This window comes from Numenius arquata, chromosome Z (assembly GCF_964106895.1).
Source record: "Numenius arquata chromosome Z, bNumArq3.hap1.1, whole genome shotgun sequence".
Classification (NCBI taxonomy): Eukaryota; Metazoa; Chordata; class Aves; order Charadriiformes; family Scolopacidae; genus Numenius; species Numenius arquata.
Genome location: NC_133616.1, coordinates 85,450,729 through 85,590,741, shown reverse-complemented (window position 1 = coordinate 85,590,741; position 140,013 = coordinate 85,450,729). Strand labels below are relative to the sequence as shown.

The 140,013-nt window shown below is 49.3% G+C and overlaps 7 protein-coding genes across 8 annotated transcripts; 4 read left to right on the top strand and 3 right to left on the bottom strand.

Annotated features, from left to right (window-relative positions):
- The first annotated feature begins 15,985 nt into the window (after window positions 1-15,985).
- EMC4 (ER membrane protein complex subunit 4) lies at window positions 15,986-17,717 on the top strand. The gene is made up of 5 exons (XM_074166430.1): window positions 15,986-16,283; window positions 16,375-16,474; window positions 16,640-16,793; window positions 17,365-17,525; window positions 17,634-17,717. The coding sequence occupies exons 1-5, from the start codon at window positions 16,210-16,212 to the stop codon at window positions 17,667-17,669; spliced, it is 525 nt and encodes a 174-aa protein (XP_074022531.1). The 5' UTR covers window positions 15,986-16,209; the 3' UTR covers window positions 17,670-17,717.
- A 10,676-nt stretch (window positions 17,718-28,393) lies between these two features.
- Window positions 28,394-30,441, bottom strand: TOMM5 (translocase of outer mitochondrial membrane 5). The gene is made up of 2 exons (XM_074166700.1): window positions 30,270-30,441; window positions 28,394-29,603 (listed from the first exon to the last, which is right to left on the bottom strand). Exons 1-2 carry the CDS (start codon window positions 30,388-30,390, stop codon window positions 29,569-29,571), a joined length of 156 nt encoding a protein of 51 aa, XP_074022801.1. The 5' UTR covers window positions 30,391-30,441; the 3' UTR covers window positions 28,394-29,568.
- Window positions 30,442-64,766: 34,325 nt separating this feature from the next.
- On the top strand, window positions 64,767-91,672 carry FRMPD1 (FERM and PDZ domain containing 1). The gene is made up of 15 exons (XM_074166473.1): window positions 64,767-64,867; window positions 65,686-65,840; window positions 68,553-68,655; window positions 69,041-69,086; window positions 71,537-71,644; window positions 75,699-75,794; window positions 78,223-78,348; window positions 79,442-79,561; window positions 79,867-80,003; window positions 81,218-81,344; window positions 81,733-81,828; window positions 83,066-83,248; window positions 86,431-86,578; window positions 87,277-88,068; window positions 89,346-91,672. Exons 1-15 carry the CDS (start codon window positions 64,767-64,769, stop codon window positions 91,670-91,672), a joined length of 4,665 nt encoding a protein of 1,554 aa, XP_074022574.1.
- A 2,154-nt stretch (window positions 91,673-93,826) lies between these two features.
- TRMT10B (tRNA methyltransferase 10B) lies at window positions 93,827-98,952 on the bottom strand. Of its 2 annotated transcripts, none has more exons than XM_074166556.1 (8): window positions 98,806-98,952; window positions 98,612-98,720; window positions 98,401-98,525; window positions 97,696-97,848; window positions 96,869-96,947; window positions 95,975-96,042; window positions 95,542-95,665; window positions 93,827-94,552 (listed from the first exon to the last, which is right to left on the bottom strand). In XM_074166556.1, the coding sequence occupies exons 1-8, from the start codon at window positions 98,950-98,952 to the stop codon at window positions 94,446-94,448; spliced, it is 912 nt and encodes a 303-aa protein (XP_074022657.1). In that variant the 3' UTR covers window positions 93,827-94,445. The 2 variants fall into 2 exon arrangements, with proteins under 2 accessions (XP_074022657.1, XP_074022658.1); XM_074166557.1 differs by having other exon boundaries at window positions 98,818-98,952.
- A 72-nt stretch (window positions 98,953-99,024) lies between these two features.
- On the top strand, window positions 99,025-106,414 carry LOC141477564 (uncharacterized). Its single transcript, XM_074166772.1, has 5 exons — window positions 99,025-99,154; window positions 100,828-100,989; window positions 102,809-102,908; window positions 105,336-105,466; window positions 106,080-106,414. The coding sequence occupies exons 1-5, from the start codon at window positions 99,104-99,106 to the stop codon at window positions 106,395-106,397; spliced, it is 762 nt and encodes a 253-aa protein (XP_074022873.1). The 5' UTR covers window positions 99,025-99,103; the 3' UTR covers window positions 106,398-106,414.
- A 467-nt stretch (window positions 106,415-106,881) lies between these two features.
- On the top strand, window positions 106,882-125,199 carry DCAF10 (DDB1 and CUL4 associated factor 10). The gene is made up of 7 exons (XM_074166513.1): window positions 106,882-107,189; window positions 111,175-111,288; window positions 117,211-117,408; window positions 117,849-118,051; window positions 120,156-120,266; window positions 121,663-121,808; window positions 124,831-125,199. The coding sequence occupies exons 1-7, from the start codon at window positions 106,882-106,884 to the stop codon at window positions 125,197-125,199; spliced, it is 1,449 nt and encodes a 482-aa protein (XP_074022614.1).
- A 7,714-nt stretch (window positions 125,200-132,913) lies between these two features.
- SLC25A51 (solute carrier family 25 member 51) lies at window positions 132,914-138,067 on the bottom strand. Its single transcript, XM_074166581.1, has 2 exons — window positions 137,982-138,067; window positions 132,914-135,585 (listed from the first exon to the last, which is right to left on the bottom strand). The coding sequence occupies exon 2, from the start codon at window positions 135,544-135,546 to the stop codon at window positions 134,671-134,673; it is 876 nt and encodes a 291-aa protein (XP_074022682.1). The 5' UTR covers window positions 135,547-135,585; window positions 137,982-138,067; the 3' UTR covers window positions 132,914-134,670.
- Between the last annotated feature and the right edge of the window lie 1,946 nt (window positions 138,068-140,013).

Below are 140,013 nucleotides of genomic sequence, written 5' to 3'. Positions count from 1 at the left end.
GTTCCACCTCCCTCCTCCAGGCCTGGCAAGACGAGTTCAGCCCTGGCTGCTACAGAGGGATCCAGATCCTCATCTCGGGACAGCTGCTGGGATGTCTCATCCTTCTCAGCTCTTGCAAGGAAGAACAGAGCAGCCACATGGCTTTGGATGCTCTTTATTCCATCTACAGATTCAGCTATCAGTGAGAAAGTAAGAGGAGCTGTGGTGGGCTGCATCCCTCCATACACAAACATATCCTGATATGTCTGCTTGTTTTCCTGAGCATTGTGATGATTCAGAGAATGAATGGTTAAAGGTTGTTAGTGTGGATTTAGTACAGCCTGGCAAAGAACAGAGCTCGGAGCCCAGGAACCCAGCATTTCAAGATAAAGAAATGGCCTTGTGTATAAGATAGCGGGAACAGCCTGCATGCTAAGGAGGAACCTAACTGTCTGGGTAAAGTGTCCATCTGGTCGGGACCAGTTTCGCGGTTTGGGGTCCAGCCAACCCAGCATTCTAGGACAAAGGTAAAGGTACACGGTGAAGAAGACTGCGCGCCTTCCTCCAGAAGACCCCGGCCCACACCCACAACCACCAGGCGACAGTACGCATGCGGCAAGGGGAGGAGACTTATGATAATGAGTTCCTAGAAATAATTAGAATAGTAACGCCTTTTCTTAGAATCAATTATAATAACCCAGCCCACATTAATGAATATGTATGCTTTTCGTCATAAATAGACGCTTGTTTTACAAACTGGTGTGCAAGTTTGGAGGAGCGATCCCCCTTGCACCCGGCGCCGCAATAAACATACCTGCTTTATAACTCTCTGCGAGTTGTAAGGTTTGTTTCCGCGCGTCAATTTGGCACCCCAGATGGGACCCCCTCTGTCCGGCTGCGGGACCTGCTGAGGATGGGACTCCTCTGGGCGCCCCCGAGATTTCTCTTGAGGACTCCCCCACTCATCCAGATCACCGCGGGGACAGACAAGGACCATCTATTGCAGACCAGGTATATTTAGGGTTTCTTAAGGGGGGACCTGTAAGTTGTGAGGAGACGTCCTACACGTGGTAAAGAGTTGGCGTACTTGCCCCGGGGTATGCTCAAGCTTGGGCTAATGGTCGGGTTATGCTTGTGTGGGATCCCTCGGTTTTGGTTTTTGTGTTAGTGGGTGGAATTGTAATACTGTTTGTTACTTGTTGTATTTGTCATAAGGTACCACTACCGTGTTATTGTCTGATATAAGGTGGAAATTATTGTATGAGTGAAATGAGTGATTGAGACGCGGCACTGCTGCGGAGCGAGTGTGGAGTTCTGATCCGTGGTTCCGTGTTCTCCACGAGGAGAGTGGCCGGAGATGAACGAAGCATATGACAGACTGTAAAGAAACATTGTGTGAACCTAATATTGAGAATATTAAGTGTCAGTGTCTTGGACATTCGGATAACATTTGTGATCCTATTTTTATCTTAAAGTGCTTTGCTTGTAATACGGAGGTTTGGGTAGATCAGGAGGATGATTTTTGGTGTCCACAGTGTGGTAGCTGGACTGAGTGGAAAAATTGAGTGGGCGGGAGAGTTGAAACAAGTAATCTGTGGAGACATAGCCTACCCCTGGAGATAAAGGTAGCGACAGGGATATAGCTGTACTATTTCCCGGGAGGGAAACAGGAATAACACCCAGGTGACACACGGAGATTAGGGTCACCTCTTAACCAAGGGGGTAAGGAGGACATAAAATGGGCAATAATCAAGGGGGCGAGATACTGAAAAAGAGTCCCCTAGGGTGTATTTTAGCACACTGGAAGGAGATCGGGGGCTCCCCAGGTGGCAGCGTGACAAGAAAACCTTAATTAAATATTGTAATCAGTGGTGGCCCCTTTACAAGTTAGATGATCAAGAGAAATGGCCCTTTAATGGGACCCTTAATTACAATACTATATTACAATTAATGCTATTTCTTAGAAGGGAAGGAAAGTGGGATGAAGTCACATATGCGGACATGTTTTTCATCCTTCGGAACCACCCAGAGTACCAACGGGACTGCAGGCTATTACCTCCACAAGACCCGATGGTATTAGCCTTAGAGAAAGAAAAAAGGAAAGAAATGAAAGCAAATATAAAAAGATGTTGTTCAGCCTGTAGCATAGGGCAGAGATGCACAAAGCCTGAAAAGAAGAGGAAAAGCCTTTTAAAGAAGAGGATTTTCTTGAAACTTACTTACCACCAGTTAAGGTAATGGGAGACCATTGGGAGGTAAAGGTTTCCCAAGGAGACGGAGAAACTGATTCCGGAACCCCACCTGACAGCCTGGTATCGTCCCGAAAGAGAACAGGGCGAGCATTGATTCAGGCACCCTTAAGGGAAGCCGTGAGTCCGGAAGGACCTATATTGATAAGAGTTGCTTTTTCCTCATTTGATTTAGAAACCTGAAAAACGTGGCGAAGAATTATCGGAATGATCCTGTAGGGGTTACTAAACATTTTCAGTTTCTGGTAAAGCAGCACAATCCTGACTGGGGTGATATCCAGTTATTATTAGATTACCTGACAGAAACTGAGAAACAACTGGTTTTGAAAGCTGCTCAAGATATAGCCACGGACCACCTGAAAGATTCAGGAAGAGACATTAAAGACTATTTCCCCTTGCAGGACCCTCATTGGGACCCAAATAGGAGCATTCACTTGGAAGCACTACACAGTTACAGAGATTGGGTTATAAGAGGGATGGAGAGAGCTATCCCGAAAGCCATTAACTGGTCAATGCTATATGCTGTAAGACAAGGGCCGAAGGAGACTCCCTCAGAGTTCTTGGATAAATTACGAGATGCAATGAGACGCTACACCCCTTGGACCCTGGATCAGAGACAGGAATCCAGCAGTTAGTGTCTCTCTTTATAGGGCAGTCTGCTAGTGATATCCGGAGGAAGCTGCAAAAACTAACAACTGAAAGCAGAAATCTAGAGACTCTGTTAGATGAGGCATGGAGAGTATTTAGCAACCGAGAAGAAGAGGATAGGAGAAAGGACAAACGGGCACTGGTAGCAGCACTACAAGAGGTGGGGGGAATAAGAAATGGGAACTTTAGGATACCATTAGAAAGAGATCAATGCACATGGTGTAAGCAGAAAGGACACTGGAAGAATGAGTGTCCAAAGAGACAAAAAGAAAAAAATTCAGGCCCATTTTAAAGGAGATTGACGGGGACCTGGGGAATCCTAACTAAATTGGTACCTGAATTGGCATGGCTTACTGTCTTGGACCTAAAGGATGCCTTTTTCTGCTTGCCTCTGAGCCCAGAGAGCCAACTTTTATTTGCATTTGAATGGGAAAACCCAGAATCTGGAAGGAAGACACAGCTTACATGGACTGTGCTACCACAGGGCTTTAAAAATAGCCCAACACTTTTTGGAAATCAGCTAGCTAAAGATTTAGAACAGTGGAAACGCCCACTTGGGTCAGGAGTGGTATTGCAGTATGTGGACGATATATTACTCGCCACTGACACCAGAGAGACATGCATAGAATGGACTGTGAGCCTGATAAATTTTCTTGGACTTAATGGCTATAAAGTTTCTCCACAGAAGGCACAGATAGCCCAGCAGCAAGTGACCTATCTGGGATATGAAATAACCGCAGGCCAACGGACACTAGGGAAGGAGAGGAAAGAGGCCATTTGCCAGACACCTCGACCACAGATGCCTAAGGGACTTCGGACCTTTCTAGGAATGACAGGATGGTGTCGTCTCTGGATATATAACTACGGACTCTTGGTAAAGCCACTATACGAGTTATTAAAATCTAACTCAAAGAATATTGTGTGGAATAAGGAAGCAGACAGAGCCTTCCATCAGTTAAAAAAGAGGTTAATGGAAGCACCTGCCCTGGGATTATCCGATACTACTAAACCTTTCTGGTTGTTTTCCTATGAAAAACAAGGAATAAGCCTTAGGAGTCCTAGCTCAGAATCTGGGACCCTATCAAAGGGTGGTGGCATACTTCTCTAAACAGCTCGATGGAGTAAGTAAAGGGTGGCCTAGCTGTCTCCGAGCAGTGGCAGCAGTGGTAATAAACATCCAAGAGGCCCGTAAGTTCACCCTAGGCCAGAAAATCACAGTTATGGTATCACATACCGTCTCAGCAGTACTGGAAGTAAAAGCGGGGCATTGGCTTTCACCTCAGAGGTTTCTTAAGTACCAGGCTATCCTGATAGAGCAAGATGATGTAGAAATAACAGTAACTAATATTGTCAATCCAGCCTCTTTCCTCAGCGGAACCGAAGGAGAATCAGTGACCCATGACTGCTTGGAAACAATCGAGGCTGTGTACTCCAGTCGACCAGGCCTGAAAGAAGAACCATTGGAAGATGCAGAGGATTCCCGGTTCACCGACGGGAGCAGTTTCATTCAACAGGGGATACGCAAAGCTGGCTATGCGGTAACCACCACAGAGAAGGTAATAGAATCCAAAGCCCTGGCCCCAAATACATCAGCCCAAAAGGCTGAGATAATAGCACTAACCTGAGCGCTGGAACTAGCCAAAGGAAAACGGATAAATATCTGGACAGACTCTAAATATGTTTTTGGGGTGGTGCATGCTCACAGGGTGGTCTAGAGAGAAAGAGGACTCTTATCTACACAAGGGAAACACATAAAACATGCTGAAGAAGTTCTCAAGCTCCTAGATGCAGTATTACTGCCTACCAAGGTGGCTATCATGCACTGCAAAGCTCACCAAAAAGGGAACACCGCTATGGAACTGGGCAATGCACTGGCGGACCGAGAAGCCAAAAGAGCAGCAGAGATGGGTAATGCAGAGGTACAATCCTTGGTCCCAGATGGTAAGATACAAATTGACAATGAACCTAGATATTCTAGGGACGATCACAAATTGATCAAAGACTTAAATGGGAAAATTGAAGGGAAATGGGTCAGAACCCCACAGGGAAAAATAATAGTGCCTTTCTCATTACTATGGGCTGTAGTCATGGCAGAACATAAGAAATCCCATTGGGGAACAGAGGCACTTTACAGATACCTGAGTAGGCTAATATGTGCTCGGAATCTATATGCCACTGTCAAACAAGTCACTCAGCAGTGTGAGGTATGTTTACAGAACAACCCTAGGACAGGTCCCAGAGTCCAGTTTGGCCAGACAGGGAAGGGAAACTATCCGGGACAACAATGGCAAATTGATTTTTCAGAACTTCCAAGAAAAGGGGGGTTTTGATACCTATTGGTATTAACTGATACCTTTTCAGGATGGCCAGAGGCATTTCCCTGCCGAACCAATAAAACGAGAGGAGTCGTTAAAGCATTGTTGCAAGAAATTATACCAAGATTTGGGGTTCCCGCAGTAATTTCCTCGGACCGAGGATCTCATTTCACTGCAAAGGTTGTTTCAAAAGTATGCAGATTATTGGGTATAGATTGGCAACTTCACACCCCATACAACCCACGATCGAGTGGTCAGGTAGAAAAGATGAATCACTTGATCAAAACGCAGATTGTGAAACTAGGCCAGGAAGCTAGCTTGACCTGGCCTCAGTCATTACCATTAGCCCTTCTCAGGATAAGAACAAAACCCAGAACCAAAGAAGGTTTGAGGCCCTTTGAAATACTCTATGGGAGACCATATAGTGTACAAGACGGGACATCCACAGAGTTGGGGAATGAAATATTGACAGATTACATGATAAATGTACAAAAACAGCTCCGAGGGGTAGAAAAACTGGTTCTGGGAACAAGAGCTCGTGGGCTCGATGGACCAGTACACGAGATCGAACCTGGGGATTATGTATATGTCAAGTCTTTTACAGATTCACCACTGAAGCCAAAGTGGGAAGGTCCCTTCCAGGTACTGCTGACCACTCACACAGCCATAAAGATTAAAGAACAAGCTGCTTGGATCCATTGGACTCGAGTCAAGAGAGCTCCAGAACCCCAATGGACATCAACGCAGGCCGGACCCCTGAAACTTCGCCTCCAACGAAAAGATGGACATTAGTGACATTAATAGTCGTCAACATGCCAGGACTTTGTGTTTCAGGGGGAGGGACACGGGATATGAATACATATTCATGAAATCTGGAAACATTAGTAAGGGCTACTAATCTGTCAGATTGTTGGGTATGTACTACCCTACCCAAAGGAGAAATTAAATTGCCTCTATATGGGGTGGCAGCAAGCAACTGGAACAGTGCCAACGGGACCTGGCCCAAATTTTGGGCAAGAGGGGGAAATGAGTTGAACGGGTATTGTGAGTACGATGATAATATCTACCCCTTAGGACCCGGATTTGATTTACAAGTGTTGAAAGAAGAGCTTATTGTATTAATTAGCAGTAACAATTGTACCTGGGAACCTCGTGGTTACCTAACTTGGCTTGGCTTAAACAACTTTATCTTTCTAGTAGCAATACTTGTGTTAGGAATTTTAGTGTGTGCATTAACTAGATGTCTTATGTGTTGTACCAGGGGGGGCCAAAGACAAATACATTCAATGGAAGAAGCATCAGCTCCGTGAATGAGTGGAGTCAGGGAAGTATTTTAGAAATCAGATGAAGAAGGAAAGTGTGTTATAGGCAATTGTAAAAGAATTTACAAAGGTGAAAGAAAAGGGGGGACTTGATTCAGAGAATGAATGGTTAAAGGTTGTTAGTGTGGATTTAGTACAGCCTGGCAAAGAACAGAGCTCGGAGCCCAGGAACCCAGCATTCCAAGATAAAGAAATGGCCTTGTGTATAAGATAGCGGGAACAGCCTGCATGCTAAGGAGGAACCTAACTGTCTGGGTAAAGTGTCCATCTGGTCGGGACCAGTTTCGCGGTTTGGGGTCCAGCCAACCCAGCATTCTAGGACAAAGGTAAAGGTACACGGTGAAGAAGACTGCGCGCCTTCCTCCAGAAGACCCCGGCCCACACCCACAACCACCAGGCGACAGTACGCATGCGGCAAGGGGAGGAGACTTATGATAATGAGTTCCTAGAAATAATTAGAATAGTAACGCCTTTTCTTAGAATCAATTATAATAACCCAGCCCACATTAATGAATATGTATGCTTTTCGTCATAAATAGACGCTTGTTTTACAAACCGGTGTGCAAGTTTGGAGGAGCGATCCCCCTTGCACCCGGCGCCGCAATAAACATACCTGCTTTATAACTCTCTGCGAGTTGTAAGGTTTGTTTCCGCGCGTCAGTGAGGACCATTCTTGTGCTTGCTGGAGGCTGTCTGTGAAAGTCTGCCAGCATCCCAGATCTCCCCGGCCCTTCACAGCTGCTTCCCATAGGATCCTAGCTATAGTTTTCCTGCAGAAGTGAAGCATTTACCTGAAGTTCAGTATCCGCTCTCTGCTATTCTCCTTCCTCGTTCCTTTCAGGATCTCAAGCCCCACTGTTTCGCGGTCCTCACAGCCACAGCTACCATTGATTACCATGTCCTGAAACCAGATCAGGCTGGGCATCACACCAGCTGGTCCCTCCAATGCCTGTAGCAAGAACCTGTCCCTGACACCATCTAAAGATCTCCTTGGCCCCTTGCATCCTGCCATCTCGCACTCAGGGTGTGTGACACAAAGATCTCCCCACGTGCTTTCAGGAAGACTTCATCCACTTCCTCTCCCCCAAGTGGGAGTCTGTAACATGCTGCCACTGCCATGCTACCAGAACCGCCTGTCTGCTGCTCCTGACCCACATGCTCTCTCCCAGACTGTTGATTGTTCCCCATGCTCTCCTTCCAGTTTTCCAGGCCCTCAGTGTTTGCATACATACACCTGAGGCAGGTGCCTCTCATCGATCTCCATCATTCCTGAGGTCCCTCTTGTTCCCTTTGCTTTACACCCTGCCCACCACCTCCTCCCCTGGCTGTGGGTCATCACCCCCCTCCTGTCCAGCTGCACACCCTCAGCCAATGGCCCTAGGATTGGACATCGTGGTCACCGGTGGGGACAGCCAGGAGGGGGTATCCTCAGAGAGATGCTGCCTTAGCTTGTCAAGCCCCAAAGGTGCCAGTTTTGTGTGGCACGGATGAGCCACCCCTCACCTTGGAGGCCACTTCTTCACTGAGCTGTCACTGGACCTGCTCCTGACCCATCACTTGGCTCAGCATCTTCTGCATCATCTTATTCAGCCACTCCATGTCTGCATCCAACTTGGTGCGATTAACTTTACCAGCCAGGGTGTTTTTTTCTACTTTCTAACAAGAGGGAAAGGCAAGAGAGCGGTGAGGAAAGGATGGAGGTACAATGGGCAGGGCCAGCTCATTTTAGGAGGAGAGGGAGAAGCGGCTACGTGGTGCCACTCGCCCCATCAGCCCTGTGGGGTTGGTCCCATCAGCCAAAGGGATCCGGGGGGAGACAGAGGGTGAGACAGATCTGGTGAGGCACCCGCAGCCGGCCTGGAAATCCTCCCTCCCCCCAGCCAGTTCTGCCACTAAGCACCCAAGGGACATGGGGCGTTTGTCACTCTCCTCAGGATCCCCTTGGCTGGCACTGGGGCCCCTCGAGGCCATACCACATTGATTCCCAGCACCAGGTCCTCCTTGTCCTCTTTCTCCTTCTCCAGCCTCTTCAAGGACCAGAACAAAGCCTTCCAATGCAGAAAGCAGCCCATGATGCCATGGCAGGGCCAGAGCTGCCTCATGGACAGCTGAGCACCCCCCACCTCCCCACACCCCTCAAAAACCTCATCAAAGGCATTTTGAACCTCTGCAGGGCTGTGAGCAGGCTGGCAGTGTTACCAAAGCATATCCTTGAAATGCTTTGTGTTGAAAGGCCTTTTGTGTATTCTCACAAATAATGAGGATCCTATCGAATTTATCAAGCATGAGCTAATGTTAAAAAAAAATCCCTAATCAAGGGAGGCGAGTATTATATCATTCTTGAGGAAGCACATTGAGCACAAGGACTTTGAGGATGGCATTAATCCATACATTTTGAGAAGTTTAGCCAACTTGGCAACAAAATGAAAATTCTTAGTGTCTGTCCTGGGTCTGGCAGGGATAGGGTTAATTCTCCCCAGGACCTAGCAGGGACACAGGTATTCCATCCCATGTGAGCCATGCCCAGGGGGTAACAGGAGCTAGCCGGGGAAGGGGAGGGGCAGGAAGTCGGGGGGGGGGGGGGGGGAAGTCATTCCCCCGGGGGAGCAGAGCGGTTGGGGGGCGTCCGGTTGGCAAGCGGTGGTATCGTACTCGTGGCTGTATATTCCTCTGTGGGTGTTATTATTGTTGTTGTTTCTTGTTCTCCTTGCTGTTCTGTTAAATTGCCTTTGTCTCAACCCACGAGTTTTTTGCCTTTTTCCTCCGATTCTCCCCTCCCGGCCGTGCTGGCGGTGGGGGCCCGATCTGAGCGAGCAGCTGCCACGTGGTCCTTGCCGTCTGAGGCTAAACCACGACAGTGTCTTAAGCTGCACTACCTTCATTACAATATTAAAAATCATGCCCATAGGTCAAGAAGACCCTTGCCCAGCTGAAGACCCTTCCCTTGAGCATGTGTGGTAGCTGTAACTTGATGCTGTAATCGTATCTAAATTACTAGCCAATCGAATATAGATAGGAGGTACTAATTTATAATGATGTATAAATTGCGCAGAGAGCTTTGGTGAGTGTGCATGATAGGAGGAGAAATCCCCCATGCACCCGGCACTGTAAATAAACTAATATCAGCTTTCTAAACTACAGATCTAGTTTGGAGAGTGATCGTTTTGTTATGGATTTTGGTAACAGCAGGGGGACAAATCCCTTGTGGTCCCCACCTTGTCGTCTGCCTAGAGAATGCTCTGACACCACAGGGTTTTAGCCATCTACCTTGGTATCTTTCTGCTGCTGGTGACTGTCATCCAGGAGGTTTCCCATGACAGAGCTGATCTTTCCATAGTCCCCTTGCACCTGCATGACAGTGGACTGGATGCACTTCATCAGCTCCTCATCCTTCTTCAGGGAGGAAGATGACAAGGTGGTGCCACGCAATGGGGGCTGGCTGCCCCATAGGGACAACCATTTGGCTGGTGGCCACAGGCTACCAGTGCCAGCAGGACTTGCACCAAGGCTTTAATTTCCTACCATGCTGCTGACTTGTACAAGCCAATTTGGGGGGCAGTGAGGGGGTCCCCCACATTACAACAGAGCACAACCAGCTGGAGGGTTCTCAGCAGCCCCCTCCCAAGGCCTCTATACTGGCATCTACCTACCTGGCTCCTCCTTGGCAGCTGCCTCACCACCTTGCCCACAGCCCACCACCATGACATGAAGGAGTCACAGAATCATAGGGGTTGGACAGGGCCTTTGGAGATCATCCAGTCCAACCCACTTGCCAAGGCAGGGTCACCCAGATCAGGTTGCACAGGAACATATCCAGGCGGGTTTTAAATATCTCCAGAGAAGGAGACTCCACACCCTCTCTGGGCAGCCTGTTCTAGTGTTCTGTTACCCTCAAAGTAATGAAGTTTTTCCTGATGTTGAGATGCACTTCCCTGTGCTCTAGCTTGTGCCCATTGCCCCTTGTCCTGTCACTGGGCACCACTGAAAAGAGTCTGGCCCCATCCTCTTGGCACCCACCCTTTGGATATCTATAAGCAATGATGAGATTCCTTCAGTCTTTTCTACTCCAGGCTAAACAGCTCCAGGTGTCTCAGCCTTTCCTCATCAGAGAGATGCTCCGGTCCCCTGATGATCTTCATAGCTTCCGCTGGACTCCCTCCAGTAGTTCCCTGTCCTTCTTGAACTGGGGAGCCCAGAACTGGACACAGGACTCCAGATGGGGCCTCACCAGGGTGGAGTTGAGGGGGATGATGACCTTCCTCAACTTGCTGGCCACACTTTTTAATGCACCCCATGAGACCATTGGCCTCCTTGGCCACAAGGGCACATTGCAGGCTCATGGGCAACTTGTTGTCCACCAGGACTCCCAGTTCTCTCTCTACAAAGCTGCTTTCCAGCAGGTCAGCCCCAAATCTGTACCAGTGGATGGAGTTATTCCTCCCCAGATGTAGGACCCTACACTTGCCCTTGTTGAATTTCATCAGATTCCTCTCCGCCCAAACTGTCCAGCCTGTCCAGGTCTTGCTGTATGGCAGCACAGCCTTCTGGTGTGTCAGCCACTCCTCCCAGTTTTGTATCATCAGCAAACTTGCTAGGGTACACTCTGTCCCCTCAGGTCATTGAATATATTGAATAAGACTGGAAAGTCCACCACCTCCTGGAGCTTCTTAAAGTGCTGGAGGAGCTGCCCCACCCATGTTTTGCTGTCTGTGCTACAGACAGGGCATGCTGCCTGTGCCTCTGCCTGCTCCTGCCCCACACTCCAATCACCCTCAGATTGTCCTGCTACAGGAAGGGGAGAAGGAATCATCTCTGAGATGGGACGGATGCAGCCAACAGGTGCCATGAAGGCTCAGTGTCTCCATCCAGCCAGGGGACATGGCCCCACCACCAGGACCGCCCCACCTAGCCAGTGGGTGGTGGGAGCACTACCACTGGACCTCACCTGCGCCTGCATCTGCTCAGCCATCTCAGTCACCAACTGCTTCAGCATGGCCTTGGTCATATCCTGCAGTCCCAGCTCCTTCATCTCCAGGTTCATCTCCTGCAGTATGGACCTGGCCAGCAAGATGGGGGCACAGGCAGGCTTAGCCTCCATGGGGCCGCTAGGGGAGTGTCCCTCACCCCAACCAGTTTGAGGTACTCCCAACGCCCCTCCAGGCTCCCTTGCAGCCCCATGGGGTAGGAAACACTCTCATGTCCTTTTACCCCAGTTGCAGAGTGATCTGGTTGCTCTGTCCACTTTCCAGTTAGCTTCAGCCACTCCCAGCTTTCTAAGGGCATCCTCCAGGTGCTTGATCTGGGAAGGATGGTGGTGGCAGACTCAGGGCACAGCCCCCGTGTCATGCCAGGATGGCGGCCTTTTGGCTGCTCCCTCCCTGCCCAAACTTCGGGGACTGCCACTAGCTCACCTTCCTCTTCTCATCCTGCAGGTGTCTGGCCAGGTCCTGCAGGGAGGACAACCAACCTCAGAGGGCAATGCTCTCCTCATCTAAGGGACATGGTGCAAGGCGACACGGTGTCAGTGAGGGAGTCTCACCCTTGTGACCAGGCTCTGAGCTCAATGAGCCTCCAATCCAGGGTGTCCCCAGGCCAAGACCCTCCCAACCAACTCCCCAGGAATCCCACCTCCCTCTGGGAAGAGCAGGTGCAGATTCTCAAGCTCAATGTTGTTCAACTTGGTGGCTTCCAGCTGGACTCCTTCAAGTGGCCAAGCTGGCCAATCTCACAAAGAGCCTCCACCACCTCCACGCAATGGCCAGAGGCACTGCTGGAGCCCAAGGACCCACAGAGCACGGCTGGCTCTTGCAAAGAAGACGTGGCCCAAGGATTAGTGTAAGGGGATTTCTTTAACTCCTGGGCTGTTGGCACGTCCCTACTGGTGGGTGGCCTGCCTGGGCAAGCTGTGTGCTGGGCATAGCCTTGCCTCCATCCTTGGGGCTTGTGGCATCCATCTGTGTCCCCAGAGCACTGAGGGTGGCTTCTGTGGCGACTTTCTCAGCACCAGGAAGGCTAGACTCCATGTGGGACTTGGCTGAACCCCTGCTCCTTCTCCTTGGGTCCCTGGAGGTGCTGGCTGCATTCCCAGGACAGTGGTCTGCCTGCTGGGGGTCCCTGGCTGCATCCCTGGGGTGGTGGTCTGAGTGCCAGGGGATTCTGGTAACAAGTGAGGTCTTGTAGTGAGAGGCCCAAAACTGAACACAGTAATCGAGGTGCAGCCTCAACACTGCCCAGTACAGGAGGATGATCACTTCCCTAGTCCTGCTGGCCACACCATTTCTGATACAAGCCAGGATGCTGTTGGCCTTCTTGGCCACCTGGGCACACTGTTGGGTCATACTCAGCCAACTTGGTGTCGTCTGCAAACCAGCTTCACCTCCATCCCTAGGGAGGTGATGGAGCAACTGATCCTGGAAAACATCCTCCAACTTGTCCTGTGAAGGATGAGAAGGTGATGGGGAGTGAGAAGGTGATTCATAGATTCATAGATTCATAGATTGGTCCAGGCCGGAAGGGACCTCCAAAGGTCATCTAGTCCGACCTCTCCGCAGTCAGCAGGGACACCCCCAACTAGACCAGGTTGCCCAGGGCCTCGTCGAGCTTCACCTTGAATATCTCAAGGGAAGGGGCCTCAACCACCTCCCTGGGCAACCTGTTCCAGTGTTCCACCACCCTCATGGTAAAGAATTTTTTCCTAATATCCAATCTAAATCTGCCCTTCTCCAGCTTAAAACCATTGCCCCTCGTCCTGTCCTCGTCCTGTCACTGCAGGCCTTTGTAAACAGACCCTCCCCAGCCTTCCTGTAGGCCCCCCTCAGGTACTGGAAGGCCGCTATGAGGTATCCCTGGAGCCTCCTTTTCTCCAAGCTAAACAACCCCAGCTCCCTCAGTCTGTCCTCATAGGAGAGGTGCTCCAGCCCCCTGATCATTTTGGTGGCCCTCCTCTGGACCCGCTCCATCAGGTCCATGTCCTTTCTATATTGAGGGCTCCAGACCTGCACACAGTACTCCAGGTGAGGTCTCACCAGAGCAAAGTGGCAGAATCACCTCTCTGGATCTGCTGGCAACACTTCTTTTGATGCAGCCCAGGATGTGATTGGCCTGGAGTGATGAGGAGTAGTCAGCAAGGATCTACCATATAAGGCAATACTGCCTTATACCATATGACGCAGAAAGGTCAGCTTACTCATCAAATGAACCTTCCAGGAGCCAGTGCTTGGAAGGTGCCCCCCTCCCGAGTTCCAGCTGGCCACACATCCTGACAGAGAAATAGAGCTTGACCTTTACTGAATTCTGAAGTACTGCCAATTTTCTTTGTGTTTTCCAGAATTTCCATCAGCAGTAAACCCCATTATACTTTACCTATTGACCCCTGCTATGAGTTATGGTGCTCCCAGTTTTAAATGTGAATGCAGATCCTGCATGCACAATGCAGTGAACTCACCCAGTATCCCCCTGCATCCTATGTGATAGCCATGCTTGCCAGATTTGGGGACCCACAGAGTGTCTGACCTGGGTCACCAAATTGTTACCAAAATGGATTTGCTTTCATTTATCTTTTCTTCTAGAAAAGTTATAAATTTCCCAGGAGGAGACTGGACATCGCCTGCTGATGGGAAGTAGAGAACTAATCTACTTGTTTTCCTTTCCTTCTGTGGACATCCTTTGCTTTTTCTTTATTAAACTGCCTTTATGTTGACCCATGAGTTCTTTTTCATATTATTTTCTCCCCCCACCCCAGGTCCTGCTGAGAGGGGGAGTGATAGAGCGGCTGGGTGGGCACCTGGTGTCCAGCCAAGGTCAACCCATGACAATGACCACACTGCTGCAACCCTCCATTGACTGTTTGGGGCCAGGACACACATATAAGGCCACACTCGCCCACCACTGGCCCATGGAAGATGCTGCCTCTGCTCCTCCTCAGTGAAGGGAGGCAGGAGCTGCAATGGGGCCAAGGGGCTAGCACTCCTCACAGATTCAGGGAATGCAACCACTGGTGACTTTTGGCAGCAGGATTCAGTGACTGATGGCCTGCTCCCCATCCCTTCAGCCTTGATGTGGCATTGTTACCGCAAACCAGCAGATAAAACTTTCTAAGACTCAATTTAAAGTTTAGAAAGCAGGCGTTCTTTATGGAGGCGCCGGGTGCACAGGGGATTGCTCTTCCTATTGTGCACACCGAATACTGTTGTCAAATTAAATTTATACACAACAGGTATACATATTCAATGTAATGCCGAGAAAACATTAGCATATTCATTATATTTCTGAGAATTAATTTACATATTATAATAAGTTTTTGGGCATGCGTAGTTGTGCCTTCTGGTGGTCCTCATTTTGAGTAAGGGTCGTTTCTTCCTCAATATTCATCTTCTTCACCTGTCACTTTTCATGTTGGCAAAAAATTCTAACTGCTTAATTGCTCATTAAAACTAATGATATCCCTGCTACCACCTGTTTGTCAGATAATGTCCATATTTATTGCATCCCTGTCTTAGGTCACTATGTTCTCAGGGCCACATACATCCTTTCTTATCTTACTAAGTCCTTGAAATCACTTGGGATGGTTACTAAAATAGCTACATTTCTTCTCTAAAAGAAGATTCTCTACAGTTTAACCATTTATAAACGACATAAAATCTGCCTTAGGTATCAGCATAAAGCAGTTGGCTCGCAGTCAGGCATGATGGGAAGTCAGGCATGAGGCTCCTTCTGCCCACACCTTTCTCTATTCCTTGATACATGAATCTTGGCAAAGCCACCTGCTATTCACAGAACAGAATCACAGAACGGTTTGGGCTGGCAGAGCCCTTTACAGGCCATCTCATCCAACCCCCTGCCGTGAGCAGCGACATCTTCACCAAGGCCAGGTGGGTCACCACTCTATCCATGTGGTGCTCACGTGGCTGGGTGACCGAGGCCTGAGCCTGGCCACCGCTGCTGGCGGTGTCACCCTGCTCCTCGGTGGGTTTCCAGAGGGCAGATGAGACCAGAAGACTTGCGGCTGCAGCTCAGCCCTCCCCCTCCTCCGGAGCCTGCACCAAACCCCCCTGGTCTGGCCGGCCATGGTGCCCAGCGCAGCTGGCACAACCACCAGGAGTCAGATTACAAAAACAGCACAAAGCACCCCAAGAAAATCGAAATAAACCCTGCATGAAGTTTAAAAAAAAAAAGGGGGAAACCAAAAACCACACCCAAGAAGCCAAAAAACACAGACCCCCGAAATAATAATAATAAAAAAAAAGTCACTCCCAAGAGATTTATAACAAACAGAAAGTCAACTCCGAGACCCTAAAAGGAAAAGAAAGAAAAACCGAACCCAGCAAAAGGACAGGGGGAGCAGGCGGAGGGGCTGGGGAAAGGCTGGGGGATGCGGGGGGGGAGGGGCAGCGGAATGGACTGCGCATGCGCCAGTGTAGCAGCCGACGCGTCCGCGCGGCACCGGCTCCGGGCGGAAGCGCGGCCCCGGACCGCGGTTCCGGGCGGGAGCGGACCCGGGAAGGGGGATCGCGGGGCGCGGGGGACTGGGAGGAAGGAGGCTGCTGTGGGACGCGGGGCTGCCACAGGGCTGGCGTGAGGCTTCTATGGGGCTCCTGTAGGGCAGGGAGTGCTGTGAGAGTCTCCTGGCCCTCCTCACGTGACTTTCCCACGTGATCCTCCCCCCCTCTCCCCCCCTCCCGTTCGGGTGCTCGCAAGATGGCGGCGGCGGCGGCGGTTCGGGGACGGCGTTTCAAGTGGTCGTTGGAGCTGGCGGCGGCGCCGGGGGGGCGGTGAGGCCCGAGAGAGGGTTCGGGAGGTGGGGAATTGGGGGGTATAGGTATCTCCCGGCCTCACCTACTCCCCTCTGTTGTCCCCCTGCAGACCCCGTGGAGCCGCCGAGGGCCGTGGGCCGCTGGGGTTCGCCGAGCGGCAGCTGGGGGAAGGCGGCGTCCACGAAAGCGACAAAATCCTCATGGAGAAGGTGGGCGGGGGGGGGCTGGAGGGGAGGGAGGGAGGGAGGGAGGGACACCCCCCGGATGTCGAGGTTCCCCGTGGGGGCAGGGTCCCTGTCCTGGACGACTGGGTCCCCTGCGATGGCGGCCCCCCCTCTCAACCCTGGACGCCTGGGTCCCCTCTTTTACTGCAGCGCTGCTGGGACGTGGCACTGGCGCCGCTGAAGCAGATCCCCATGAACCTGTTCATCATGTACATGGCCGGCAATACCATCTCCATCTTCCCCGCCATGATGGTCTGCATGATGGGCTGGCGCCCGCTGCAAGCCCTCATGTCTCTCTCTGCCAGTGAGTACAGCCCTGCACTACAGCCCTGCGTGGGTGGCCACTCCCTGGGTGTCCCCCCATGGCCATCCCCTGCTGCATGATAGTTGCCCCACATCCCTGCAGTGGTTCCCTGCCCCTGCAACAGTCTCCCCCTGCAACAGTCTCCCCCTGCAACAGTCATGCTTGTATATTCCCCAGCAGCCACCCCTACCACAGCCCATGCCACGCGTGTCTCCCAGTGTCAGCTACTCCCAGGCATCCCCCAACAGCTGTCCCTATGACAGTGACCCCCAGATCAGTTTACCCACATGTGGCCAAACAGTTGCCCCCATGTCACTTGCCCCCATACATCCCCTACAGTTGCCCCTGTGACAACCACTCACATGTCAGTCACCCCCCACACCCCTATGACAGTAGCCCCCATGTTGGTCACTCCTACATGCCCCCTCACAGCTGCCCCCGTGCCATCTACCCTGTGCCTCCCCCATCACATTCCCCTGCCACTCCCTACCTGTCATTCCCCCCAGTCCCCTGCAGTGCTTGGTGTGTGGCTTGTGGGTGACAGTGACTGGTCCCCCCATCCTCCCTGCAGCACTGAAGGCACTGGAGAGCTCAAGCCGGCGGGCACTTCAGGGGCTGGTGTTCCTGGTGGGCAATGGACTGGGGCTGGCACTGGCCCTCTACAAGTGCCAGGCAATGGGCCTGCTGCCCACCCGTCCCTCTGACTGGCTGGCCTTCGTCGCACCCCCACAGGTGTGTCCAGACACCAGGCCCCCCCCGCCCCCGTATGCTGGGGTTCCCCCTGGCCTGGACACCAGTGTCCCCCCACTCACAGCTTTTTTTTCTCTCTTCCCTCGGCAGCGCATGGAGTTCACTGGGGGGGGCCTGATCCTGTGACCCAATGCACCCACCCACCAATAAAGGCGATGGCAGGATGGTGATGTTATTTCTGGGGGGAATTATGAGGGTTTGGGGGCTCAGCCCAAGGAAGCATTGCGAAGGGTCAGAGCAAAAACCGTTTATTGGAGGCGTGTGCTGGGAGCACCAGGGCTTGTACTGGTGGTGCTGGGGTCCATACTGGGAGTGCACTGGAGGAGCACTGAAGCCTGTACTGGCAGTTTCCTGTGAGCCTTGGGGCCTGTACTACGAGCACTGGGAGTTAGCTGGGAACCTTGGGGCCTGTACTGGGAGTGCACTGCAGCTGCGCTCGGAGCCTCAAGGCTCATACTGGGAGACTTAGAGCCTGTACTGGAAGCACTGGGAGCCAAACTGGGAATGCACTGGAGCTGCACTCAGAGCCTCTGGGCTCATATTGGGAGCCTTAGGGTGCATACTGGGAACACTGGGAGTACACTGGGAGCCTTGGGGCCCATACTGGGATTGTACTTGGAGAGCTACAGCCCAGGCTGGCACTGTACTGGGAACACTGGGTCCATGTTGGGAATGTTTGGGCTCATACTAGGATCTTACTTTAACAGTAGCTCATGGTAGCATCATACTGGAAGCACTGGTGCTATGCTGGGATAATACTGTGAGAGCTGTGGCCTAGACTGGCATTGTACTGCAAGCGTTGGAGCTTGTACTAGAACACTGGGCCTGTACTGGGATCGTGCTTGAAGACCTGTAGCTCAGGCTGGCATTGTACTGGGAACGCTGGGCCCATACTAGGATGGTGGTGGGTGAGCCAGGAGGGCACACGTGGTGCTGGGCCATACTGGTGTGCTCAGGCGCCAGGGGGGTCCTTATCGCCCACACCACCAGCCCCAGTCCCTCCATCAGCACCTTCAGGAACTCCAGGTCTGACCCACATCAAGGGCCTGACCCATGGTTGCACCCCAGATACCCCACACTGCCCCGTTACTGCCTCCTTTTCCTCCCCAGCCACCCCATAGCTACCCCCTTAGCCCCATTATCACTCCTAGAGTCCCCCCACTGCCCCATTTTTCCTTTTTTACCCCATTTTCACTCTATTTCCTCCTATTTCTTCTTGCTGTTGCTTACTTTTTCCTGGTTTTCTCCTTATTTTTCTCAGCTTTTGTCCCTTTTGGCCTGTTCCCATTATTCTTGCCACAGCCCCTATAACTGGCTGGTTTTCCCCCATGTTCCCTCATTTTTGCCTTTTTTTCTCCTGGTTTTGGCCTGTTTTGCCTTGTTTGTGTCCCTTTTCATCCCTCTTGTTTCCCCAGTTTTCCCCATTTCTCCATTTCTTCTGTTTTCCATAATTTCTCTCCCTATTCTGTTTTTTCCTGGGTTTGCTCTGTTTCCGTTTCTTCTCCTCCCCCCATTTCCCCCCATTTTTCCCCCTAAGTTTTCTCCTCTACTGTGTTCCCCTGGGTTTTGTCTGTTTCTGCCCCATTTTACCCTTTTTCCCGATGTTCTCCTTGTTTTCTCTCCACTTTTTGCCCATTTGTTCCCCTTTTCCCCCTATTTTTGCCTTCCCTCCAATTTTTCTTTTTTGCCCGTCTTCTGCTATTTCCCACCGTTTCCCATTTATCTGTTTCCCCCCATTTTCTCCCATTTTTCCCATTTCCCACTCTTTGCCCCATTTCTTCCCCCAGCCCCACATTTTACTGATTGCTCCCTTTTTTGTTTTCTGAGGATTGTTTCACATTTTCCCCCATTTCCCCCCTTTTTTGGTTTTTTTTTTTTCCGTTTTTCTCGACCTTCTCCCATTTTTGTCCCACTTTTTCTGCCATTCCCCCCCATTTTCCATTTTCTCCTGGTTCCCCTTCTGTTTTCCCCTGTTCTTTCCGCTTTTGCCCATTCCCCACGTTTCTCTTCCCATTGCCAGCACCAGCCAGCCCCCTCCCCTATTCAGTCACGTATGCAGCATATTTTTCCCCAGTGTGCACCAGTACACACCAGTGCTCACTGGTGTCCCCCAGCATTTCCCCCCCATCTCCCCGTGTGGCCCAGAGCCTCCCCCTGCTTCCCAGCACAGCCCACAGCCCTTCTATCCACTATGTACCAGTGCCTCCCAGCACCTTCCCAGTGTGGCCCAGAGCCCCAGGTCCATGCCTCTCGGTATGGGCCGGTGCCCTACCCAGGGCATGATCCAGGGACCCACAGTGATTCTTAGTATGGCCAAGAGCTCCATCCCAGTGTATTCCACTGCCTCCAGTACACCCTACTGTTCTGGTGCTTTCCAGTACGCCTCAATGCGTCCCAGTGCCCTCCCAGGCCACCTCACACGCTGAGTCTCCTCAGTGCCACTCACACGCTGGGGCCTCGATGGGGACCGTCCCCCTCCTCCTCCTGCACACTGATGGCCTGTGATGGGATGGGGCCTTCTGACATCAGTGGGGTCAGATGTGATGCTATGCTTCATTGCACCCCTGCTGTGGTGTGTCATGGTGTGTCACCACATACTGTGTCCCATCTCCCCACCTGGGATGGGGGCACACAGCAGCCCTGGGTCCCTGGCCCCTCCCCTCGAGTCTGATGTCATCTGATGTCATGCAATGATATCAACAGGATGTTGCCTGAGCAAGCTGCATCTGGCATAGTGTCTGAGAGCACTGCTTCATCTTGAGTAGTTGTGCATTAACATGCCACTGTCCTGCTGTGGGAGGGGCCCCTGCCCAGGTCCAGCCCCGCCCCGCCCCATGGCCCCACCCTTCCCTGTGGCCCCACCCCAGGCCTTTCCCCTCCTGCCTGGCCTTGCCCACCAGCCCATGCCAAGGTGGCTGCCTCCCTTCCCCTACCCCAGACTTTCCTCCCTCCCTGGGTGGCCTTAAGTGAGGAAGCCACCCTCAACCAGAAGCCCCGCCTCTTTCAAGATGGCCACACCTCCCCACAGCCCATCTTCGCTCCCCAGTTGCCCTGGCAGAGGAAGTCCGGCCCCCTCCCACCAGGCCTATCCTACTCTACCAGCAGCTGCAAGCCCCCTCCTAATAGGGCCCTGCCTACCTCCATAGGCCTCCCCCCTTTCACCAGGAAGCCCCTCACTCAGAGGCATCACCACACACACTCTTCCCCTGATGCCCCGCCCACTTTACCACGCATCAGTTAGCCACATCCATCACCTGGCCACGCCCCACCGAGTAGCCATGCCCTTCCCACCCAGCCTTCCGCTCTGTCCCTACAAGCTCCCACAACCAGGGCCCACCCCGCACTCTCCCTGCCAGCCCCCACCCCCTTCCCGCCACATCTCGCCCTTTACTGGGCGCACTCGACCAGGAGGGTCCCGGGGGCAGCAGTGGCGCGCTGGGCGAGGAGTAGCGCCCCCACTGCCACCCCCATCCTGGTGCCCCGCACCCCTGACAGTGGCCCAGGGGACAGCCCCCTGGCATGCCCACTGGTGACTCCAGCAGGGGATGGAGCTGGGGGGCTGTGCACTCACAGTGGTCAAAGCCATTGGTGGTGATGGTGCTAAGGGACACAATGGTCAGCACAGTCGGGGGGGGGGTGTGTGTGACCTGTGACCCCCTGGCCCCTCCCTGGTACCAACAAGCATGACCTTGCCTTGACCCCAGGCCTGACCTGTGACCCCCCCCAGGGTCATTAGGCCAGTTCCATGCCGGTGACCCCAGAGAAGGTCACTGGGGTCGGTGTCAGCAGTGGCACAGTGTGTGTGATGGCAATTCTCAGTAACCTGTGGGGAAGTGTGGGGCCCAGCTGTGGCGGGGGCCAGCTGCAGGGGGGGCCCAGCTGCAGCAGGGGGCTGGTGCACAGCGCTGGGTGCTGATTCCTTCTTCCCAGACAAGTGGTGGAGCCCTGTGCTGCCACCTCTGTGCATGCAGTTCATTGTGCTGGCTCTAATCTTCTATCCTGTTCTTATTCTCCTCTGTTTGCCAACAGCCTGTTGTCTCTCCCCAGTATTGCTGCCTGCACTCTTGCACAGATATCCACCCATCCTCATCACCTCTTCACATTTTTCCTTACAAAAGTACTTGCCTTCTGCCATTCATCCTTCCAGTGGTATACAGCCCCTACTCTCATTCCCGCATCGCCTGAGCGTTTTCTCTCCTTCTCTGCTCTTCCCCACTATTTCCTAGCTCTGTGTCCTTGTTTTGACTGGGAGGGGATTGACTTTCTTGCATCAGCTGGTGCTGTGCTGTGATTTGGGTTTGGGATGGGAATGGTGGTGGTAGAACACTGGTGATTTTGGTTGTTGCTGAGCTCTCAAGACCATTTCTGCTCTTCACCTCCCCACCAGCAAAGGCTAGGGGGACACAAGGAGTTGTGGGAAGACTCAGCTGGGACAGCTGACCCTGACTGACCACGGGGACGTTCCATACCATCTGATGTCATGCTCAGTATATAAAGCAGGGGGAAAAAGAAGGAAAAGGGGGATGTTTGGAGTGATGGTATTTGTCTTGCCAGGTCACTGTTAGCCATAATGGGGGTCTGCTTTCCTGGAGATGGCTGAACACCTGCCTGCTGATGGGAAGCAGGGAATGAATTCCTTGTTCTGCTTTGCTTGTGTGCACGGCTTTTACTTTACCTATTAAACTATGTCAAGTCATAAGTTTTCTCTTTTAGTCTTCTGATCCCATCTCTACCATCCCACTGGGCGAGTGAGTGAGTGGCTATGTGGTCCTAGCTAATGGCTGGGTTTAAACCATGACAGTGTCCCAGTTGCCAGCGATCCCTGCCAGGTATTAAATCTTTCTTACCCATTTTAAACCTCTGCACTGCTGTCGTCTCTGTACGTTGACTTCATTTTACCTTGCAACTCTGAGTCAAAGAAAACACACAATAGTATAACTGCTTCTCACATGTACAATTTTTTATCTTGGAAATCCCTCTGTCTATGAGTTGCAAGTTGTATATGTTTTAAGTTTTAATGATAGGGAACACGGAGGCTGACTTATCTGAATTAGACTTAGGTAATACGGTGGGGGCAGAAGGCCCAGTGCCAAAATCAAAATCATCCTCCTCATTATCAGTTTTTGGTGTACATATCTTGTCAACAAGCTAACTCTGGGACTTCTTGCTCTAGCTGTCATAAAGCCAAGGTCTAAAGTTCATTTCTGATTGTCATGGTAATTGGCTGTTAACATGGCTATGAGATTCAAAGGCAGCTGCTCATGCTTCTTCATTCTCAGCTCACTGCAAAGCATCTTGTAACGCGTCTTGAGCTTCCTGTGTGGAAGTCTTTAGTAAAGTGCCTGCAGCTGCCAATACCTCTTCAAAAAGCTCAGTGAAGGGTCCCTTGCTTTCCTTTACATACATGCATTTCCTGCACTCCTAAAATACTACTCATGCTGTTTCCCAATCAAAAAAATTTTCACCCACCCAGTTCCCATTCCACCCAGGTGTTTTCCATCCCTTATCTTCTTGGTATTTTTGCTGTTCTTCCACTGCTTCATCCTAAGCATCCATGGCCTATGTATTTTACAGAATCCCACTTCTGACATTAATTACTGTAATGACTTATAGGATTACCCAACCGTTATGATCTCTATATACCCACAGGCTAGGTAACTCTTTAGGTCATGACATGAATGCTCCTGTGTTCTTTGCTCTATTCTTTTCTGGATTCTGGCCTCTGATAGAAGCAGTGGAGCCGTTTCTGGCAAAGAAGGAATGGATAGCTAAGCTGCCCTGCAAGAATAATGGAAAGCACGACAGCACAAGTTCATGATCACAAAGCCATCATGGAACCAGTGCTTGTGCCTTTGCTTGCCACTGCATGGCAATGGATGATGCTGCCAGAGTCTTTTACTGCCTTCTGGCGGGTCAGATGCCAACCTGCCTGTCTCCAACAGTGACACAGAGAGTTGCCCTGCACATGGAGTCCTCTCAGTTGCCCAGCTCTGGGCAGGACAACTTCCCTGTTGCAACAGGGCTTTGCCTTCCCAGGACTTGAGAGTGAAATGCTGGGGTTAGACCCTGACTTTTTCCCCCATTTTGCCTCTTCAACAGCAAGGGGCATGGGCCCTGAAGCAGGCCCTCGGCACAAGGGGCATGAGCAGGGGGATGGCCTGAAGGATCACTGGTGCCTGTGCTCAGAGTCAGGGTAACTGTGTTACAGTGCGTAGCACCGGGGGAGAAACAGGGCCTAAACCAGATGCTGGAGACAATGGAGGAAGATGGGGCTGGCCATGGGCTCTGCACCCACCATCATCTGCTCTCTGTGTGCTTCCTCAAAGGTGCTTCTGAAACTGAACAAAGCAGAAGTCCTGAGGAAATCTGTGGACAAGAAAGTAAATATGATGATAGCCTCTGCTCTGAAGACGCCACCTTCTTCAGCCTCAAAAGGGAGGTAAAGAGATGGGGAGGTGTGGAGGCATCTCCTGGAGGATGAAGCTGGAGGCCTTTCCTGGTGGCAGGAGATGTCCCTGGCATCTTCAGCTACTGGCAGATTTCTGCAAGTCTCTGTAGGAAGACAGTCTTGGGCAACCAGTCTTCCCCGGGCTGTTTCCCTTCTCCTGTGCTTGTCTACTGTAATATGGGATGCACAAACCTGGCAAAAAAAAATTTCAGGGATGCTCTGAGCTTGCTGAAAAGGCAGTTCCTCTGGACCTTCATTGGAGCCTTTGTCAGATCTTGGCTGGAAGAGCTGTGGTGGGCCTGTTTTGTTGCAGGTGCGTACCCTCCCTTCTGCAGGAGGCCTGGTAAGAAGCAGAACACAAGGGTGGAAGAGCCATTTCCTACCTGGTCCCAGGCCCAGACCTCCCTGGGCTTGAGGCCATACTGAACCTGACAGATAGGTCTTAGCAGGACCAAGTTACGCGGGACAGATAGGTGGGTAGAATGGGGAACGGCAGAGCCCCACTCTCCTATGCAGTGACTGGAACAAAGCACGCCCTTGGGTAAAGGGCAGCTTGTAGTGGGGCGTCTGTGCTGCCATATGCCAGCTGTGGCAGGGACTTGGTGTGAGCAGAGTGCTGTGAACAGGGAATAGGGGCTGCAAAGGGGCAAGGAGCCTGGGATTGGGACTAGGATGTGGGGAGGGAGCGGTAGGTGGAGGTGAGGCTGGACAATGAGAAAGCTCAGCGAGCGATGCCCCTTCTCCTGCCAGTGCCCAGCTTTGCTTGCTGCCCCCACCCCCAGTGCTGCAGTGCCCTCACAACCGGTCCAGCACTGCAGCTTCCCCCAGCGGCACTTCTTTGTTTGGCTCCTTCTGCTCCAGCAGCTTCCCTCCATTAGCTCCCTTTCCTCCAAGGAGCTTTCACTGTCTCGTCCACCCTGTCTGATTTACAGCGAGAGCTGCTGGGCCTGGCAGTTTCTCTGGTGTGGCGGGAGGAAGAAGCCAGCCCGGCCACTGCAGCAGAGCCGCTGCCATCCCCACTAAGCATCTCTCTGGAGGGCCTTCCAGGGATGGACACGGTCCTGCCTGGCGGCACTCGTGAAGGCCAACATGGCAGTGCAGCCATATGTTGAGCAGAGCCCACATCACACTGAAGCAAAATCTAAATAATTACTCAAGAGTGTGCCTGTTCCATCATGGGACTTTTTCAGAATGGAGCCTATCAAGTCTGAAAACACTGCCTTAGAGTGCTTCAGAATACATTCTCCAAGACGATACAAGAGCTGTTTAAGTGTTCACCACACTCTTCATGGTCTTCCTGAGACTCTTACGTCTGAAACCACAATATTGGCATGACTTAGTAGCCTTTTGCCTTAAGTATTTGTAAATTTCTCTTATCCAAAACTTTTTTTTTTTTTTAATGTCGCTTTTTGCTGTCCTAGGATCCTGTCTGGGAAGGGCGCCTTGTCTTGGAATAGGTATACTTCTGTACTGCTTTTGGCTGGGACAGAGTTAATTTTCTTCATAGTAGCTCTACAGTGCTGTGTTGGATTTGTGATGAAACCAGTCTTGATCACACGCCCATGTCTCAGCTGTCGCTAAGCAGTGCTTACACAGCATTAAGGCCTTTTTTCTGTTCCTCATGCTGCCTCCCATTTCGAGCAAGCTGGGGGGACACAAGGAGTTGGGAGGGGACAAGCTGGAACAGCTGACTCCACTGACCAACAGGATATCCCACATCATATGGTGTCATGCTTAGCAATAAAACCTGCAGGGAAGGAGAAAGAGGGGACATTTGGAGTGACAGTGTTTGTCCTTCAAAGTCAGGGTTAGGCATGATGGAGGCCCGCTTTCCTGGAAATGGAACACCTGCCTGCCAATGGGAAGTAGTGAATTAATTCCTTACATTGTTTTGCTTGTATGCGCAACCTGCTTTGCCTATTAAACTGTCTTTATTTCATCCCATGACTCTTCTCACTTTTCCCCTTCTGGTTCTTTCCCAACACCACCTGGGGGGGCAAGTGAGTGAGCAGCTGGTGGGGGGCTTAGCTGCCCACCAGGGTTAAACCACAACAGACTCATAAATTGGTATTTGGTATGCATATATTAAAGTCATAGGCTATTAAGACTGTTAGGCATTTGGGTGACAAACCATCAGACCCAGAACTCCTTAGTCTCTATAGATGAAATACCAGTTGAAAGGGTCTACTACTTTCCTATTACAGGCTGCACCTGAATTACCTAAAAATGCCTTAATTCATGTATGACATCATATTTGCCACAAAGCCACACTAGGCATAACTACTCTTATTCAGGATTTAGAACGTTGGGAGATTATTCAGAAAACTCATTCCCCATATAACTCTCACATATGGATGTCCATAAGCCTAACAGCACCCGGTGTTTGGCAGTAGGTTATCCTCAACTGAATGAAAATACTGGACACTGACACACTGTTGTCCTATCTATCACGTATCTTATTTTTTCTATAGAGAGAACAGTCCATCCTTGGCTGGCTGCCCTGGATATTAAGGATATGTTTTTCATGGTCCTATTACAACATGAGGATCAAGAGAGATTTGCTTTTACCTGGGGCAGAATAGAGTACACTTTCACCTTATTACACCATGGATTCAAACACAGGCCTACATTATCACATCAGGTTTAGGTAAGGAATTACAGAATCACAGAATCACACGGGGTTGGAAGGGACCTCCGGAGATCATCTAGTCCAACCCCCCCTGCCAGAGCAGGTCCACCTAGGAATGTGTCCAGGCGGGTTTTGAATGTCTCCAGAGACGGAGACTCCACCACCTCCCTGGGCAGCCTATTCCAGTGCTCTGCCACCCTCAAAGTAAAGAAGTTCCTCCTCATGTTTGGGTGGAACATCTTATATTCAAGTTTGTGCCCATTTCCTCTTGCCCTATCCCTGGGCACCACTGAAAAAAAGACCGGCCCCCTCCTCTTGACACCCACCCTTTAAGTATTTATAGGCATTGATCAGATCCCCCCTCAGCCTTCTCTTATCTAGACTAAAAAGACCCAAGTCCTTCAGCCTCTCCTCGTAAGGGAGATGCTCCAGACCCCTCATCATCTTTGTAGCCCTCTGCTGTACCCTCTCCTGCAGTTCCCTGTCCTTCTTGAACTGTGGAGTCCAGAACTGGTCCCAGTGCTCCAGATGGGGCCTCACCAGGGCAGAGTAGAGAGGCAGGATAACCTCTCTCGACTTGCTGGTCACACTCTTCCTGATGCACCCCAGGATGCCATTAGCCTTCTTGGCCACAAGGGCACTTTGCTGGCTCATGGTCATCCTGTTATCCACCAGGACTCCTAGGTCTTTCTCCTCGGAGGCGCTCTCCAGCAAGTCAGCCCCAACCTGTATTGGTGCAGGGGGGTATTTCTCCCCAGGTACAGCACCCCACGCTTGCCTTTATTGAAGTTCATCATGTTCCTCTCTGCCCAGCTCTTCAGCCTGTCCAGGTCTCGCTGTATGGCAGCACAGCCCTCCATTGTGTCAACAACCCCTCCCAGTTTTGTATCGTCAGCAAACTTGCTGAGGGTACAGTCCATTCCCTCATCCAGGTCATTGATGAATATATTGAAGAGGACTGGACCCAGTACTGACCCCTGGGGGAACTCCCCTTGTTACGGAACTCCAACTAGATTCTGTGCCCCTAGTAACAACCCTCTGAGCTCTGTCCTTCAGCCAGTTTTCAATCCACCTCACTGTCCATTCCTCTAAACCACACTTCCTAAGCTTACCTACGAGGATGCTGTGGGAGACTGTGTCAAAAGCCTTGCTGAAGTCAAGGTAGACAACATCCACCACCCTCCCCTCATCTATCCAACCAGTCATGCCATCATAGAAGGCTATCAGGTTAGTCAGACATGACTTCACCTTGGTAAATCTGTGTTGACTACTTCTGATAGCTTTCTTTTCCTCCATATGCTTTGAGATGACGCCCAGAACGAGTTGTTCCATCAGCTTTCCAGGGATGGAGATGAGCCTGACCGGCCTGTAGTTTTTTGTAATTAAGAACAAGTTCCACAGGAACAAGGAGTGATAGTATATCAATGTACAGAAGACATTTTAATTGAACGGATTCTCCCAAGGTCCAAAGAATGCGTGGTGGCATCCTAGCCCATCTGGAAGGTAAGTGGATTACCATCTCTGAGGCTAAATGATAGGGATCTAGCCAAAAGGTTCAATTTTTAGGCACAACTTGGCAAGGTGGCAGATGGAATATTCCCTCTGATACCTTGCAACAAATTATCCAAGTTAAATTCAGCTTTTGCTAAGAAGTTTTAACAAGTCCTAGGAACTTTAAGATTCTGGCAAGCTCGTAAACACAATTCAGCATAATTGCCTGAACTTTATGCAATCTGCTAAAGAGCTGTAGTACCTGGGAATGTACAGTAACTCATGAAGAAGTGTTTCATTTATTGATGCACAATATTTTAGAATATCAGCCCATGAGCCCAATAGCAGGAGTCCCCTTCAGCCTACATTAGGAACATTTAGCTTATGAAATCCCTTTCAGAGTAAACAATCACAATCCTCTTCACAAACCAAGCTGCTTTGCTAAGAAATACCGCCTATTTTGACATCAGCATAATCAGTGCAAGGTAAGAATATTGCAGGCAGCCTCTGAGTAAAGTAACATTCCCAAATTACTGAAACACAGCAATTTGTCATGGTTACAAGAGCTCAATTCAAGATATGACAAAACACTACAAGCACTGGCATGAGGCAGTAACAGGCATTGTAAGAAGTTTGCTGTGACTAAAATTAAGTTACTAGCTCACAGAAGAAATATGGCATTGCTCCTGCTTTACTTTGCATAAATTCAAGATCCAGAAGGTTCTAATTGAACCAGAAACTGGTACAGGCCTGCTGGATAAAGCTAAGCTGCCCTTCCCCCTTCTCTTCCTCTGTTCATGTTTTACAGCTGAGTTGCTACACATTTAGCAATGTGAAAAACAAATTGTCTTGTCTTTTTCACTCTCCTTTGCTTTTCCTCCATACAAATTGATTTTAAAGGTGGAGGAGGGAGCAAGCTTAAAACAAGCACCAGGGAAATAATACCACGACCTATAGTTTAAGTGATGACTATTTAAAATAAATCACTACCAGAGTTAAGTGACACAACTGCTATTCCATTTATTTCAAATCAAAGTGTTTGTGAACTGGATTCATTAAAGACTTCATTTTTCATACAGACAGGTTCAGTAAGGTTGATAGCCATAGCATGTGGCAGCTTAGAGACAGCTGCATAACAAAGCAACTTGCAAGCGCTTAACACTTGGTACAAAATGGAGATGGACTTTTTTCTGAACAGTGCAAGAAATGTTCCACCACAAGTCATTGCTTGATGACACTAGGGAGTATTCTGTGACCAGAATTCACCTGCAGGGCAAATAGACATCTTCCCCATACTCCCATCTAGGCTATTGTTCTCAGGTCAGATATACTGAAATGAAACTTTCCAGAACCGTTTAGTATCGGACATCTGCCTCTGGCACAATGTTTAATCACAAAACAGGGGAAAGCAGCTACAGTCCATTTAATGTTTTCATATACTGAGTTTTCTTAAGTGTTCATATACTGTCCAGCTTCTTCAGGATGAAAGGAGCTGAAAAGAGAAAATAAAGCAGCATGAACTTAACACAGCTGAAGATAACAAGAAGTCTGCAGTGAGTCCAATGAAACTGCAGCACGTTTATGTGGCATATAAAACATTCAAACTCCGGGTAAGATTCCACCCTCTGCCTCCCACGTGGTCCCTTCTCTCCCTGCACGATTGCTTTAACGTGTGAGGCAGCACGATTCAAGGGGGGAAGCGGGTATGCCCGCTTCTGCTGCAGCTCAGAGCTCCCGACACCACCAGGCGCGGGGAGGGGGAGGGAAACACCCAAACGTGACTTTTTGTTTGCTGAGCAGAAGGGCATCCTGAAAACAAATCTGGAAGCCTCTGATGCAACACACTACGGTACCGCCTGCAGGGCAACCAGCACGGCCCGGTTCTTTCATAACCTAGAAGAGAACCGACATCGCCGTTCGCTCAACCCCAGCACTCCAGGCGCCGCAGGGAATGCCGCCGGGCCTCTCCCGCTCCCCGGAGACGCGCCCAGCAACCAGGCCGCGGCTGCCCGCGGGCTCTCCCGCGCCGACTCCGTGGGCACGGAGCCGGGCACGGGCCGCGAACAGGCGGCCCGGCCGCGCGGATTCCTCCCGGCCCGCCGCGGGAGCGCAGGCCCCGGCCCGGCCCCGGCCGCCCCCCACCGCCCCGCGCACTCACTGATCCGCAGCAGCGCGACGTAGATGAGGAAGTTGCGGACGGAGGTGAGGACGTCGCGGCGCATCTTCCGCCTCAGCTCCTCCGGGTCCATCTTGGGCCCCAGCCCCTCGATGCGGAACATGCCGGTGGCCCCGCGCGCGCCGGCGGCTACGGCGGGCGAGTAGGGACACGCGCGGCCGCCGTAGGGGAGGCCGGATCTCGTGACGGGAGCGGGCTGTGGCGGCGGCGGCGCATGCGCAAGGAGGCGGGGCCCTCGGTGGTGACCCAGTGTCCGCCCGGCCACCGGGGGGCGGAGCCTCCCAGGAGGGTGGAACCCTCCCGGGGGCGGAGCCTCTCGGGGGGCGTAGCTTTCCTCGGCGGCGGAGGGGCGGTGCGTCCGCAGCCCGGCCCGGCCCGGTGAGGCCGCGGAGAGGGGCCGGTTCGCGGATCCCCTCTGCCGGGCGTCGCCGGCGGCTGTGGCACCTGCCTGTGCCAGGCCAGAAGCACAGACCCGGATCTGACCGAGGACCCGGGAGCTGCGGGGGTCCCCGCAGACAGAGTCTATTTACAACGGGACTTAATAGATCTCTGTTTTCTCTAATTGTAGTAAAGAGTTCATGTGACTGTGTGTCACAGCAGCGTATGTCTCTGTTTGCTTTCCTCAATCATGCACTGCTTCCCGAGTTATGCATCATTGTCTTTGGTACCACTGCTGATCTGGAGAGTTTGTTACTGCTTCAGCTGGTGGCTGTCTTATCTGTGCTGCTTCGTTCCGTACACAGGAGTCTTCACCCCAGCACAGAACCGCATCGTGCAAGGTCTTGCACAAAGGCAACCGCCGTTCCCAAGCAACTCTAGGGAGACTGCTGGAGGCCAGTAATATTTAACAGGTACAAGGGATGTACCTGAGAGGACTGGGGATGTTGGCTTTGGAGAGGCCCCTTGCCCACCACAAAGCCTCTCTCTCGAAGCTGGAGGTCACAGTAAGCTGGGCTGTGGATGATGCAGGATGATGCATAACCGTTAATGCTGACTTGAATTGTGCCATTTTTTAGGGATAGAGGAGCTGCTTCAGGCCTGAGGCCTGGCTCACCCAGAGAACTGTGTACACAGCCCTCAGTTCTCACTTTTGAGCTCTGTCTGCACCACATGGGCTTCAGCTAGCCAAGCCCTACAGCTCCTGCACGTGGCAGGCAGCCGGCAGTGTTTACAGGAGCACTCCTCAAATGCCAGGAATACCATCAGAGAAGACACAGGGGCTAGTGATGCCTGGAGAGGATCAAGCATAAGGCAGCATCTGGTGGCTCTCCCCACTACCCCAACAAGACGCCTGGGTTCCTCAGCCCACCCTGCTCTGCCTATGCTCCCTGGGATCAGGCAATGCACAGCTGGCAGATAATTCAAAAAACTGGATTTCTCTCAGCTAAGCTGCCTGTGACCTGAGGCAAAGCTAATTACAGAGCAGCTGCTTTCATTGTGCCAGTGACTAACAGCACTAGTTGCAACTCCCACTGCCTTTCATGCTACCTCAGGGCCCTCCCTGACTTTGCAAAGGATGGCCAAGGAGGGGTGTTCCCAAACCACCCTCCTCCCACCACATTTGCAGGATTTTCAATCCCAATCCCCAATGAAAATGAAAGGGCAACCTCTTCTGGTCACAGAAATTTTAAGACTACCCTTGTAGACAGCTCTACAGAAAGGCCCTGGAGGAAAATAAAATTGAGCTCCCAGACCTGCAGCTGACGTAAACTAGCCTCATTCTGCTGGCTTCCAGGAACTCCTGTTGATTTACTCAGGGTTTCTCTGGTGTTTGCTAGCAGAAACAGATCGGCAGGTCCCAAGCCCATCTTGGCAGAAAAGCAAGGAGTGTCATCCTACATTTCAAGTCTGTTGGTCCTCCCATTCCTGGTTTGTATTGGAAAAGCAGAAGTGATGCTCTTTCCCCGAGCATTGCTCTGGAGAAGCTAAAGGAACTTGGGCAAATCTGAATCAAATTGACACAGTATTGAAAAGAGATTGGAGCAAGGAGAAGACAAGAAAATGACGTAAAGGAGCAATGTGAGTGAGGACTCTGCCAGGACATCGACTGGAAAGTTGTTGCCACAAGTTGTTTCCCTGGAGCCATCCCATTCTTCTTTTGTGAGATGGGGGGATGAGAAACATTTCCTTTGGGAGACATCCACATTGGATAGGCAGGAGGCTTCAGGTGTGGAGTGACTCACAAAGAACAGGTTGCATTGGCTTTGGGTTTTGACAGCAGCAGGAACAACTTCCTGAGCTGTCCTTGAAATGTTTGTGGCAATTTTCCAGAATTGTCTCAAACATCCAAGTTTTGACAGCTCATACCATGTCCTTAGTTTTACTCAGTCCTGCAATTGCATGAGAATTTTACCTTTCGTTTCCCGGGACTACAGGCAGATTACTGGCCACTGACTGGGCGTTGGCTTGAGGTTAAGGTCCCTGAACAGAACACGGATGACTGCATGACATGGTATGTGAAATGGCTGCATATGGCAGGTAACTGAAAAGCTGACAAAAGTTGCAGATAATGCCACAAGGGACAGCTGCATCTCCCAAGTGGTTATGGAGCAGTGATGTGAGGAAAGGCCAAAATTCACAGGTAACTGCAGAGAAGCACTGGGTCCTGCGGGGCCAAGGCCAGCAGTTCATCAGTGACTGTGTCAGTAATAGCACATAATGCCAGGATTACCTAGGTCACAGTATCTGAAATACCAAGCTGGACATAGATGTTACCACCCACCCACCCCCCAATAGCAAAGAGGAAAAATAGTTAGAAGGCAGCTGTTCATTTGTGAGGAGACTGGGACAGACAAAGAAAGTACAAGGATTGCAAAAAGGAGGGTGAAGAAACAAGAAAAGGGAGTACCAAGGTACACAAATGTTGTGAGCAGTGCTACACGGAGGAAGAAGCCAAGCAGCCTTGTGTATGATCACCATTGCTAGAGCAGAATCGTAAATCAAACCTGTGGTTTTGGCCACAGCATGCATGTCAAACCTACTGTCCTGGTCAGGAGGATGAAGGGAAAGGCATGTTGCTTTCCCTAACAGACTTGAGAACACCCAGGTGAATGGATTGAACATCCTGGTATTACCATGTAGATGTATCTTCTAGGTGTGATGGTTTTGGCAGCTACCTATCACTTCCTAACATTGTTTAAAAGCAAGTTCAGCTTTTTATAGCCTTGCTGAGAAAAGGTGACAAGGTGACACAGAATATGGATTTGCATTTGTTTACATACCAGCTTAGCAAGGAAACCAGTTTGCTCCACGTGTCAACCAGTTAAAGTCCACATAGCCAAGGTGCATTTCATGTTCCGAGGACAGGCATGGTCTGTCTGCCTCTTTACCGCAATGGCAAAATCACCCCAAAGCAGCCCAGGTCAAGGCACCCCCTACACGCACAACATTCCCTTGTGCCTGTAGTTCGGATGACTTGTCTGTGCCTGAGTGAGAAGCTTTGGTTTTGGCTTTGTCTTGCCATTGCTGTGGGTGGGCAGAAGCCATCTGGAAAACTGCAGGATCTAAGTGCAAACAAGCTCTATGGGCCAAGCAACAGAGATTCCAGGGCTGTGTGCTGGGTGGGAATGCAGAAAAGAAGGGCTGACTGGGCAGGGCTGCCCAGGGACTCAAGCTAGGAGCCACTAGTGAAAACTCAGAGTTCTTGCCCCAGGGATTCTCCCTCTCCCATAAAGTGCTATCACTGGGGTAAGACACAGCTAGTGCAGAGGGCATGTTAAAGGAAGAGCTGCTGCCCGAGCGTACACGCACACACGCACACAGATGCAGACACACACTCCCAGGAGACTTCCTCCTTCTTCAGGCTTGACCCTCAGTTTCCCACAGCAGAGTCTCAGGTGTTGGATTTCATAAAATAATTAATTTATTTGAAAGGTACAACAGCAGGAACAGCCCTGGCTGGGTGGCTCCAAAGAGAGGGAACCTGAACCAAGAAATCCCTGGGCAATGATTTCCCCGGTGATCTCTACACCTGCTCCTCATGTGCCTTTCACACACTGTCCACGTGTCCTTTAGTCCAATGGTGATTTTTTGTCTGGGATCTTCTAACATTTTTTTGGGTTCTTTTTCTGTGTTCAAGCAGGCATGTAGGTTCTTATCTTGTTGATTTGCAATTTCAGCCAAGGATTGGAGCCTCCTTCTGGTTTACACTCCTTGTGCATCTGCAATCACTGGCAGAACATGGAGAACTGAAGAGTCCCAGACTTGGGAAAAACACCACCAAAACATCAGTGTGATATCAAAACACTTTCCCGTACTGAAAGACTAAAACCAGCACTGCTAGGAAAATTGCTAAGAAAAACAACTCTATCAAAGCCTAAAGGCTTCAGCAAATCTAGCTACTGATGCTAAGATAAGCAAACAGCACAAATCGCACCATAATATAATCCTAAGTCATAAATTCTAATGAAATCTTACTTATTTATGCTAAACAACTAATATTCCTCAACAGGGCAGGCAAGAAATAGTGTTCAGAAATTAAATCTGCCCTGATCACCTTTTTTTGAGACCTCAGGCAGGTTTGTGGGGGAAAGGAACTCACTAAGATGGCTTGATCCTCCACAGTGAAGATGTTTTGTGAAGTGGCCTTCCATATATTGTTCTGGGGTGTTTCTCCAGGGCTGCTCCTACATGCTGGAGATGGCTCATCAGCCAGCTGAAAGGAAGCATGCCTTTCCCTTAGGCAAGGAAGCATTAGCCTGCCCTGGCCCCTTGAGCATCCAGCAGTAAGATTCAGAGAAGTGCCAGAAACCTCCACTTCTGGAGCTGGATCAGGCTGTTTATCACTGATGCATATCAAAGGCATTTTAGAGGCCCAGGGGAAGCCTTGCAGAAGCACTAGGGGTAAGCAAAGTAGATAGTGCTGGAGCCTTGGTGCTACCTACCATGTTGACCCTTTCACCCCATCAAAAGAATCAATATTGATACATACACTAATGGCAGCATCTGCCTTTGTGCAAACAAAAAGACTTTCTCTTTGTCCAGCCAATAAATTTCAGCTTGCCATTTTGCAGTCTCTCTCTATGGTCTCCACACAGTCGGTCAGACTGTGCAAAGATACATTTTCTGGGCTTCATCAAACAAACCCAGAAAGCAAATTAACTTGACTGCCCTGCCAATTCAAGCTGAAGGGACAGTTCCCACCCACTCACTGATGCCTGCCAGTGCCTCGGATCTGTTGTAGAGGGCAATGCCATCTCTCCTGGTGCACGGATACACAAAGAGTCTGCATGGCCCTTGCTACCAGAGTCTGATGCTCCTTGCAGCTGATGCGCCTTGCAGCTGGAGCATCTGTACTCACTACTTTCAGTTCGGCTGGTCTGAAAGCAGATGTGGCTAAAGACCAGATGCATGCGGAGTCTGGGACTGATGCATCTACTGCAGGATGTGTACTACTGCCTGTGCTACACAGGCATATGAAGATACAGGTGTCTAACCCAGGCTTAACCAGGGCAAGGAGTGTCTGAGTTAGGCTGGTTTAGGCTGGTTCATTTAATGCAAGGCAGGTCTCCCTCATAAAGGAGAATGGTCTGGCAGACCCTCCCTGGCAGAACTGCCCTGGCAGTATTGCCTGTGAAGCTTGGTCTGCCATTTGAGTCCACAAGCTGTTTTCTTTTGGGACAGTCACTAGCGAACAGCTTTCCTCTTTGTTTCCTGTGTTTTCCAGCCTAGATCTGCAGCCTGTGGTGTGAAGGTCAGGAAAGAAGACAAGGGCTGTTATATAGCATTCTGCAAGTTTCCAGCAAATTTGTCTACTTAAATGGTGCGCAGCTAAATGCAGCTGTTGTACATGGTGTCTGGGGCAGCTGTACAGCAAGATCAGTGCCCATGGCTCACTCAGTAGTCATACTGTCCAGGGCTATGGTAATGGACATCCAGAGATGGCATAGTCTTCCATCCATTTATCCCCTGTCCTCAGTTGTGAGGAAGGTAACATCATCCCCATCTCACCAGAGAGAAAAAGTCTGCAATATAGGCACCTGACTATACACAGTTAGAGCTCTGCCTCTGACTTCACCAAGCCTGAAGTCTTTTCATTTCAACTAATTCCAGGCAGACTTTCTGGCATGGATTGCAGCTAATGGCAGCTACTTAGGGCCAGGGAAGTCAGCAGTGCCAATCACCTTTCCAGCAGGACTCCTGGTGTCTGTACAAGGGGGAAGACTCTCTGGCACAGATAACTTCATTAAATGACAGACTCCAAAACGCAAAGTGAATCTACTCCTTATAACACTGTGCTTAGCAGGGCTGTCAACTGAATGGCTAATCCAAAGAGGAAGCAAAATGACAAGGAGTTTAAGCAGAGAAAGATTTTTAAAAATACATCTGATCTCTTCTAGGAATAGGGTAGGAGACTGCATAGATTCTTGTGCAGGGGTACATTCGGCACAGTACTCCTGGGGTGAGTGACATCCTTAGCTGACACTAGGACTGTGGGAAAGAGAAGACTCACCTCACCTCTGCAGACTGTGGCACAGTGAAAAGGCACAGTGGGGCCCGGAGAGATGCCGTGTGAAGAGAGGGTGCCAACCACATGTGTGACTGAGTCCTTTGGGCACCTTGGGCTGGACACCTCCCCCTTCATAGCAGTGTCATGTTCTACCCCGATCCCCTTTGCTGCAGGTCGTATCTCCCCAGCAGAGTCCCAGCTACATCTTGCTTGGTGGGGACCTGGGGCAGGAGGACAGTCCCTGAATGTCTAGCAGGCAGAGAAGGAGAAGCAGGACAGTGCTCATTCAGAGCACTGGTCTGGCCTCTGCCCTGGGACCCTTGTAGGCTCCCCACACCTCTGGACACCTGGGGCTCGACACCTCAGGGGCCACACTGACACAGAAAACCACAGCCTGGTGTTCTGTGATAGGATTCCCATTATCATCAGAGGTCACCATCCCACCATGCATCCCCAAGCGAGCAGCCTGCCAGCCCTGTCCCAGTGATGGCAGCTCGGTGTGTGACAATGTGGCTTTAGCCTCACTGTCTGCATCAGAGGTGGTTAGTGCTCAGGCAGAAGAGGTGACTTTGCTCCTCCCAGAGGGAGCACACCTCCAACAAGGGTTTCTTCTACTTCTCCTGTTGCCTCCATATGCAATACTCCGGCTGCCTCTGGTTCCTCTGTGAAAGCTTGAAGCTGTTCCAGCAGTGGTTGCTCCCCAGAGCTGGAAGAAAAACGGCAGAGCAGCCTCAAGCTGCAGCATGGAGGGGGCTAGTGGGGATGTTCCAGCCTCCCCACTCTGCTTCTGCCAGACTGCTGGAACTGGCTTGACAGCGAGGAAATGGTCTCTGAGTGCTTCCCTTCAGGGGAGGCTGGATGCAGCAGCCCGGGAGAGGGGAGGCTGCTGCCCCGAGCCCAGCCAGGGGCAAGGATGAGTAGGTATGAGCAGAAAGTGCATGCACACCTGTGCACGCCCTTACAGTACACGCGTACATGTATACACATGGCTGGCCACACACATCAATGCAGACAGACACCCTGAGCACTCACTCAAACGCAGACAGCACAAGCAGCCTCAACCTGCTCCCCTTTCTGGCCCGAGACCACCATGAAGACACACACATGCACTATAGAGAGTCCCTCAGGAAAACCACTAGAAGTGAAGTTGAATAAGGCACAGGACAGACTGCACTGACCCGGTGCAGACAAGCATCCCGACCAGAAAAATGTTTATATGCTGCCTGCCCTTTTTTTCCCCTTATCCCTCTGTTTTCCTGCATTTGTTCTCCCCAAACCATGCTGATGCTTGCATTTCCCCCCATTTGTTTCCTCCCCTGGACATCCTGTAATAAGCCCTGTGCAGTCCCAGAATGCTCTTCCCCTGTACCCACAGCATCTCCTGTAGCCCTGGCCGTGGGCCCTGGGTTTGTGAAATGCTCAGGAGAGGGTGGGTGTCCCCAGCCCACGGAGCTGAGCTCCCCTGGGATTGGGAGGAGCTGAGAAGGGGCTCGGGGTCTGAGGGTGTCACTGGGGATCTTCTGAGGCTCGGGGCTCTTGTGGGTGCAGCAGAGCTGCATCACCAAAGTTCCTGAGCTGTGATCTTTCTTCTCTGAGAGAGACAATGCTGAAAGTAGTGTTATTTGAGTCTGCCTCAGTCAGCCCATGTGAGGCCAGATAGTTTGAAATCACCCATCAGTTCTCAACTCAGGCATCCCAGGGATGTCCCCAAGGCTCCAGGTCTGTTTTATCACCCTTCAGACAGTCCTATTGTTCTGCTGCTTTCTGAGGCTCCAGCACAAAGGGCTCAGGGTACCCTGGCATTCCTGGTGCTCCAAGGGAAGATTTCTCTCGTGCTTTTTCCCCTTAACCTTGGGAGGAGCAGACTGAACAAGTGGCCCTGCTCCTCGTGGAGTTGCACAAGCTGCTTCCTGACCCGCTGCACAGATTTGTACACCCAGGTGGTGAAAACAGCCTTAAAAGCTTCAGTCACAGATGAAAATTAAAGAAAGCTAAAAAGCAATGCCAGAGCCTCAAGGCAAATATTTCAGACTTGCCATATATTTATGTATGATCTGGCACAGGGAGAGAGAGAGCTGACAGGAAATGTGAATCCCCAAAGCTGTGACATGTAACCACAGCATGTTCTGCTTGTGCACCAGGTGGTTGAATATGATATCTGATGTCTTCAAAAAGTTTAATGCACTGACCTTCATGCTAAAGGGAACCAGAAAGGTGACATCATTTTTATCATTTGTGTGTACCACTTTAAGAAGCAATTGCTACTCTAAGCAGAATTAGAGAACGTAGCAGAATATTGTGTGGACAGTTTGAGTGAATTTGAACCTTCAGAAAAATGTTTTCTGACCACTTGCATTATTAACATAGGTGTTTCTCTTGCTGCACTCTCTCCTTTTTGCCTTCTAGCACAGATAAAAAATTATGGGTTTCTCTTTGAGCTCTCTGTTTTTGAAACATGTTGTCAAAGGTGTAAGAAGTTTCAAGGGCAAATTATGGACTGTATAGTTTGGTTGTCATGTATTTAAGCTTTTCTGCTTCACGGGTTCATTTGTCCATCCCTTGCTAAGGGATCTGAAAGTGTTTCCTTAAAAACAGCTTCATGAGGGGTGCCTGCACAGCAGGCTTTGGAGTTTCTCAGCACTCTTCCTTGGCCTGGTTTGCTGTCCCAACTGAAGAAGCTAGCTATTAGCAAGAGTGTCAGGGTGAGCTGTGAACTGGCAGGATATGCCCTTCCTCAGCACACAGAGGCAGACACTGCAGGAGAGATTCAGAGAGGTGCTCTGGCTCAACCTACAGCCTGGTCTGTCAGACAGGTCTTCCCACTGGAGAAGAAAGAGCTGGTAGACACAGAAAGCCTTGGACAGACACACATCCTCTGCACTAGTGACATTCCTCTGGAGAGACTCCAGTGCAACCACTTCTGCAACATGTCTTTCTCACCTCTTCTGTCTCCTGAGCTGCTCTGTCTTCCTCTGGTCACACATGCCATGTTGCGTCCTAAGAAGGTATCCTGGGCTGCATCCCTAGCATCATGGCCAGCAGATCAAGGGAGGGGATTCTGCCCCTCTGCTCTGCTCTGACCCCCACCTGGAGTCCAGCTCTGGGGCCCCCAACATAAGAAGGATACGACCCTGTTGGAGTGAGTCCAGAGGAGGCCATGAAGATGCTCTGAGGGCTGGAGCACCTGTGCTTTGAGGACAGGCTGAAAGAGTTGGGGTTGTTCAGCCTGGAGAAGAGAAGGCTCTGGGGAGGACTTATTATGGCCTTTCAGTACCTAAAGGGGCCTACAGGAAAGATGGGGACAGACTTTTTAAGAGGGCCTGTAGTGATAGGACAAGGGGTAATGGTTTTAAACTAAAAGAGAGTAGATTTAGACTAAATATAAGGAAGAAATTTTTTACAATGAGGATGGTTAGACACTGGCCAAGGTTACCCAGAGAGGTGGGAGTTGCCCCATCCCTGGAAACATTCAGGGGCAGGTTGGATGGGGCTCTGATCTAGTTGAAGATGTCCCTCCCCATTGCAGGTGGGGTTGGACTAGATGGCCTTTAAAGGTCCCTTCCAACCCAAACCATTTTATAATTATACGACTCTAAGGTAATTTGGGTCACTCACATAATGCTCAATGACCTTTGATGGGTTAAACTCCATAGACAACTGGGCTGGGCGGCAGCAGCAGAATGGCATGCCAAGCACATGGAGAGTGCTAAAGGATAAAGCAGCTTTATCCTGCAGAAGGGCAGCCAGAATATCAGGCAACTTGAGCTGTTCCTGCAGAGCTCATGGAACCAAAAACTGGCGGCACATAGGCTCTCAAACATGGCTGGGCAGACGTGCAACATCCAGACTAAGGAACTCTGAGAGAGGGGCTGACTAATCCGCTAAATTCAATTTTTCAGATATGTGAGATATGAAGATTTTTTTCTCCTTCATGAAATCTTAGTCGCTCTTCTTCAGCAGACACAGCTTTCTGGATCCTTAAACCCAGCAATTCCAGAGCAATTATCTGGATGACAGGACAAGGAGATGGGTTCACAGGTTCAGCTCATGTCTAGGATGAGCTCCCAGAGGTTTGATATTCTTGCATTCCTTACAGAAACAGCTTGGCAGGCCAGCAGCGATGAGTTGGAAGCTTCCAAATAGTTTTGAAATGTTTCCCCAGACAGAAGGCTTTTATAGGTCAGCTGTGACACGATCCAAACATGGGCAATGAAGAACACTATTTAGAGACAAAATGTCTTGTAACTTTCTGGAGAAATGTTCCCTAGGCTTCTGTAACAAAATAATCAGAGAGAAGAAAACCACATGCTCAGTTCCACCACACACAGGTACAAATCTAATACATTTGGTAGCTTGGCATGGAACTCTGATTTCTCTTGTTACTGGATACCACTTTTCACCCCCAGGAAAGAGAACTATGATTAATTTCTTTGTTAATTAAGCTTCTGCTTCCTGCCTGGGTTGCTTTGAAAGCACCATCCAGAGGCACCAGTAGGAAGGGAAATGTGATGCAGATTGTCCAGGAAAGCTGCATGAATCAGCAGTTGATGAAAAACCTTTTCCTGGGCACTGTTTAATGTTATATTAATTACAAATGTCAGGCCACGACCTCGTTTTTCATTAAGTTCAGTGAACACAAAGTAGTGCTGATCATGAAAGGTGCCAGACAAACTCAGTTTTGGCATCAGCAGTAAAGGAAAATAACCATAGTTTCTGTGGGTGAGCTGATTTCGGAGAAGAGCAGTCCCTGAAAAGGAGCAGAAAGAACAGGAAAAGTAAAGGGAGAAGGACACGCAGTGCAGAAATACTCTGGCTAATTAGGGAGTATGAAAGAGCAAAACCAGAAAGGCACAAAACAGAAAAAATCAATACCTTTCAGTAGGTAAGTCTTCGTTTCCTGACCAGCCCTGTGCTAAATAAAGAGCTGCAGACAGTTACAGAAGAGTTTAAACACAGAGCAGGGCATTTTACAGCAATGGCTGGTGTCAGAGGAGAGGAAGAGCTGACACAGTGGATGTGGGTTCCTGTGTCCCCAGCTGTGCAGTGCCGAATGAAAGTCACGCAGCGCCAGACCATCTTCAAGAAGCCTTGCACCCCACTGTCTTTGTCCTTAGCACCACCAAGCCCAGAGTAACAGCAGCAAGAGCACTGCACGCTACGTTATGTGATAAAAGCGGCTCTGCACAGCCACAGACGAGCACAGAGAGGCAGCGCCAGGATGGGAAACCCAAATAATACCCTGCCCTGTCTGCTCTCAGGCCCATATAGGAGTCATCCACCCACCAGTAGCACACCTCCACAAGCCCAGAGGAGCACAAAGGCAGTTCAGAACACAAATTAGGGACTCGGAAGAAGGGCAATCCTGTCCAGGACCCTCCCAGAGCTGTCCCAGGAAAGGCCCAGTCCCACAGTCCAGCCATGAAACCTATCAAAAGGAGTCGAAGTCTGAGCACCCTTGGGACCAAGGGGAGGTCCCTGCCATCAACATGGGACAAGCTGCTGAGTGCCCGGGAAGAGCTTTTGGGGACTACACAAGACTTATTACAGAATGTCCAGGGAGGAACCGAATGGGGGGAAATGCAAGCATCAGCATGGTCTCGGGAGAACAAATGTGGGAAAACAGAGGGATAAGGGGAGAAAAAGGGCAGGCAGCGTATAAACATTTTTCTGGTCAGGATGCTTGTCTGGCCATGCCCTATGCCGGGTCAGCGCAGTCTGTCCTGTGCCTTATTCAACTTCACTTCTAGTGGTTTTCCTGAGGGACTCTCTATCTAATGTGTGCTTGTGTGTCAGAGCGGCCCATGTGTCAGTGGTGCAGCACCTGGAGTGGCGTGGGTGTGCAAGTGAGCGTGCGAGTTCTTCTGATGATCCAGCCAGATGAGTGGTGAGGAGGTGATGTGGCCAGGGATTGGGGCTATGGGTCTCTAGGGGTGAGATCACCAGAGAGACTGCCTACTTGGGGAACCAAGGCAGTCCTTGGGGGCTCTGTACATCTGTGTGTTGGTGCTGGTGTGTGCAGGAGGGTCTGATCCAGCAACTGGAGTGGGGCCATGGCCTCAGGGACATGTATGTACTTGTAAGTGCCAGCAACTGGGGAGACTGGGACCCAGGACGGGCACACACACACAGACATACACACAAACACACACACACTTCCCACTAAGGGACCTATATGCTTGTTGTGGTTTAACCCCTGGAAGCCAGAACCATGCAGCTGCTTGCACAGTTCTCACCCTTCCCCCTAAAAGGGTGGGGAGAAGAGGGGAAAAAAAGAGGGGAAAGGGGAAAAAAATCCTTGTGGGTTGAGATAAAAACTGTTTAACAGAACAATATCAGAAGAGGAAAATAGTAGTAGTAGTAGTAGTAATAATAATAATAATAATAATAATAATAATAATAATGGTAAAAGAATATACAAGACACGTCACTCTCACAACCTGGTGAATTGGTCCTTTCCTGAGCAGTGACTGCAGACTTCCCCCGCCTCCCTCACCCCTGGCCTACCCCATTTATATACTGACCATGATATTTATGGTACCGAATATATTCCACTGGCTATTCCATTGTTCTGTCTGTATTCCCTTCTCAGCTTCCATCGGAGGCTGAAAAGAGCCCTTGAGAAACATAAACATCGCTTAGCAGCAACTCAAGCAATATGCATTGTTGACATTTCTTTCACGGCAATTACTAGTAAGGAAATTAACTGTTTGCCAGCTGAATGGCAAAGGACGATGCTACTGGGGTCAGAAAGAGCCGGAGCGGGGCGGGGCGGGGCGGGGCGTGGGCGGAGGCCCGGGGTACCCCCGGTACCGCCTCCCCGGGGCCCCGCTCCGCCCCCGCCCCGCCCCCGCCCCGCCCCGCCGCCGGCTCCGCGCTCCGCTGCCAGCAGCCGGCAACGGGGACGCTTTTCTCCGCAGCGACGGCGGGTTTGAACGCGGGTCCCCTCCTGTCCCCGCAGCACCGGAGCTGCGGGACCCCCGGTCCCGGTGGAAGCAGCCCGGGCAGTTCCCGGCGGGCGGGGTCCCGGTGGCCAGCGGAGGTGCGGAGCACGCCGAGACGATCCAAAACCTGGCGGCTTCGGCTGAAAAGAGGTGTTGCAGTAAGTAGTACTGCTGGTTTCGCTCCGCATCGGCCGTTTCACAAAAGCCACGTGGAAAATGTGTTTGCCACTGGAGTTTACAGCCAGCGCCGGGGATTTCTGCCCCACAACTGGCTGTCGTCAGAGAAGTGAGTGTCGCCGCACGGGCTTAGCAGGGTACAGTGGGAGAGGCTGTGCCATACTAACCCAGGGGTCTAGCAGAAGGCTGGTGGCTCTGCGGTTTGGTCTAGCGTCCTGCTGCTATCTTTTATCTAGAAATACCTGCCTCGCTGGGGGGCAGCTGGTTCTGCTAGGTCTGTGTGAATGAAATGTTCATGACCTTGGATTTTGTGTGCCTCTCTTTTCATTTAGGTGACTTGTTTAGTGGTTTCTGGCCTGATCTTGCACCAAAAGCTGTGAGCTAATTTTCTTTTTCATGGGGGAAAGCTATATGGTCCCCCACCCCGTCCTCCCCCCCATCCGCTAACAGCAAAACAAGCAGACAAAAAAAAAGCCCTGAACACCTCTCTGTTTTGGAATTCACAATCAATAATTTTGTTTTTTAACCACAATGTGAAAATATTGGAAGAGAAATTTCACCTGAGCTCGAGGGAGCAGAAGTCAGAGTGGCTTTAACATGGAGCATAAGGTGCAGCACTCCGTGGAGATCTTTTTCATCACCAAGGGTGGTGGTCTCACTGGGCAAAGGCAGGGTCTGTGCAGGGCAGCTGGAGAACAGAGATCGGAACTCTATGCAAGACAGTGGAAAAGGTCAGGGCGGCAGCGCATGTTCACCTGGCAGATGTTACAGATTTGTGTTGCTGGCAAAGTGATGAATTTGCTCTGTTTGTATGTGCTCGTATGGCTATCTAACCACTGAAAACACACCAGCTTCCGCCTGGGTGACCTGTTCTGGATGTGCATGCTGATGTCCACTTGAGCATCATGTGTTTTTGCTAACTCTGCAACAGCTTGTCTGTGGCTTCCTTGTTGAAGGTTCCTACTACAGTAGTGGGAAACTATCTGAAGTTTCTTCTTCCTGGCAAATTTGGCTGACAACGCACCAGTGAGACTTCGGAGAAAAGGCTTAATGGTCTAAAGAGGCTATAACACAAGAAATGTTAGGAAGCCCATTGGTCATGCGGATCTGAAGGAGCAGTCCTGCTGGCCCAGAAGAATCTGCAGAATTGGAGATGGAAATGACAGTCATGTCATATAGGAAGCCCCTAGTGAACCATTTCCTCCATGTTATCTCTTTCTGTGGTGCTGTTCCTACTCCCATGTGGGAACAGTTTCTGTAGCAAGGCAGAGAGATAACTATTCAGAGGGCTATTGTACAACCTGATAAAAATCCAAGCTGGAAAAGAAAAAAAAAACACCTGGATGTCGGCAAGGCAGAATTTCATTCTCCCTGCATAAATTCTGGCTGACATCAGCTAGAGTGGCACCTAACCCTTGTTCCATCCCTCCATTTGTGAATCAGCCCGTGCAGCTCTGGCAAGACTGAGTATGCTCTGGGACCAAATTGGGTGGGAAGGTCAAAAGTGAGGAATGATTGCAAGGATGCAGCACAACTCAAAGGAAAGAGGCTGGCCCTCTGCCCAGGCCCATGATACTAATGAGATAACAGAGATAATGATGTGGAGACAGGTCTTTCTCAGACAAGAGTAGAGGGTTAGGAGGGCTCTGGATGGACAGGGGGCTTGAAAGAAGCCAGTGAAGCCTTCCAGGAAATGGCAAGTGAAGTTCTTTTCCAACAAAGCTTCTCGGTCATGTCCTATACCAACTGCAACTGCTAAGGGAATGAGTGACTCGGCACCAGAAGTGGCAGCATTTGGGTGTAGCTGGGCTTGCAGCCAGGTGTGGACCTTGCTGTGGTGGAAACTCCTTTGCTTCTCTAATTTAGCCATTGGTGGCAGGCATATGGCACACATTTCCAAGTGTAGTGTTATCTGATTTATCCTAGGTTTTACTCCTCTAAGTTTTAGTAAATTACGCTCTAAATTCATGCTAAGCAAGCTGTTAACAAATAGAGCAGTGTGTTTAATGCTATTTAGTTATCTGGGCTCTAATGCTTGCAAAGAGCCTGGCATTTTTCAAGCTGAAGAGAAACTCTTAGGGCTTTTGTGAAATGGCTCTGTATGCAGCATGAAATTCCCAAATCAGTGTTTTTCCCTTTCCTTATTCTTCCTGTCTTGGTATTTGCCAAATGGCTATGCAGAAGTAGTTTCCCAGCATATAGTCTTCATGCTCAGTGAAATCCAAGGCACACGAAAAGATCATCTTTACTAACAAATATGGAGGAACCTGTTGTGTAGCCTGCCCTGAATTTGCACGTGCTGAGGTGGGTTTTCTTCTGTGGGAACAATCCTAGGAAGACACTGGAAGCACTCCAGAGTGCCGAACTTTACAAGCAGGTTTTTTGGTTCAATGTCTGCATCAGGACGTGGAGATCAGTGCCAGTATGTGGAGCTCTGCATGGAATCTTTTTTTTTTTTCCCATTGTACAAATTGCAAGTGGCATGAAAGTGTTGCTAACGGGGTGAGGTGTTTGATTTCATGGTACTATGCATACAGGGGCTGGGGAAGAGGATCCAACTAGACAATCAAAGGCAGTTCTTTTCATCATTGTGAAAAGAAGTGACTCTTGGAAAGCTAAGTCGGGAAATGAGAAGGGAACATTCCTTCTGTGCTGGCAGTTCTTGCCCAGAGAGATATAGCTGAAGGGATGATAGTCTTCACACACTTCCACACAAGTCTATTTTTAGAAGTGAAAGCTATTCAGAAGGGGAAGTATTGATTTTTCTCCTTTCCACCTTGAACATTCTGTTTATCATTTTCTTTAGTTTGTGTGTAATGGACCATACACAAAGCTATTCTTACTTCTTCCCTTCTGCTATAAATGTACGAGCCAGGCAAGGATGCAGGGCCTTTGCTAAAACCATTATTTGGTGCCTGAAGTCATTGCATGCAATGTCCAGAACCTTATATTTTAAAACTAATTAAAATGTGAAGCCTCTTATGTCTGCAGGAACGGGAGTGCAATGAGGGTGTAATGGTACAGGCCAGACTTGCAAATGCCTCAGAAAGCAAGCTAAGAGCTGGCACTGCCCTGCAGCTGGGCAGCAGGGAACGGCTCGTGGTCACTAATGACTTCTGGCCAGCAGCAGCATGTCTGGTCAAGCTAAATGAGACAAAGACTATCTTCATGAGTACCCGGCAGCAATAGGTGTGGTCTGGCAGTGCCGGTCACCCTGCTGCTCTGATGTTTGTTTCTGTTCCCAGGCAAACTACAAGGTGTGCTCCTGGCTCCCTGGGTCTGGCCAGGTATTACTTGGCTTTTGCTTAAAGATGCCCTGGGACAGATTCCTCTGGACCTCTTGGAAGATGGCTGTGCTAGGTGATTGTTGTGGAGGGTGTAGCTCATTTGGAACTTAAAGTTCATCCTTCAGCTGGCCAGCAGCCGCTGGTCTCTTCATCTGTTGTTTTGCTACAAGAAGGCCCTGCTCCAGGGCTGGGCATGGGGCCACCTTGCCAGCAGTACTGGTGCCAGGTCCCAGCAGTGCCGAGTCTGTACCCCCCACCAGTCCCCCATGTGCCCACGGGGCTCTCATGCAATTCCTCGCCTCCACGGGCACCTCAGCCCCAGGCCACGCTTATGCAGGGGTGCATCTGCTGCACGGCAGATTCCCCCGTGAAGAGCACCTAAAGGCTGCGGCGAGGGCTCTGAGAAGCTTTGTCCCAAATGACACGCACCTGTGAAGACCCTGTGGTCTTTCAGAGCCAGAGTGTGTCTGTGTAAAACCTGACCGGTGCTGTGGGAAAGCAGGAGGTTGGAGGCTCGGGTAGTCAGAATGTGCAAGTACAGGCAGCACAGAGGGTGTCTCCTGGGAAGCCTCATCTGTGTGCAGCTTCAGGCAGGCCTGAAGCAGAATCTCTCCTGTCTTCCCTAGGTTGGCAAGTGTTCAAAATTCTCCTGCTGTTTTTGATTTATGGCAGGTGGAAAGTTTCTTTGTTTTGTTTTTTTTTTCCTTCCTGGCAGCAGCTGTTTGTAGGTGAAAATTTGGGTTTCCAATAACGTTAAAAAGCAACAGTGCTTTTTAAAAAAATTTTCATGGGGTCAGTAGTAGTGATGGTAATTTGTTTCCTGATGATACAGAGAAGTGCTAAATGTCAAAGGTTTTTCCCCTTTGGATGAGAGGGAATGATGCTATGACTTGGCAGCACTTCGTGGGAACTACAGCTTGGGCACATGATGACATGAATTGCACCTCCTGAAACACTTCATGGCTTTCTTAACCACATGATGTGCTACTTTCCTCCTTTAAGACTGGAGGATATAGTGTATCATGGGAGGGGTCCAGTTGAGAACTTTGACTTCTTAAGTAGCCGCAGGGGGCATCAGAAATGACATTCCCTCAGGCTACTGCAGTCTGTCTGGTTCACACAGTGTGGGTCCATTTTCCCTGGGTCAGAAGCTGCACTGGCTCCAAGGACTGGCTGATGAGTGGGCACAGTAGTGTCTGTCACTTTGTTGCTTGAGCTACGGTGAGGCACCCAAGTGCAAAGTACTTTCATTCTGTGGAAACAGAAGTCTAAAACCCAATATGCATTGATTGCTTGATGAAAAAGTAATTGTCAGATCGGTGCTTTTGCCTAAGGTAGTTCGTGGCAACAGCTGACAGCCCAGAACTTGCTTACCTGCTCCCTGAAAGCATGGCAATCCAAAGTGGTGACTGCTTGCTTGAACGGCTGGAGAAAGCTTGTGCACAGAGATGCTGTAATCAGATGGTGCTGGACTTGCCTGGTCTTGCTAGGCAGACAAGTTCATGTGTTTCTTGTGCAGCACAGGTTCTCTCTCCTTCTGGCTGCCAGTGGCAGCAGATGAACCCGAGAACGCGCAGTAGACTATGTAGGATTGTGCCAGTGTGCTGCCTCCTGACCAGCCTGGGGGGATGTGGCCCATCCCTCTGCACAGCACCAGGTCATGGGCTTGCTGACCCACTGGCTGGTACTGTAGGGCTCCTTCCCCTTTTAACCAAGTCAAAGCTACTCATTTCTGGGTCCCAGTTCAGCTTCCCTAACATGGAGAGGCCGGCCTGAAGACCTCAGGATTGCCACACAGTCCGAGGGACGTCAGCTCAGCCGTGAAGTCCTTGTTAAGAGAGCAGGCCATCCTGTGGTACCGAAGCAATTATAACCAGAGGTGATCAGAAAGAAGCTGATATAAGAGTGTGGAGGATAAACTCGGCCAAACAGGCCTCAGTCCTGTTAGTGACATCTGGCAATACTGAGCGGTGTCATGGGGGTGTTTTCCTTGTGAGGAGAAGCAGTACTGCTGTGATGGATGAGGGGACTGACATGATGACGCACAAGGATGTTTGTGGCTATGGGGAGGGTCCTGCCCTGGAGCCTCCTCCTTGGGTAGCAGGATGAGCCCCAGATGGGCCCATGACTCTCATATGGCAGAAAATCAAGTGTGGACAATTTGGCCTTTGATCTGGGTAAGCCCCATGTGAATGCAGCTTGTTTCCACAAAAGCCAGAGAAACATCACAGATTTGCTGAGGGAAAACTTCTGCTTATATTGTGTTGATTTATGAGACAGGATGACCATAGTGATTTTTTTTTTTCTTTTTGCAAGGGTTATGTTATTTAATGGTGTGACTCTGGAAGCTGTAGGAGCAGCAGCTCAGTCACAGCCAAATAATGACAGCAGCATGGCTCACCCCAGTCCATGTGCTCACATTCCTTTTTCCTGCCTTGCTACAGGAGCTGGAGCTGGGACCCATGATGCTATGACAGTGGCCTGTAATAATCCTTGATTTCTGTAAAAAACACTTGGTTGTTGGAAGAGAAAGGAGGCCCACCCTGTCAGCATCTGCTGTGTTTACACGAGACGAGCCTGGGGCAAGTCCTAGGGGATGTGGATGTGGGAGGTAATGGGTGAATGCTGGCTGCTGGGCTGTGCTTGTGGATGCGTGCTCTGCCATCCAGCTGCTACTGCTTCCAGGCAGAACTCAAATCATGAGTCTGGGCATCTCAGTAGCAGTTCAGGGTTGGTGTCTTGGGTAAAATATCTCCTAAGAGGAGGAGAGCTTCTGTAGGCCAGGTGCTCCACAGACAGAAATGTTTTTGAAGAGGTTTCTTGTATCATCTTCCCAGCTGGAGTTTGCTTGCGTTTTGTTGGGAGTGCAGGTTGCCATGGAAGCTTTAATACTGGTCCTCTGGCCCAGCTATCTCCCTTGATCATATCTCAGAGAACATCTTTAGAATCTACTATGTAGAAAATGTGTAAATTATTGTTCTGTCCCAGTGTCTTCTCAGGGCTGGCTGACTTTCAAAAGCTTTGCTGCAGAAATGCCCATTCCTGCCAAAGGTGTCTTCTGATGCAGCCCAGGCTCACAATGAACTATGTTCATCAAGAATGAGCTTAGTTTTCTGCTGACTCTCTAGGAAGCAAAGAACATGCTTACCCGCTGGTGGTACTGGGACAAGAGCAGCAGCTGGAGAAGCAGACATCACCAGTTGTATCAACACCTCCTTGCCCTGTAGCTGACTCATTACATGACTCAGATCCCTTGGCTGGTCAGCAGAGATGTGCATTCGGCTGTGTGAGAACAGCCTGTTCTCCTGAACCTGCATCTTCCTGACCCAAGCAGCTCCACACCCAATTCTGCTGTCTGTGAAGACTCTTTCCTTGGCGGAGGGACCACATGGTGGGTCTCATCCCACAGGAGACCAGGCTTTCTCCTGGGTCAGGGGAGTTCACTGGTTGGGGAGGACTTCAACAAGAACCTGGGATAAATTATTCTTTTGCTGTCCCTGTGATCTCTGGAAGCAGGTTGAAAAAAAATACAACTTTCTGACAGCAGAGAGGCTGAGCATAAGCTGAAGGGCTTCTATGTGCTGTTGTCCAAACCAAGGAGGTTGGCCATGTGGCAAAAGAGGACACCCTGCTGCTGCAGTTTCTGGTTTTCAGAGCTTGTGAGAGCAGCACATAGCAGATAAGTGGTCTCCTGGGAAGACCGTGCCTGACAAGTTGGGGTAGCCCAGGCAGGGACCAGCCGTGTCTTGTCTCTGAGACGTACTGGCTGAGGATGTGTCATCAGCCTCACAGGAGGTATGGGTTGGAAGGGACCTTTAAAGATTATCTAGTCCTTCTAGTCCATCACCCCTCCTGCCATGAGCAGGGACATCTCCAACTAAATCAGGTTGTTCAAAGCCCTGTCCAACCTGACCTGGAATGTTCTGCCACCTTTCTGGGCAACCTGGGCCAGTGTTTCACCACCCTCATTGTAAAGCATTTCTTGCTTATATCTAGTTTGAATCTACCCTCCTTTAGCTTAAAATGATTATCACTTGTTCTATCACTACAGCCCCCCCTAAAAAGTCTGTCCCCATCTTTTTCATAAGCTCCCTTTACATACTGAAAGGCCACAGTAAGGTCTCACTGGAGCCTTCTCTTCTCCAGGCTGAACAACCCCAATTGTCTCAGCCTGTCCTCATAGGAGAAGTGTTCCATCCCTATGATCATTTTTATGGCCTCCTCTGGCCCTGCTCCAACAGGTCCATGTCTCTCCTGTGCTGAGGCCTCGGAGCTGGAGGCAGCACTGAGGGGGGGTCTCCCCAGAGAAGAGCAGAGGGGCAGAATCCCCCCCTCGCCCTGCTGGCCACACTGCTGGGGCTGCAGCCCAGGGTGTGGGGCGCTTTCTGGGCTGCCGGCCCGTGTTGACAGCTCATGTCCAGTTTTTCACCCAGCAGTACCCCCAAGGCCTTGGCAGGGCTCCTCTCAAGCTCTTCATCCCCCAGCCCGTGCTGATACCAGGGGTTGCCCTGACCCAGGTGCAGTGCTTTGCACTTGGCCTTGTTGAACCTCATGAGGTTAACATGGGCCCACTTCTCAAGCTTACGCAGGTCCCTCTGCATGGCATCCCATCCCTCAGGTGTGTCAGCCACACCACTGAGCTTGGTGGTGTCTGCAAGCTTCCTGAGGGAGCACTCAGTCCTGCTATGTCACTCATGAAGATATTAAACAGTACTGGTCCCAATATGGACCCCTGAGGGACACCACTTGTCACTCACCTCCATCCGAACATTGAGCTGTTGAACACTACCATCTGGATGCAACCATCTAACCAATTCCTCATACGCTGAACAGTCAACCCGTAAAATCCATACCTCTTCAATTTAGAGAAAAGGATGTTGTAGGGGACCATGTCAAAGGCCTTATAGAAGTCCAGATAGATGACATCTGTGGCTCTTCCCTTGTCCACTAATGCAGTCACTCCATCGTAGAAGGCCACTAGGTTGGTCAGGCAAGAATTGCCAGGCTGTCTGTCTCTAATCACCTCCCTGTCTGCCATGTGCCTTAACATAGCTTCTAGAAGGAATCTGTTCCATGGTCTTCCCAGGCAGAGAGGTGAGGCTGACAGGTTGCTAGTTCCCAGGATGCTTCTTTCTACCCTTTAAAAATGGGTGTAATGTGTCTTTTTTTATAGTCACTGGGGACTTCACCTGGTGGCCATGACTTTTCAAATATCATGGAGAGTGGCTTGGCAATTACATCAGCCCATTTCCTCAGGGCTCTGGGATGCATCTTGTCAGCTCCCATAGCCTTCTGTATGTTCAGGTTCCTCTGGTGGTCATGAACCTGATCTTCTCTTACAGTGCTCCCCCACTCCCTGTCTCGCGGTCCATCCCCTCAAGAGGTGTGGGGAGAGAGGTTGCCAGTGAAGACTGAGGCAAAAAACTTGTTGAGTACCTCAGCCTTCTCCTTGTCTGTTGTTACCAGTTTCCCATTCGTGTTCATCAGGGGCCATACACTTTCTTTGACCTTCCTTTTCTGGCTTACATACCCATAGAAGCCCTTATTATTGTTCTTTGCATCCCTTGACACGTTCAGCTCTAGCCACGCCTTGGTCTTCCTGACCCCATCCCTACAATGAGGCAGTGTCCATGTGCTCTTCCCAGGATACCTGTCCCTGCTTACACTGCCTGTGCATTTCCTTCTTGCCCTTTAGTTTGACCAGCAGGTCCAGATGCAGCATCATCCATGTTATCAATGGACTGACCTTCCAAACCCACAGCCTCTTACCTGTTGTACAGAGGCACCTGGAAAGGCGCGGTAGGCAAGGACGGGGTTTGCCTGCCACCCCGAGTATGGACTAGCCTCCATTCACTCCCTTCCTTTAAGTTACTGCCTTCTGTCTATTGGCGGGAGGATACAGGACCACTTTGGTCTTGTGGTATTTCTAGCGTATGTTTCTGTTTCTATCTCAGGGAGGGCAGAGCATGGTTCTACCAGCACCTTCAGTCTTTTTGGCAAGAATAGCTACAGTTTCAATACCGGCAGGACTGTGGACTTATATTCCTCTACTTAGCCATGAAAAGGCAAAGGGGAAGGAAGACATGACGAAATGCACAACCCTGTCGTGTATTTTTCACAGCCTGTCCTGGAAGGTGGCTTTCACAGAATCACAGACTGGCTGGCGTTGGAAGGGTCCTCTGGAGATCATCCAGTCCAACCCCCCCTGCCAGAGCAGGGTCACCTAGAGCAGTGTTGCAGGCAGAGTGATTAGCTTCACTCGTAAGAGAGAAGCAGTGAAATATTTATTAATATAAAACAGTGATTTAACAAAGTTGGTAGTGAATGTGGCAGTGTTTTATGAGATTCGATGCCAAGGTATACTTGGTTATTTAACGCATAGAGGACAGGGTCAGACCTGTCAGGGAGACCCTCCTGCTGAGTCATGAGGTTCAGAAAGGGTCCCCTGGCTTTCTAAACTCCTTCTCAGAGAGGAGTCTGTGTGGCTGGATCCAGTCCTAGTCCCAGACTTGGTCAATGGTTTATGGCCAAAGGATTAGATATGCGCAATCAGTCCTCTATATCGCTTAGCTAAGATTTCAAAGTTTATCATGCTATTAGTCACTTACTGAGAATCTGTTGCGGCAAGGAATCTCTTAACCTCGAGGAGTAGAACCTTAGGCAGGCATCTCCACTCAAGGGGAGATCCTGGCGTGCAGCCTGCTGCCGTGCAGGAGAGTTCAAAGGGCTCTTGGGCTGTCCGCTATTTATAGAGTGAGATAATTGACCTATAGTCATATTTGCATGGGAACAAAATATCTAGGTCCCCACTCCAGATGGTGTTTTGGCTATGTTGCCAGCCATCACCCAAAGTCCAAGTGCGACCCATCACAACTCCTACTGATGGTTATGGCTTGAGCAGGAGCTGGTGGGAGGTGTGGAGAGCACACTGCCACAAGCAGGTTGCACAGGATGGCATCCAGGTGGGTTTCTAATGTCTCCAGAGAACGAGAATCCACCACCTCTCTGGGCAGCCTGTTCCAGTGCTCTGCCACCCTCAAAGTAAAGAAGTTCCTCACGTTTAGATGTAACTTCATATGATGAAGTTTGTGCCCGTTACCTCTTGTCCTGTCACTGGGGCATCACTGAAAAAAGATTAGCCCTGTCATCCTGACACCCACCCTTTCAGTATTTATAGGCATTGATCAGATCCCCCTCAGCCTTCTCTTCTCCAGACTAAAAAGACCCAAGTCCCTCAACCTTTCCTCGTAAGAGATGCTCCAGTCCCTCATCATCTTTGTAGCTCTCTGCTGTACCCTCTGCAGCAGTTTGCTGTCCTTCTTGAACTGGGGAGCCCAGAACTGGACACAGTACTCCAGATGGGGCCTCACCAGGGCAGAGTAGAGAGGCAGGATAACCTCTCTCGACTTGCTGGTCACACTCTTCCTGATGCACCCCAGGATGCCATTAGCCTTTTTGGCCACAAGGGCACTTTGCTGGCTCATGGTCATCCTGTTGTCTACCCGGACTCGTAGGTCTTTTTCCTCAGAGCTGCTCTCCAGCAGGTCAGCCCCCAACCTGTGCTTGTGCAGGGGGTTATTCCTCCCCAGGTGCAGCACCCTACACTTGCCCTTGTTGAATTTCATCAGGTTCCTCTCTGCCCAGCTCTTCAGTCTGTCCAGGTCTCGCTGTATGGTGGCACAGCCTTCTGGTGTGTCAGCTACCCCTCACAGTTTTGTATCATCAGCAAACTTGCTGAGGGTACGTTCCATCCCTTCATCCAGGTCATTGATGAATGTATTGAAGAGGACTGGACCCAGTACTGACCCCTGGGGAACACCACTTGTGTACAGACCTCCAACTAGAGTCTGTGCCCCTAATAACAACCCTCTGAGCTCTGTTTTTCAGCCAGTTTTCAATCCACCTCACTGTCCATTCATCTAACCCACACTTCCTAAGCTTACCTACGAGGATGCTGTGAGAGACAGTATTGAAAGCCTTGCTGAAGGCAAGGCACACAATATTGTAGAAAGCTATCAGATTAGTCAGATGTGATTTCCCTTGTTGAATTTGCGTTGACTACTTCTGATAGCTTTCTTTACCTCCACACGCTTTGAGATGACGCCCAGAACAAGCTGTTCCATCGTCTTTCCAGGGATGGAGGTGAGGTCTTCCTTCTTGCCCTTTTTGAAGACTGGAGTGACATTGGCTTTCCTCCAGTCCTTGGGCACCTCACCTGCTCTCCAGGATCTTTCAAAGATGATGGAGGGTGGCCCAGCAATAACTTCTGCCAGCTCCCTTAGCACTCGTGGGTGCATCCCACCCATGGGTGTACCCATAGACCTCTGCGTATCCAGTTTACTTAATTCATCTCTAATTTTATCCTCCTCAACCAAGGAGAAGTCTTCCTTTGTCCAGATTTTCTGTTACCTCCAAAGTCTGGGACTTCTGAGGGCTGGCCTGAGCAGTAAAGACAAGAAAAGAAAGCATTCAGCAACTCCGCCTTCTCTGCATCCTGTATCACCAGGGCATCCATCTCATTCAACAGCAGGCCCACATTTTTTCTAGTTTTCCTTTTGCCTCTGATATAGTTGAAGAAACCCTTCCTGTTGACCTTGACATCCCTTGCCAGGTTTAATTCCGAGGTGGCCTTGCCTTTCCTCGTTTCATCCCTGCATACTCTAACGGCATTCTTGTGATCTTCCCAAGTAGTCAGTCCCTTCTTCCACACACTGTAAACTTTCTTCTTCCCCTTGAGCTTTTTCAGAAGCTCCCTGCTCAACTACGCAGGTCTGCTTCCCTTGCCTGATGTTTTACTCCAGTCCTGAGCTTGGAGAAAGTGGTATTTGAATATCAACCAGCTCTCTTGAGCCGCCCTACCTTCCAGATCCCTAACCCAATGGATTTCTCTAAGCAGTTTCTTGAAGAGGTCAAAGTTAGCCCTCCTGAAGTCCAAGGTTGCAATCACAGAATCACGGAATTTTTGGAGTTGGAAGGGACCTGCTAGAGATCATCTAGTCCAACTCCCCTGCCAAAGCTGGATTGCCTATAGCACATTACTCAGGATCTGCATCCAGGCGGGTCTTGAAAATCTCCAGAGAAGGGGACTCCACACCCTCCCTGGGCAGCCTGTTCCAGTGCTCTGTCACCCTCACTGTAAAGAAGTTCTTCCTCATATTTGAATGGAACTTCCTATGTTCCAGCTTGTGCCTGTTGCCCCTTGTCCTGTCACTGGGAACCACTGAAAAGAGTCCGGCTCCACCTTCCCTCAAAACGCTCTTTAGATACTTATAAGCATTAGTAAGGTCTCCCCTCAGCCTTCCCTGAAGGAGCAAAGGGGAAGAATGACCTCCCTCGACCTACTGGTCACACGCTTCCCTACGCAGCCCAGGATCCCATTAGCCCTCTTGGTGACAAGGGCACATTGCTGGATCATGGATAGTTTACTATCCACCAGGACCCCCAGATCCTTTTCCTCAGAACTGCTTTCCAGCAGGTCCATCCCTAACCTATAATGGTATCTGGCATTCTTCCTCCCCAGGTGCAGGACCCTACACTTCTCTTTATTGAACCTCATTAGGTTCTTCTCTGCCCAGCTCTCCAGCCTGTCCAGGTCACGCTGGATGTGAACAACAATCCTACTTGTTGTTTTGCGTGTACTACCCATGATCCTGAAATCTATCCTTTCATGATTACTACAGCCAAGGCTGCCCCCAACATTAATGTCCTCCACTAGTTCCTCTTTGTTTGTCAGAACTAGGTCCAGTAGTACACCTCTCCTTGTTGGCTCCTCCACCACCTGAGTCAAAGAGTTATCATAATACACACTGGAGGAACCTCCTGGAATGCACATGCCTGGCTCTGTAGCTTTCCCAGCAGATATCAGGGTGACTGAAGTCCCCCATGAGAACCAAGGCCTGTGATTGTGAGGCTACTTTCAGCTGTCTATAGGAGGCCTCATCAGCTTCCTCTTCCTGTGCACATCCTGATGCACAACTAGCTGTAGTGTGCAGCATCCTCATAGCACTCCATGCATGGCACAGACGCCTCTGCTTTTTCTCCAGGGGAGCTGCTGAAGTTCAGCATAACCATGATTACTTTGAAGCCCAAGAGCTCTGGTCTGAAACTAGCCATCTGAGAAAGGATTATTGGAGAGAAGAAGACACTGAGGCTGCATTAGCTACAATGCATGGTGTTAGTACCAGCAGTCTTGCTGCTTTTGGGAGACTCATCAGCCCCATAAAGGAACATTTGGAAGAGGATAAGAGGCTATTTTTAGAGCTGGGAACCCCTCCTGAGGAACAGCAGACTGGTTTTTAAAGATCTAACCCAGTGCACAGTTTTTGACTGTGCATCAAGAGAGAGATTTGGTTTTAATGAAAAGCAGAGGGGACCAGCACAAAGCACTGTATTTATTTACACTTTGAGCTATGGCACTGGCTGCCACTGAATCTTACTGCCTGTATTTTCAACACCACAAATTTTGACTGAGCCCAAAGGCTTTTCCAGTTAAGGGAAACAGATGTTTAGAACTTGTAGACACGTCTGCAAAAGTAATGGTCTCCCCCACACCTGCTGTGGAGGTTGCTGCTATTGTTGGGGTCCCTGGCATGTTAGGGTGGCCAGAGGCAGGTTTGTGTCTTCCATGATCAGACAACCTTGTTGCAGATGGCAAGGCTTCCTGCGAGGGCTGTGTAGGATTAGCTGGAGCTTAGAGGCCGGAGCTGGATGCTCTCCTGATTGTCTCCACGGTAAGCATCACTGCAGAGTGGCTGGGTGGCTGCCTTGAAGATGGGAGGTGGAAGAAGCCTTAAAGGCCCTTTATTCCCCTAGTACATTCACATGTGAGGCAGGAGCACTTCATTAATCTTCGTGCAGCGGCACATGCTCCTGATGGGTGCTCCATAAACACCACAGGGAGCAGGTTACAGTAGTTGGGTACCTGCTGCCAAGTCTGGCTTCATCTTCCCCTGCCACCTTCAGCAGGGCCGGCAGCAGCAGTGGTAAGGCAAATGCTGATCATCTGCTTTTCAGTTAGAAAAGTGTGTTTTTCACCCAAGGGTACTCAGGGAGCTGGCGGGAGAGCTCACCAACCCTCTCTCCATTATCTATCAACAATCCTGGTCAACAGGAGAGGTACCAGATGACTGGAGGGTGGCCAGTGTGATGCCCATCTACAAGAAGGGCCAGAAGGAGGATCCGAGAAGTTATAGGCCTGTCAGCCTGACCTCGGTACCGGGAAAGATCATGGAGAAGATCATCTTGAGTGAGCTCTCACAGCAAGTGCAGGGCAGCCAAGGGATCAGGGCCAGCCAGCATGGATTTATGAAAGGGAGGTCCTGCTTAACCAACTTGATCTCTTTCTATGACCATGTGACCCGCCTTCTCGATGTGGGGAAGGCTGTGGACATTGTCCACCTGGACTTTGGTAAGGCCTTTGACACCATCCCCCACAGCGTTCTCCTGGAGAAGCTGGCAAATCATGGCATAGACAAGTGTCCTCTTCACTGGGTAAAAAACTGGCTGGATGGCCGTGCCCAGAGAGTTGTAATTAATGGGGTGAAATCCAGTTGGCGGCTGGTCACCAGTGGTGTCCCTCAGGGCTCAGTTTTGGGGCCAGTCTTGTTTAATATCTTTACTGATGATCTGGATAAGGGGATTGAGCGCACCCTCAGTAAGTTTGGAGATGACACCAAACTAGGTGGGAGTGTTGATCTGCTTGAGGGTTGGAAGGCTCTACAGAGGGACCTGGACAGGCTGGATCAATGGGCCAAGGCCAATGGGATGAGGTTTAATAAGGCCAAGTGCCGGGTCCTGCATTTCGGTCACAACAACCCCAGGCAACGCCACAGGCTTGGGGAAGAGTGGCTGGAAAGCTGCCCAGCAGAAAAGGACCTGGGGGTGTTGGTGGACAGCCGGCTTAACATGAGCCAGCAGTGTGCCCAGGTGGCCAAGAAGGCCAACGGCATCTGGGCCTGTATCAGGAATAGCGTGGCCAGCAAGAGTACGGAAGTGATGGTGCCTCTGTACTGGGCACTGGTGAGGCCTCACCTCGAGTGCTGTGTTCAGTTCTGGGCCCCTCCCTACAGGAAGGACATTGAGCTGCTGGAGCATGTCCAGAGGAGAGCCACCAAGCTGGTGAGGGGTCTAGAGAACAAGTCATATGAGGAGAGGCTGAGGGAACTGGGCATGTTTAGTTTGGAGAAGAGGAGGCTGAGGGGGGACCTCAGTGTCCTCTACAACTACCTGAAAGGAGGTTGTAGAGAAGTGGGTGTTGGCCTCTTCTCCCAAGGGAATAATGGCACGACCAGAGGAAATGGTCTGAAGTTGCGGCAAGGGAGGATTAGAGTAGATATTAGGAAGAATTACTTTACTGAGAGAGTGGTCGGGCACTGGAACAGCCTGCCCAGGGAGGTGGTGGAGTCGCCATCCCTGGAGGTATTTAAGAAATGTGTAGACGTGGGACTTCAGGGCATGCTCTGGTGCCCGAGATGGTTGGTTTGTGTCTGTCTGTGGGTGGGTATGGTGTGTGGTTGTGGGTGTTGTGTGTTGGTTTGTTTTGTTTTGTTTGTGGTTGGACTCGATGATCTCAAAGGTCCCTTCCAGCCATGAAGATTCTGTGATTTTGTAAAGAAGAAAATACAGTTGTTCTGTGTCACAAATATTCTCACAGTAATATTGTCACAGCTGCTGATTCCCATTATTTAGAACAAATCAGACCCCAAACATCAGGAAATATAAAACAAACAAAACCCTTGAATTCTTCTCCATTTGCCTTGTGAGGATGCAGCTGGGGCCATGTATCAAGGGTGTTCAGGGGTGTTTTTGTTGCCACTGTAAAGATCAGATACTTCACTCACATTGTAAGAATCAAACCAAATCTTCCAACCATCAATATAACTCTATCGCAGGGGCTCTGAGAGCATCACTGTGAGGGCGGCTGGGCTGTAATGAGTTGTTAGTGCTGATGTGAAGACAGAGTGTTGCAGAAAGATCTTTCTTTGTATGTGCACCCTCTGTGTTGCCCACAGCCGGGTGTCCTGCCTTGCTGAGTCTGGTGGGTCACTAACGTCCACAGGAGGTTTTGGGAGCTTTGCAGGGAGGTGCAGGTGCAAAAGAGCCCTTAAAAGCAGAAGAAAGGAATTTTTCTCAGCTGGCTTGACCACCTCTGCCGATGTCTGTAGGGAAAGGCAGAAGACAGCTCATCTTTCACTGTGTCCCAGCTCCCAGAGCTGGGCACAGACAGCTGGAACCAGACCTGACCATGATCTCCTCCCATCTGCTTCCCCTCAGGCTGCCTGTTGTTCTGGTTGCTCTCAGGTAGCCTGCCTGGCATCTCTCGCAAAATTAAAAAGCTGTGTAAGAAAAGCCACCATGCTGAATTTCCTGAAGAGAGCCAGAGATCATTTAACCTAGGTTATCCTTGTTCTCTGTGCTGGTTACTCTAGGGAAGTCTGGATTTTGGCCTGGTGCTGTCTCAGAAATGTGTGCTTTTGCAAGGCGCTGATGGGGAAAAAATTAAGCAGAAGAGCAAGGGTTGTGTTCCCACAGACCGTTATACTCTTCTTAGCCTTGCAGGGCTGCTTGCCACATTCACAGTGGTCCTACACTGAAGACTTGCTGCGTGGGCAGTGAGCAAGTGCATCAGGAGCAGCAGCAGTGGATCCTCTTTTCACCCAGAGGAGCACCACAGTGTCACAGCACCTTATCAGTACCCATTACTGTTCTGTGCTTTGCGCCTTGGGGAGGACAGGGAACTTTACACACTATTTGGAATTTATTATTGTCTTCCTTGAGATTGCACACTACTGACTGGCATCCATTACAAGAAGTACGTAGAAAGATGCTCCCAAAAGCCCAAATGAGTGAGATATGGGTGTACCACACTCAGACCTGGTTTACAACACATTACTGCAACTATTCCTGTTCATGCAGATCTCTGCCATCAGTGAGTGGAGGATACCTGCTGATTCTGACTAGTGCTCCTGAACATTTTGATGGTAGTGAACACTTTAAAACAGACATAATTTCAAAAACACCAGTAAAACTTGTCCATCAGAAAATTTTGGTTTGATGAATTAATACTTTCCATGTAATGACATGACTATAACTGAAATAGTCTCCTTGAAAGCTGGTTTGGGTTTTTTTTCCTGCCAGTCAAATCTGGGCTAGCTGGCTGAATACTCCGTCGTTTGTGCCTTCTTTGCGTGGCTGGCACATGTTTCTTCACAGCTTCCTCTCCTCGTGCAGTGGGCTGCCATCAACTTTCCACTCCGTTTTGAGCAGACAAGAACCGAGTGATGTGAGATCAGATCTATGCTGTCCCTGTTTACAGCAGGGGTGGAATATACGAACCTGCTGTGCCACCGCAGTGGCTAAAGGGGAGGCTGTGGAAGAGGCTGATGGGGATGCAGGGTTCTCGCTGCGGTGGCAGCAGTGCATGACTACGGATGGTGAAGGCTGGCGGTTCTCTTTGTGTCCTCTGGTCCTCCATGCAGGAGACAATGTACTTCTCAATCCTGCTGTCAGTTGTCCCACCCTATGGCTGCACGCTCTGAGGTTTGCCAAGGCCCTGATCTCGAAGTCAGTGTTGTTCCTGAAGAGCCAGAATCACCCACCCAGGTTTCCTCTGAGACACCAAGCAATGGCTGGCTGGATGGGTGAGTTAGTCATGCAAATACCTGGCAAGTCTTAGTTTCCTCTGACAGCATTTAAGCATCTTTGTGTATTAGGATCCCACTCAAGCTGCTTAGTGACGTGCTCAAGGGCTTGGCTCAAAAATAGTTGCAAAAGGGCAGGTGGGAGAAGGACTCAGGTCAGAGCTTTCATAGGACATCTTTGAAGTAAGAAAGAGGTGCCAGCTGCACATGCATGATGGGTCTGTGCAACAAGCTGGGTAATCCTGTCCCTCTCAGCACATGTGCAGGTGCCTGTGTGCCCTGGGGACACCATGAGAAAGAGGGCTGCTACCTCGTGTTTTGCACTGTTATAGGGAAATACCTGCCTAACTGCCTCTTCTGAGATACCTATTGTTTGGCTCAAACATTCTGGTTTACTGAAGGGACAATGTGGGGGTTTTGGCTCTTTTAGTATTCTAGCTGGTCTTTTCAAGCATTTGTGTTTGTTCTTCAAGCTTTTCCTCCTTGTCCTGCAGGTTAAGAGACTTTCTCCAGAAATTCTGTTTCATGAAGCAGAGCAGAACCATAGAAAGGAAAGGCCGTCCTTTCTGCAAAGAAGTAAAAAATACGGGGCAAGAGTAGAAGGTGAGCTGCACATGGAGGTAATGAGAAAGCACCAGAGAACAATTGATCTCAGTGCATCAGTAGCTGAAGCAGGTGGCTTCCAGGCATCTAAATGGAGAGCCTCTCGGGAGGAAGGAGCAGCTGCAAGCAGGACTTTCCCCATGGCTCAGAGGGGAATGTTAGAGCATTTGAAGGGATGTATTAAAGCCAAAGTACTTTATATTTATGAGAAGAGATTAAGTCAGTCAGAAGGTGGTTGCAGCCACACTGTTGCGTGGGTGTTACAGTGTCTGCGGAGGTGACTGTCACAAACAGTGAAATCCTGAGGCTGAAAGGGACCGTGCTAAGCACAGACCGTGGCTGCACAGGCCTTCATTTGACATGGCCGATGTGCGTCTTTCAGGCTGCAGAACTGCTTCTACTTGTCCTGCGGTTACTTCTCAGTCACCATCTGGAAAGGGGGCAGATTTCCCATCCTACAAGCTCTAGTTTCCTTCAGAAAGCACCTCTTGATTGCAAGGGTACTCATTTTTGGTTCAGAGATGCTGCTCAGAGGCAGATATAGGAGCAGTGTAGTTGAAGGAGCAGCTTTGAATTGTGTTTATAAGAAAGAGTAACCAAGAGAACACTCAGTGAAAGAACTCCTGAATCTTATGGCCCTCTTTTCTGTCTGTGGCTACACAGGCAGGTAGTGAAATGGGCCACAGTGGCTTCCTGGGAGGAAGAGAGACATCAACAAACATTGGTCCTGTCCTCTCATTCTTGTTAGTGAAGACGAGTTGGGGGAGTGTTGTGAGTTGGGAGGGTGCTGAGGGGAAGGGGTCCAGTTTGTGTTGAGACAAAATATTTTGTGCCTCATTTCAGAGCTTCCAACCGTCTCTTTTATATCTTGTGATTCTGAAGTTAACTTACTGCTATTTCTGCTACAGCAGAGCCCCTGCTATGGACCAGCATCCCTCTGTCCTGTATGCTGTCCCAGCATAACAGACAATGTCCCTGATGCGCAGAACTTGTTCTTTGAGCGCAAGACAAGAGAGAGGAGCTCAGGACATAGAAATCTTGCAAGCTGACTGGAAGACAGTGTGAAAAGTGGCTATAATAATTCTGTTTCCTTACTGAAATACAAACAGTTGATATTCTTCGTGACTTCTTGTAGATGCAGACCTGTTTTCTGTTTCATTTTGTTTGATTCACTTGCAGCCCACGGTTCTTTCCAGTGTTTGAATGAGTAATAAAAATGGTATGTGGCTACAGGCTTTCTGTATCTTGGAAAGCACAATGTTAACCTGGCAAATTATCTGGTTTGATAGAAGACTTGTGGACTGGCAGGTTCAGGTTGGGGTCTGGAACCTGACCTAGCCTTTGCATCTTCAAAAGAAGGAGTCGTTTTAGGTGCTATTAAAGTCACAATGAATTCACCAGATCTGAGCCAAACCCTTCTAGTGCTGCAGTTCTTCATTCAATAGGACTAAAAGCATCCTATCAGCAGCAGAGGGTGCCCGCACAAGGAGCAGGTTGGGTGAGTTACCATTTTCATATTGTTGGACTAGAGCTTTTAAATGGAAGATCCAGGATGAGCCATTCATTTTACTGATTTCTGGACCCACATATGTTTGCAGAGCTTTAGGACTAGTACTTGTCAGTGCATGGGACCAGTTTTATCAGAGGCAAATTTGGGCTTATGACCTTGGTTTAGAAACTGCTTCTGCTAGTGCTGGCAGCAGTGTGCAGCAGCTTGCACTGGCCACTCAGATTCTTGCTTCATTACTGCTCTCTAGAATTTCTGTGGCTGTATTAATCCAAGAGGAAATCTGTCACAGGGAGGGAATACACCAGCTGTCTGCCTCCCCAAGGCAGCCAGGAGTTGGCTGTAGAGCTCACTTGCTGTACCCTGAAGTGTTTGGCCCACCAAGGCTGAAGGCTGCATACTTGTCCCTGAAATGATGGTCAATGGGAGAAGCGTGTCTAGTTTGGATCAACGTACAGGTGGATGTTACCAAACTTACCCTTCAGAGATCCCAGACTAAAATAGAGACGGGATTTCATATGATGGTACGGCAGCTTTCTCTTGTTGAGAAAATAGATCACTGGATCCAGAAACCATGAAAAAGGAATATTGAGGTTACTGTGTCATTCACTGCCATAAGAAGCTAATGCACTATGACCACCAACATGGACTAACCAAAAGCATCGGGCAGGGGAGACTGGATGGGCAGGAAGAATCATATTAAGTGTTACAGACATTAACATCCTCTGTTAAAGCACGTGGTCTTCCCAAGGTGCCATTGGATCTCTTGATTACAAAAGAGTTGTGAATTGGTATATGTAACTCTGAACTGTGTCTAGAAGATTTCCTCAATCTTTTATCATTCTGTTTTCCTGTGATTTCTGCCACTTTCAGGTAAATGGAAGATTTGGAGACTAACTTAATCCAGACACGCAAAGCATGTAGAATAGAGCAAATGGTAGCAAAATGGCTTCACCGCTCTCGGGACGGTGCATCCAGGTAAATATGTTTTTTGTGAAAGGAATAGCTGTTGATCACCTTTGATCAGAGACAGCACAAGCTTGTTCCCAGCAAACAGGGACAGTCACAGGTTGCAGATCTTACTCATTGTTTTAGTTGTTCTTGGGAAATATGCATACAGTAGTCCCAAGAAAAAAACAGTGTTTTTAAGCATCCCCCTTGGTTTCCAGGGGCAGATGTTCCTTGTTTCGCCCATTCTGGTTTTGTGAGCCACATTTACAGAAATACAACACTGCTCAATGCAAAATATGCTTTTTTTGAAGATGGGGTTTTACTTCTCTTTGTGTCTTGCTATAGGCCTGTGTTTTTAGAGCAAGACTGGGTTGCGTTACAAAGGATCTTGGCCCACTGCTGCTTTACTTTCCTAAGGTCTGTGAATCAAAATTAGGCTGGCCTGGATCCTGGCAGAAGCAGAGCACTGTACATTCCCTCACTGCCTTGCTGGGTAAAGGTGTTGCTGTGATCTATGGTCAGGGCTTGCTGTGGGGCACACCTGGAGTTCTCCCTCCATGTGACCACTGGGCTGGGGTGGCTGAAGAAGTCGTGGTTACAACCAGCTGGTGCCACTGATCTGATGTCTTCAGCTTTCTGTGGAGCCTGGGGGACCACTGCTGGCCTGCACAGTGCAGAGCCACCTGTGGGTACCCAGGGAGGTTTGAGGTGGGCTGCACCAGGCTTCTCTGAGTACTGGTGCAGCCCACTGGAAGTGGGGCTGAGTGTATATGTATGTGTCTGTGTCCCTCTGATAAAGTATCTTCTGACTATATCTAATTAATCACCAGCTTCTTTTCTCACAGGGGCAGAGTATCTGTGACAGACAGCACCGGTGGTGGTGGCCAGCCCCCCAGCCGTGTCAAACTTACTGTCACAGTATACAAAGATTTGGTCCTCCATCACTATGGCTTTGAGATTTGTCCAACCCTTCCTCTTACGATTGCATCTGTCACTGCAGGTAAGTACCATTTCCTTCTCCCTACAGGTTGCAGGTGTGAGAAGCTTGAACTATCCCAGACAGGCTTAGTGATAAACTCCTGCCAGGTATTGATGAGTTTCTGAGGTACCTCTGGTTGACATGTGATCCTTGAATACTGAGGGCAAAAGCCTGTGGCGTGCAGAGTGCTTCAACACCTGCCTGATTCTGGTGGCATGGAAGAAACTTAAGCCAATGCTAGCTTCATAGCTCTGCACTTAGACACAACTAACCTTCAGGGATGCAAAAAGCTGCTTCAAACCAAAGTTATTTCTGGTGTTTTATCTGAAATTTAAAGGAAGACTTTCATCTAGAGTTCTTATTCTGCAGTGGCCCCAGTGCAGAATATGCTCTCTGGGCTTACAGCCCTGTAACGTGGAGAGGATCACTGCTAGTTACAGGCAGCCTAGGTGAAATTCTGGGCAAGTCAAGCAGATCAAGTCTTCCAGTTATAAAAGGGAGGGATGTAATTCTGCTTTTAAGGTGGCTTGGAGGTTTTGAATCTAAAACTGTGAATCTGTTTTTTTTATTTACCTTTTATTTTTTAATGGGTACACAAAAATGCTTGCTTTTTACCTGTCCATGTGAGTGTGACAGCCAGAGAAAGACCGTGTCCGATCTGGGCAGGCGGGTATTATGGGAGGGTGGCTGGAGGGCTGGCCAGGGCTCTGCCTCTGGCCACCCATGTGGGACGTGGCATTACCATCTGCCTGGGAGAATGGCCTGTTCAAGCGCTCGTGCTTGTGGGGTGTTTAGCATAAAATATGGTCTCTGTCCTTTTACAGTGCTTTGAGGGAAATTTTCTCTTTATGCTCCTTCCATGTGAAATGTGGCTAAAGTAGCTGAGAGTCTTGAGGTCTAAGAAGTGGAGAAGGAGTTTTTCTGTTACTCTCTTCTTTTTTCCTACTCAGAAAGAATCAACATTTTATTAAAACTGAAGCACAAAGAAATCTGTCCTTTTAAGTCCTGCCCTTTGCTGTGGAAGCCCACAGCTAAAAGCCTGTGTTTCATTCCAAATGATGTGTTTTGCCTTTCATGTATGGTGCCTGATGCCAGGGTCTCCCTGAGGGGCAGGTGGTGGGTGATAGGTGGGTTTGTGGGCACACCTATCTGGCAGAGAAATTCAGTAGTGTGCATGGGCCAGCAGGCTGGCTGTGGAGGAGCTGGAGGCTGCATGCACACTCTTCCTCAGACCAGAAGTCTGCCTGCTCCTTAGCCCCTTGAATCTTGCAGCTGCTCCTCTCCTGGAAAGCAAAGCTCAGAAACCATCTTTTCCCCTTACTGTGGATCCTCCCAGCAGACACTGTGGTTAAGGAGACCTCCCCCGGGTTCTCCCGGGTTGCAGAGAGGAGTCACTGTGCTGGGAGTCCAGCTCACATCTCCCGGGGACTGCTGCAGCACTTCGGTTGGGATGGCAGCATGCCAGCAGTGCTGAGCCCAGCCTGTGAGCTGCAGGTGACCAGCAGCTGGGCTGTGACCAGCAGGGTCAGGCTGGGGAGCAGAAGACCCCGCAGAGAGGGAGCACTTGTGAGTGGGCAGAGGGCAAGGCAGTGCTGCTGCCCCCGTCCTCCCATGGGTTACTGGGAGCCTCTGTCTGAGGACAGTGTGGTCACAGAATCACAGAATCTTCATGGTTGGAAGGGACCTTTGAGATCATCAAGTCCAACCACAAACAAAACAAACAACAAAACAAAAAAACCCACCAAACAAACAGACACAAACCAACCATCTCGGGCACCAGAGCATGCCCTGAAGTCCCACGTCTACACATTTCTTAAATACCTCCAGGGATGGCGACTCCACCACCTCCCTGGGCAGGCTGTTCCAGTGCCCGACCACTCTCTCAGTAAAGTAATTCTTCCTAATATCTAATCTAATCCTCCCTTGCCGCAACTTCAGACCATTTCCTCTGGTCGTGCCATTATTCCCTTGGGAGAAGAGGCCAACACCCACTTCTCTACAACCTCCTTTCAGGTAGTTGTAGAGGACACTGAGGTCCCCCCTCAGCCTCCTCTTCTCCAAACTAAACATGCCCAGTTCCCTCAGCCTCTCTTCATATGACTTGTTCTCTAGACCCCTCACCAGCTTGGTGGCTCTCCTCTGGACATGCTCCAGCAGCTCAATGTCCTTCCTGTAGGGAGGGGCCCAGAACTGAACACAGCACTCGAGGTGAGGCCTCACCAGTGCCCAGTACAGAGGCACCATCACTTCCGTACTCTTGCTGGCCACGCTGTTCCTGACACAGGCTAGGATGTCATTGGCCTTCTTGGCCACCTGGGCACACTGCTGGCTCATGTTAAGCCGGCTGTCCACCAACACCCCCAGGTCCTTTTCTGCTGGGCAGCTTTCCAGCCACTCTTCCCCAAGCCTGTGGCGTTGCCTGGGGTTGTTGTGACCGAAATGATGTTGAACCGTGGTGGTGTGTGACAAGGGAAAAGACATGTGCAAGAGTGATTTTCTGTTGTGTGGGGGCATCCTGTGGGGCCAGGGCCCAGCCTGGATGATGTGGCATGGATACAGGCAGAGTACACCAGCTGGCATCAGGGACCAACGTCCTTTGGCCCCTTCTCATTTTGCCACCCAGAGGTAGTTGCTGAGGCAGATGGGAAGGGGAGTGCTCAGCGGTCATCCCCGGTGGGAGGAGGTCTGCCAGCATGGAGCAGCCATGACTAACAGTGTGTCGGTTGCCTGCAGGGAGCACTGCTGAAGGGAAGCTGCAGCCGGGTGACCAGCTCCTTAGGATAAACTCGACTGCAGTGCATGACTTGTCTGTTGAACGAGCGGCTGACATCATCAGGTGTGGTCCTGCATGGTCTTGCTGGCGTGGATGAGGTGGCTGAGGGTGAGAGGAGAGGTGCGGGGACCAGGTCTCACCAAGGGCTTATGATGGTGCATGGCTCTGTGAGGCTGGACTCCACTGAGGGGGACCCCGCCACCTCCTGGGGTGCTGGACTGGGTGGGGGACAGCCCTGCAGGGATGAGCCCACGCTGTGGTTGAAGGACACAGAGGCCCAGGAGAGAGGGATTCCCTGTTCTCCAGCACCATGGTGGTGCCTGGTGGGCTGTGCCCTGCCCAGCTGAGGGCCTTCCCTCGCCTGGCGCACAGGGGCCAACAGCTGAGATGCTGGGGAGGGGGGCGCAGGCGGCTGCTGACCCTGTCTGACTGCCTGTCTCTGTTTCAGGGAGGCCGGTGATGAGCTCCTACTAACCGTTCTGCGCTGCACGTCGGTAAATGGCCTTTCTTCAGCACTCTCAGCACTCCCAGCAGCACTGCCCCAGATGGTCATGGCCAGTGGCGTGGCCCCCAGGGAAGGTGGGGCGGCTGGGCTGCCATGCAGGACCCAAGCGCCCGGCCGAAGCCGTGAGGGACTGTAAGGGCCCTCTGCTTTCATGCACGCCCTTTAAGCAGGTTTTGGAGAGAATCAGTGGCAACTCCTCACAGCTCCCCTGGCTGCAGGGGGCGGGCGGCTTGCAGAGCCCACTGCCTGGAGAGGCTTGCTGGGCGGTCTGAGGCCATGCTCCCTGGAGCTGCAGGCTCCATGAGGAGCCATAAGGGCCCAGTGGACTCCACAGGGGGATGCAGGCAGATCTCCCCAGCAAGCTGTGTCCAGCCCTCCAAGAACAGCCTGGAGTGCTCCTCACGTGCAGGGGTCTCTGATCTCCGGGCACAAAAGGCAGGTGCCAAGGCTGCAGGCTCAGCACTCGCCCTAGGTGCTCCTTAGAAGCTCTTGAGCTTTTACTTAGAGTGCTGGAAAAAATTATCCCTTGTTCTCCAGGCTATGTGTGGTTAAGGGCTGGGACCTGGGTGTGGATCATAGTTTGGGAACAGAAGCTAAGTTTTAGTACAAAACTTTGGTGCTGGTTGCCCATTCCTGTAGCATAAAATTCCCCAGAAGGCATGTACTGTGAGCATGATGATATGATGTGTTTATCCATGAGGATTTCAATGTATGTAAAAGCGGAGCTGCAAAGCAACGACAAAATTGGGTTTGTGTGCCTTTTGGCTTCTTGTGATGTATGAAAGTGGCCTGAGGGGGATTTCCCCCCGGCCCTGCCCCAGAAAGCATCTTGGGAGTCTTTTTTGTTTGTTTGGAGTTTTATTTTATTTTGATTTATTCTTGGAAACTCTTCCTTCAGAAGAGTTACAGGAGCTCTCAGGCTTAAGGTCATGAGGTTTTTTTGCCATTCAGTAAAGATATAATAAAGAGAAAATCTCTTAAATATATTTTTCCTGTCCAAAGTTTCCCATGTGTGTTGGCACTCAACGGATGTGCACAAAGCCAAAATAACCAGAAAAACTTTAAGCAAACCCACTGAACAGTGGATTCCCTCTTTTGTTAATGTGATCTCCCTTGCCTGGTATACTGGCTGTCGGTCCTCCCAGTACTTGATCTGGCTCTGGAGATGAGAGTTACTCATGCAAGACCTGGATGCCTGCCAAAAGGGGGAAAATTTTCCCTTTTGCCTGAGAAAAAAGCATCTGGCAAACCCTTCATGGATCTGGAACACCCTTCACAGGCCTTCATGCATTGTTGAGAAGCAAATGGGGCATGAACCTATTTTTGTTTTTTCCTTTGCAGGTCACTTTAAGGACACCTCCAAATACAGCCAAGGCTGGTCTTGGTTTTGGGGTTGGCTCTTGCCCCACTCTGAAGGCAGCTCTGCTTAGAGCTGAGAGGTAACACCTCCCATCGACGGGCACCAGACCTTCTGTTGGGGCTGCCCTGGCTGCACCAGAAGGGATGTGGGGGGTCTTGTCCCTCCTCAGGGCAGCTGTGGGGCATGATGCTCCCTATGACCCAGCAGACTCTGGAAGGGCTCGTTGGCCAGGCACAGGCTCCTGCCTGCCTCCCTTTCTCCATCCTTGCCAGATGGCCTTGGGGCAAGATGGGGCTGTGGCAGGTTGGGAGGCACCTGTGCCTCTGGCAAGAATGGAGGAATTGCTCTACCTCAAAGTTGTCTGGGGCGATACTGAGGGATACTGTCTCTGCTCTTGGGGAATACTGTGCTTTACAGGAACAGGACATCTGGGCACAAGAACTTGTGTGGTGTCTTCTGAGCTTGGTAGGCCCCTGCCACAGTGAAACCATGGTTATTTGACAACAGTGCGAATAAGTCAAGTAGGGTTTTTAGCCTTGGGTAGTTTTCTTAAACATTTGCAATATGAGACTAGAATTTGCTCTAGAAACCCCAGCTGCGCTGGGAAGTGGTGATTCACAGCTGTGTTCCTGTGAAACCCTGATGGGGTTCTATCTGTTACTGCAGGGCCCTCTGCATGTGCTGGTGATGATGCTGTGTAGCCCCACTGCAAGCCAGATCCTGGCAGATTAACAGTTGTTCTGTTAAGTCATTCTGGCTTCGTTGTGGGAGTTAGGGAGGCGTCTAAACACAGTAATGGGTTAACATGCAGCAAATTAGGAGTGTGTACAGCATGCGTTACACATGCGTCCACTTGTTGGACAGCTGGATTTGGGCTGCAAAGGCAGCAACTGCCCAGATCATTGAAAAAGGCCTGAAGCAAGCTTGGGGCAGAGAGACTGCTAGCGGCGCCTGGTCCTGTAAGTGCCAGGAGTGTGGTGTGAGCAGCGTCAGCATGTGGTCACACCCTGCCTGTTGCGTGGGCCTTTGCCTCTCGTGCGACAGACTGAGCTGCCAACCCAGTGCTGTTATTTTTTCAGGGTGGGCCTAAGTCATCGTTTCTTACTGCAGAGAAGAGGGCAAGGCTGAAAACAAACCCCGTGAAAGTACGGTTCGCAGAGGAGGTGCTGGTGAATGGACACACACAGGTCAGTGGGGCACATCTGCAGCCAGGCGCCGTCGGCACTGTGTGCTGGGAAGACCCGGGTTACTCCTGTGGGCTGATGCCAGGGTGGGTTAACGTGGGCAGGACCTACAGGGTGGCTGCACCCTCACTGTGCGAGTCTGTCCTGGATATGCATCCAGGCATCTGGTCCCAACTTGTTCCCTAGACTCAATGGTGACTGGGGGTAAGCACTGGCATCTCCAGGGGCTTTTATCTTTGATTCTCTTACTTAGGCTTATGGAAAATACCTACATGTACTACTTTTGTTCTTTTACCATCAGGTGAACTTTAAATCAGCATTACACAGCTGTGGGGTGTAGCAGTCATCTGTTGAGGTACTAATCTCTCCGTAGTAAACCTAGACTGAAGTTTGGGCGTGACAAATCCTAACCCTAAAGATGAGAGGTGAATCCTACTGTCTGTGCCAGGTTTATTTGCTGCCAAAGTAGCTGGGGTATCTCTTCCTGGCCTTCAGCAGTGTTCAGGTAGCACTGTATTCAGAGACTTTGGTACTGGTGACTTTGCTTTGCTGTTAAAGTTGACATGTTCTCTAGCTGATAGGCTGACAGCTTGTTGTGTTTCATATCCTTGCAGCAGGTTTGCACACAGCATTCACAGCTGCCTCTATAACAGACTGTGTAAGCTGAGCCAATCTGTTCTTACATGAAACAAGATCACAGCTCTCTGGAGGAATGCTGCAAATTTATCACAGGGTTTCTAGCACTGATAACAAATGAGTGGGTAGATACGGGTCTGCCTGTAGTAGAAAAGGGCAAGCAGTGAGAACACTTTTAACTTTTCTGAGGGGAGAACAGCTCTAAAATATTTCCTTTTCTTTCTGTGTAACTTACAAAGCTCAATGTGGTTGGGATGAACTGGGGTCAGTTGGGAGTCTTTAACTCTGTTGAGTTTTCCTTTCTCCTTTGGAATGAAAAATTTCAGTGGTCAAAATCCCCAGCTCCTGTCCCCAACTTATTTAGTGATGTTTAGTTGTTCAGGTCTGACCAAATCTTGCTGCTTTGCACTTTGCAGTGATGATCAGCCAGCCATTAGGCCCTTTTCTTCTTCTCTTCTAGGCTGTCTTTTGTTTCCCGACTCTGGCGGTAGGGAGCTCTCCTGACCCAGCTCAGGAGGCCTTTCCTCTTCCCGCCCTGCACCAGGGCAGAGGTGCAGCCAGAGACCAGCTTAGGTCACCAGCTTATTAGACAGGCACAGTGAGAATGCTTTATCACCTGTGACTGACTCCAGGCATGTCAGGACTCCTTCTCCTTCTCTGGCCTGCTCATTAGAGTAGGAGAGGGTCAGGTGTGACTCCTGACACGGTTCCCAGTTACATCTCTCTAGACTCTGGCATTCTTTCCTTCCAACCAAGTTGTTGCCAGATGTGCTGGAGCTGCTGCAAAGCTTGTCTCTGCTGTACCAAGGGCTGTGTTCACATCCCTCAGATGTCAATGACAGCTCTGTCTGGGATCCTGCCCAAGCATTATGGCAGCTGGGCCACCATTCCTGACATAGAAGCCAGGTGCTGGACCCCTCATGCATCTGGGAGACATGACACACAGGCCGTATAGCTCAGGGACTAGGGAAGGAAGGGGAGGATGTGCTGTGGAAGTGGTCCCAGGCAGAGATAACTGAGAAGCCTTGGGCAAGGCTGGTCATGGGATACAGCCAGACCTGAAAATGCCAGCAGATTCTGCTTTTCTTCTGGAGGTTCACACTAGTATCTGCGTGGGAGCTTCCATGGAGCTTTTTCAGCCAGACTGGGCACTGGTATTGCAGCACATGGAGGTCTTACATCTGTGCCATTGACTTACTGATTGCAAGGAAGGTCTTGAGAGGTCTGAAGAAGGCACTTACAAAGGGGACGTTGTACTCTGCGCTTCCTACAAAGCCTCTGTCAATTCTCTGCTGAGCTAAGTTAAATGTACCTTTGCAAGCGCAGAGGAGGGACCCAATCAATATACAGTTTGCTATTCATTTAATGAGAACATAAAGGTAAGAGAAATTTATTCGGGTGTTGGGATCCCACTGGTGTTAGCTTCCTTTTTCATCAGTTGGATATGGACCCTGTTTTGAACAGTAAAATATTAGCACAAAGGAAGAGTAAATGAATTTGTTGCATATTTATGACTTCTTTCTGGAAAAGCACTATTCACCATAGACAGCAGCTACTCCGCTTGAGTGTTTTAGAAATACTCTCCTTTCAGTGGACTGACATATTAGGACAGCCAAAATGGGTATTATGGCCCTGAAAAACTGCAAAGCCTCCTGTTTCAGTAAATATACTACTCTTCTCATCTTAATGGAACATTGCTAAGTGATCTTTGTGGCAACTGGAAGGAACCCAGAGGCTGCTTTCTGCAGTTGAAACCTGAAACTCCAGTTTGGGAACATAAATTGTTAATAAGCTGAAATGCTATCCAGCCTCCATTTTCAGTTCTGAACTTATGTATTCTCATATAACTAAATGATATGCAAGAGACATGTCCCTCAGGATCCTCAGGTCAGCATCAGTCAGTGTATTATTAGAAGCTGTGGGCCTGGCTGTAACATGGAGTAAATCAACCCTGCATCAGACAAAACAGGAGGGGTACAGCTGCTTAAGCCATAGAAGCAGCTTTCTGAATTAATTCATAGAAGTCTATTAGAGCCTGCACAAAAGGAGAGAAATCCCATCTGGGTGTTCTGGCCAGCTAATTGGATCTGACCAGGAGAGTGGTGATGTTTCATTTGTATACAAATTTCTATATAAAGTTCAAGTTCTGCTGTGTGCTGGCTGTACAAGGCCCCATCCATATGATAACCCGAGGCTGCGGGACATAATGGAGAAAATATGCACTTGGTGTAAACCAGCATCACTGTTCTGAAATTGGAGGACCCAAAGGCTGACACATGTGATGTGTTCATGCTACTTCACACAAAGGAGTTAGAGCTTGGGCTTGGGAATAGTGGCAATATTTACTCTTTTTTTCTCAGTGATGACTGTAGGCATCTTGAATCCCACAAAACAGGGAGGGGAGGAACAAGGAACAAGATTCAGAAGTGGTTTATGTTTGTTCTGCTAGAACTTCCAGGCTATATGGGCCGTCTATCAAGAGGAACCAAGGCTGTGAAATTTATAAGGTGTTAGACAGCAAATGAAACATAGGAGACATCATCTTAGAAATGCCATTCTCAGTCTTGAGACTGTCATGACAAGTAGATAAGCTCTTTAAGATTGGGGGGACATGCCTGGTCCAAGAACATAAGAAAGATATGCTGAACGGAAAGTCTGGGGTGGGGAGGAGTAAACATTCTCAGCACTGAACATGAAGAATAAGGCTGAAAACAAGGAGGAAGGTGCAAATGAACTCTACTAAAGGAGTAAGGTGGAAGGCTGAAAGGTGCAGCCCTAGACAGCCTCAGAAGGACATTGGGCAAGTTCCCAAACCCTTCTCAGAGCACCCAATGGAGGTGCTTTTGCTATGGGAGTCATTGCCTTGTCTAATGCATTTGAGACCTATCTCAAGAAACTCTGGTGACATTGTCTCATTTGGGAAGTCCCAGAGTCACAAACCTTAGGGGAATGCTCAATAAAATTACCACTGCATGTTCAGCTGAATCCTACAGTGTTCCGATGGTGTGCAAGATCTATTCATGGTAGCATGGAGGGTTTGGGTAGCTCTTGCCCAATAACGGGAAGATGTCTTTTCCAGCAGACATCGCTGCTTTTCTGGTAATGGGCAGTGAGGATGGCTCGCAGCTTTCAGTTCCTGCCAGATCTTCCTGTGCCATGTGGGAGCTGAACAGTGGGCATATCTGGGCCATGTGCAGCTATTACATTGGATGCAGTTTTATGGTAAAGGCATTTGTTATGCTCTCTTTCCCTTGTTCTGTGCCAGAAGCATAATCAGGGAATAAAGCTTGGTGCCACAGAAGAAGATTGCAGAAGCAGAGAAGGATTTTAATTTATAACAGGATGTCCTGTGTCAGGCGGAGCAGCCTGATGCCCGGAGGCTTAACGTCCAAGAATTAGTGCTGTTGCTTTTCTTCTACAGGGGAATTCTCTTCTTTGCATGCCCAATGTTCTCAAGGTATACTTGGAAAATGGACAGACGAAAGCTTTCAGGTTTGAGACGAGCACTACTGTGAAGGTAAAGATGCTTCGTTGTCTGTCTTTGTTCTCACCACCTGAATTCAATCTAATAGCAAAGGTGCATGCAGTGGAACTTGCAACCTTTTGGTTGTATTGGCCAGCTAGTGGGAACTGGAGTGGTGGCTGATGCTGAGCATGCTGCATTTTCCATGCCCTTTCTGCAGAGGAGGCATTGTGTTGGTTCACCTCTAATTCCTTAGGAACCAATTTTCACGGAACTTGCAGGAACCCGGCTATGAGACCACTACAGCTTTGTGAAGTGTGATTGAAGTTGGGCAAGAGGGCAGCTTGGTGGAGGATTGGCAAATGAGCAGCTGTCCTCACAAACATTGCTTTCCTTGGAAACCACATGGCAGAATACAGAGGAGGTTGTTTAATATAGCAGTGACAATCTGCATTCCTGAGAGGGAGAACAAGTCTCCTGGCTGGGGACTGGGACAATAGAGTCCAGGTTTGGATATCGTGTGAGCTCAGCAAGTGCAATTATGCCAGTTCTTACTTAAAGTGCCTGTCCATGTTCCAGCCTCATTTCTGCACCGGTGAAAACATTTCCCTATGGAGACATGGAAACTGATCAACACCTTGAGATGGAAAAGCAGTACCACCTCCCTAGGATCACTTGTACTTGGAAGCATTATAGACAAGTTACCATAATTCTCTTTAAAATGCAACATGCTGCTCTCCAGAGCCATTAATCTAGCACTTTGCATAGTTGCCATGTTTAGACATAGGCTTACAAATGTGAAATTTTTCTAGCCTGATCTTTAGAGTTACTTAGTGTTTATATTGGAGTTAATAAGATTTGCCTGTGCACAGTGACTGGAAGTCATAATTTTTTTAAAGGACATATGATGTCCTGCAGCAGTGCAGTTACTGTGGAAAAGATGCATGATGGACAGACATTCTTGAGTTTCTAGGGTGAAAAGGGGAAAAGCAAGGAGACTGTATTTATAATGCACTGAAAACTTTGTTCAAAAAGAAGTTTATTGTCTAGTTCATCCAAACTTCACAAAATTGTTGTGGTTTCTTGTGCCAGTCAGACTTACTCTGTTGTAAGACTCTGCCAGTCTTGTGACTTGCAGGGCAGAGGAAAAGCAAATAATGAAATAAAGCAAAGAAGTAGTAAGGAAAGGGGAGATGAGTTGTAAAGAGAGATTCGAATGCCCACCTGCAAAGGATTAAGGTCTAAAAGATGGATTAATTCCTCATATTTGACTTGAGTTGCTCACCTCTGACCTGGAACAAATTTTTCCCTACTGATGTTGAGTGTAACCGTCACCAGCGTCCTCACAGAAACACTCAAATGGGTAAAATGCTCCCCAAATTAGGCATTTTCAAAAGCTCCTCTTCTTCTCTGCTGTTTGAGAGATCTTTGCTTAACACTGAGATGAGTCAAACATTTAAGCTTACCTTAAGAGGCTTGAGTGAGTCAAAGGAGTTCTCTTTCAATTTGTGCTCAGTCAAGCCTTATGTAATGTCTTTTGTTTGCCAAAAATAACCTAGTTATTTCCATGACACTTAGTATTCCAACAGATTTCTCCATACAACTGAAACACCAGTTTCACTCAAATTTGGTAAGATTTTTACAATTACGCTCTCAAGTTCTTGTTTATTGGTGAGGAGAAGTGTTTTTCTCCAGTTCTTTTTAGTTTCTTCAAAAAGTGTCATAGCATTCTAGAAAGCTAGAATTGTTAACAGCAAACATTTGGATCAGCAAGTACTCAACACCACCGAGCTAAAAGGTGTAAGGCCAAAACTTTCAACATGAAGCAGCCCAGGACATGGGACTTTAGGAAATAGATTTGGTGCCTGTTACACCTTGAAGTTTGCATCTTACTGCACTCTTATCACAGCAAGGTGCAGTTTCCCTACCTTGTCCTCCTGATCTACTGAAATGTGTTGTCCTCCCTTTATCTGTGCTTCCCCTGCAGTTCCCTTGGCTGCTTTCCATACCAACTGGCTGGCATCAGTGGACGTGGGTGGCTCTGGCCACCATCCTGCCGACTGCCTGGCTGGTATATTGTTCTGTTGCTCAGACATCCAGCTGGGAAGCACAGCAGCTAACTGCCAAGCTTGTGCTTCGTGTCCCAAACAGGTTCCCATCTCCCCTACCTCCACTTCTGATGAGCTCGCAGGCTTTCTCTAACCTTGAGACCTCTGTGGTTTGTCTAGGTCAATGTGTTCAGAAGCTGCCAGTGATGAGGGAAAGGCAGCACATCATAGAAGCACTAGTTTCCTGTGAAACAGCAGTAAAATATTTGCTCTGTGTTGCAGCACCAGAAAATTTTATGTCTGGCCACTGCCCATTCAGCACTGTCCCACATAGCTGCCAGTGGCAGGCTAGAATCATCCACATTCGTGTGGTATGCTAGCAGTGCTCAGCAACTGCATCTACATTCTGTTTGACCATCTATCTGCCTTTCCAGGACATTGTTCTCACCTTGAAGGAGAAGCTCTCCATCCGGAGCATTGCACACTTCGCCCTCGCTCTGGAGGAGCAGTACAACGTGGCAAAGATCCACCTGCTGCACGAGGAGGAGCTCATTGAGCAGGTGGGGAGAGCCCCTTGTGTGCCCCTGCAGCCAGCACCCATGGACTGAGAGTTCAGCTCTGCAGGGGTCACAGGAGGGAGTCCTCTTGGCCCCATCTGCAGAGGTGCTGTCCTCTTCTCTCTGCCTGTTGCATGTGTTACCACTGCTCTAACTGGAGCCCATGGAGAAATGGTGCTTTCAGAAGCAGCTCACTCTGATTAGAGAGCCCACAGAGCAATACCCACGGGCTGGTATTGCTTGCACCATGTAGGGGATGAACATGCTTTTTGTCATCTGTCAGATAGGCCCATCTATGGAGGACTTTTTGAAACAGTTTTAAAATAGCTGCATACCCAGCTATTTACAGTTCTCTAGGTAGTTGGAGAGTTAACCCAGCCAGGTGCCACTGTGATTAAATTCTAAATCAAAAGTTTGTGTCCTGCAAACATGAGGTTAGCTCTGTTGGTAATTCTCTTGCTGTGCTAGCAATTCTGGACTAACCTAATTTGTGAGAACATGCCTACTTGGGAGGCTTATCTCCATGCTGTTGATGTTGTTGATGGTCCATTGTAATGCAAAGAGGTTCAGTAGCTAATACTGTCCAACCACTGAGCACATGTCCCTGAGAATTTCTGCTTTGTTTCAATTGGTGAACCTGTATGGGATTTACCCAGAATAAAATATGCTAATATATAACCCAGGGGTCTTAACATTTTATTGACATTATGATGATGATCCAAGTGTCTGTTCAAGGCTGTTGTATCTTATGACTGAACTTAAAAGCAGAGAAGCTTGCCCCTTCCTCTGTCATTATCGTAAGGCCTTGAAGCCTCTGTCTCAGTTATCTCACAAGTATATGAGATCAATGGATATTTAATGAAGTTTTGTTGTCAAAGGACTTCCAAGCCACCAGAAAAAGAATTGAAGATAAAATTACAAACACTAGCAATGTCTCCTTGTATTTTCTAAGGAAAATGGTTAATCTGCAGCCATCCCACTTGCCAATAGCTTTAAAAAAATTGTGTGAGTCCATACAAGCTAGACGCTTACTATGCATTTATGAAGGGAGGGACTACAGCAGTAGTTGTGGTATGATGCTGTTTGTCTGTTGCAGGTCGTCCAAAAAAGAGAATCTCATGACTATCGGTGCCTCTTCAGAGTCTGCTTTGTCCCAAAGGATCCCTTAGACCTCCTGCAGGAAGACCCAGTTGCCTTTGAATATCTCTACCTGCAGGTGAAATAAGGGCATTCCATGCTTCCGGATCTCTTCTCACACAATTCTCATTTCTGCTTTGAACTAAAGCATACTCAGGCCAGTTCAGTTACGTGAATAAGAAATGCAGAGCACTTAACAGAGCATTTGGATTCAACTTGCCTTAAATCCTTGAATCAACTTACATGCTTGGCTTTTTAACAGAATGAGATTGAAGTGATCTGGGTGGCTCCCTTTTTTTGACACACAGTAGTCATATCAGAGGTCTTATCCTGACTTCTTCTTGAGCTCCCATCATCATGCTAACTCAGCTGTGTTTGTTCCAGAGCTGCAGTGATGTGCTTCAGGAAAGATTTGCGGTGGAAATGAAATGCAGTGTGGCGTTACGTCTGGCTGCTCTGCACATACAGGAGAGAATCTATGTTTGCGCTCAGCCACAGAAAGTATCCCTGAAATACATTGAGTAAGTTCTCAAATTTCCGTGTTATGTCGTGAATAAGCCTGGCAAAAGAAAGAGCCAATGAAAAGTGGCATCAGCTCTGTTTGCCCAGTGTTTAGCTCTGGATAGAAGAAAGTCTGTGACCCAAAGAGACTGTAGTCTTTTAGTTGTGCCATTCATTTTAGCACAGTGTGGCTTCACAAGGCTCCCTCCCTTTAACCTGCTGAGCTGCTTGAATAACAGGAATGGTATAACATCTGGGCATGTCCCTAAGCAGAAGGACATTCTGATTTGTAGCTAGAGCAAGAACATGAAGTTGCAAATATCTCACATTGTTATGGTTACCCAGGCTGCTTCTGCCAGTATAGTAAGATTTGTATGCTGTAGTTGAGAGAAAGGATAATCATCAACTTTGCACAGCCAGTACTTTACATCTCTTCATCAATCAGAACTATATTAGAAATACCTAATTTCAGTATAAGTGGTAGGTCCTGTGAAGTAATAGGATCTGGAAAAAAATACCAAAAAATGCTTTCACAAGCAGCAGGTGTCCTGTGCTGCATGTCACTGCTGTTAGAACACACTTGCCCTAGAGAACAACCCTGCTTTAAGAACTTGTGATGGGCCAATCATTAAATAACAGACACTTGTGTGGTAACTGCAGCACTGAGCCTCCACCAGTCTGTGCAAGCACCACCGATTCCTTGCATACAGCAAGACATACCCAACCACGGGCAGTTAGTGGGGAGCAAGAGCGACTACAGATAACTGCAGCATTGTTAGTTCCTGGATATTTAACACTTGGGCTGAGCAAAACAGATGGCCCGCATGGTTGGGTCTAGGGAACTAGAGATGTTAAAATGTAATAACCTTGCAACCAAAGTAAAGTGAACGTAAAGACAGAGTCTTCATCCTCTGGGTGGCAAGGACAGATTGAGACCATTATGCTGACTAAGCTTGTAGATTGTTTCCTGTATAACCATGTAAAAACAGGCATTCTGCATGAAAGTGTGGGCTCCTCCAACCCCAACTCCTAACCTGGTAGCAGATGCACACAGAAGTGAATTTGAGTGAGGCAGTCACATTGCATGAGCCATCCGGACATGAAGCTCAGTGCATCCTGGACTGGTGTGGTGCCTTTTCCCTTCTCTGCCTCTCCACCTGCCTCCAGCTGTTCCTGTGTTGCTGGGGGACAGCACTGCTGGACCATATTTGCTCCCTCGCTGTCTTTCTGGCAGGAGGGACTGGGGAATTGAAAACTTCATCTCACCAACTTTGCTTCGAAACATGAGAGGGAAGGATATCAAGAAAGCCATCAGCTACCACATGAAGCGGAACCAGGTGCTCCTGGACCCTCGGCAGAAGGTAGTGTGTGTCCCCTGGGTTCAAGGTGCCTCCCAGGATGGTGGCAGCATCTCTCAGGGACAAAGTGGCAATGTCTTTTCTCGGTGGGTCTACTCTCTATGGGACCACTTGGGTCTTTCCTCCTATCTTGTCCTCTTGAAACTCCCTCTGCTGTGCACGCACCCTAATTTCACTTCATAGTGTGTTCTGTTGTGTTGCAGTTTGCTTGTGGCAAATGTGGTAATGTGGGATGATCCTGTACAGATCTATTGCCTATGCAAACCAAGCTAGATGTAATGATGAAATACGAAGTCCTGTATGAAAGTAACATCTTTTAGCCTACAGGCTACCTGTCAAACCTTATTTGCCTGTCGTTTCTAAACAGTATTTCTTCTCTTGCAAAATGAAGCATATGCTCGCAGCAGTCCAAGTGCGCCTGAGCTACCTACAAATACTGGGAGACCTGAAGATGTACAATGGAAAGATCTTTAATGCCACCCTGATGGTACGAATGCTCTTCATTTATGTAATTGGGTTTGGGCATACTGTCTTATTGCCTTGCTTTGTGCATCTCTTATGGCAGTGTACTTGGACAGTAATTGCAAAGATAGGGCACAAGAAGCAGTTTTAACCCTTCTTCTTAAGCAGTGGGTAAGATATGTCTTAAGCAAAGCAATCCCCATCTAAAGCAGAAATGTTAAACTGATTGTTGATGTGAGACTAGCAACCTCTTACCAAGTGTCCTTCCCTGTCTGCTTTGATGCTTACAGAAAATTTAACATGCTCTGGTGATGCTGTTTCAGGCAGCTCCAGGCATAACACTTTTCCCTGTCCTGCGACATCATAATAAATATTGGTAAGGGACTATGCTAGGGTAATACAGCATAGTTCCATTGAAGTGAATAACATACCAGCCTACACAATAATTATGCATATTTTTTCTAATTGAAAGTTGTGACTTCTGCTCTTCAGAGGAGCTCTGTCTAGATTTTGTGTGTCATGAAGTACTTAAGAGATCTCGGGGGGGAGGTGTTCAAAAACTATTGAAAAGATACTGGCCACGCTTAAACCTTACTATAAAAAACAACACTGCTCTTTTCACAAAAGGTTTCTTGGGTGGATTTTTTTTCTGCCTGTCCCCACTTGGATCTGTACTGAACTGTGGACCAAAGCTGTTTTGTACAGAGAGTTGAGCAGTGTAGGTAGGTCTGAACCAGAGCAGGACCTTACTGATGGGTTGGAGTAATGCCTAGGTTTACACTTGTGTGCAAATTCAAATGTTTCTGCCAATTTATATGGGTATTTATTATTTTTTTTAAGTGTCTGATCCTAACAGAAAGCATTGACATTTCTTCCAAAATCAAAAATGCCTTCCTGAAGTTTCTAGCCAGCTCCAGTAGGTCTTGCTAGGTCCATCTGGCGCAGCCTGCCAGGTGACACTTCTGATAGCAACCTGCTGCTGACCACCTCTTTGGATCTGCTAGATGGCTGGTGCATCTCTGGGGCCACCTGCCTTGGTGGCACAGGGAAACTGGTGGTCCCCAAGCCAGAGAAGAGAACAGCCGGGAGCAGGTGACCTGACAGCCTGTAAGTAACGAGGGGCTCCCTTTGCAGCTGGTTACAGCCCAGCGCAATGTTAAAAGATACCACACAAGTTTGGGTGGCTGAGGATTCTCTGCCTAGCACAGATGAATGGGTTGCTGCTCAGATTTTGGCTACAGATTTTATCTCTCCCCCTACAGCTACAGGACAGAGAATCGTATGTTGCCTTGTTGGTGGGTGCCAAGTATGGGGTGAGCCAGATTATCAATAATAAGCTCAACATCATAACAAGTCTGGCAGAGTTTGCAAACATCAGCAGGATGGAGCTTACAGAGGAGTCTGAAAAAGTGAGCATGGTGAAAATCTACCTACAGGATCTGAAGGTAAGTGCTGCTTTCATGATGGCCGGCGTGTGGCTGTGTCAGGGCCACAGAACAAGGGGGAAGTCATTCACACCACCTGTTCTTTTCAAAATGTAACATTTAGCTGATGGTGTCATCAGTACAAAAGGTTTAGAACAGACTCAGAAGGGAAAGCTCCTAGGAAGAATATGAAATGACTGAAGAAAAGTGATTCTTCCTGCTGTCCTCCATCAGTGAGACATATCAAAGAAACAAAATGTGAGAAAAACAATTTCTCTTCTTTTTCTGTGCCTCATGCACAGAGTGTTCTGCAATGATGGCAATATGGGAGAGAGGGAATGTCTTTTCAGTGTGCAGTGTGCAGCATGTTCCTGCAGATTATGATTGCAGATTATGATCACAGATTATGATCACAGATTATGATCAGATTATGACCACTCGGTGGATAAGGAACTGGCTGAATGGCCGCACTCAAAGGGTTGTGGTCAATGGTTCAATGTCCAATTGGCGGCCAGTGACGAGTGGAGTTCCTCAGGGGTCAGTACTGGGACCAGTGCTGTTCAACATCTTTGTCGGAGACGTGGACAGTGGGATAGAGTGCACCCTCAGCAAGTTTGCCGACGACACCAAGTTCGGTGGCAAGGTCGACACGCTGGAGGGAAGGGATGCCATCCAGAGGGACCTGGACAGGCTTGAAAGATGGGCTCGTGCAAATCGCATGAAGTTCAACCAGGCCAAGTGCAGGGTCCTGCACCTGGGACGTGGCAATCCCAGGCACAAATACAGGTTGGACGGAGAATGGCTGGAGAGCAGCCCTGAGGAGAAGGACTTGGGGGTGTTGGTGGATGAGAAGCTCAACATGAGCCGGCAGTGTGTGCTGGCAGCCCAGAAAGCCAACCGCATCCTGGGCTGCATCAAGAGAAGTGTGGCCAGCAGGTCGCGGGAGGTGATTCTACCCCTCTACTCTGCGCTTGTGAGACCCCACCTGGAATACTGTGTCCAGCTTTGGAGTCCTCAACACAGGAAGACATAAACAAGTCTATGGGCCCAGATGGGATTCACCCGAGGGTTCTGAGGGAGCTGGCAGAAGTGCTTGCAGAGCCACTTTCCATCATCTACCAACAGTCGTGGCAAACTGGGGAGGTCCCAGCCGACTGGCGCCTAGCAAATGTGACGCCCATCCACAAGAAGGGTCGGAAGGATGATCCAGGGAACTACAGGCCTGTCAGCCTGACCTCGGTGCCTGGGAAGGTGATGGAACAGATCATCCTGAGTGCCATTATGCAACACATGAAGGATGCCCAGGTGATCAGGCCCAGCCAGCACGGGTTCATGAGGGGCAGGTCCTGCTTGACAAACCTGATCTCCTTCTATGACAAAGTGACTTGCTTGGTGGATGAAGGAAAGGCTGTGGATGTTATCTACCTAGACTTTAGCAAGGCCTTTGATACAGTGTCCCACAGTATTCTGCTGGAGAAACTGGATGCTCATGGCTTAGATGGGTATACTCTCTGCTGGGTAAAAAACTGGCTGGAGGGCCGGGCCCAGAGAGTGGTGGTGAATGGAATGAAGTCCAGTTGGCGACCGGTCACGAGTGGTGTCCCACAGGGCTCGGTACTGGGGCCGGTTCTCTTCAACATCTTTATCAATGATCTGGACGAGGGGATCGAGTGCACCCTCAGTAAGTTTGCAGACGACACCAAGTTGGGTGGCAGTGTTGATCTGCTGGAGGGTAGAGAGGCTTTGCAGAGGGACCTAGACAGGCTGGATGGATGGGCTGAGACCAACGGAATGAGGTTCAATAAGGCCAAGTGCCGGGTCCTGCACTTGGGTCACAACAACCCCAGGCAGCGCTACAGGCTTGGGGAAGAATGGCTGGAGAGCTGCCTGGCAGAAAAGGACCTGGGGGTGTCGGTCGACTGTCGGCTGAACATGAGCCAGCAGTGTGCCCAGGTGGCCAAAAAGGCCAACAGCATCCTGGCCTGTATCAAGAACAGTGTAGTGAGTAGGACCCGAGAGGTGATCGTCCCCCTGTACTCGGCACTGGTGAGACCCCACCTCGAGTACTGCGTCCAGCTTTGGGCCCCCTACCACAGGAAAGACATTGAGGTGCTGGAGCAGGTCCAGAGAAGGGCAGCGAAGCTGGTGAGGGGTCTGGAGCACAAGTCTTACGAGGAGAGGCTGAGGGAGCTGGGGTTGTTCAGTCTGGGGAAGAGGAGACTGAGGGGAGACCTTATCGCTCTCTACAACTACCTGAAAGGAGGCTGTAGAGAGGCGGGGGTCGGTCTCTTCTCCCAAGTTACAGATGATAGGACAAGAGGCAATGGCCTCAAGTTACGCCAGGGGAAGTTCAGGTTAGATATTAGGAAATATTTCTTTACTGAAAGGGTTGTCAGGCATTGGAATGGGCTGCCCAGGGAGGTGGTTGAGGCACCATCCCTGGAGGTATTCAAGAGAGGAGTTGACATGGTGCTTGGGAATATGGATTAGTGTTGGGTGGTGTGTGTGGTTTGTTTGTGGGTGTTGTGTGTTTTTTGTTTTTTTGTGGTGGTTTTTTTTTTTTTGTTTGTTTGTTTTTTTCATCGGTTGGACTAGATGATCTTAAAAGGTCCCTTCCAACCTAGGTGATTCTGTGATTCTGTGATTCTGTGATTCTGAAGGACATGGGCCTGTTGGAACGGGTCCAGCGGAGGGCCACGAAAACGATCGGAGGGACGGAGCACCTCCCCTGTGAAGAGAGACTGAGAGAGCTGGGGTTGTTCAGCCTGGAGAAGAGAAGGCTCCGGGGAGACCTCATAGCAGCCTTCCAATATCTGAAGGGAGCCTACAGGAGAGCCGGAGAGGGACTCTTTGTCAGGAGATACAGTGACAGGACAAGGGGTAGTGGTTTTAAATTGGAAGAGGGGAGATTTAGACTAGATATTAGGAGGAAATTCTTTACTGTAAGGGTAGTGAAGCACTGGAACAGGTTGCCCAGGGCAGTTGTGGATGCTCCATCCCTGGAAGTGTTCAAGGCCAGGCTGGATGGGGCTTTGAGCAACCCGCTCTAGTGGAGGTGTCCCTGCCCATGGCAGGGGGGGTTGGAACTTGATGATCTTTAAGGTCCCTTCCAACTCTAACCATTCTATGATTCTATGATACAAGCAATATTTGTCTATTCTAACATTTTTACTGTTTTCTCCCCATTCCCCCCCCCCAAAAAGCTGCTGACTCTGCTGCTGGAATCAAACAGTGCAAAAGATCTTGTCTGCCTCGTCATTGGCTATTACAGACTGTTCGTGGATGCAAATGTCTCCATATTTACCTGGGGAGAGAAAAAACAGCAACTGCACCGTGTCTCAGCTGAAGAAGGTTTTTTTAAAAAAAAAAAAACAGCCATTTTTTTTGCAAAAGGATGGGGAGAAAGTGGGTGGATCTTCCAGCATTAGAGGCATTATTCCTTCCTGGGAATAGCATCGTGCTAGAACAGTAGCCCAGGGATGTGCATTGGCATCTGCAAATTATTAAGACTGTCAGCCTTGATGCAGGCAGTGCCGGGTTTCCATCAACCCTAACCATGTGGAGCAGGGGAAGAGCAGCAGTAACTGTCAGCTTTTCCCCAGAGTGAAGGCTGAGTGACTGTCATTGAAACAGCAAACTTGTCACTGAGCACTTGTGCTCTTTTACCAGCCTGCACAACTTCCCCTCTGCTGGCATACCTCAGCCAGGAGAGAGGGTCTGTTTGCCACACTGTCCTGCCCCTCCTCAGGATAACTCTGACCTCTCGGGGGCTGCAGACTGAGGCTTTAGGCAGTGAGTTACCTGGCTGCTGCTTTGCAGCTCTCTCTGGCACTGCTCTGCAGTAAACCCAGGCAAAGCAGGCAGGAGGGACCAAGCCTCCACTGACAGGTTGCTGCCCTGCAGGTCAGATTGCACCCTGTCTGCTGATGAGTGAGGGCACAGCTCCCTGGGCTTTGAGTCCCTGCTGTGCAGGCAAGTACGTAACCCTTCTCCGGCGGTTCCTCCTTGCCACCGCAAGGGACGGGCTGATAGATGTGTTTCAATCCCAGGGTACGAATCTCGGACCTGCAGTGACTCTGAAGACTCCTGGGAGCTGGATTCCTCCTCAGAGCATTGCTTGGATGCTCCTGTGTGCAGCGAGGAGGAGCTGGGAGAGCTCCACAACCTGGACAAGGGCAGCACGAAGTCCCAAGCTGGAGGGAGTGACCAGTGCGATGGGGGTGACAACGCAACAGACAGCACATCTGAGACTTCAGACTCAGCCAACACTGAGAGCCGAGGGTTTAAGACAAGTGGCTCCAGTGACTCTATGGATGCACTGGAGGAAGATGAGTTGGAAGCTTGCTCTTCCTCCAGGCCGGAGTTCTTCCACTTCTACACACCAACAGTGCAGGAGATGAGCAGCTCAGACAAGAGCTTCTTACCCATTCATGCTGCAGGAGGCTCCAGCAGGGCAGAAAACAGAGACTACTTCTGTTTCTTGCAGGTACCACGTGCAGAGGAGCCTGGGTGTGAAGACAGTCCCTCTCAGCAGAGAGGGGAGGACCCTACTGCATCTGTGCTGGAGACCAAGCTGTCTGATACAAACACCATGGGCTATTACAGCTTGTGCTACAGCATATCACCTGCAGGCAGCGTGGAGAGGAACAACATCAGTCACAGACCTCGAAGAAGCCCTTGGAATGATGCGTCTGCCCAGGAAGAGGCACCATGTGGAGCAGAGCAGATGGCAGAGGCGAGCGACCTCATTTTGGAGCCACCCCCAGGCTTTGGTGACACCAGCTCTGAGGAGGAGTTCTATGATGCTGCAGACAGGCTCAGCCCTCCGGATGGCCTGGCAGGTAAACCCGCACCCACTCCCTGCAGGTCCCCTTCCTTCTACCCCCTGGGTAGGGTGTCACCTGTTTCCCCTGCCAGCCTTCCTGGAGGGATCGTCTTTCAGCTCTTCACAGTTTTCCCAAGATCTCTGAAGGACCTTTGAACACCCATTCTTCATAAGCCAGTCTTCAGCAGAAATACAGTGGATGTGCACAAAGGGGTCAGAGCTGCAACTTTGCACAGAGTTTTGGCATCACATTCAAGCATTGGATCCCAGAAAAAGTCAGTTTTCAAATGAGTTTTGCATTCTGGAAAGTCCCCATGTTTCTGCAGGAGTTCCAGAATGCTGATGTATGGCTCTCCCTGATCCTGAAGCCAACATGCTGCATAAGTAAGTTCTGTGCATCCTTTGTAGGCTGAATCTTTGGTGATGAAGAGTGATGAGTCCCAGAAACAGAACAGAACAAAGACGTGTGTCCTTGCACTGACAGGGGGCTTTATGGCAAATAATCCCACTGTCAGGCAGTACCTTCACTCTGCTATCTTCCTTCAAGCTGAGGAGAGCTAAAAGCTGTAAAACATTATTGTTCCATGCATCCCCAAGACCAAAAGTAATTTTTGGGTCAGTGGCATGTTATGTGAACAGGGTGAAGGAGTCCTGTGGCTGAGCAGCTCCCCGGTGGTTGGCGTTTCTTGGAAAGGAGAGGATTCTTGTTTCTGAAATAGCCAGCTCTTTCAACATTGACTGAAATTCTTAAGAATTTGTTTTGTGTAGTTAGAATTTTGGCTTTTGTGCTCATGCATGGGAACAATACCACATTCAGGCACAAAATTATAATCTCTGGAAATTTTTATCATCTAAATATCCAGGCTGGGAATTTCTGATAATGTTTGTATTCAATGTTAATAATCTACAGCTGTAGGCAGCACTCTCTGTAGCTGCTGCTAATACCACCACATTTAACTTGAGAATTATAGCTGTACCTGCAGTCAGATCAAGTGACTCCAGTAAATAAAGGGAAAGTCTATACAGCGCCCTTCATCACTAATCCTGAACTTCAGTCTTTTTAGCCACGGGCCCAGAGTCTTTGTTTTTCTTGACATAGCTGGTTCCGAGTAGGTGCTTGATGATAACATAAGAGACAGTTTCCTTTGGCACTTGGGAGCCAGTCTTTGCTGCCAAACATTTGTGTCTGCAATCACAGGACCTCGGTAATAGCTTTTTGGCCCACTGCATAGATACATGGATATTCTGCTGTCTGGGGCTATTTCCTGACTTGTGTGGTTTCTTTCTTGCCAGCAGGCTACAACATGACATCCCAGGAGGGTACAGACAACTCCTCCTGCATCCTAAAGAAACCAAGGTGTTACAGCTTGGGGGAAAACCTGATGACAAGGCAGACAGCAAGGGAGAAACACAGAAAGGAGAAGGAGCTGACATATGCCAAGAGCCTGAGGAAGAGGAGATCTTTCCTGAAAACCGATTACACCTCGCAGGTCTCCTTCCCCTTGGCTTTGCCAGGCTCTCTGCAGGGCCGCTGCTCTTGGCCACCCCCACCACCACTGCTTGCTCAGCTCCCCGCTCCTACCTCCTCAGAGGACATCAAGAAGGACACAGAGCTGGGACTGCCTGCTGCCACCCAGAGGGACCCATCCTCTGACCTGATGGAAATGGAGCCTGACACCATGGAAACAAAATCAGTGACCGACTTGGTGATTTCTTCCATTTCAGCTGTTCGCCTGCAGGGTGACCAGCACAGGGAGGGGAGTGCAGGCCTTTCCATACATGTGGACAGTGGCCTCCAACCTGCACATGCTGTACATCCACCTTTCCTGTCCCTGGAGGAAGCTGTGCCCCTTGCTGGGGGACAAAGCAGAGCTGCCCAGGAAAGCTCCTCCATGAAGACAAATACTGGGTGGCCAAGTGAGCAAAGCTGTGTGGCCACTGGAGGCTGGCCGGCCCGAGTGGCACTGAAGGAGGTGGGTGAGGCAATGGCAGCCCAGCACAAGGCTGGCCATGTACCCCCGTTGCTGGACCAAGAGGTGACCTGCCCTGCTAACAAATTCACACTGCCGCCATCAGCTCACAGCCCCATTGTGGCCTCTCCCCATGAGCTGGTCCAGGACAAGGAACTGCTCCCCACTGCTGGGGGGCAAGCAGTGTGTGAGGAGCCTGTCCCAGCTCCCTGCAAAGAAAGAAAAGCTACTTGTGATAGCTGTGCTGAAAATAGCAGTGACAGTGCCTCGCCACAGGCAAAATGCAGACAAGTGATAAACAAGGAAGCCTTATGGAAAGTGCACAATAAAAATCACGTGGGTTTTCCAGATGCAACCCAGCTCTTAACAGATTGCAGCAGCGCTTCAGGGGTTATAACTCGCCTCTCCTGGCTCTCATTTGGGGTGAGGACAGACCTCACATCACCCAGCCCATCTCAGGAAAGGGTAGTTCTCCCACCGGAACTTTTGGCCTCTCAGAAGACCAGTGGGTGCATGGAGGCTGATGCTATCAGAAGGGAGATGCAAACATCCCCAGCTGGACCACTCTTTGAGAAAGAAGTGATAAGCAGTCTGGGGCTGGATACAGGAGAGTGCAGAAAAGATGGAGGAAATTTGGCTCACAAACAGCCGCAGCCTTTTCAGACTCCTCTTCCCAAAGAACAGGCTACTGAGGTGGGGAAGGATGGTCTTCTGACTCCATCTCTAGGGCTTTCCATCTCCTCAGGCCCAATACCTTTGGGCTCACTGGGGAAACGAGCAGGAGACCATAGGGCTTCAAAACACTCCTTCCTATGCTTTAACCACAAGAAGGATGAGCAGACCCCTTCTGACCCGATCATGACCAGGACCTTGGGTTTTCCCACAATGAAGAAGACATCTCCACCACAGCTTGGAATGGACAAGTGCAGCTGTCGGCTCTCCTATATCAGCTGCTTCCACAGGCCTGCTGACAAGGGGGAACGTGAAACCACCATCCCCATGTGCAGCACATTTTTGGGGCCCCTCACCACCCCACCATCCAGCAGCTGCAGTCTTCCTGGGACCCCTGTGGGCAGTCACCCAGTCTCCATTGCTAGGGACGTTGCACAGTGGGACCCTCAAGTCCAAGCCCTCAGCCAGCTGAAGGACCAAGCACAGATGAGCCCTGCAGATTTCTCCTGCTTCCTAGCCTACACCACGGAGCTGCAGGAGCTTGTGGGGAAGCTCTCTGGGAACCAAGCAACCCACCTGCAAGATCAATGTGCAGAGCAGGGTGCGGAGAGCAAGGGTGCCCTCGGCTTAGCCTCCCAGGACCTGCTGTCCAGTTGCCAGGAGCTCCTGAAAACACAGCAGCCCCTCAAAGAGCTTCAGGGTGTGCTGAGGGTGACATTCGACCAGCTGGTCCAGCTGGCGGTGGCCTGCTTCCAGGTGACACACTGCCAGCTGTGCAGGCAGAGGCAGCAGGAGCTCAGGGCTGCGCTCGTGGACGTGGTGGGCACCTACCACCAGCTTGTGCAGGCTGTTCACCAGCAGCTTTGCAGGCAAGGCTGCCCAGATCTGGGTGCCAAGCTCCTTGCTCGCCAACACACAGCCCTTACGGCTGCCACATTTTGTCTCCTGCAGCAGTTCAGGGCATCGCCCTTGCTGTGATGGGGCTGTTTGGTGGCACACAGGTGCACTGGGTGGGGAAGAGCCCAGCCATGTTCCCTCTGTCCACTACCGGGCTTTACCCCCCAGGATGTTTAGCCCCACAGCTCGAGAATGGTCACAGAAGGACGTGTCCACCCGCATCAGCTTAGCTCCCCCGAGAGCCGCCCTGTCCAGGGGATAGTCATGGGGCAGGGCATACTGCTCTCCAGCCTGGCTTTGCGTAATTCTGCCTACAGAGTCCATATGTAATATGCAAACTCCTAGAGTACTTCAGTGGCTTATGTATCTTGGCTGGGGCTTGTCCCTCACCTCCCAAAGGCCTTGAGGTGGCCAGTCTCAAGGTGTCTCAAGCCTTCTTCTGTCGCCTGTGAAGAAAGACAGGAGCATTTTGCCTGCCTTTCCTTCCCATCCTTGCTCTCCAGCCAGACTCTGGACTCAAGTGATGCCAAATCCCACCCTGGCTCAATATGAAGGAACCTAGGCTGCTTCATCCACCTTCTGTAGCTGAGGATGTATCTGGACTTATGATGGAAATCTCTTTGGGAACAAAGCTATGCTATATTTAACTGCTTTTCCTTGCAAGGGATGAAGAGAGGATTGTCCCAGGTGAGGGAGGCAACACCATATCCTGCTCTTATGATATGGTTTCTGCGTGTCAGCCCGCTCTTTTATTTCTCTTTGCTGATGTTTGAGAAAGTCTCTGACTAACCCCCCCATGATACTGTTGGATCCGTGTCTTCCAGAAGGAACAATTAAGCCCCAAGACTCAAATGCCACCCTCACAGCTGTGGAGATGACCCATTGCACTGGCCTCCCTAGGAGAGGACAAGCCGCTTTTTCCAATCTCGTCAGTAGCTCTCCTTCTGTCACATGCGGTATATCCCTAGCTGGGTATGAGCTGTTCACCCCTGAAGGTTGTCCGCTGTGCATCCCCCCATGATTCACCACTCCAGCGCGAAGTGGTGGAGGCACGACCTCGGCACCTCTGATGAAGTGGTGTCCCAGTTTGAAGTACAACCAAGCCAATTTTCTGTTCTGTAATTTTACATTTTTACCTGTAATTTTACAATTTTACCTGCAGAGGCAGGTCCCCATTGCTGGTGTCTGACCAAGGGGTTGTTGGGGAGTGCTGGCTTTCTCTGAGGGATGCCTGCAGCAGGAGTGCTGCCTGACAAACTGCTGCTGGGGCTGAGTGTCCTCGGGGTGGAGGGGTCTGCACCAGGCAGCAGAGGAGCATGAGTGGGCCACGAGAGGTGGCCAGCTCCGCCACATCTCCCGAAGCACCAGGACAGTGTGAGGAGAGGATTGTCCTGTGGCTTTGTAACATCTGAGGGAGGCTATCCCCACTTTTTGCGCATTCTTTAATGCTTCTGGATGGGGCAAGGCAAGTTCTCGCAGCTGAACCCTGGTGTGGAAAAGGACAGCAGCTGGGGCAGAAGGGAGTGCTGCAGCACCCCTGTGAGACCTCCCTCACCAGGCAGACTAACAGCCAGGAAATCAAACACCCACAGGAACTTGGCAACCTTTAGCAGCCCTACACCAGGTCCCTAAAGCTGCTACCCTCAGAGCATGCTCAGTCTCTTCTACACTGAAGCCCAAGTGCAGACCTCTAACTACACACCCACAGCTGACAAGAGGGGGACGTGAAGAGTAGGAACTGGAAGAGCCCACGGGACACCAAAAGAGCCCACAGGGCACAGCAAAGAAAGAGGCAGCGGCAGACACAAAGTCAGCCTACGTGGGGAGCACAACCTGCGCCCACCAACAGCTTCTGCTGCAGCAGGCCCTGCTGACACTGTAGGCACTGAATTCCAGGCAGTGTGAAAGGCTCTTGATGTGAAGGAGAAATGAAAATGCATAAGTGTATGACATAGTAGTTTACCTCAGAAGACCTTCAAGTCCTTCCACTGGTGGTCAGACATAGTCATTGACCATGAGGGGGATTTTTTTTTTTTTCCAGCAACAACGGCTTAAGTAACATAGCGACTTAGATGCATCAAAAATGCTTTCTGCTGTGGCCATGAAATATGTCACTGCTCTTTGTGCAGGGCAGAGTCAAATTCCAGGTACCTGTCCAGGAGGAACATCAGGGTAAGCAAATGTCACACGTCGGCGTGTGATGATGCACTATGCATGCAGCAGTAAGGATGCAATGGGAGTTTAAACATTTATTTTAGATTAGATGCACAGGATTAGCTATAGGCTTCAACAACTCACCAAGTCTTCAATTCAACTACTTTAATGTCATTAGGACATGGGGCACCGGGAACTGTTTCTCCAGTGAGGAATCACTTCCCATCTTGTGCTCCCCAACTGGACCAACGCTGTCCTTTTTCACAGGAAGAATTTTCCCCGCCAGTGAGTTTTGCAATTCTAACTTCGCTTTACTGTTTAATCAAGATGAAACAAATACCTTAAAGCTCTCCTACCAGTCCCAGAACAAGTATAGACGCAAGAGTCAGAAACACTGTAACAAGCACCTGCAAAGCTGCAAAACTGATTCCTGTCAGTTTTTACTTGATCCCAGGGCTCCATCTGCTTTTGTTTTCTGTTCAGAAAGGGGAAAAGTCATTTCCAGCATTGTACTGCTGAGGTAGAAATGTGTCATTCTCGACAAGGTCCGTAAAGAAGATTTAAGCAGAGCTGTTTTCTCTACACACATTCATGCGGGCATCTCTGCTTGAAATGTGGAGTTTGCGTCTCTTGCCTGCACAGCTCCTCGACATCACAAAATAAAGTTTTCTTGGGCATTGTCATGCTGAGGTGTTTCCACTTATTTCACTGCATCTGGTAGCACGTAGCCTTTTCCAGAAGACACTCCAGCTTTCAAGGCTGCTGGCCAGCTTTGGGTCTCATAGTAAGTTGACAAGACATCAAAGACTGTCAGGAAGAGAGAGATGTACCGTGCTGTGATACCAGTATCAATAGCAAGCTCTATTGCCCCACTGGCTGCAAAACTTCAGGAAATTATAATAGCTGATGACAGAGAAGGTTATCACGGGGTCTGCATTCCCTCTCGTTTAAGATCTGATGAGTGTTTGAGGCAGCTTATCTAGGAGCAGATGACTATTTTGAAGATAACTTGGGGGAGCTCTGGTGAGAAAAAGCAGAGGCTGTGTCCAATACAGGAAGGTGACCCTAGTCACCGTTGTGACTAACTCGTACTGACGGTCTGTGCTGCTGATGACAGTACATCCATGTTGGATCACACCTACCATGCTTCCGCCATCGCTTCTCAGATGCTGCATCTCCATGTCAGGGCTCCCTTGGGACACACTGGTCTCTAGCAGCTAAGCTTGGTGCTCTGCAGCGTCCTCAGCCACCTCCTCTGCCGCTGCTGACAGAGATGGCAACAAAGTGCTCATGCCAGAGAGCTGGCTAGAACATGAGCCCCTCTGTGGTCCCTAGCAGAGGTGTTCACATTACAAAGCCACAGGCTGCCAGCAGAGGTGGAGGAGCATGGGCACACCCTTGTGTGGTCACCACACAGAGCCATCACAGTGGTATGGCACACTAACACCCCACCTTGGTGGTGTGAGCCCTGCCTTGACCTGACATCTTCTGTCCTTCTCCCTTGCCTGGGACCTTGTGTGACTTGTAGTGACAGCAGCCTCCTCACATCTCCCCACACCCACCATCTACTGCTCTCTGCAAAGCAAGAGCAATGCAAGTCCTGCTCCTCTGAGAATGGGCTGATGCGCAGAAGCACACAAGACCTTACAATGGGGCAGCAAGGATAAAACCTAGTAAGAGAAACCTCTGCTCCCCGTGCTTTTCCCCTTACTCAGCACATTTTGAAAATTCTGCTGCTTGACAGTCTCCCCCCTTCCCATCCCCAGGCAAGTGACAGGATGTGGCTCAGGTCTCACCTTGATTAATTGCCAGTGTCTCCGAGTGGTAGTTCTTGGTGTTGGCAGTTTTCACCATGTACTCACGGATGGGGAGGCGGGCTGTTTGCAAGGACTGCTCCTGTGCCCTTCGCAGAGTCAGCTTCTGCAGGGGAAACAAGAACAAAGTGACCAATGTGCACAAACCTGCACGTGCAGAGCAGGTGCATCATTTTGGGTACTGGGACAGCATAACAGCTACGAAGCCAAAACCTGCTCATTTCACCCAGACTGCTGCAGTCTGTCTAAGCTTGGTGCTGGATCCAGGCAGAACCCTGAGGAAAAGCAAGTGGTGACACAACAGTGATGTCTCAAACCGAGGCAGCAGCAGCACTAGTGCTACCAATGGACGACTCTGGTCTCATCAGAGAATGGGGCAGGCAGCACCTTCAGGTTCCCGCAGGCTACTACCCACCTTGTGAATACTTTCATCCACCAGGCCTCCAAGGACATACACTTTACTTGGATCAATATCTTCAAGGACTAGAAACAAGACAAGCACTTGCTCAGCACCACACAACAGTAGAATCTTGCACCACACCTTCCCCCAAGCAAGACCCCACGCCCATGGCAGGAGAGAAAGATGAGGCCAGAGTCACCCTTCACCCCAGAGCCTCAGGCCGTGAGGGAGGCTGAGGCGTCAGAGACAGAAGTGTCCACCCGAGCCCACAGGCGGAGTGAGCGGGGGAACAGACATAGGCTGAAAGCTTGGGGTGACAGAGAGACCGCTCACTGCTCCTGTGAACCACTGTCTGTTCTGAGACCTGACCCATCAGTCAGTCTGAGACGCCTCCCCACTCCCAGGGTCACCTATAAAACCTTCCCCCACCAGACTCTTTATCAGAGTAAGACACGTGTAAAACAAGAAAGGGATCTACGTCCCAGGAATGTGGCCGGTTAGGAATGGAAAAAATAAACACACCAGCAAATTAAGCTATAAAGGGAACATTGTCTGTAGCTCCAGCATTACTTTAGAGAAAGATGTAATTTAGACTGTATTCAAAGCTGCCACAGCATCTCCGCTTTGCCACTTATTACTATTACAAACTGCAGGGGTTCTATGCTCAGGTTTTAAGTTAAGTCTGCTGCAGACGACACACAGCCCTGACTCGAAACCTCATTCCCTGTCGAAACAGATTGAGATATGAATAGATTTAGCATCAGACCTAAGTAGACAGTATATCTCATGCAATTTGAGACAGTGAATGCTTGGAACCGAATCATCTGAAGTAAGAAATAGTCTTTAAAAAAAAGCTTAAAAATCAACTTTTTGCCCTAGTTCCCCTGTGACTAAAGCAAGCATATATACCGTTCTCAGAGTCAGGAGTGAGATAAACAATTGCATCTAAAGGAAACAGGTCCAGGTAACTTTCTTGAGTTGTATCCATCTGAAAAATGCAAGATGGGAAAATAAGCCCATTAGCCCAAATTCCAAGCAAAATCCGCTCTCAGACACAGACATATACTGGAAGTGACACTACTGCCTTAGCTGTTTAAACTTCTACAGACAGAGTGGGAGAGTGGGTTTTTTTATTTGGAAAATGTTTCCATATGGGCACTGAACAACACATATCTCAAAATCCATTAAATTCTCTTCTCATAAAAATCCCTAGACATGGTTTGAGGAAGGGGGATCAGCAATAATTGCCTGATTTCAAATGAGATTCTAATTCTTGAGAGATTCAGGAATCTCCACTTTAGGTGGTTTTCGCCCCTCACCATTACCAGGTGCAGCCCCACAAGGCTCAATGTCACTGCCATAACTCATACGTGTGGGTCTCCTGCTTGACTCAGACCAAGCTCGGTACAAAAACTCAGGACAGGAACGCGTGACCTGCCCAAAGCCTGACCACGTGTCTGCCTGTCCCCAGTATCACAGGTCTCTTTGCAGAAGGAGCACCTGGAGAAGGAATTCTCCTGCAGGCAGGAGGGACACGAACTCCAACTGGGCAGCCTTGCACATCACCCCATTATCTGTCAGTTATTGTCTCCTGCCAAAGGGCAAACAGATCTGACCTTAACCACCATCCCTGAACGGCATTCCCACCATCCCAGCCCACTTCAGCCTGTCCTGGGCCAGCACTGTGGCCACAGGATGCTACAAGCCTTGAAAGCACTGTGGTCAGAGACCCTTACCAAATAATTGGAGAAGCCGTCGTTCATGCGAAAACACTCCTCATAGATCAACGATCCCACCACAAACTCCGTCAGACAGAGCCAGAATGGCTTCTCGGCCCGCCTGTTTGCCCCATAAAGTCTCCTGATCTGGGAGGCGAGGCGGCTTGTTTCCTTCCAACAAATAACAAGCCCAGTGACCCACAAGCCATGGAGCAGAGGGTAACACGGCTCCACTCTGGGCCTGCAGACATCCATCACGCTTGTGTCACCGGCTGGTTGCCGAGGCAGTTCTGGGGAGCACAGCTCAGCTCCTTTGGGTCTGAAGGAAACCCAGAGAGCTAGGCGTGCGGCCAGCCCGTGCTGGAGACCTGGCAGCCCTGGGGGACGAGCAGAGGCGGGAGGGATGGGAGCCCCCAGGGCTGAGCCCAGGCGAGCTGCTGTGTGTGTATCCTCACACAGCACAGCACGAGCCAAGCTGGAGGGTTCCTCAGTTTCCCAGCAGAGCGTGAACACACCAGGGACCTGCCCCAGCCACCTCCTCCCCTCGGTCCCACTTCAGAGGGCTCCCTCTGCGCCCTCCCCGCCATCAGCGCAGGGCAGGACACTTTTCAGAGCAGAAGCAGAGGGACGGGTGGAAGAGAGGGGCAGCCGCCGCGCCGCAGTGAGGCACGTCCCCTGCACTCCCGAGCGGTGTCCAGGCCGCCGCCGGCCGGTCCCCCGTACCTTCTGCGACATGCAGTGGGCCAGGCCGAGGTCCACGCAGAGCCGGGGCCCCGACGCCCGCGCCTCCAGAAGCCGTTCCTTCGCCAGGGCGGCCGCGACCCTCCCGCTCTCCCGGCCGACAGCGCCTGGGAGGCAGAGCAGAGAGAGGGCAGCGCCGGCCCCGGGCCCCGGCTCGGGCCCCTCGGCAGGGCCGCCCCGCTCCGCGCCTCACCTGAGCTCCCCGCGCGCCGGGCCCGGCTCCGCTCCCGCTCCTGCCAGCGCTTCCTCCTCTTGGCCGCCAGGACCCGCTCCCAGCGCCTCAGCTTCCGCAGCGCGTTCCTCTACGGGGCAGCAGGGCCTCAGGTCTCGGGCCGCCTCCGCCGCCGGGTCGGGCCCGCCGCCTCCCGCCCGCCCCGCGGCACCTACCGAGCATGGCGCCGCGCCGCCCGCCCGCCCCGCGCCGGGGCCGACGGCCAAGGGCTCGATCTGCAGCAAACGGAGAGCCTCGCAGGCCACCGCCACCTCCCCCTCAGCCTCCGCCGCCAGGCAGCCGCCATCGCCGTCGCCCGCCATCGCCGCCGCCGGCCGCTCCGGGGCGGGGCCTGGCACGGAAGGGGCGGGGCCCTGCTGTGGAGCCGGGCCCGGGGGAGGTGGACGGGGCGGACCGGGCCGGGGGACGGCGGGAAGGCCGGGTTGGGGGAGGCCCTTGAGGGCAGGACGGGCCATGAGCGGCTCCCTGCTGCGCGGGCTGCGGCTGTGGCCCTCCCGCCCGCCCGTGAGTAGGGGCTCGACCCGGCGCGGGGGGGGGCGCCCCGGGCGGGAGGAGCCGCCTCGCGGGGCCGGGGCAGGGGCTGGGGCCGGGTCGGCGGCAGGGCCGCGGTGTGGGGGGAAGTCCGGGCGGAGGTGGCGATCGGGCGCTGTCAGTTCCTGCCTCGTCCCCCCGGGCGGCCCGGGAGCGGCGGAGCAGGGGCGTCCCATCGGCCCCGGCCTCTGCGGAGCCGTCGGGTCTTGATGCCACCGGTCCCGCCCCGCGGCCGTTCCTCCTGGCTGGCAGAGGGGGCGAACCCGTCCCGCCGCGGCGCTGTCGCCCCGTGTCACGCATCCCGCGGGCTCCGGTCACCGGCACTCGCCGTCCCATCGAGACTCCTATATGGGCCGAACGCAGCCCCCGGTCCCGAACGTGGTGGGAATCCACGCTTTCAGTGGCCCTAAAGCTACTTTTTGCACCCCAGTGTTGCACTTCTCCCCTCAGAGGTTTAGTTTCTGAGAAGGTTTCCCTGTTTATACTTGCTTTAGTGTTTTTCTCATAATTTTCAGTGGTGGTACCGGGATATGTTCTGGTGCACCATGTAAAGCTGTTTCGGTGTCCTCCATCCTCAGCAGCCAGCTGAGATGTCTGTGCCCGGTTATCTCTGTCACTTGCTTATGCTGCAGTAGCGTGTTTGCATTTTGGGCTAGAATTCAAATGTAAGCCAAGCAAGAACACTTGGCAAATATGTGATCCAACAGGTTTAATTTTGACCCCAAAACTGTGTTGGACATGGTGTGGTGGTGGGGATGACTGGGGAACGTGCAGAGGTCCTAGGAACACTTGGGATGGCTGTGGTGTGTGCCGGAGAGCTGGGAGGACACTCGAAGTGCCCCCCGAGCAGGGTGTCCATTCCTGCACTGCCCAGCGCTGACTTTCTCTGCACTTTGGCCCAGCCCCACCATCCATCAGATGCAGCTGCAGCGTAAAGCCCTTTGGGACAAGGCAGATGGCTAACGAGATCTGTAGCCTTGGCGCTGCGAGACCACAACTTCTTACAGTAACATTACAAAATAGCATTACAAAGGGTGATACAGGCTCGTCGGTACCAAACCCTTTCCAGTGGTTCAGGCATAACATTGCTGTTTGCTTCTGGTCTCCAGAAGCCCTGATTCTGGTGCCATTGATTGTTCTGCAGGAGAGGAGGTGGCTTTGCCTGGAAGAAGGCTGATTGGCAGAAAAAAAAAGGGCTTTAATTTATTCTTTGTACTCCTTTGTTGAAGGAGGCCTGTTAGGGCCACTGCTGGATGTCCGTGTGATGTTGCTCTGTGCAGATTGGCAGGAAATAACTTTTAAGTTTGGGAGATGCCGCAGGTTGGTGCAGATGGGCTGATGCGAGGCTGGTGAGGACTGGAAGGGGGAGAAGTGGCCATGGCCTGCAGTTGAGATGGTGCGCAGGCGCAGGGCGAGGGGAGGTGACACTTGCCAGGTGCCCACACAGCAGCTTAGGGCTGCAGTCAGGAATGAGACCTGGGTTTCCTTTCCCAGAACACTGACTGCCCTGCTAATGGAGTAGTGAGGGGCTCGCAGCAACAGAGGTGCCCGAGCCCTGTCAGAAAAGCAGGAATAGCTGAGGAAAAGTCCTCCATCTGCAGGCTGCTGAGGCGATAGTAACAAACTCCTTCCTCCTTTCTTCCCAGCTTGTGCCTCTCCTGGCCTCAGGGGGACTGCGGAGGTGGCTGAGGGTGGCATACAGCACCAAAAAGGAGAACACTGCAAGACCCATTGGGCGGTACCCAGTACCCAATAAGAAGGACATGCCATATGACATCGTGGAGCTCATGGAGGAAGTAGAAATGAAGGTAAAGGAGTTCTGCTGCAAAACTCTGCCAGTGGAAAGGGTCTGAGTAGGCCATACATGCTAAGAGAGCAGTTCTGGTTCAGTTAAGTGTAACAAACCTGATGGGGGACTGAGGTAAGCAGCACTTCTTGCAAAGCTCCTTCCAGTTTTCAGGATGGGGATTTTACTGGAAATCCTGCAGTGTGTTGACACAATTGTAAGGTTCCCTGGTTCCATGAGACTAGCGGGTTGTTTCAGATGGTGTCTTGTGCATGGGGTTAGCTGGAACACTGACATATATTTGTTTTTCTGGGAGAGCATCTGTGTTTACTTGAGACACTATTTGGAGTGTTTTTAACAATTTTAATGGAGAGAAAAAAAGAGCTGTTTTGATGACAGTATTAAAAGGCTTAGGGGGTATTCCTGCTTTTGAGCTTTGACTTTTTTTCTCCAAAGTTAAACAGGCTGCACAGTGGCAGCACTGTAAGCCTAATGAAGAACTGTGTATAAGGGGAAAAAGGGGAAATTGGACAGGAGTTTCCTTCCCTGCTGTTGCAGAGAAGGAATGCCACGCAGCCCTTCCTGACTAAAGGCTAAAACACCAGCAGCCACAGTTCCATGAAGACTTCTCCCTTCCAAGAGCTTCCTTCCAGGGGAGTCTGATCCATCCCTCCCTGCCTTTGCTGCCAGCCTGTTGAATATATGCTCTGCTGCCCTTGCAGTGGCCCTGGTGAAGTCTGCATAATTACGAAAGGAGTCAGCAGACTTGAGGGTAAATATGATATACAAAGGAAGAGTCAGCTCAAATGTCACATGCTGTGACACAAACTCCTGTGTGTCAGTGTGCTGAAGGGGCCAGCACAGCCCAACGTATAAGATCCAGTCAACCCAGCAGCCTTGGATCTCCAAATGGTGCTGCCAACCTCTGTTGCCAAAGGTTCCTCAGTAAACTAATGGGTTGTGGATGAAGAGGGAAGACCCTCTGGTTGCTTAACTAACAGTAGACACAGGGGTGATACAGGAGGAAGGCACATGTAATTGTGTGGCAGTGGAGGGAGGTTGCAGAGGGGTCTGTGACACGTGGGCTACTCTCCTTTGCCATAAACACCCTGAAGAACAGCAGCTGGTTCTGGAGGATGGAGCAGATGGAGCTGCAGGATGGAGCCCGCAGGCAGCGAGCACAATCACAGCAAACCCAGACCATTTAGAACTGCCATTGGCAGCCAGACACCGAGTCTGAACCTCTGCTGATAAATACTGACTGCGGGGACCAAGGTGCGGTGGGTGCTGCATCGGCTGGACCTGCACATGAGTGGCAGCAAGCCATTCTCTGGGAAAGGCATCTGCATGCCATCACAGAGATGGACCAGGCATTGGCAGCTACTGGGAGCAGAATGGGGAGAGCAGCAGAGCAGCATTGTTATGCCAGCACCTCAAATGGCGTGCTGTTCGGATGGGGCTGGCCCCATCTTCTGTCCTATGAGCTCAGAGGGAAGAGGAGATTTACAGGTTTAGGATGGTCAAATGGGTGTAGCAGCATCTGTGGAGAGAAAGCAAGTGGAGACAGCCTCTCCATTTGGAAAGGAGCTTGCCGATGTGACTGTGTCATGGCTGAAGTGAGCAGGGCAATGCTATGAAACCGCAGCAACACCTAATTAGGAACCACATCATTACATGTTCAGTCCTATGTATAAATGGGCTCAAAGGGGAAGAGAATGGGTCTGCAGAGATTCCCCTTCACTGCTGTGCTAACAGATTGTTAAGCCTAGTGCATTAATGTCACCCTCTGTGCTCTGTGTTAAGTTACATTTCCTGACTTGTTTTTCTTTTTCCTTGAACAGACTGGATTTCTGCCCAATGTGTTCAAAGCCATGTCTCACCGACCTGCTGAATTCAGAGCTTTTTTTGCTTATTACAATGCCATTATGAACAAAGACACAGGTAAACCATACAACCACCTGAAAACTGCCCTTCCTTTTGTAGATGTGAAACGTTGCTAGAAGTGACATTTCTGACATCCTCAGAGGTATTGCCTCACGTGCCTTCTCCAAGCCCCTAATAACAGTTGGCAGAGGCTGGAACAGCGCAGCTCCAGTTGCGTACAGCTTCATAGTCTTTAGGCTGTGGTTACAAAGCAGCTCCCAAGCCAAGCTGTGCTGCCTCGCTGTGCCGTGCTGTGACCCTGACGCCGAAGGGAAGCTGAGCCGAGCAGAGCAGGATGGTGGTTTCATGGGCATGGTTCCACATGGCTGGAACAAGGCGAGAGGGGTGGGTCTGGCAGTGGTGGCCAGGCCCAGCCAGGAGTCTGGATGTCCCAGGCAAGTCCAAGGGGACGAGGGAGATCCAAGAGCAAGCCAGGAGGCTGGCTGGGGCTTCAGTCATGTCCCAGACCGGACATCACGGCTGCAGCATGGCCCAGGCAGGGTCACAGCCAAGGGCCCAGCACGAGACAGCCCCCAAGGGAGGTGCAGGTCCCTGCTGAGCCTGCCTGCAGCTCTTGCCTCCACAGCAGTTCTGGCCATGGGCTGCCCACAAGCGGTGCATGGAATTTGGTGAGGGAGGTTGTGCCCTCTGGGCCCTGACGCGCTGTGCTGGGGACATTGAACCAGGGGGTGTCTCTGCCCCGAAGCAGCAGGGAGAGGACCAGGGTGCTGGCTGCACACTGGGATGTGGGGATGAGGGAGGACTGGCTGCAGCAGTGCCCTGGGCAGGGCTGTAGGGAGCTCTGCACGGCTCTCCAGCGTTTGAGGGAATGCAGTTTGAGGACAGCCTGCTCCTCCCTCATTCTTCCTATGGTACAGGGCACTGAGGGGTCTATTCTCACTGCTTTTGCACTGAAGGTGCATTAGTAAAACCAGGATTTTGTAAAAATAAGGTGGTGCATGTAGACTGCAGGAGATGGGGGGCTTGGGAGGAGTGTCTCAGCAAGATCTGGAGGCAGCAAAGAGTGCAGCCTTATGCCTCTCCCACATGGTTTGTGCAGTCTCTGTGTGAAGCTTTCTGCTCTGCTTGTGCTGCTGGAGTGAAGCTGTGACCCTAGCTGTACGAGGGTCTGTTTTTCTCTTCTCTTTCCCATGCTTTCATTTTTGACTTGAAGAAGAGTAGGACTATTTTGGATCCTACCCTTTTCAGCATCTCTCCTGCAGTATCACAGCGTGTCCACCTGCTGGCACTGAATCAAAGCAATACGGCCCCTTCTCCTGACTCCTTTTTACCCAGGAGGTTTTAGTAGTGTCTTTCATTCTCTTAGTAGACACTGTTTTTATGTAAATAATTTTCAAAGTCCAGTAAAGCAGAGGCTTTTGTGGGGAGGAGGTTCCCTGTGAAGTGTAGTTTTGAAAAAAACCTGCTTCTAATGATCTTACAGAAGGCAAAGAGCATGAGTGCTGCACAGCCGGGTAAGTTCCTCAGATCTTGTGCACAGTCCTCTTGTGAAGCTCTTTGTGAAAATGATGAGGATTGATTCTGCGTATAACAAAGCACAGCCACCTTCTCCAGAGCTTCTCTAGAGCAGTCACAGGGCTAGACACTCCAGAAGTTGTGGTTTGTCTGTCTGGTGGTCACTAGAAGTTCTCAAAGCCCCAGTCCTATGGTACCTCATTATTGCTTTTATTTTTTTCTTTCTGCCTTCAAAAGCTGTCAATAATGCTTTTACTTGCTAAAACCTGCTTAGGGGGTTTTAGAACACTGCATGCACTTCTCTGTAAAGCAGCAATAAAAGCATCAGAGGAAGAACAGACAACACACTCCCTAGCCATTTGGCTCTGAGACATACATGGAGAAGTACTAACCGAGCTTCCTGCTCGGCGAGTGAGTAATTTTGCTGCTCTGAGTTTTCCTGTTATGCAGAATTTTTGTTTCCTTGTTGACCAAATCTTGTGTCCCTCATGCTAATTATGAGCGACTATCCAGGTAAATTGGTTGCACGGATGGTCATAAAACGACAGAGTGGTCTGGGTTGGAAGGGACTTTTAAAGATCATCTAGTCCAACAACCCCCTTGCCATGGGCAGGGACACCTTTCACTAGATCAGGGTGCTCAAAGGCCTGTCCAACCTGACCTCAAACACCTCAGGGGTGGGATACCCACACCTTCTCTGGACAACCTGTCCCAGTGTCTCACCACTGTCGCCGTAAAACATTTTCTTATGTCTAATCTAAACCTACCATCTTCCATTTTAAAACCGCTGCCCCTTGTCCTGTCACCCGGGAGCTTTGGTTGCAGCGTCTCCCTGCGTGCTCTCTGGAACTCTGTCTGAACTGGAGGCAGCTTGTACCCAGAGCTCTCCCCTCCTTGTTTCCCCAGTGATTCTTGCTGTGGTGACATTTTTAATGGCAAAGTGTGTTAAATCTTTTGCTGTCCCTGTAGGGCGACTGAGCAAGGCAGACAAAGAGCTCATAATTGTGGCTACAAGTGTGGTGAATAGATGTCCCTACTGTGTGATTGCACATGGAGCACTTCATCGGATATATTCCAAGCAGCCAGCACTGGCTGACCAGGTCAGTGGGGTGACAACAGCGTGCACCCCACCTCCTTCGCGTGGTCCTGTGGAGGTGGGAATGGCCCTCTCACGTGTCTGCTTTTCTCACCTGAAGTTTTGACCCTTAATCTATATTTTAAGCCTTTGATCTATGTGGTTTCCAGCAATCTTGAGCAATTTTGACACGTCTGGGGGCCCCAGTGCAGTACCTGTCCCACAAGGTTTATTGGTGAGCAATGGCTGGTGGGGTCAGGACCTCGAGGAGGGGTTTGTATATCCTCATCTACCTTCCAAGCAGGGTGCAGGAGGGATGGTTGACCTGCAGAGCATTCATCCTCCTGCCCACATTCTTTGCTATTTTAATCTGGGCTGTGGAAGAACTCCATACAATGGGGAGCTGCAGCATCCTGGCGGCGCTGGGTCCTGTTTTGCAGTTTTGGCTCACCAAAAATGCCACAGTCCCTGCGAAGAGAAGGGCGATAAAATAGATGAGTGTTTTGATGGTAGCCAGGATGTCTGGTTCAGGTCCTGACTAAGAGCTAACTCTGGCTTGTGGTGCAAAGAAGGTGGCCAGCCAGGTAGACTGTTTGCTGGGTCCATCTGTGCTACATCTGGTTTCTGCTTTCTCTTAGGTCATTGTGAACTGGAAACTGGCTGATCTGAGTGACCGGGACCTGGCGATGCTGGAGTTCGCCCTTGCAGTCTGTCGAGCTGATAACATCACTGAGGAGCATTTCCAGAAGCTGGAGAGGCATGGTTTTGACCGTGAAGATGCCTGGGACATAGGCATGATTTCTGCTTTCTTTGCCATGTCCAATCGCATTGCTCATTACATCGACCTGCGGCCCAACGAGGAGTTTTATGCCATGGGCCGGACGCCCCGCGGGGAGCAGGGGGGGTCGCCGAGCATGCCTGAAGGGCCGCTGACGCCCGCGCACCCCGAAGATTGATCATGCTCCTAATTCGCAACCTCCTGTGTCTTATTTCCGAGTGTGTAAGGGGTTAAAAGGTTAACGGCAGCCACGGGGAAGGGTGGGCTTCCCTTCCCCAGTGCCCGTGCCGACTGCGTGCTGCGGGGAGGTGGCGGCTGTGGGGGCCTCGGCGCTGGCCGCGCCGGTACCGGGCTCGATGGGTGACCCCGTGCCCCCACCCGAGCTGCTGCGCGGCGGCTGCCCGCTCCGCCGTGAAATCCCCCAGCACCTCGTCACGGCGGCAGGCTCCCACCGGGGACGGACCAGGGGGCCGCCCCGCAGCGCTGCGCGTGTCCCCCCTCCCGGGGCCGCGGCGGAGGTGGTTGCGGAAGCCGCCCGTCCCGGAGCCGCCCCCGCCGAGCGCGGCGGTCACGTGGCCCGCGCGGGCGGGGCGAGGCGGCGCGCGCAGGCGCGGTGCTGGCGGCGGGGGCAGGCGGAGGCGCGGCCCGGCGATGCCCGCGCCATGAGCGCGGAGGTGGAGGCTGCCCGGCTGGGGACTGGCGACGGCGGCGGCCCGGGGGCACTGGGGCCCGGCTCGCCTGGCGGCATGGAGCCGGCGGCGCCGGCGGCCCCCCCACGGGCGGCGCCGGGGTCCGGCCTGTTCGGGTGGCTGCGCGGGCGCTGCCTGGGCCGCAGCGCTGCCGTGGACCCGGCGCGGGACACCTTCCGCGCCATGACCGGGCTGTACGGCTCCATCCAGCCCGCCGACTCCGTGTACCTCAGCACCCGCACGCACGGCGCCGTCTTCAACCTCGAGTACTCGCCCGACGGGTAGGGCCCAGCGCCGCTCCCCCGCCCGCCCCGCCGCCGCTCCCGCCCGGCCGGCGTCGCGGCGGTCCCGTTTCCCCTCCGTTGCCGCGCAGGGCGGGTGACCGCCGCCCGGTCGCGCTCTGCCGGAGGGCCGCGGTTGTCGTGACCCGTGGCGGGGGGACCGCGAAGTCTGGGGCAGCGCCGGGACGCGGCCCCGGGGAGATGTGCTCGGCTCGGCAGGCCCGGGCGGGAGGCCCTGGCGCTCCGCCACTCCTGCCCGTGAAGGGCGGCACGGCCCGTCCCGTCCCGCCGTGATCTCCCGGCCCGTCCCGCCGTGATCCCGTCCCGGGGCCCGGCGTCGCTCCCGGCTCCTCCCGCAGGAGGAGGGGAGGTGGTGGACTGAGGCAGACGGTGGAGAACAGGATGGTGGAACGCCTTCGTTAACGCGCAGTTTGTACCAGGTGTCCTCAGAGAGCCAAGTTTCTGTTCGAAACGTGATACTAATTTATTCATTGAGGGTTCCGTGAATTTGTGGGTCTGCGGTGAGGAAGGAGCTGAGGGGTGTCCTGCTGTACACACGTGTAGACAAAAGCGAGCTGCAGTTGGGCTCATTGAGGAGGTGAGTCCTGGCGCACCAGCTGAGACCAGAGCGGTTTCGGTTCAGACACACCTGACTATTTGTATCCTGTGAAGTTTTCTTGGCAGAAAGGCCTTGCCAGCTAGGGTGGTCTCAACAGTGTGTTCCGTTTGGATAGTCAGAATTGAAATCTTTGTTACCCTTGATGGCTAGTCAGCTTTTCTGTTTTCAGTGAGTTTTTGTCAGAACAGACTTTTGGTTTCCATGAACGTCTGAACTCATGACGATTTTGCCGTAGCTGTGCTGTAGAGTTGAGGTTCAACTCCTTATTTGTTCCTCCATTTTTTTGAAAAGGACAAAGTTAAGCTACAGAAACTGTCAAAAGTATCCTCAGGTGACTGTTGCTGGAAAGTGGTTTCTTTTGTAGATCCACAGCCAGGTGTGCAGAAGGTCCCCGAGGCACGGGGTCCTTTCTGCCGCGTGGGGAGGCTGAGGGGATTGCTCTGCTGGCTTAGCCGCAGCAATGGAATTGGAAAAATACCCACACCTGGGTGTTCTCTACTGGTGTAGAAGGTGTCAGCTGCAGTAGCAGTGCAACTGGGCTGTTGTATAAGAATATTTGTGCAAGTTTCTGGCAAAAGGTGCAGTTCTGTATTCCCCCCTCCTTTATGCTGGATGCGTGTGAGGCTGCATGATGAGCTAACCAGGGACCTCCTGCTCCAAAACGAACCCAGCAAGAAAGTTGTGGTGTTGCAGGGCCGTGTCCATGGACCTGGAGTGACCACAGGGCTGTCCCAGCAGACCACCAGTGCTGCTGGGCGTGGGTTCGCACCTCGGCTCTGAACCTCAGCTGCCCAAATACCAAACGAAACAGCCCAAACCTTGCTCACTTCTGCCTGTTTCTCTGCTGTTTGTGCCCTGCTTGGAGCCATCGCAGACCCAGCCAGACCTGTCCTGTGCAGTGGAGACTCCTGGTCTGTCTGTAGCTTCTCTCAAGGGAACTGACTGTGGCCAGCGATGCTGCATCCCTGTCCCTTGCCCCTTCTGTCACCTTCTGGCTCCTCGAGGGGCTGCTGTGGGGACCTGGTGGGGATGGTGCCGTTGGGCTGCTCCCCAGGGCTCGCCGTGCCGCCCTCCTGCCCAACGCTGCTGTGCGGGCTGGGGCTCTGCGGGGCAGTGGCAGCTCCTGAGCTGCCCTGAAGGTCGACTTTGCAAATTTAGCAGACCAGACCTCACTGTCACTGCCCTGTCATTGCAGTTAGACCTTTTCAACACATGCAAACCCAGTAAATGTGGGTACCGCAGGAGAGGCTGGTGCGGAGCTGGACGTCCTGCCCAAGCGGGTGTTTTCTGTGCCTGCTCACAGCCCTGTGAACTCTCCACAGACCCCTCTCCGGTCTCATCCACAAATAATGTGTATCCTGGACAAGGTCTGTGATTATTTATTTTTTTTCTCCAAGGAAAGCTGTAAATGGATACACAGAGGCCTTCATGTGGGGAAGAAAAAGTGCTTTTTTTAAAAGGAGGTTAATGTCCTTGAAATTGTAGCTCCTGGAAGTTGTTCTGGTTTTGGCAAGTGAATTAGTTGATGCAGTAAGATACTAAACCTTGCTCCGGACCTTTCTGTGTCCTCAAGAGTGGTAATGGTAGTGCGGTTTAATATCTGTTGTGAAATTAATCTCAAAGAATATGGATAACAATTAGCCAAGTTCCCAGCCTGTAACTCTGCTAATGCCCAGTTTAGACGTGTGCCAGTGCCTTGCTCTTCCTGCCTTTGACCGTCACTACCATAACAGCACCGCTGCATTTAGAAAACCACATATTTTGTCAGAGAACTCTTGTTCTTTGTACTCTAATGCATCTATTAAGCATATGATGTCTGATAGCAATGCCCTGACTTTTTGCTATTTTAAAAAGTAAAACTTTTAAATCTAGACTTCTTAATACAAGCTTTCAGTGAAAAAAGCTTGGTTGCAGAAAGGCTAGATACTTCACATAAAGCTTTGAATCAGTCTTCTGCCTGTAGCATTTACTGGCTTCATACTACTCTCATGTAGAAAAACGCAGGTCATCAGCAGAGCTTCTTGAGTAGTTGGGTTGTGGGGGAAGGGTGCTGTCCTTTACAGTCTGGTTTAAAAGTTCTGCTCCTGAATATGCAGTCTGAATGTCATCTTCATGCTGCCTTTGGGTGAATGCCAAGCTCAGTAGCCACTGAAGCCAGTGTTGTGGCAGGTGGTGAGAAAACTGTACCGAGCTCTTTTCCCTGAAGAAGGCAGTGGTTGCCCTTCAGCAGAGGTTGTGTAGCTGGGGTGACATCTGTAAAGGTCTCAGGGGAACGCTGTTGTGATTGATAAGGGAGGGGGGCTGGAGGGGGCTGTTTCCAGAAATTGCCCTCTTTGGTGAAGGCTACTGTGGTGACCGTCCAGGGGTGGCTCGTGGCCCCCCTGTGAGCCGGCAGCCAGCGCTCGGTGCAGGCTGCGCTCCCTCCCTCCCTGAGGCCTCTCGCAGACCCTCGCCTGTTATAGAGTTCTTTAGCCTGTGGGCTGGCACCCAGAAAGCAAATTGCAGCGTCTCCCACCCCCTGGAAAGTGTTGCCAGAGGATGGACAGAGGGAAACCATGACATGGGCACAGTCATATGGGAAACCTGCAGTAGAATTTCAGAGTAGATGCTTTTCCACTTACTCTTGGGTGCTGTTTTCTTATCTTTTTTTTTTTTTTTCCCTCTCCTGCAACATGAAGCAAATATCCACATATGAACAAAGCAGCGGGTTTCATGCCAGAGCTTGATTCTTTTTTCTTTTTTCCCAGACAGGAACCGCTGAGTTCGTACACTGCACTGCAGTGATGGGACAAGTCACCCTCCAGTAACTTCTAAAAAAAAACACTGATAAAAATCCATTTAACTGTGTGATTTAAATAATGCCATCATTATTTATATATGAATATGAGTAAATATATATGAAGTATATATAGTAATATGGATATATTGAAGTGAATAGCTTCATATATGGATATATGAAGTAAATAGCTGTTATAAAACAACCACCTTGCATGCTAAAAAAAAAAAAGTGAATTAAAAGATTATGGGGTCTGTCCAGTGAGCGCACCAGCTGTGTGTTAGTTACACCAACGGCCAGGCAGGAGAAGAGTCATGGTCTCTGGAGAAGGAGTTACAGAAGTTAACTTCTCCAGAATAAAACAACATGCTGTTTTCTTCTACATTTTTTGTGTGTGAGGTGCTTGAGAATAGGCATCTGCAAGAAGGCAATGAGAATCTGTAGTCACTGCTGCGGATTCTGCGCAGTGTGAGCAGGAAGGCCAGCGAAGTGGTGGGGTAGCTGTGGGGAATAGAGGTTAGCAGGGTGCACACAGGTGTGATTTCTTTTACTGAATACAAATGTTTCTGCTTTGCTTTCCTGCCCTGCAGATCAGTATTGACTGTTGCTTGTGAACAGACTGAAGTACTGCTTTTTGACCCGATATCTTCAAAGCACATCAAAACTCTCTCTGAAGCTCATGAAGACTGTGTAAATAATATCAGGTAGGCTAGATGGAATAAAAGACCTCGTATTTTGTCTTACCATGGATGCTTTTCTTATGACAGTGCGATAAGTTTGTGTCATGTGCTTTCTTGAGGGCAGTGGGTTTTGTGGGTTTTGTGAAGCCATTAGGCTGCAGTTTGCTTTGTGCCATTTTCCTTCTCTTCGGTATTGAGGTGGGGAAGGGCTGGAAAGGGGAAGAGAAGGGATCTGAAAGTGGTGGTGGTGGTATATAATGCTGGCAGGTGGTCTTGTTGATGGAAGTGCTGCAGTTTATGGGAGGAGAAGAGTGTCTTCTCCTAATGGCTGCAACATGGGTCCCTGCCAGGGAAGAATGAGATCTTTCCTCCATCCTAGGCAGTTTCTCAAACAGTTGTTCAAATAATTTCTTGGTTTTCTCATTTTCTTGGTTTTTCTCAGCCAATTTTTCCACGGCTGCAACAGTGAGGGTAGGAGAGAGACTGTCTTCACACTGTCATGCTCTGTTAGCCACTTCATTTGCAGTTGGTGCGTCGGATCCTCCCCAGACCACTGTAGACAATGTGTGGGAGGGAATACATCGGTGGTGTGCTCTGCACAAACTCCTGCAGCAAAGGTTGTTTGCGCAATGTTTCATCAGGGTCGACATTCATTCGCCAGTCACCATAAATCACCTCTTGCACAATCAGTTCTCTTGGGTACCTTTCTCCATGCTGGTCCATTTGCTCGGGCAGCATCCGACGTCGTCCTTAAAGGGATACCTGCACCTTATGGCTGACATGAGTCACCTCCAGAGACTGGGAGTGTCCGACTTTCTCCCACTTGCTTTATGGATATGTCTATCTCTGGCCAGGTTTCCCAGCTGCCCAGCTTCTCTACCATCTAAATCCATGGTATTGACCCCCTTATCCCACCAGCAGAGCAACCAGGTGATCAGTGTCTCACCTTCACAATGGCTAAAGTCCTTTCTCATGTTTTGCAAGTCCATAGATAAGGATTGAATGATTACCTCCTCCTGTGTTGACGCTGCCCGAGAAGGACTCTCCCCCAGTCTGCTTGAGAAGGTCCCTCTACCTAGCAAGGACCCTCTCCTGGATCTTCTGGTCTCTCCCATGCTATCTGCCTTTATCTGGCCTTTGTCATAAGGGGCTGGGGAATGAACTGACCTCTTTTTGTGCTTCCAAGTCACAGGGTGACTTGTCCCAGTATTGATGGAGTTGGAGTAGCCACAGTGATCATTGTCGGAGCAGCCAGAGTGGCTCGTGCCAGTATGGGTGGTGGAAGCCTACTCCTGTGCCAATATTTAGTAGGAAACCACCCCTGCAACACATGCAGAAGAACTGATAAGTAGACGAGCTGACCCTTTGATCCCTTATCTTTTATACTGAGCATGAGGCCGATGGGATGGAATATCCCGTTGGTCAGTTTGGGTCCCCTGTCCTGTCCCCTCCTTGGTACATGCAGTGAGATGACCTTTGTTGTTATAGCAATTAGTATAAGCAGGAGCCTCTCTGCACACCATTTCCTGGCATTCACTATAAACATCAGACCTTACCTACTAGAAGCAGACATAATATGCCATTAATTTCAGTCAGTTAAAGATGATTAACTCAGTAATTTTGTAATGAAAAAGTAAAATTACTGAAAAAAAAATCAGTTCTGTTTCACCTCAAACCAGGATGGGTATTATCACCTCTTTTAAATGGCCTTCGGCATGCCCTGAATGAACGTGGTAAATCAAACATAAATCACACACTACTTGTTACGCTCTGAAGTGCAAGTCCAAGACTTTAGCAAGATCAGGTATTTACATGAATATGGCTGGTATTTTGAATCATAAGAGCAATTGCCGTAGTTGCATAGAAATTTCCAAACAAATATTGGCTGCTTTAAATATCAGTATGATATAGATGAGCTGGGAAAATGAAATGGCTTCAGCAATTCAACTAAACTCAGTCTTTATGGTTTAAATCCTTTGCCGGTTTCTCAGGATGAGGTGGGAAACAGTGTAGGAACCTAAAACGTCAGTATTTTTGTCATGTAATGTTTTTCCTTTTAAATTCTATTATTTTTAGCTGTCCTGGGTCTGAAGATACAATTTCACATATAAACTTAAGACACTTTTTAACCTTGTGGGTGATATTGCAGCTTCTCTTCACTCAGATTCTCAAAGCAAAAAACCTTACACAAAACCCAAATGCAAACCAAAAAACCCCAAGAAAACTGTAGAAGCAATCTGAGCATTTCTCCTCAAAAGAGCTGGATAAAATGTGGGCTGCCAGTGCCTTTATGCATTATTCAGATAAATTGATGTTTTTCACAAGCTGCCTGTCCTTTCTAGAAGAGACTGAAGTTTTACATCAGTTGGATGTCTTTCAGAAAAGCTACAGTAAAAGCTGGGGCTAGCTGACACAAAGTGAAGAGATGTTGAGAACGTGCTTTTCTGTAAGGAAATGCAGTTTTTCACGTCTTGCATGCTGGTGGTTGTCCTTTAAATGTGCTAAGTTTTTAGATAAAGCCAGGTGAGAAATAAAGCCAAGATATTGGAAGGCAAAGGCAAATCAGATTTATTTAGCTTTTTATGCACCCCTGATGCAGTATCTGATCTTTACACTCAAACTGCTCTTGCTGGGGTTTCAGGTGAGTCTGGATCATGTTTTACAAAGGGTGTTGTGTTGCAGGCTCCTTCACCATTGGCTGTCTCTGTTCTGGTCAGATGTGCTGGTCTTGAAATTTATCTTGTTCCTTGGTTGAGAACAGCATTGAAATTTCCTGCCCCTCTCTTCTCTTATTTGAAGGATCTCATTTCTTTTTGCTTTGTCTGTCAGTGAGGCTTTGTAAGTCTGTTCTTTGTCCTTAAATGACTTTTCTCTGTGTGGTTTGATTTACATCAAAACACCAGTACATCAAAACACCAGTACTACCTCCAAGCAGATAACTCTCAGATCTACTGTTAATCACCGGACTAAGGTCCTTCCTAACAACACATACTAAATTTCCTGCTCTCTTTTGAAATGCTTCTTAAAGCTTTATTTTTATTTTGTAGGATAGCGGGGTCATTTTCTGTGTCTTCCTGCATGTCCCCATTTGTTTGTTGTTATAAACTTAGTTACAAGGTACTTAACTATGTTCCCCAAGGCACAGGTAGTACAGCATTACCTGGAGTATTGTTTCCGCTTAATGAACAGGACTCCAGGCAGTACAGTACTACAGAAATTCCTTGTAATAAGCACCAAAAAGAAGTGTTATGGCTGTGCTCTGTAGGAGGTGCCTCAGAGGTGTGTGTGAACAGGGAAGCACGTAGTGGTCCTTTTCCAGTAGTCTCCCAGCTGCTGGGGATTTGTGTGTAATCATCTGAAGCAGACATTTTGTTCCACCTGAATTTGGTCAGGTTTTGAGCTTACTGAAAACTCTCCCATGGCAGAGCTCCATGGCACAAATGTGTTTCAAGGAGGATTTAATAGTATTTTTAAATCTTGCTAGCTTAGTTTGAGGCCCTCGGGCCTTTTTTTTTTTTTTTTTTTTTGTCATCTTAAGTAGGAAGACAGGGAATAATTAATCTATATTTACTTTCTCTGTGTCAGTCAGTTCTATATACCTGAGTCATATGCACCTTCAATGAGCTCTTGTTCCAGTGAATCCTAGTCATTGCCTATATGGACCATTTGTACCCTGTTTCTTCTGAAACCTCTTTGTGGTGGGTGAAGCAGGGTTGCTGTAGCATCCAAGATAAAGGCAAATGATGGATTTATACAGGCAAGCCGTGTACTCTGTTGTACTTTTGCCCTGAAAAAATGAAGTGTTGGATTCTTCCCATTTAGAAGATGGTTATTTTTCATTGGATTGTTGCTGGTTTTACATGATGTAGCCTGGTTCTAAGTCTAAAAGATAAAATGCTGTTTCTAGGGGTAACTTACCACATGTCTCTGTGTGGATCATTCTTGCTTTAGTATTCATGTACTTCTGGTGTTTTTTGGATAGATTTTATTTTCCCTTTAATATCAGGTTGGGCTTTTTTTCCAAATGCCTTCACGGGCATGAATTTCGACCGTAAACCAGTATGCTTTGCCTTTCTAAAAGTAAGGGCATGCATAAATCGCAGTGGGGATGGAGTCTGATAAATTTCGGTTGTGTAATGCAAACTAAATAATTTGATCCAGTAATTTTCTCCATGAACCAAGTCCGCTTTCAAAATCTTACCTTCGCTTGGTGTTTTTGAAAAGTCTTGCGTCTGCCTCAGTAACCTCTAGACTCAATTTATGCAATTTATTACCTAGCTGTGCCTTTTTAGTGCTGATTCCAGCTCTTCTATCACCTTCTGTCTGTTGAAGTGTTTTTACATCAGGTATTCTTTCCTTTTGGAATCGCTTGAGTGTGGTCAAGCTGCCTCATGCTATTTCAGGCAGGAGTGATATATACATTGAATTTTGGCTGAAGACCAGAGATTATCATGATAAAGGATTAAAGTACTTAACCTGATCGGTGTAGTTACCCAACTAGTGTGACCCATATTCTTTTCCACTTTCTCATCTTCTCCCAATAGTGAGGAGCCTGTCATCTGTTGACAAAGCAGGAGCTCCAGACCTGCTAAGTGCAGAACATGCACCCTGCCTAGGGAGCACCATGTGTGTGATAGAAATTCACTGCTGCATAAAAGTGTGCTGTAGAACTGCAGGTCTGTAAATATCGTGTGAAATTTGGAGCAGTAGGCTTGCTCTTCTTGCGGTAGTTTGAGCTGAATAGAATTCCATGTTCTGTTTTGATTCAAACTCAAACCACTCAAATCCTCAAACGCACATTGATATGGAAGGAGTCCATAAATTTGGGTAGCCTGTACCACTTGTGCAGCTGCTGCTTCCAAAGATGATCTGAAAGATTGCTCTGCACTTGCACTGTGATGTGTCCCTGCTTTTGTGCATTTGAAAAGTCCAACTTCATGTGCCTGCTTCAGATGGACAGGAAAGGCAGAAACATGGGAGGAAAAGCCCCTTTTTGGTGGAGACTGTTGAGACCATCCCAGTACAGACCTCCCTGGATGCAGAAAGTCTGCGTGGCTCCTCCTGAGTCTGAGGCTGCAGCAAGCATTGCCCCGGGGCATTGCGGAGCTGATGGGCTCTGAAGAGAATGATGGGCAAAGGTGGGATGAAATTAAGGGTCCAGGGAGATGTGCAAACAGTGGCAGTGTTCGGATTTAAATCTAGTTTGTGTTCCCAAGATAGTACCGTGTGTAGTGCAAGCCATGTGGTTGGTAAAGCACCATACGGAGCAGCAAGGTGTCAAAGAAATGAACAGAGTAAAGAGGAGCATGGGTTTAATTAATTACAAGCTGATAGGATCTTGTGTAGTCTTATATGAGGGTAGAATTGCTGTGTCTCCTGGTGCTGCCTGTCTGTAGCAGCAAAAGGCTCTGGTGAAGCTGGGGAAGATGAAAGGTGAAAACTGCAAGCACTGGAGGCTGGCAGAGCTCTGCTGCAGGGACTGCCCAGCAGTCAGAGGGAACGTCTTGCTGGTGGTCCAAAAGCTGACCAGTCCAAGGACATTTGTGTCTTTAAAAGACTTGGTAAGTTTAAAACTGAGTATTGTGCAGATGGGTAGCTGGTTTAGTTACCACAGGGACTCACAGATCCACCACAGGATTTGTTCCACTGGTGGTTTGGTGGTTATGTGATCTTTTTGTAATTCATTAAAAAAAAAAAACCAAACCAAAAAAACCTTCTGCTATGCTTCTGCGGGTTTGTTAGCTTGCTATTATGGATGTGCTACTGGTGCATATCCCAACAGTACTGTTTTTTCAGTGGAACTGTTTTATTGGCAAATATTCTGCTGTATGTTCATTTTTGTGTGCGGCCACTCTATCTATTTCTCTGTTAGCTTAAACTCCTGCTTAAGAATATTTGAATTGGAAAAGGCACTAAGCAGCCACAGTATTTCTCTCCTGTTTTCAGGTTTCTAGATAATCGACTGTTTGCGACTTGTTCTGATGACACTACAATAGCACTTTGGGATTTGAGAAAGCTGAACACAAAAGTGTGCACTTTGCATGGTCACACTAGCTGGGTTAAGAACATTGAGTACGATACCAATACAAGATTACTAGTAACATCGGGGTTTGATGGAAACGTGATCATCTGGGACACGAACAGGTATGTGGCTGTGTTGCTGCTGTTACATTTCTAGAGGTTTTTCCGTACAAGATAGAAAACCTGTTTCCTTGGATGGTGCTATAATGCATTCTTAAATACTGTGTTTAGTTTATAGCCCTTATCAAGGACTTGCATCACCTTTGTATGGTATTAGTCCAGTAGTTAAAAAGCGAGCTTTTCTTGCTGATGTGCCAAAACGCAGTTCTTTTTTTGTTTGTTTATTTGTTTTGAAAATGCTCTGTCTTCGTTGTTGTGGTAGTATGAAAATGTGAGTTCTGCCATTTCATTAAAATCTGATTTAAGTAGGATAAAGACGGTACTCAAAAAAAGTTTTTGAATGAATAAGGGTGCCTAGCACATCCTCAACTCTTCTGGACATGTTTAGGAATTGAGTCAAAGCTAATTGCAGCCATTTCTTGTGCTTCCTTTTTGCTGTCCAGGTGCACAGAAGATGGATGTCCCCACAAGAAGTTTTTTCACACCCGTTTTCTTATGCGAATGAGGCTGACGCCAGACTGTTCCAAAATGTTGATCTCAACCTCCTCTGGATATCTTCTGATTTTGCATGACCTTGACCTGAACAAATCTTTAGAGGTTGGCAGCTACCCGATTTTAAGGGCGAGGAGGACTACAACAAGTTCAGGTGAATGCTTGTGGAAAAGTCTCTGGCAGCTTCTGTGTTAGAGATGTTTTATGGGATATTCTTAGCTGGCAAAAGAAGGCAGAGGTAGTGTCAGAAGTATTCTGCCCCAGAGCTCTTTAGCACAGTGGCAGCTCTGTTGTTCAGGAGTCACACACATCTGTACTGTCGAGCGCTATCACAGAATATTTTTGGTTGGATGGGACCTTTGAGATCATAGAGTCCAACCAACAAAAAAACAAAAAACAAAAAACAAAAAAAAAAAAAAAAAAAAAAACAAAAAAACCCAACCAACCAACCAAAAAAACCCCAAAAAAACCCCCACACCCAAAAGATCCCAGAACACCAAAACCAAACCAAAACAACCACACCCCACCCACAAACAGAGTGCCACGTCTACACGTTTCTTAAATACCTCCAGGGATGGCGACTCCACCACCTCCCTGGGCAGGCTGTTCCAGTGCCCGACCACTCTCTCAGTAAAGTAATTCTTCCTAATATCTAATCTAATCCTCCCTTGCCGCAACTTCAGACCATTTCCTCTGGTCGTGCCATTATTCCCTTGGGAGAAGAAGCCAACACCCACTTCTCTACAACCTCCTTTCAGGTAGTTGTAGAGGACACTGAGGTCCCCCCTCAGCCTCCTCTTCTCCAAAGTAAACATGCCCAGTTCCCTCAGCCTCTCCTCATATGACTTGTTCTCTAGACCCCTCACCAGCTTGGTGGCTCTCCTCTGGACATGCTCCAGCAGCTCAATGTCCTTCCTGTAGGGAGGGGCCCAGAACTGAACACAGCACTCGAGGTGAGGCCTCACCAGTGCCCAGTACAGAGGCACCATCACTTCCGTACTCTTGCTGGCCACGCTATTCCTGATACAGGCCCAGATGCCGTTGGCCTTCTTGGCCACCTGGGCACACTGCTGGCTCATGTTAAGCCAGCTGTCCACCAACACCCCCAGGTCCTTTTCTGCTGGGCAGCTTTCCAGCCACTCTTCCCCAAGCCTGTGGCGTTGCCTGGGGTTGTTGTGACCGAAATGCAGGACCCGGCACTTGGCCTTATTAAACCTCATCCCATTGGCCTTGGCCCATTGATCCAGCCTGTCCAGGTCCCTCTGTAGAGCCTTCCAACCCTCAAGCAGATCAACACTCCCACCTAGTTTGGTGTCATCTCCAAACTTACTGAGGGTGCGCTCAATCCCCTTATCCAGATCATCAGTAAAGATATTAAACAAGACTGGCCCCAAAACTGAGCCCTGAGGGACACCACTGGTGACCAGCCGCCAACTGGATTTCACCCCATTAATTACAACTCTCTGGGCACGGCCATCCAGCCAGTTTTTTACCCAGTGAAGAGGACACTTGTCTATGCCATGATTTGCCAGCTTCTCCAGGAGAACGCTGTGGGGGATGGTGTCAAAGGCCTTACCAAAGTCCAGGTGGACAATGTCCACAGCCTTCCCCGCATCGAGAAGGCGGGTCACATGGTCTGGCTTGGGTAAAGTCTCCAGAATGGGTTTTGGTATCAAGACTTCTGCACTACAGGATAAAGCGCCTGTGAAATTTTATCACCTTGAGCTGTCAGTCTCTCATTTTATTTATCTTTATTTATATATCTTGGTCCTGTAACAAAAGAAACTTAACGCAAGTCGAGTGGGCTGTGTGTGAGCTCCAGTGACTACTCATGACTCGCATAGTGGTTTGGTTGCTCTTGACAGTAGACCTGGAAGAATCACCTTCTCTGAAATTTCACTGCTTTATGGCAGTACCAGAGCAGAGTGCTGACAGAAACTCTGCCATTTGGGGTGTCAGAATGTAAAGGGAGCGGCCTGGGGAAGAATTTGTTCCCTGGCTTCTGGTAGTGACACTGTAAGAAGGAAGGAACACAGCTCGCCTCTTGTTCCCAGTAGAGTTTGTTGTGCTGGCATTTTATTTGTTTGAGGCACAAACAGAATGGTACTTTTAGACTATAAACTGAGCTTTCAAAAGTGTTTTCTTAACAGGGTGCCTTACCTTTTACTTAGCATTTCTAAGGAGGGTTAAGTGTGGGCTGTGTGTGGTAAGTGGGCTGCGTGTGGCTGTGGTGTTCACCTGGCTCCTGCTGTTTGCAGACATAACCTCATCGGGTTCCTCCGGTCCCCGGGCTGTTGGTTCACCGTGTCACCAGAATGACTCAGGCCTACTGACTGAGAAACATATGTCGCGGTCCTCCCAGCGAGAAGGTAGGAAAAGATTTTAAACAAAACAAACAAAAAAATAATAAAAATAATAATATATTATTAATTATATATTATATTAATATATAATATATATTATATATAATATATAATTATATAATATTAATATTATATATTAATAATAAATAATAAAAATAGTAATAAAAAAATCACAGAATCACAGAGGTTGGAAGGGACCTTTTAAGATCATCTAGTCCAACCAATGAAAAAAAAAAAAAAAAAACAAAACAAAAAACACAACACAAAAAAACAAAAACAAAACCACCACATGGACTTTGACTCATTCTATCCAGAAGATGCCAGAGTACAGTAGCGAAGAGCTGTGTTTTTGTCTCTGTGACTTTTAAAACAATAGTGTTGTTATGACTTCTATTAAACCAATAAAATATGATTGCATGCTGAAGGCTGGGGATCTAATCGGTTTTTTCCAAGAAATCTGATGACAGCAACAAGGTCTTTATTTTATATTAGTACGTTATTGGTGTTACGTAGAGGTGCTCCCTTGTCCTTGTGTTTTTTCCTCAAAGTTTGTGTGAATGAGCTCTAGAAAAAAAAGGAAAAAAACCCCAAAACAACAGAGCAGAACATAGCTATGTTTTGCTTTTTGTTTTCCTTAATAATGAGAATATGTCTGCAGTTTCTCCACAAGGAGTCAATAGAATGGAAAAAGAATATGCAAAGAGGTCTTAAATGTGGACACATTTTTGTGGAGTTCTGATCACAGAGTCGTACCTGACTACAGGGCTATGGAAACTGATGGTCCTGTGACTGGCAGGCTTCCTCTGAATCTAGGATATGCTTTCAGAGAGTCAGTGTGAACTTGGCAAATTGGCCAAATACTTTGTGAATCACATGCAGTTTAAAATAAGTATAAAGTGAAGTTTTAACTACTCATGGTTGTGAGATCCTCAAACATACTTATGAAAGGAGGAGGCTTATCTGGATGCCTGGGCGTGATTTACCTGTGAAGAGCTTTCTAGGAGTGAGGGGGCAGAAGGGAGGCAAACCGCATATAGACTTCGTAAGGAATTTGGAAAGGAAGTCATACATATTTGAGAACCAGTAGTTCTTAGAAAAAACCCCACTCTTTAGATTTTTTGTTAATGATAATGAAAAGCATATGTGTAGAAAGCCAACTCTGACTCCGTTCATAATATGAGATGATTTAATGCAGCTTTTGGAAAGCAAATTTCAAAAAAGCAGCTATTTGAAACAAGGACTGAGCCCATTGGTATTGGCGTCAGTTTTTCGTATTTGACTTATCCTTTCATGAAGGTGCAGTTTTCTCTAGCAGTCAGATGCAAGTGTCAGCAGTAGACCGATGAGGTGAAGATCAGTGTACAGATTTTATTGAGACCTTGCCTTTGGCTTCCCCTTGTAGGTGGATCACCTAGAAATAGTTTGGAGGTCTTAACACCCGAGGTTCCTGGAGAAAGAGATCGAGGGAATTGCATTACATCACTACAGCTACATCCAAAAGGGTGGGCTACACTTCTTCGGTGCTCAAGTAACACAGACGACCAGGAGGTAAAACAAATATGTTTTTTTAAAAAATACATTAAATAAGATGTATTGATCATAAAACTATTGAAATTTCCTTATTTGGGAGTAAATTTGCATTTGAATAAATCAGTCTGTTGTTTCCGCTTACACTTTTTTTCACAAAGATTATGAAATTATTTTTTTTTTTAATGATCTCATTTGACTTTGTATCCTGCATTCAGTACACCTGTTGCCCAGCTCTGTCACAGAATACTTTTGATATGTCACAGCTCTGCTAAGAGTTTTCAAGCAGTAGTTGTGCTGCCACATACGTGACTTAAAAAAATGTAACTGCCAAAACGTAGGAGGTGTGAACTTGGAAAAGACAGAGGATTAGAGAGTTGTATACATGGTTCAAGTTGAGCAGAGAAGCTCCTCTAAATTCCTCAGGTGCCTTTGGAATGTTTTCTGCTTCCACTGATGCTTCAAGGATGAAGTGCTCTTGCTGTGCCCATGATGCTTTCCAGGGGCTGCTCCGACACTGCAGTAAAAAAACCTCACAGTATATTTCTGCATCTACTTAAAACTGCCACACCATAGGTCCGAATATGATGAATTCCAGTGAAGTTTATGTAACAAAGTGCCTTGGTTTCAACTCTCACCCTAAAACTCTGCAACTTAATGTAAAGGCGATATCAATGATCTTCCTGGCAGAATCCATTTCAAACCTTTACTTGACATACTAAGTCATAAGACCAGCTGCAGCTCACGTGCAGCTTGCACATTTCAGTCCTCTAAGTACAGCTTTAAAGAATGATGGAATCCTAGAATCCCATGTTGGAAGGGACCTCAAGGATCATCTGGTCTGACCTTCCTTGGCAAAGCACAGTCTAGACAAGATGGCCCAGCCCCCTGTCCAGCTGAGTCTTGAAAGTGCCCCATGTTGGGGAATCCACCACTTCCCTGGGAAGATTATTCCAACTGCTGATTGTTCTTATTGTGAAAAATTTTCCTCTTGTGTCCCATCAGAATCTCCCCAGGAGTAACTTGTACCTGTTACTCCTTGTCTTTTCCATGTGACTCGTAAAAAGGGAGTCTCCCATGTTCTTTTTACCAACCCCTTTAAATAAAGGAACATGGTGATAAGGTCTCCCCTGAGCCTTCTTTTCTGACAGCTAATGTGTCCAGTTCTCTCAGCCTTTCCCCATATGGCAGTTTCCCATTCCTTGGATCATCTTGGTGGCCCTTCTCTGGACCCTCTCCAGCCTGGCTACATGTATTTTGTATAGCAAGGACCAAAACTAAGCACAGTATTCCATGTGTGGCCTGCCAAGTGCAAGGAGAGTGGAATAGTGACTTCATTATCTATGCTGGTGATACCCTTGTTGATGCAGCCCGGCATCCCATCAGCTTTCTTTGCTGCAGCAGCCGCTTTTGACTCATATGGAGCTTGTTGTCCACCAGGACCCCAAGCCCCTTCCCACAGAGCTGCTCCCCAGCCGGTTAGGTCCCAGCGTGTGCCCCACTCCCGGATTATGTTTTCCCAGGTGCAAGAGCTTACACTTGTCTACCTTCATAAGGTTCTTGTTATCCCACTCTTCCAGGCTGTGCAGGTCTTCCTGCTGGGTGGCTCTTCCTTCCCAAGTAATGGCAGGCTTTAAGGCCAATGTTGGATTATGTTTCCCCAGATTGTGTTTGTGAAGTGTCACATAATAGCTGATACACTGCACATTGTTGTAAGGCAAACAAGCAGTCTGTAACGCACTCAGAATAATGAAAAAACTTCTTCATGGACTGTATAGAAAAACAGGAGCCCTGAGGTTGTGTTCTAGAGCACCTGCTTTTGAGAATTTTAATTATAACTCAAGTTACAGGTAAAGCCCAGTCAGAGCCTTCAGAAGAGGTGGGCTCCACCAGATGGTCCTCTTGCAAGCATCTTTTTTCCTAGGGTTATTTCGAAATTATTGCTGTGGCAGTTGTGTAGACCACTCTGTTTTCAAGCCATGGAGCTTTTGTATTTGTTTTCCAAACCCACAAAGAATTCTTTGAGTACTTGACCAATAATAAACAGTTTAGTTAATTTGATAGCTGACATAAATTGGAGTTGGTTTGGTTTTGGGTTTGTTAGGGTTTTTTTGTATTGTTTTGTTTTTTGTTTGTTTTGTTTATTAGTTTGGTTTTTTTTTTAAGAGAGCCACTCTGGTAACGGTAACCTCTTAAAGGTGTGTAGAGGACTGAATGGAAACTTAGCGTATTTGTTACAAATTTTAATGCTGTTTCTGTAAACTTATCATCAAACCACTATACAACACCATTTTTTGAAAATGCAAATATTATATTGGTTTAGCTGATACTGATGATTGACATAATTTCCCATAATCCTAGTGTCTGCCTTACTGTCTTCTGTTAATATTCATTAGTATTGTTCCCTTTGTGTTTATTTCAGTAGAATATGTGGAACAGAACTAAGAACACTTACATTGCCTTGTGGCTGAAACAACAATCAACACGATACAAACTTTGTCATAGAGCTGGCTTTGCATTTGGTTTGAGATTAGATAATTAGACTACACGTTAAAATCCTTGTCTGTCTTACAAGTAACGATCTGGCTATAGAGCTGTTCATAGCATTCCTCCAAAAATCTATTTCCCCGTTGTTTCAAGATTTCTTTCCTTTTGAAGCTAAGGGCACAATTCCAACGGTCAATTTAAATTACAGTGGGCTGAGTTCTACTTTATTGTAGATTTCATTTAAATGTTTACCGAATTAGAGCAGATGCCTGGCCAAAGGATTAGGCTTTGCTCTTTCTAGATAAAAACTAGATTTAAAAGATTATATCTAGCATCTATTTAATTAAAAAAGCAGCTTTGATGCTACACAGCTGTTTTGCTCAGATCAAAGCGGAGGGGATGCCAATGGACCGTATTTCACAGTAGATGCTTGTTGAAGAGCAGATGAGCAATAGCATCAGTCGTCCCTGTGTTACTCAGTGTGCAGCGGGAGGGAATGAGAATCCGCAGTGCTTTACTTTTCCTTCAATGTTCCTTTCTCTGCCTCTCCCTTTAGTGGACTTGTGTCTATGAATTCCAGGAAGGAGCACCTGTGCGCCCCGTCTCACCTCGCTGCTCCCTGCGGCTGACTCATTGCATTGAAGAAGCCAACGTGGGCCGGGGTTACATCAAAGAACTTTGTTTCAGTCCCGATGGCCGGATGATTTCATCCCCGCACGGCTTTGGGATCCGCTTGTTGGGGTTTGATGCACACTGCAGCGAACTTGTTGACTGTTTGCCCAAAGAAGCCAGTCCCCTGAAAGAAATCCGTTCCCTCTACTCCCACAATGACGTGGTACTGACAACCAAGTTTTCTCCAACGCACTGTCAGATCGCCTCGGGGTGCCTTAGTGGACGTGTTTCTCTGTATCAGCCAAAGTTCTAGGCATATCTTGCATCAACGGGACCTTCTGATGTTTGTGGTTTTTACTTCATTTTAGTTGAAGTATGTTCTTTCTGAAATCCCTGAATCCAGATAAGATCATAGTTACTATGATCTCTGAACACAGCAGTGGAACCAGTTTCCAGCCCAGCACTCTGCGTTCTCATACGGCACCCACAAGTCCGCTTCCACGTGCTGTTTTCAGCCTTCCAAGCAGACAGATCTCTGCTCCTGCTGATCCTGTGCCATCCAGTCATTGTTCTGGTTTGTTTGTACCATAATACTTGTTGATAATTTCCTCCAGTGCAACTTGAAGTGGGCTATTTGAAACAAATGTAGAGGGGGCAGGGGTTGCAGTTCAGCCCGGATGCGCTTGGGTACACCTCCTTGTTCCAAAGGGGCTGGACTTCCTTACCTATGCTTCCTTGGCCTTTTCTGTGGCTGAAACTACTATATGGTGATTATTAGATAATGAGCTGCTTTTCTACGTAACTAACACAATTAGTTACTGTCACAAAGAGAAAAGAAAATTTTGTTTTAATATATATATTAATTTGGTGGTTTGTGATTGGCTAGAAAAATGAGCCAACTTTCTGTAATGTTTTGCTGCAGTTAACATTTGGGTTTCTGTGGTTGCATATACTGTGTTTATTGCCAGAAGGAAGAGGTTCTGGATGGAGATGTAGCTGCATTTTTTTCCTCAGAGAATTTAGTAGGAAGAGACTGGGGCAGGGCAGCAGGAGTTGAGCGGGTGAGGACCCATTGACCCACCTGCCTTGTAACCGCTGCAGATGAACTGTTGGGATGTTTGGTACAAGGGGGGGGTATCCTCAGTCAGCCTCTCTCAGGCAGCTTTGACTCCTCAGCTGCCAGGGTTTCTGTTGTAGGGAGCTTTACACATCAGTAACATAAAACTTGATCCCACATTTGAAACTTAACAGTGCAGAGTTTTTTGCTGATGTTAAGGTTGTGTCCTGACCTTTCTTCCACACCTCGCCTGCACCATTTTTGTGACAAGAGCTCGTCTGGGATGGGTCTGTAGTGTCACCAGAGAAGCCTTTCTTCACATGTACTGTCAGTTTGGGAATGGATTAAAAGCATGCCTGTCTACAGTAAGATCTATTCGGATTTAACCAGTCTTATCGTAAGATGTGAAAAATGTTAATGTTCACCATTAAATCACATATTAAGTACGAATGCCAAGTTTTAGCCCTCAAGTTAATATAGCTAACCTTTTAAATGTACAGTTATTTCAGTCTCATACATACATATCAGTTTATAATATTCTCATCACTTATGTGTTCCAAGATCTGGGTTTTTTCAGTATTTCAACTAAGGTTTTGCTGACCAATCACACACTCAGTTCAGCAGGAAAACTCTACCCAAAAAGGAGTCATATTTTGGTGTTCAGATTCACTATTCCTGGCTCAACAGAGCGTGCTTTTTTAAAAATTGACTCTTATAAAGTCTTTTGCAAAATACATGTTTGGGGAAAAAGAAGAATCTATGCAGATGAGAGCTGGAAATACATAAACCTGAGGGTCCTCTTGTAGTTTTGAATTTGTGTAGGTAGCATACTCTGGGTGTTGGTGAAGTCTTTGAAACCTAAGGTTCCTTTGCATTATGAGGAAAAAAAAAATCTTAAATTTCCTCTTTTGGAGAATTTCTTTAGTAATACAAAGCTTTCAGTATTGGGTATTTGGTAATCTGAGGACTAGTTAATTAATCCTGCATTGCGTTTTCATCACCTCTAGGAGCTGACTGCTAAAGGACTACGTTCAAGTAGTCGAGTATGTGCAGCTGGCAGACTTCCTACTTTTGGGTGAACGTCCTAAGCTTTCTTTCTCATGGGTTTTTAACAGAATTATTTGGTGATGATGTCTCAGTGGAATATCATCTCAGCTGGAGGAGGAGGAATAATTTTTTAAGTAAATATACTCAGTTAACTTAAAACACAAAGAAATGTGCATAGCCTTCTCAGACAGGAACTCACGGGTTGAAATGTTCCATGGCATATCTTCTGAGCAGTTCTCTTGTTGCTGAAACTATTGTCTTGAACTCAAAAGTAGGTTGACAAAATCATAAATGAAGAGAGATGCCCTGTTTTCTAAACCAGTGTCTCTTAAGTTCAGACGCTTGTACCTTTTGAGTGCTTTTGGAACTGTGTGCAAGGAACACAATTCATAAAAAGGTATCTTTTCACTTTAGGTTAATTGGCCAAGTCATGAAAAATGGGGCCTAGTGACTATAAATAAAACATACAAATGTGTCTGAGACCGGTTAGATATACATGGCTTCTGTCTGCGCCAGCTCCTCCTGCAGTGAGTAATGGCCTGAGAACCTGAACCACCCCTGGGGCGGATGAGATTTGAGGGTTTGTTAGAAGCATTTCAGGGGTGCTCCTTCCTCTATGACTTAAAGCAATGGAAGTGAATTGTACAGAAGACTTGAGGACAGTTGTGGAATACAAGATTTTTATGCAGAGGCGGCGCTAAACTACCAAGGAGTTGGCCAAGCTATTTGGGGAAAAAAACCAAACACGAAAGCCAAAAAAAAACCCAGTAGCAGCACGTTTTCCCCCCATCCCTGCTCTGGACCATGATGGCTTTTTCGCTAAGCACTCGCTTTCCCCGCTTCTAGGGTGTTGTTTTCTCATCTTATTTAATGCTTTGCTAAACATCATTAAAGGGACTACAAGTGACATTTTGAAGAAATCTTAAATAAAATTCTCACAGGCTTGAACCGTGTTTGTTCTGGAGGCAAAGAGGCACCCGTAAACTCACAGCAGTTCTTGGGCTGGTTGGTTGGTTTGTTTTTGTAGCTGGTTTTGTTTTTTCCTATCAGAAATACCTTGAACTGGTGGATTGCTTGTGACTTTAATTCTATGCCTGTTAATATGCACTGAGTGTTACTTTCTAAATTCTACCTCATGATAGGCTGTTTTTCACGAGTGTTGTGCTGAAGCAGCGGACACTGGCTTTTCTGTGTAAAGACCCGTTACCCCAAAGCAAGAGGTGTCATCGCACCCGGGTCCCCCCGTGGCGCCTGGCACAGGGAGGGGGTGATCAGCCCCGCAGCATGGGACCGATCTAAACGCTGACCTGGTTACGGGGTTTGGTGACACCTTGGTGCTTTCGTAGCGTGTCCAGCAGATGCATATTAAGATGGATTCTGTCCGTGTGTGCTGTAGAAATGTTACCTAGCTCTTCTGATTACATTTGTAAAAGTTTGAATTAGAGTAAGTAGGTAATCTTAGATTTGATCATTTGATTACTCCTTTTCAACAATACTTGGCAATTTTCAATGAAAGTTAATCTATTTTACCTACGAAGTTGACATAACACTTAATGAAACACTATTCTGTAGTTTATAGCTGATACGCCTTGCAGTTACATCTTGGTGGAAAGACTGGTTTTCAGTTGTCTTTCTGAATAGTATTACCTTGCCTTACTGAATTAATGAAGTAATTTGTTTGTGAGCTTTGGAGTATTTCTAGATAGTAAAAAAACCAGTTTATCTTACTGTTATGTTTCAAAAGATGAATTCTTAACCTCCCAGAAGGTTATATAAGACTATCAAAATAAACATAAGAAAGTGTTTCAAATGGTAGATGAAAGACTGTGGCACCAGCAGAGTACGGCAGCGACTTACACCAGTTTCTTTACACCGGTTTACGTTCAACCACTGCAGTGTTACATCGCTTGACAAATTTTAGAATGTTTCTACTGAAAACAGAGCTCTCCGTGTGATTGTAAAGCATGCAGTATGTTTTTTAAATGCATGGTTTCATATTCATTCACTTCTGTCGTAAAAGAATTCCTCCATTCACAGCTTGGCTGATCAGCAGAAGCAGATAAACCACATAATTAAGATCTCTATAGGAATGTAAACATATAGCAGCGTCTGCAGGAACCAAACTAGTGTTTGAAGCTAGTTCTTTTGTAGTAGTCCAGTGACTATGTTGTGGGAGTAAATGCATTTTTTGAGTATTCCATTAGAGGTCAGTCTTTAAATCATCGCAGCACTGTTAGACATTCGTGGGGATGGGGAGAGAAACTATTACTGGGACTGTACAGTGACATTCATGTGTATGTACTTTCTCTGTACAAGGTGTGTGTGTGTATTTCAGTGTATATACCGCCACGGGGCATCAGCCCACTTGTCAAACATGGGTAGTTCAGGGAATAATGCAACCTCCACATGGAACTATTGGGGATAGGAGGAAAAGCACAGTGATACAGACAGACACACACGCTTGTTTGCACTCTTGGGAGTCTTGGTGAGGACAGTTCGATTGCCTACTACCAGAATTAGAATGTAAACATCAGGTTTTTCTGGGATTTTGGGAGGGTGGGGGGGGATTGGTTGATTTTGGTGGGGTTTTTTTGTTTGTTTGTTGGTGTTGGGTTTGTGTTTTTTTTTTTAATTTGGGTATTACTGATGTGGAGATGGTCCTGATACTGTAAAACATGGGTCTGTTGCTCTATGACATGTGAACTCCTAGAAAAAAGAAATACACTTGCCAAATGAAAGCTTTTAAAAAATCTAGTTTACAAAATCCTAAAAAGATGCAGTAAAAGGAAAAAGTCAACAGCCCATAATATTTTTGTCCTGCAGGAAAAAGAAACTTCTCATTTCCTGATCTTGGTCAAAGGTGCATTTTCTTAAGCACTAAGTATCTTCAGTTAAGTGTAAGGTTTTTAATACAAAAACAAATTGTGCATGTAGAATATTTTGAAATACCTGAGATTTCATAGTAAAAATGGTAGCCTTTTAATACAGTATAGGAAGTATCAGAACTGCTCTGAAAATATTGTACTTGCAGCCGTACAGTAACTTACTATTTGTGGACAGTTTCTTTTGCTTGCATAATAAATTAAACAATAATTCAATGAATTAAAATCTATTTTAATGTATTTATCTTACACTGAGCTCTGTTCTGTAATACTCCCTGGTTCTTGCCTACTCCCTACAACTAAAAGGAAAAAAATAGCACGTAGAACAAAACAACCTCTGCAGGGAGGTCTCTTCCCCTCCAAGGGTTTCTTGGCCACTGTCATACTGTCAGGAATGCTGGTGAGAGGAAACAGCTCACTCATGAAGCCTAGAGAGCAGGACAGATGCTGGGGGTAGTGTCATAACTACAAACTAAGTGTAATTAACCATTCCATCGCCTGAGACAGTACCTGTAGGGTAAAGAGCTCCTTTTGTTCAAACAGCAAACCCTTGAAGGCAGCCTGAAGCTGGGAACCTGCTGGGAACCGTCCTGCCTGCGCCACCGCGGGCAGCTGCGTCCCAGCAGCAGGTCCTGGGTGGCCTGTGCCAGGGGCAAGGCTCTGCCCCACTGTGCTTCCCCTGGGGAAGGGCTGGGTGCCAGTGAAGACACCAGGCACAGTGAAAGCAGCATCTGCACCAAACCCAGGTTTTGTGCGTCAGCCAAGGCACAGACGAACGTCTGGGTGTCCGGCAGGAGCAATGGGGGCACATGGGGCACTGAGCGCCTGGGGCACTGAGCGCCTGGGGCATTATCGGCTGCTGGGTTCCCTGTAAATGAGGCCTCGACACAGGCAGGAGCAGCATGACATCTGGGTTTAAATCAGCAGGTGCACTTGCATTGGGGCAAAGAGAATACAAGCTGAGGATATGAGCACACCTTGCTGTAAAGGTGGCAACACTTCACTGCTCTGCAGTTCTCAGGCTTGTGCGTCACAAACCCAGCTGTAGTGATGTTCTGTCATATTTTCCTGAAAATGAGATCGGAAGAGTCAAGATTTGACTCTGAACCTCTTGTCCAACAGCCTTGTTTGATGCAGACCAGCAGAGCAGGCGGCGGTGAACGGCACAAAATAATGTGCTACATCCAGATTACCTACTCTGACACCACAAAAATGCTTCTTGGGCCTGTCAGGGCTTATGGCTTGGTCTTGCCCCTCATTATACATTGCATAATCCATGAGGGGAAGGCTGGCGCTCTGGATGTTAGCGACGGGACGGCATTGGTTTCTGTGAGAAAAACACACCACCTCGCACAGCCTGACCAATGTGTGACATTTATTTCTCATCGCTGGTACTGGAGCCTCTCACTGTCACGTCAGGGCTGCTGAGAGCTGTTGCTGTCACATGTAGTTTACTTTCCCATGCAAAAGGCTGTGTTCCTTCCACCTCCCCCCTGCAAACACACAACAACTGGCCCAGTTTGGCTCCCTGGGTAACATAAAGAGGCTCTGCTGGTTTCAGCTGGGAGTTAATTTTCTTTCTCAAGCTGTAAAAGGAAGGTTAGGAATAGCCTATTGGTTTCAGTTGTTGCTAAGTGATATTTACACTGTTCGAAGATGTTTTTTCAGCTTCCCGTAGAAGAACAGACAGAACGATGGAATGCCATATGGAATATTCCATACCACAGACGTCATCCTCAGGATATAGATGGGGGGTTGGCTGAGGGCAGGAACCCATGGTCACTGCTCAGGACGGTGCCAATTCACGGGGCAGTGAGAGTGACCTTTGTCATTACCAGTATTAGTCCTTTTCTGTTATTAAACTCTACTGGAGCCTAAAACAATGAGGTGGGGTTTTTTCTCCCTTTCCCCTCTTTTTTTTTTTTTTTTTTCTCCTTCCCCCCACCTTTCAGGGGGAGCGAGCGGCTGCCTGGTTCTGGCTGCAGGCTGGGGTTCAGCCATGACATAGGTATACAAGGATTTTGAAAAAGAAATGCCTGAAAGGGACAGAGTAGTATTTTGCAGTATTGCCCTCCTTTGCTCAAAGTAGTTACTACCCAAAGTCTAGCTTTACGAGTCTTTCTCTCAGCAGTACTCCTGTTACCTTGCTGGTGGGATTCCCCTTCCCTTCTTTAGCTGGGAATGACTGTTGGAGTGCACTGAGGGTGACCCAGACACCAGAAATCCTTTTCAAAACTCTGCTTTAGAGGCGGGTCCCAGCTGCAGGTTTTTGGAGAAGGCAGCAGCTGAGGCCTGGCCCCTCTCGCTGTTCAGGACACATCCTGGTTTAGTTCCACTTCTATCTGTGGCATCGCAGTGAGGAGAGAAGGCAACAGATGAGTGAGCTAAAGGTGCCAAGGCACTAGGGCAGAGAACTGAGGCCAAGGCTGTGGCTCTACTTCACTGTCCCTGCCCTGCACACGAACATACAGGAATGCCAGGAGCTGGGCTGGGTTCAGAGATCGGCTCTTTCCCATCCTTGCATCACACCTGTTCTTACACTGCAACTGCACTGAGTGTGGCTACAGGCAGCTCGCTGAGGCTGGCAACAATCCCGAAACTCACCTCAACAGCTGTTTAGGTGTTAGTTCAAGCATCGCAACCTCCTCTGCGCGCTCTGCCCTGTCCGGTGCAGCCTGCTCAGTAAACGACATGTTCCATCTCACAGCAACTTTGGTGCCAAAACTCACTGGACCCCTCTCATCACCAGTTCTGTTCTCTTACATGTGAAACATCTGTAATTTCTTAAGCATCTGACTCCTTTGGCTGTGTTGTAAAACTGTCAGTGGTGAGACATCACACCAGACAATACCTGAGCACAGTTCGCGCTCCCTCGAGCTGCCACATCAGAGACAGCAACAGACCATGACCCTGCTTTTGTCTTCTGCTAGTTGCACCAGTCACCACTCAGTCAGCGGCAGCCTGATGTTGAACTCCTACACTCAACACTTCAGATTTCCCATCATCACAGAAGTATATAGTATCTTCCACAGAGAAACAGGATGCAAATTATTTTTATTCCATCAAGGAGTGATTACAAAAAAGTATACTGGTAAAAATCAGATTCTGACAGTAACAAACATTCAGTAAACATTTTATTTAAATGCAGATAATCACAACATTTGGATACAAGAATGCTCACTTGTGCCTGGCCATTTCTGACTGTGAAGCTGGGGACTATATTATGATTATAACACACTGATTAGAATCAATATTTGGGGACAGTTTAGCAAATGGAAAACTCAAATTAGAACAGCGATAGCCACTCCAAAACTTACAAAAAGACCAATTCAGAGCAGTTTCTGAAAGCTTTCCTGCCCTCCATCATCCAAAATATTTTGTTTTATACATAGAGTTTCACAACATGAAGTCCCCCAGGAGAATCAAATAGTTTTTCAGACCCTCACCTGCATTATGGTCACACTTGCTCTTCTGGCCCTTTCTCTAAGGCTTGAAGTCTTTTATCTCTCAACTCCCAAGTCTGTAAGACACACGATAATTCATATTTCTGTAAGTCTTTTTCAGTACTCACCTACAGAAATCCTTAAACATGTCTCCAAATGCTCTATCTGCTTTCCTACCCAAGGTTGTCTTTGGCTGTCGTCTCTGCTACACTTACAGACCGCCGCTGAAGCGGGTAATGCCCCGACACCTTTTTCTGACACACATTTGTCAGCGCTGCTGTACAATCCTGTCTTACAGAACTCTTACAGAGTACACAGCAAGTAGGCAGGACTCCAAGTTCCAGGTAAAAGTCTCTTGTTGCGATCCACTATTCCACAGCCCAAATGAAACAGAAGTGATTTGCAAAAGACAAGAAATCTCAGTACAAGAGAGCCATGTTTGTGAACTACCTTCACAGCTGCGGGCAGCTGAACCATTCCATGAGCATTACAGAAAAGGCCGTCTCCTTTCCGGCCCCACAGCTGTCAGCAACAGGAACAGCAGCAATGCAACAACAACAACAAAAAAAAACAAAAGCAGAACAAACTCCATGTTTATAAGTAGTTTTTTTTAACAAGGAAGGACACTTAAAGCTTCAGTAAATTTGCTGTTTCATTCCTTCCACTTTTCCCTTTTTCACATGAAGGCACACACGTACACACACACACAGAGATCCCACTTGGAACGGGAGTCAGCTCATGCTGAAGTTAAACATGGAGTAACCACTCTGACGCTGCTGAATGAAACATTCATCTTAAAGCAAGGCGTCAGAACTGCTGGCAGAAGAGTTTGTGTAGGCTTAGGTTAACCTTGAAGTTCCAAACTTCAGTCATCTTCATCTGGATCTGTCCTTTTAAACAATAAGGAGTACTTTCAACCCTAAAACATTTGAAAATGCAGCTCTTAAATCGAGATTTTGTAGTTTATCAGGCAAGGGAGTAACGTTTCATCAGCCCCTCCTTGATTCTCATGTTTTACAATGTGGGCAGTGGAGCACATTCCATCACGGAGCGTTAATAGATTTTGGGAGTGATACAGAATAAGCCGCTGGACTAACATAAGTCTTTTTTTTTTTTTAAGCCTTGTATTTGTCTAGTAGCTCCATTATGGGTAAACTCACCTGCCAGCAAATAAATACTTTAAAAAGTTCATCTTAATTGCACCAAGGTTTAGATGCATCACCATTCACCCCATAAATATCGAAGGCCAAAACTAATTACCTTTCATACTAGGCAGGCACTGTTCCCTGCGATTAAGTGACATCGTATGTGCCAATCCCCAAACAAACAGAAGAGCCCAAGGAAGACAGTGGCTTTCACAACAGCTTTAGCAAGAATTCGTAGGTCGCGTTGATTATTCCCCAGGACAGGATAGAACGATGGTAATTCAGATGGGCTCCTCTGAAAAAGTGGTTCAGTTTTCTATCACGTTCCAGCCAGATCTTCACGAAAACTTTTGAGAAGGACTGAAATTCACCACCAATTTGAGCTTGCATGCGAGTTTTTACAACATTCACTGGGAAAAACAAGAATCCCAGCATGGCACCCAGCAGCCCTCCACAGATAAAGTCATTGACCAAATGAGTGCTGTAAGAAGTTGCTTCAGGCAGACACTGTTTGATAGGTCCCCGTAGGCCAAAGAAGAGTGCATTACTGGGTCCATTTCGGAGCAGAATAGGCACCAATCCCCGATAATATTCTCTCAACCCATAGACTTTCAGTAGCTTGAAAGCCTGGTAAGTGTTTGTAAATTTATCATGGTGTTTGTAGTCCTGAAGCAAAGTCTGAACCCGCTCAAACGGTGTAAGAAGAGCTTCTGTGGTCCCTGCGAGCACTGCTGCCATGCTGCGAGTGAGGAGCTCAGGAGCACTCACGTGGATATGGAGCAGGGAGGAGAAATCTTCGTACAAGCCAAACATTAGAGCCAGCGTTGTTGTTTTCTGCATTAGTGGAGGGAGGATGCCACGATAGAGGTTTCGAATTCCGTCCTTCTGCAGCTGATGTACCGCATCCTTTGTTTTCAAACCATACAACTGCTGTCGAAAGAGGACCTTCTGGATGGGAAACGTGACTGCTATATTTGTGAAGGCCGCACAGTAGCCACAAAGATAATGTTTACCAGAGGTAGCCGTTACGTCATTCCTTAGATATTCCTTTGGATTCTTTGGGGCAGAACTTTCTGAATCCATCATACTGTTTTTCTTACTGTAGTATATTTCAGTTCTCCTTCCCTACATCAAAAAAGAAAAGAACAAACATGAGCAGAGCAGCAGGAGACCCTGCAGCTTTTTTCACAGCAGTGGATCACTCAAACAGCACCTGGTATCTCACATCTGAGGAAAGCCCATACAATTTGAAGGAGAAAATCAACAAATTGCAGATCTGATGGATGTTGTACTGTTCTCTACTCAAGCCTCAGAGACCCTGACAAAAGCAGCAGTTTTTCCTTTCTGTACACTTTCAAATTGAAACAGGAAATTTCAAAGGAAATTGAGATATGCACTCCTCAAGTGCTAAATTACATCTGACACATTAGATTTCCCCATTCACTGTGCAATGCAATTCAGACAGTGAAAGGTCTATGCTCACACTAATAAAATACACGACAAGGACAGTGGTGGTGGGAACAGAAGAGAGTCTAAGAAAAAAAGAAATAATAAAAAACATAAAATACATGCAGTAACATTGCAAGTTCTGACCATTTCACTCTGCCTTTCCCCGTGGCAGAAAAAAACAACTTAAATAACAATTTGTCATGGTTTAGCTCAGACAGCAACTAAGCAGCACACAGCCACTGGCTCAACTCTCCCCCTGGAGGGATGGTGGGGAGAACTGGAAGGGTAAAAGTGAGAAAGAAAATAGTGGGTTGAGATAAAAACAGTTTAGTAATTTAAAAAAATGTATTTTGTAAGAGGAAAAAACCAACAAAGCCAGAAAGGAAAATAAAACCCAAAGAAAGTGAGCAATGCAAATGAACACAATTGCTCACCACCAACCAACCGATGCCCAGCCAGTCCCCAGGCAGCGGTGCCTCCACCAACCTCCCCCCCCAGCACAGTCATATGGTGTGGGATATCCCTCGGGTCAGTGGATTCGGCTGTCCCCTCCCATCCTGTGTCCCCTCCCAACCCCCTGTGTCCTCTCAAGAGGGGCAGAACAGCCCTAGGCTGTGCAAGCACTGTCAGCACAAATCCAAAACCGAGCCCCACAGGAGCTACTATGAAGAAAATTAACTCTATTGCAGCCAAAACTCATAAAAAGCTGTAGTCACAGGCTTAAATTAAACTACAAGAACACTTCTGAGTTTTGAAAATTTCTGAAAGTCGCAGTTAATTAACTTGCAGCCTCATCTGCAGAGAAAGAGCACCTTGAACCCACACTGGATTTTCATGTTCTTTTGAGAAGTTTAAGACCTTGAGCTTGGCTAGATCTGAGGTCCTGAAGGACACGTAAACAGAGGTCATTCTACCAAATAAAGCAGAGAAGCACTGAAGTAATTATTACCAGGCAACAGTTTGTTGTCCTTTATAACAGGACCACTTATTCAACAATTATAAAAAAATGTTTTTGCAGCTGATCTAAACCCTGACTTCCATTACAGCATAGCTTGAGTTAAGTCAGTTATAAACTAGTGAGGCTGGTGGTGGTTTGTAAACTTCAGGTAGTCCCTCCCAGCAACATGCATGAGATTTCCATGATTTCAAAATGGTATTTGGGGCTAATACCCCTGCTTGGCACTGAGGAACTGTTTCTCAAGGTGCAGCCACTACAGGGTGCTATGTGAAGGACGTGTGGTACACAGAAACAACCTGGATTGCTAAAAGCAACCTGACGGATTATTTTGACGAAGTATACAATTTATTTTTAAAACAAAACATGTATATACCTGGATTGGCTCTTCCCCTACAGTTACAGGCTATTTAATCCCTTAAGGTCTGGCAAGTGAAAGTGCCATCTAAACAATTTACAGAAGTATTTCTGTCAATATGAGAGGTAACATCAGAGCCAGGGATCCGTATTAGATGGCTTATGCACCACCCATTTCTACATGGAAGCTCCCCTCAATCCAGGAACCAATTTCAAAGTGGTCTGAGCACGGGGACACATGCCATCCTTTTTGACATCATGTTGCCTGATCCAAGGTCTGTACATCAGGTTCCTGCCATGGTCACCATCTTGTGGAATGCACATCCCATGCTTCTAAAAAGCTTTTCAATCCATATACCTGCCTAAATGACCATGGCCTTCAAAATGCTGGCACGTGACCCACTAGGTCTGAAAAACACAAAGGAAAGAATAAAAAAAAAATACATTAGCTGTCTGATATTGCATTATATCTCTGTATTTGTAATACGGGTAACAGATTGCAGTGCTTCCTGTCATCCTGACTGCTGTGGAACGCATGTGCTACCTGGGATGTCCACCTGGCCCAGTAAGTTTCCAGTTACTCTGGGAACTAAATGCTTGTTCAATCAGTCCATCAGAGCGATACCACAAACTCACTCTTTTGCCATCAACTATGAGCAACATTCGCCCTAAACAATCACCCCAATCCTGAAGACACACAGCCGTGCCGGCTAACGCAGGAGGTTCAGGGATTCCTTCGTTTCTCCAGCCCATCACCTACCGCTGTCACACGCACCGGACCGACACGGGGCTCACCAGCCCGCGGCTCCTCGCTGCCGCCGGCCCCCGGCAGCACCAAGCCCTTCCCGAAGCTTCCGGACTGGCTGCATTCCCGCCGCGGGCTCCCCGCGCTGCTGCTGCGGAGGCCTCAGCGCCGCCGGGCCGCGGCGAGGGTCTGCCGGGGACGCTGTGGAGCGACGGCGGTCCCGCCGTAGCGCGGTACCAGGCGACCTGAAAGCGAACGGCCGAGCACGGGTCAGGGACGCGGCAGCGGAGCCAAGAAGGCGGCCGCGCCGGGACGGCGGGGGACACCGCCGGCCCCTTCCGGGCCAGCAGCGCTGCCCCGGCCCCGCGGGCGGCCACCGCCCCGCGCCGCGATCGCGCTCAAGGTCAGGCCGGCGGCGCGGCGGAGCGCGGGGCGGCGGCTGCGGTACCCGACCGGCGGGACGGCGCGGCCCCGCCCGCCCCCGGCCCCGCCGCGCCTGCGCGGCCTCCGCCACGACCGAGGCGGGCCCCGCCGAACCGGGCCGAGCCGAGCCGAGTCCCGCCAGGCCGGGCTGGGCCGAGGCCACCCGAGCTCGCCCCGCTGAGCCGGGCTCCGCCCGGGGACGCACCTGCAGCCGTTGCCATAGCGATGGCGGCGGGGCGGGAGGGGACGCGAGCCCTCGCCAGCGGCCCTGCCCCGCGGCCTCCGCCGTGCGCGCGCCGGGATGTGACGCAGCCGCGCCGCCGTGACGCACGGGGTGACGCTCGCGGACGGCGTGAGGGGAGGGCGAAGAAGCCGGGTGTACCTCCCCTTCACGTGACCCAGGAGCAGAGCCGTGGCGGCACCTCCCCCTCCCTGTCTCGGTCAATCGAGCGGCGGCGCGGCCGGGGAAGGGGCGGGGCTTTCCGCCCCGGAGCCACGCCCATTTCCCCGCCCCGCGGCGTGCGGCGCGAGTCCCGGCGGGGCGGAGCGGAGGTGAGCGGCGGCACCGAGGCGGCGGCACCGGGGGGGTCCGGGAGGGGCGGGATCGCCTCCGCCGCCTTGTTGTACCCCCCACCCCCGCGGGAACCCCGGACCCTCTGGGAGAGAGACCCGGAAAAGTCTCCGGGCGCGGCAGGGCGAAGGAAGGGCGTCCGCCGGCGGCGTGGGGCTCGGCGGAACTTCTGCCCTGGTTGGTTCCTCGTTCTCGGGATTCCCGGGCCAGGTACCGTGTCTCGCAGGGGCCGTCCCGAGCGGTCGCCGCGCTCTCCCGCCCGCCGGAGCCGGGCGCTCGGTGGGGGGCTGCGGGGCTGACGGGAAGGCGTCAGCGAGGCCCTCGGTGTCCCCCGGGAGAGGCGGCATCCTCCGTTCGCGGCTGGGCTCGGCGTCAGGATCGCCTCGCAGCGGGGAGGGGCTGGGAGATACGAAGCACTGACAGTGTGTGTCGTTTTATTTGTTTTTTTTTGTTGTTGTGTGGTTTGATTGATTTCAGTGGTTTGGTAGTAAATAGCAACGGCTCCTTTCTGTATTAGAGTTTGTATTGTTACCACAGGGCGTAACGGTAAGGCTTATTACAATTTACCCCATAATGATAAGCTTGCAAAAGGGAGAGGAACAGCAAAGAGAAGATGCTGAGCACTTTGCCTACTTGAAAGGGCGTGAGACTCGGTCTTCTCTCCCAAGTTCTGCTCAAAACTCTCCCTCTCCCCATGTCGGTGCCCGGTTTCCATGGCCTCGTGATGCCCAAGCGGGGGATGTCGTGCAGGGGAGCGACTCAGAGCACCCGAGCTCCCGTGGACCGTGGTCGGGAGGGACGCAGCAGTACGGGACCTTCCTTCCCACCAGACTGCGTGGAGCGCTGCTGCGAGAGCGGGCAGCAAATCTGCGTTTCTTCCAGCCAAGTTAAAGGGGGGAATTCCCCACTGGGTACCCAGGCATTGCGTTGGACCCTTGGACAAACATGGAACTTAGCTTCAAGGAAAGCCTGTGCTTTCTTGAGCAGATTCCCTCATGATAGTTGCAGGATAGCTGGAAATCAAGATGTCTGCAAGGAGAAGTAAAATTCCCT

Coding starts and splice junctions, on each gene's coding strand:
- EMC4 (XM_074166430.1), top strand. CDS start 16,210: ATGGCGGCGGCGGCGGCGGTTCGGGGACGGCGTTTCAAGTGGTCGTTG. Junction 16,284..16,374: donor GCGGCGGCGCCGGGGGGGCG/GTGAGGCCCGAG, acceptor GTCCCCCTGCAG/ACCCCGTGGAGCCGCCGAGG. Junction 17,526..17,633: donor CCTTCGTCGCACCCCCACAG/GTGTGTCCAGAC, acceptor TTCCCTCGGCAG/CGCATGGAGTTCACTGGGGG.
- TOMM5 (XM_074166700.1), bottom strand. CDS start 30,390: ATGTTCCGCATCGAGGGGCTGGGGCCCAAGATGGACCCGGAGGAGCTG. Junction 29,604..30,269: donor CGTCGCGCTGCTGCGGATCA/GTGAGTGCGCGG, acceptor TTCTCTTTTCAG/CTCCTTTCATCCTGAAGAAG.
- FRMPD1 (XM_074166473.1), top strand. CDS start 64,767: ATGGAAGATTTGGAGACTAACTTAATCCAGACACGCAAAGCATGTAGA. Junction 65,841..68,552: donor GATTGCATCTGTCACTGCAG/GTAAGTACCATT, acceptor GGTTGCCTGCAG/GGAGCACTGCTGAAGGGAAG. Junction 71,645..75,698: donor TGGTGAATGGACACACACAG/GTCAGTGGGGCA, acceptor TTTCTTCTACAG/GGGAATTCTCTTCTTTGCAT.
- TRMT10B (XM_074166556.1), bottom strand. CDS start 98,952: ATGGCGGGCGACGGCGATGGCGGCTGCCTGGCGGCGGAGGCTGAGGGG. Junction 98,721..98,805: donor GCGGCGCGGCGCCATGCTCG/GTAGGTGCCGCG, acceptor GCTGCCCCGTAG/AGGAACGCGCTGCGGAAGCT. Junction 98,526..98,611: donor CCGGCGCGCGGGGAGCTCAG/GTGAGGCGCGGA, acceptor TCTGCCTCCCAG/GCGCTGTCGGCCGGGAGAGC.
- LOC141477564 (XM_074166772.1), top strand. CDS start 99,104: ATGAGCGGCTCCCTGCTGCGCGGGCTGCGGCTGTGGCCCTCCCGCCCG. Junction 99,155..100,827: donor TGTGGCCCTCCCGCCCGCCC/GTGAGTAGGGGC, acceptor CTTTCTTCCCAG/CTTGTGCCTCTCCTGGCCTC. Junction 102,909..105,335: donor CATTATGAACAAAGACACAG/GTAAACCATACA, acceptor CTGTCCCTGTAG/GGCGACTGAGCAAGGCAGAC.
- DCAF10 (XM_074166513.1), top strand. CDS start 106,882: ATGAGCGCGGAGGTGGAGGCTGCCCGGCTGGGGACTGGCGACGGCGGC. Junction 117,409..117,848: donor ATCATCTGGGACACGAACAG/GTATGTGGCTGT, acceptor TTTGCTGTCCAG/GTGCACAGAAGATGGATGTC. Junction 118,052..120,155: donor GAGGACTACAACAAGTTCAG/GTGAATGCTTGT, acceptor TGCTGTTTGCAG/ACATAACCTCATCGGGTTCC.
- SLC25A51 (XM_074166581.1), bottom strand. CDS start 135,546: ATGATGGATTCAGAAAGTTCTGCCCCAAAGAATCCAAAGGAATATCTA.